The following is a 136,203-nucleotide window of genomic DNA, read 5'->3' as shown; positions in this document are numbered from 1 at the left end:
TTCAATAATTGTGTTTCAATAATTATTGTGTTTCAATAATTTACCTCAGAACCATTCCAAACCGGTAGCATAAGCACCATAGAACAAAAAATGAAGAAAAACCACTCTCAGAAAAACAAACAACATCCCAGCCTTAAGACTGACATGAATAATTCATAAATAATGATGAAAGTCTTTTCTGGTTTCCCCACAATGTAGGACAAGCGAACTGCTGTGGTAATTGTGAAGTTTGGCCAATAATGCATTTTGTCTGGTACACAATGCTCTATAGGGATGGGGGGGGGGGAAGGGTGGAGACAGCAAAAACTATCCGCAAGCGGCCACAACGAGAAAACATTGCCGGTATTGAGCGAGGGGAACTGGGCAGCCGCAGGAACGTACGTGATTGGAATCCATGAGGATCAAGACAACTGCCAAGACAATGTAGTAAATTTGTCTTATTTATAGCATTTCTATTCCACCCTTTCTCCAAGGAGCTTAGGAGAGCATTCAGAAAGTCTAGCACCACCCCACTTCTAGCCTCATAAATGTTAAGTTAGGTTAGGTTGAGAGAAAGTGGGCATTAGTATCCAACTAATGTGTTCTGTCAGCGCAAGAGTTTCCGCTTGTGCAATGGAACTTCCATCTTCCTCCCTGCAGGCATGCTGTGCCCTCACATAAGAGATTTGAACCCGCTCCTTTTGGCCCAAGTCCAGCTATCAGTCCACATTGCCTTACAGGCTTCAGATCTCAGTCTACTCCATTTTGTGAGAATAAATCAGTTCCTCTTAAGCCTGTTGAAGAGTTTTTGGATTTCTTTTAAATGTCAGTCTAATATACAATCCCTGCAAGGTATTGATATACCAGGCATGCTGAGTTTTTATTTAAAAAAGCTTGCAGTAAGCATATTACTGTATTGGATGTTTAGTAATATATTTACAGTACCTCTAATTTTGGCAATATGGCTTAGCTCTAATTTTGATTAATCCTTTTTGGTCATGTTCTGCATCAGGCTCTCAGTTGTGTGGCTTTCTGTAACACATTTGTCATGAGGGTACGATTAAAACCTGCCATTTTTACACACATAAAGAAAAAATAAAGTTGGCAAACAACATACAAGAATGTGTTTCATTTAGCCATCGCTTAAAAAATGCTGGTTTACATCAGACTTACGCTGACCCTCTAAGGTGCCGACTGATGAGCAAAAAGCACGCTTGACTTTGTTTGCAAGGATTGTGGGCAAGAGATTTCAAAATGTGTTGCGGAACGCAGCAGCAGCAGCAGGCACAGCAAAAATGGCAGCTCAGAGCAAATCAGCTCAGCGGGGATCTCTCATGGGAATCTCTTTAGGAGATTTCAATGGGAGAACCAAGAACTCGATTTTCTGATGAAATAAATGGGTCTAAGCTTCATGTGCTTTGAAAAGAATTGACATACTGGTGCAATTGAAGTCCCTTACATTTCATTAAATGTTCACGTTTCCTTTTTCTGGAAGGCGTTTTATAAACTATAAAATATTTTACAGTAGGCTCATCTCTGAAGGAGGTCTGGGGATGTGCCATCTTCAAATGCAGTTCCATGTGGTGAGCATTTCAGTAATCTAACCTGGAGCTAGCTGTGGCAGACCTAACTTCAAACTGTTGTGATTATTATTATTATTATTAAAAACAAAACACCTGCCCTATACTGAACTAAGGATAACAGAAGCTGACGAATATTACAATTCCATCCCTATGCCAGTTTATCCTCAGGCACAACAAAGCAAGCCAAACATCAAAGTCATTCACTGCTTCTGACACTGGCAATTGGTGAAGGGAATTGCACAACATTAGCCATGTGGAGAACATGTATTGTATACATTCTTCGTAGTTGCTCAGAAAATCAGCTCACTATGCACATTCACTCTGGTGCTGGCCTTACTTAATTCAGGCCCTGTCGACAGGAGTGCCAACTTGGCCCCACGACTGTGGGTGCCTGGGGTCGTGGGTGTCATACAGCGTGCATAGCCCTGGCACTGAAATTTGTGGGTGCCTGGTCCCTTCATGAGGAATTTTGTGGGTGCTCGGGCACCCAGGAAGTTGGCATATATGCCTGATGATTATTACAATCTTCAGAGCTGGGGGTGCTTTACAGTGGTACCTCAGTTTAAGAACTTAATTCGTTCTGGAGGTCCGTTCTTAACCTGAAACTATTCTTAACCTGAAGTATCCCTTTAGCTAATGGGGCCTCCCGCTGCTGCCGTGCCACCGCAGCACGATTTCTATTCTCATCCTGAGGCATAATTCTTAACCCGAGGTACTATTTCTGGGTTAGCAGAGTCTGTAACCTGAAGCGTCTGTAACCTGAGGTACCACTGTATTACAATTTGGGGAAGGGGAGGCTGAGGGGGGGGTTTTGCTTTTTTTCTCCCTCCCTCTCTCTCTCCCTCCCTCACTCTCCTTAAAATTAAAACAAACACCATTTTCGTGCTGGTCCAGGGGGGAGGTTACCGTGGGGCGAGGTCCAGGACCTGAGTTGAGGGTTGGCAGACAGTCCTCCTTGGGCGAAGCGGGGTCCACAGCGAGAAGCCGGGCAAGGACAGGAACTCTGGGGAAACAGGACTGGATGCTGGCTGAAACAGCTCTTCAACGACGTTGCTCCCGCAACCTGGGACCGGGCTGACTGGCCTTTATCTTCTCTGAGGCCAGGGGCGGTCCCGGCCCCCAGGAGACCCGCCTCTCCTGGCCTTAAGGTGAGCACTCCTCCTGGGAGAAACCAGTTCCCTTCGCCTCTCTGCCCTGAGCCTCTGTAGTTCAGGAGAGGCTGAAGGGTTACTGGACCCAGGGGGAGACTCACCTGTAGGCACTGAGTCCTCAACCACCTCCGGAGCCAGAGTGGATTCACCTGGTGCCTGCTCCTGAGGATCTGGCACAGGTGCAGGCGCTTCAGCATCAAGGCCCTGCCCCAGTTCAGCCGGCCCTGGAGGCGGGGACTCCTGTGCAGGCTGGGATTCCTCCGGTTCAGCCTCTGAATCGGATTCCCAGGCCATCACAATTTTACTGTTATTTCTTCACAGCCTATTAGCATTCCTTTCAAAACAGTACATGATGGCATAGCATTGTTCCCCGGGCATTGCTGAGGAAAATAAGAAGGCTGCCCAGATGGCTAATAAGGGCATCCCTCTACCTTCCCTGCAATGCACCTGTGTCATGGGTCCAACAGCGACCCTGACACTAAGTCAGAGACTTTAGAATCACCAACTAAGGAGCCAGATCAGTCCCTGTATTCTGAGGCTGGTGGCCAGGAGGCTACTAAGCCAAAGGCTAGTGAACAGAGCCTGTTGGACCAGACCTCATAGCACCAGGGCTCATGGAACCAGAACCTTCATGAGCAATTGTTCCTAGTGCACAGAAGAAACACCCACGTACAGGCCAGAGAGTTGGCTCCTCAAAGATTGCTGTTCTCCCAAAGGGGGTAGGACCTAGGAGAGGCAGTGGCTCAAAAGACAAGTTGGAGCAAGTGGTTCACTCAGTGGTGCTGCAACACCTGATCTGCAGACACTTTTGTAAGACCAGAACTGGAACTGCAATGGAGTGCTGTTCCCATTTGCGGCATTTCCAATGTAAAAAAGGAATGCTGCTCATGCAGCTGTGAAGCTGCTTTGAGCAGCAGCAAAGCTGGCTTTTTAAGGGTGGAAGAAGAGAACTTCTTACCCGTAGGAATGGTAAGAATTAATTCCCTGAAAGTTGCCAAATTACCCCTTTTGTGGTAGACAAATAGTACTGCAAAACTACTATTCCAGCTTTGATTTAGCCTCGAGCTACCAAGATGCATTTTGAAAATATAGGGTTGAAATTTGGGGTTTGCCTCTTCCAACATGTTGCCTAAGCTATGGTGCCCAGAATAGTGAAAAATAGAATCCAGGACTACACATGCTTCATGCATCCACCTACAGCCATCTGGAGAGGATGAGTAACATCCATTTTTTCAGAGATGGATAATCAGCAAATGAAGAAAACAAAGCCGCCCTGATCTTGCAGTGATGATCCAAGAGAATTCTGTGCAGGTATCGTTCTTTGGGTTGGGAATCACACTCACAAACTTAAGATCATAAGGTCATGAATCACTGGCAGAGCATCTTCCTTTGCATGCCAAAGGTCCCAGATTCAGTCCCTGGCATTTGCAGCTAAGGTTGGGAAAGCTAAATACTGTCAGCTAAATAGACCAATGGCCTGACTCTGTTCTTCCTGGCTCAGACCAAAGGCTGTTTTCACAGTGGCTGACCAGATGCCTATTCAAAGTCCACTTGTGATTCCCAGCAGCTTGTGTTGGATTGGTGGGCTGAACCCTTTTATCCAGTACATAGAGCTTTCTGGATTGGGATCAGGTGGTCAGTTCTGCGAACCACGATACCTCTATTCATCAGCAACTGTTGGTCTAAGTCTAAGAGCACAATTTTTAGCCAAGTGGCACAAGCAACAGAACCGAGTTGTGCGCCTCTTGCCTAATTTGTACCATTTCAAATTGCATCTCTGAATGCTTCTCCAAACAAGAAACTCACTGCACATAGAAAACTAGCTAGCAAGGCTAGGCTGCTCTCCCTGTTTCATACGTGCAGGAAGCTTTATATATAGGGGAATCCAGAGCCGTCTTTCCCATAGGGCTTAGGGGTGTGTAGCGCCAGGGTGCTGGCCTCTAAGGACACCCCAGCAAATGGGGGAGTCACGCAGCTTTGCTGGCGGCCTCCCCTTTCCCTGCATGCCTGCCAGCTGTGCATTGCCAACCATAAGGCTGTTGGGCATGCAGCTTCCCTCCCAAACTTCCTTGGGAGTAGAGCGATCCCCGCAGAGGCTTAGGATGGAAGCTGCGCCCTGCCAACTATATGGCTGGCGGGCACACAGCTTCCCTCCCAAGTCTCCCAAGCCTTTGCAGGGATCACTCTCCTCCTGAGGAGGCTTGGGAGAGGTGCAACTTCACTCCCAAGCCTCTGCGGGGATCGCTCTCCCGCAGCAGCATGGGGGAGAGTTGCGCCCCCCCCCCCCAGATGGCTGGCAGTGCGCAGTTATGGCCACCCCAACACTATCCAAGGTAATTTGGGGGCACTGGGCGGGTATTTGCACCCCGGCACTGCATCTGCTAAAGACGGCCCTGGGGGAATCATTCAAGGAGGTTAAGCCAAAACCACACTGACCAGGTGGCTTTGTGAGCCATGAGATTGAGGGAAACAAAGAAACCAATCATGAAACTGCTACAGGGAGACTGATTCTCATTTCTGGATAGCCGCTACCAGGAAGAGAAAGGATCTGAGATTTGCGCAATGGCTGGAGAATGTCGCTTTTTTAAGGTGCCTAAATTACCATGCATACAAGGCCTCTGGGTTTAGAAGGCGGCATAATGATAAAATGAGGCACACAGAGGTTTTTGATCTCTTAAGTTTCCATTCTAATGTAAACAATTCTAATGACTCTTTATTTTTGCACAATTTGCTGGAGTATGCACTTAGGGTGTCATGTACATCTTTCCTCTCAAGGAGTTGCTTTGCGGTTCCCGTTTTGTCTAATACTGTAATCCTTACATGTGTTTTGCTTTCATGTAGTGCACACAGTTTTGATAAGTGTCTTTAAAAGGGAGGGGGGAGGACTGAACTTCACACACAGCTGAATTTTTATAAGTCGTGCCAGAAATAATAAAGTGTAGCTTACATATAGTACATTATCTTGTGTTCAAACAGTTCAATCAGCTCTACACTGGAGTATGCTAAAATCTCCTTTGCTGTAAGTTACCCAGCCCCCTTTAGACAACTATGTTGATGAAGGATGGGGGGAAATATCTGAACAATGAAACCAAATACTAAGGAAGAATCCTAGAACTGCTCCCCCCACCTCATCTGCACACCTAGAAGGAGTTAGAACTATTGACGTTATTAAAATTGAGCATATGGAAGCAAACTGGATGAATAAAAAATTACTCTTATTTGAAACAAAAATCCAGTCCAAAAATTTGGTTCAAAAGCTTCACTACATAACTTCACTCCAAAACAATTTGAAACAAAGTTACATTCAAATAGTTGCTTAATATCTTATACTGACCCCAGCATTGGTAAAATATCTTGGATGATGTTGAGTTAAAAATCAAAGCTCTGTCTCTTCTCCATTCCAGCCTCCATTAGCCTGAGGCTGTTTTCCTGGAGATGGATTACCATGTCCATTCTTTCCAGTAGCTTGAGAACAAAGATTACTCCATCCAAGATGAAAACTTACAGATTAGCATATGCATAGACCTATATCACTATATCTTGCATGTGATTTAAACACCCCGTTACTGAGCCACAAAGACACAGTCCCATGATAGAGCTCCACTAATGATTAACTTGTGCCAGGGTTTCCCAGCTTGGCTCTCCAGTTGTTTTTGGACTACAATTCCCATCATCCCCGACCACTGGTCCAGCTAGCTAGGGATGATGGGAGTTGTAGTCCAAAAACAGCTGGATACCCAGGCTCTCTTCTCAGCTCTTCTTTAGCTTCAGTGGAAAGTTGCATGACATGCTTCACAGTACTCTATGCGGGCATATTACAGAGTTATCTTTCATTTTAATGTACATTAAACAATTAAACTTAACAAGGACCGGGAAGAGGTGTCCCTCAATCTGGCTGTGCTGGGTTCCACTGCTGGAGTGTGTGCACTCTGTCATGACAGAAACCACTGTGCCTTCTTGATGGTTGGGCTACTATTGGTCTCGTCTGCTCAATCCTCCGGCTGCCTGTCTTTGCATGCAGGGGAAGTCCCTAACTCACTGAGGATTTGAGACCCATTGGCAGCCTTCAACAGGGTTAGATTGCTGGTTGAGGTTGTTCCATTCTATCCAGTATTAGGGGAAGGCTGGGAGACATAAAGTCCCAAAAGCTGAAGAGTAGATTAGTGGAGGTAGAGAAAAATAAAGACACCTAGTTGGAGATAGCTGGTTCACAGCTCGCAGGATACAACAAGTAACTGAGAATTTCAACTCCAGGATCCAAATTATAAAATTTACACACTGCATGATTGTGGGGAGGGGGACGACGACCTCAAAGCAGTTTATAAAAATAATAAAACAATAAAATTATCAGTAAAGACAGTTAAAAGCCAATGTTTAAAACATTTTAAAAGCCATGATAAACGAAAAACATTCATCAACATTTTCCATATTTGGGTAGGCTTGTCAAAAACAATAGTGTTTTTTGTCAAGCACCTACTACCATTTGAATCTGCCTCCTGTTTTGTTTTTAAATTAGTTTTATCAAGGATTTTCCGTAAACAATTAACAAGAAAATAAACAATTAAAAATGTGAAACTACAACATCTCCGCAGGCATTCATTAGCACAATACAACCTAACATTAGAGTTTATCCTAGCAATAAAGTAGACAAAAAAGTGTCCCTCCCTCCTTTTAAAATATCAGACAGGCCCTTTCTCTGTAATTTTTTCTCTGTGCTTATTACAGACCTTACTTTCCCAACAAGCCTTTTAAGTGCAGATTTTTATCCTCGTCTGCATCTGTATTAGACTTGAAATTACTTTTTGGATTGTAAGAAGGAATCAGTGGGTTGTTATTCTTTCCCCTAAAGCTCCATCAGGAACATGGGTGGCGCTGTTGTTTAAACCACTGAGCCTCTTGGGCTTGCTGATCAGAAGGTCAGTGGTTCGAATCCCCGCGACAGGGTGAGCTCCCGTTGTTCGGTCCCAGCTCCTGCCAACCTAGCAGTTTGAAAGCAAGCCAAAAAGTGCGAATAGATAAATAGGTACCGCTCCGGCAGGAAGGTAAACGGCTTTTCTGTGCGCTGCTCTGGTTTCGCCAGAAGCGGCTTAGTCATGCTGGCCACATGACCTGGAAAAACTGTCTGTGGACAAACGCCGGCTCCCTCGGCCTGTAAAGCGAGATGAGCACCGCAACCCCAGAGTCGTCTGCGAGTGGACTTAACTGTCAGGGGTCCCTTTACCTTTACCTTTTAAAGCTCCATCAAGGCACTCAGGAATCTTGTGCAACCTACTTCCCAACCTCATGTCACATATCTCTAAATCTTCTTTCCCCTTCTGAGTTTTTAATCACTTTCGAGAACAGGCCTGGAATGATGCCAGCTGACAATTTTTTAAAAACACAAGAGCACAAAATTACCAAACAGGTGCATACTACAATCTGAAGAATGCAGAAGACCATTTCTACGAGTGAAGCCAGACAGTATTCTTGCTCTGAACCCAGGACAAGCCCACGCAGCCAAGAACTAGGCTTTATTACTCTTTGGCGGCAAGTCATACCTGTGATGCATCACCCTTTGAAACAGTGAACTCTGACAATTATGTAATTATATGAGACCCTTGCATGCTGGCCTTGAGTCAAGAGAGGCAAAAGAAAGTGCTTCTTTCCACAATGCATAATTGACTTGGAGGAATTTGCTGCCTGAAAATATGTTGGTGGTCACTGGCTCAAACTGGGAATGAGCAACCTGTGCCCCCCCCCCACAGATGTTGCTGGGCTCCATCTTGCAGGACCTGGCATTGGATTTCCCATACCCCAACCCAAATAATAAGAGACCAAAGAGACTGGTTTTGGGTCAAAACAGGCCAAAACTTTATTGAATACAGATGAAAGAGGTCTGGCTTGGGCATGGGGCAATCTAAAAACTTCCAGCCCGTCTGCCAGAAGTGACACATGGTCAATCCAGGTGGGGGTTCCTAAGACTTACATCCAATAGGGTGAACCCCACAAAGACCGCCATCTGGGGGAGTGCCTTCGGCCCTGGCCCCGCCTGGGCACACGGAAATGGCTACTCCCCCCGGATCCCTTTAATGGGACACCCCAGCGTTTGGAGGGGCAGGCAGGGACTACAACCTCCTCTCCGTCCAAAACAAAGGATTGCCCCAATGCCCAACCAGTTGCGTGTCGAGGTCCCCAATCCACCCCCAAAATAACTCACAACGGACATGTAATTTTTTGTTTAAGATTTTTGGCATTATTTTGGCCACAACTTTATTAAAATACAAACCGTGAGTGGTTGTTTAGGCATTGGTTAAGACTATCTGTCCCCCCGCCTGGGGACAGAACTGACTTCCGGGCACCACCGAAAGACAGTGCGGGGGAAAGCAAGTCGGGGAGAAATGGAGCTGAGTCACAGACCCTCAATTCTCACCCGCCTGCTCCCCGAAGGCTTGCCGGCCCTAGTCCCATTCCAGGGATTGGACGAAAAGATGGCAAGCCCCAGGATTCCTTTAACGGAATTCCCTTTCCGCAGCAACCATGGAGGGGCAGGCCCAGCCTATCCTAACCCCTCCTCCACCAGATTTATAACTAATGCCTAACCACAACCTTACAAGTTGTGACGATTTGCTACGCAGTAGGCAAAAACCACCCAGCCAGCCAATTTGTCAGGTGGAAAAATTCCTACCAGGCCCCTGCTCAAAGGCAGACGACCCCATGACAGGCATAGCAAGGTCAACGCAACAACCCCTTACTCTAGGGCGGGAGGGCGGGAGATCCGTTGCACGCAGCAAAAGAGAAAGTACAAGGCTGTGTGCAGAGTATTTAAACCTTTTACCCCTCCCACCAAAATTGCAACATAACTTTCCCCCCAGCAACTCAGCAATCCAATCACTGCCCCCTGGCCATCTTGGAGAACTTACCCAGCAACAAAGGGGGTGGCTCAGTAGACCCCACCGCAACACGTGCTCTCCCTGAAGGAGAACACGCTTTGTGACAAATTGCTATGAGGTAGGCAAAACCACTAGGCCAGTGTCAGTGCCAATGGGCAAATTCCTACCTGGTCCCTTAAAGGAGCATCATCCCCAGCTAACATGGTCAATGATGAGGGGAACAGTAGTTCAGCAACATCTTAATTGGCATAGGTTCCCCATATCGGCTTTAAAATGTGACTTCCTAGGGGAATTCGACTCATTAGATTCATGGAAGATAGGTCCATCAGAAGCACTAGACACAATAGTGAAATGGATCCTAACACACTATTTTAATTGTTGTAGGTAGCGATGTCAGAGAGTTTCGGCAAGAAATGGAAAGGGGAAAGGAAATTGCTAAAGTTCATCCCATGGAAATCAGTGAATATGACTGGTGTTCACTGTTGCTGCTTTCAGTTCACCAAAAAATATGTAACTGAGTATGGTCCGTCCCCACTCATATTTCTTTTGCATTGAACTTGTATAATGTACAGAATTAAATTGGCAAGTTATGTCATTTTGCCACAGCAGACAATGAGACAAATAATGTAGCTTTGAGGGGTGGAACAGAAAATGGCATCTTCTTATAACTCTGGTTTTAAGCTACTCTGGCAATGTGAATGCATTGGGATGCAGGGTACAAATCTTTCAGATTAAACAAGCAAACAAATATCTGGACAAACGAAGTGCTTAATTGGCAGGCCACACCCCTGTAGTCAGAGGCACTGTACCTGACTATAATGGATGGTGTCTGGTTGACTTGCCGTTGCTGTTATATTGTGTCTTCTCTGTGCTTCTCTCATTTTAATTATTTTATATTTTATGTCATGTATCTGATTCTTTGCAATGTTAAATGAGTGCCCTCTGGTCCAGGTAGCAGTACAAACATGCATGAAAATAAAGCACAATTATCATACTGCGAAGTGAAACGCATTCCTACATATGTGCCATTAAGCTTTGACCCTTTGGGTTCGCTACAATGTCCACCTAAGATTGGATGTATAGTTTTTGGCATGGAGGATGTATTCACACCATACATTTAAAGCATATTTCCCCCCAGAGAATCCTGGGAACTGTAGTTTATACCCCAGAGTTGCAGTTCCAGCACCCTTAAACTACAGTTCCCAGGATTCTTTTTTTTGGGGGGGGGTTAAATGTATGGTGTCTTAATGCATGCAGTCATAATATTTGTGTGTACGTGCAGTATAATAGCAAGTGCTTCTTTGTGTCCCCTCCCACATTTCTTTTTCGTCTGACTCTTCTTAGACTCTGAACCTCTTAGCTGAACCTCTTAGCTGTTTAGGAAACATAACACTGAGGTTGCTTGGGTAACCAGAATGTGACCACCAACAGTTAGCTGTCAATGAGATGCAAAATTGTAGGACATGGAACAGGAATCTGGGCTGATACAACTATGGAATTGCTGCTGCAAAACTCACTATTATACAAAACAGACAAAAAGCAATACTCAAAGATTGCCTGTGAGACCATGCAGGGACAAAGTGAGGTGCTTTTATTGCTTTATCATTTGCTGTTTGCCGCTCTGGACTTCTTTGGGAGGGAGAGTGGAATATAAATTTAATAAATGTCAGGACTGGTCGTTGTCCTTTTCAGATCACCACACAAACGCTTCTTGCTCTTTTATAAAACTTTTTATTGTGTATTAACAAAACAATCTTATAAACGGTTCTTAACTATTATTCCTCAGAGTCACTTATTTCAGATACCTTCTGAGCTCTGCTTCTCCATGACCAGCCACTCTCAAAATGGCGAAGGCGCCCTTCCCTTCGCTTTCCGCTCTTTTTCCTACCCTCCTGGCTAGAGCTGGCCTGTATCTCCCCTCCTCCGAATCTGAGCTAGAACTTAACCCTTGCCTTTCCTGTGAACAGCCAGTCCCTCCCTGTTGTTCCTCTTGCTCTCTTCTGTTAGATTCACTGCTCTCCTTCCCCCCTTGGCGAATGCTTTCTCCCTCTGAGAAACTGGAAACTTCTAACTCTTCCCTGACAATAAATAAACGAATAATATCAAAATTACTGATGCCAACTGAGATGGAACTAAGAGACAACTTTGGCACTGTTTTAAAATAGTAATGAACAAGAGTCACTTGCCATGCTGCTCAGTTTATCTCCAAGTTCTGACCAAGGTTTTTGTACTAAAATTACTCCAGATGTCTGTTATCTAAGGGTGCTTCTGCACAGGAAAGAGCAAGCTGGAGAGACAAGACTAATCTGGTACAAAATAATATTGGTTAATGAAATTTCATGTTCATTTTAGTATGGCATTGCATTAACTACATGTATGTATACAGCCACAACATAACATAACATGGGCTGACTGGCTGACTGATAAAACAAATGCAACACTTATAAAACAATAAAAACCAAAAACACAATTAGAACACAGATTTCAAAACTAAACTAAAAAGCCCAGACTGTCATCATCTAAAATGAACAAGGAGATCTTCATCTGGCAGTGAAAAGATCACAAAGATGCCACCAGGCAGAACTTTTAGGAAAACTGTACCGTAACAGTACCCCTAGTGGATAGGTCCTCTCCCTGTGAGTTTGGTGCTTCAGTTTATTTGGCAACAACACCTAGGCTAAGGTAAGCATGTATGGGTTAAGGTGATCTTCCAGGTAACTTCGCCCCAAGCCACCTGTGGCTTTAAAGTTCAAAAACAGTACTTTAAATTGAGTTGAGAAGCAGACTGGGGGAGCCACTGCAACTGAGAAAGCACAATGCAAGATTGGGGATTGTGCAATTATTTACCACCAACCGTGTGTTCAGAACAAGTCAATTTGCAGTGTTTGATAGAGCACTATGCATGAGATATGTTTGTTGGAAGAAATGGGGGATATAAGCAGTGACCTAGGTCAGTGTGACTCCTGTCTACAGGCCATGTAAAGCAGGAACAGAAATCCAGACCACAAAGTGGAAATGGGGGGAGCACAATTCAATTTTGCTTAAGCACGAGGCAAAGCAAATTGCCACCAGGCTACAATCATAATTCAAAACAGTTCTCACCAAGCTCAACCACAACAGGGGATAGAATTACCAATCAAAGGTGACTCACTGCAATCTAAAGCACACCTTCAGCAAACAGCGGGGGGCTGGCCCTCTGCTCTTCAGGTACATCTGAGATTTGCACCTTTTTCAGTTAATCCAAGGCAAGGCTTCATCAGGGCAGCAGGTAGGTTGTCATGCAGCCTGTTAACTGGACAGATCTTCTAAGCCTCCTTCACAAGCAACACAACTTGAGCTCATGGTGCCCTCACACGTTTACCTTCACCATTTATTTCCTTGTGTTAGGATGCTACCAGCCTCCATACCTTGTGCTTGCAAAAATTCGCCAATGGCCTCGTGGTATTCTTGTGTTCTTTCTTTACTTCATGTACTTATGTGGTGTGATACCTGCATAAAATCACAGAGTCATACAATTACAGAATCACAGAGTTGGACAATGGACCACGAGGGTCACCTAGTCAAACGTACTTTTTTATGAAACAAAATTTATATACTGCTTGATTGTAAGAAAACCTCTAAGCGGTTTGCAAAAATATAAAATAAAAGATTGAAAATTATCCATTGAAAACAGGTAAAACATTCAAAAGATAATGAAAATCTAGAATAGTGAAAAAGGAAGGAAACACGTTAACATGTCTCAATAGGTGAATGCACCTGTCAGCCATCAATAGGCAGGGAGTTCCAAGTGTAGGTGCTGCCGCACTAAAATGTCAGTTTCTTACAAATGTGGAGCAAGTATTTTGTGACACTGTAACAGTGCCAGTTTCTGATATCAAAGCAATGAAGTGGGCTTCTATGGGGTAAGGTGACCTTGCAAGTAAACCTGGTGAAAGAGGAAGTCTCCCCAACGAGTCAATGATCTTTACCCTACTTTCCTAATATCTACTGAAGCTCAACATCAAAAAAACGAAGATCATGGCCTCTGGTCCCATCACCTCCTGGCAAATAGAAGGGGAAGAAATGGAGGCAGTGGGAGATTTTACTTTCTTGGGCTCCATGATCACTGCAGATGGTGACAGCAGCCACGAAATTAAAAGATGCCTGCAATGACAAACCTAGACAGCATCTTAAAAAGCACAGACATCATCTTGCCAACAAAGGTCTGTATAGTTAATGCTATGGTTTTCCCAGTACAGCTGGACCATAAAGAAGGCTGATCGCCAAAGAATTGATGCTTTTGAATTATGGTGCTGGAGGAGACTCTTGAGAGTCCCATGGACTGCAAGAAGATCAAACCTATCCATTCTTAAGGAAATCAGCCCTGGGAAGAAGAAGAAGAAGAAGAAGAAGAAGAAGAAGAAGAAGAAGAAGAAGAAGAAGAGTTTGGATTTGATATCCCGCCTTTCACTCCCCTTCAGGAGTCTCAAAGCGGCTAACATTCTCCTTTCCCTTCCTCCCCCACAACAAATACTCTGTGAGGTGAGTGGGGCTGAGAGACTTCAGAGAAGCGTGACTGGCCCAAGGTCACCCAGCAGCTGCATGTGGAGGAGCGGAGACGCGAACCCGGTTCCCCAGATTACGAGACTACCGCTGAGTGCTCACTGGAAGGACAGATCGTGAAGTTGAGGCTCCAATACTTTGGCCACCTCATGAGAAGAGAAGATTCCCTGGAAAAGACCCTGATGTTGGGAAAGATGGAGGGCACAAGAAGAAGGGGACGACAGAGGACGAGATGGTTGGATACTGTTCTTGAAGCTACCAGCCTGAGTTTGACCAAACTGTGGGAGGCAATGGAAGACAGGAGTGCCTGGTGTGCTCTGGTCCATGGGGTCACAAAGAGTCAGACAAGACTAAACGACTAAACAACAACAACAAATACAGCTTGAACAACAACTCCCCCCCTCACCCCCTGTTCTCTTTATGTCTCCGCTACTCACTTCTCCTTTTACTCTTTTCAGATTCACTGCTGAACCTTGTTGTGCACTTTCAATAAAACCTGACCAGGAAAATGCTCTCGATGAATGGTGCCCATCCAGTATCAATAATATGTGTGTGCATAAACAGAAGATGTCTCTCTTTTATACTGCATACCAGTACTTACCCCATATCCTGCAAAGTGATTTGCCTAGATGTCAATGCATTTAAAAAAAAACCTGAACAAAAAACAAGGCCTGGGGCAATCTCTCTAGAAGCCCTGGAGGGGTTCAGGAGAACGACAGCCTGTTCTATAACTGTGTTACTGGCAATCTAGCCATGGTCTGGCAGTCTAGTAATGGAGTTGGCACTCTAGCTGTGTTGTGTCACGATGCAGTTTGCCTGTCACATTTTGGCACCTCATGCTGCATGAATCTTTGGCGAGCGACTGCGGAACATATTTCACAAGAGAGCACCCAACAGAATTATAAATAAAGCGAATGCATAAGGCTTTGCCTAGATAAAGCCATTATTTTCAACAATCTAATTTATGTACTCTAGGTATCCATCTGGACCACAAACCACTTGGAGTAGATCTACATATATCCTTTAGCTGGTGAAGTGCATACCATAAAGTTCAGAGCTACACAGAAAACATGCACAGAGGTACTGACCACCAAGTTCTGCACAATGAATGAGAAGGGCTGGTTTGAATGAAATAGTTCTACTGTACTGTCTTCTCCTGACCATTTGTTACTATCTCCCTAATCTCACTCTGTGCAGTTAAAAAAATTGGCACAGTGAAATATATATATATATATACCCTTTTTGCATATGGCATAGCACGTTGCAAGCTTTAGCTCCTTGCAAAAGATAGAAGAACCTTTCAGAAAGAACTGGTGACAGATGCTTTATCTATAATTGCAGATTGAAGGTGCGGGAGATTTTACCTCTATAATGTATTTACCTAGTTGTTGTTGTTGTTTTTCCAACCAATTCATGCTTGAGGCCAATGGATAATTAAATGAAAGTTGTTTGTAATACGATGAAGGCAGGAATAGAAATCTGATGGGCAAATATGCAAATCGTTTCAGGGACTGCAATTCAGTTTCCATGCTCACATGTTTCAAAATAGAAATGCTTTCGAATGATTCATTGACCATATGCTTATCTGAAGATTGCAATCCTGATTCTGATATAATATGGCCTTTTAAAAAAAAATGAATACATTCAGATAAATACATTCAGATAAGGTATATTATAATTGATCCAATGTGTTTTACAATGCCTTAGAATATACAGTTTTATTGTAAAAGGATTAAATTGCACTGATCATAATGCTAAGGAAGGACCTAATTAGGAAATTGTGTAAGAATGAGCTAAGATGGGCAGAATATAGCTCGGGATCAGGAAGAAGTTCAGTTTACATTAAAAGGTGAACTTACTAAATTTGCGCTTTTTGGAACAATATGTAAAATGAAAATTTATTTTCTTTAATGTGTGGGAGTCAAGTTCCTCTAGCTTATTACCAGTGGTCAATTTCATTTCCCAGATGTTAGATGATCCCCTTGTGGCTTCTTCTATCTTAGACCTGGACCTCACCAAAAGGGAGGAACTGATCAATGAATGGGAAGTACTGGGAAACCTGGGAGGAAGTGTCATGTCCTCTTGGGTTTCATTGTAGAGAGGCAAGGGAAAGCTGAGTGTAGTCAGACATGCACTCTGGCCTTTAAGAATGCCAATTTCAAAAAGCCTAAGGAACTACTGGGTGAGATCTCATGGTCAGAAATACTCAAAGAGAAGGGAGTCGAAGATGGGTTGGAGTTTCTTAAAGGTGAAATATTGAAGGCACAAATGCAGACAATTCCAACAAGAAAGGAAAGCGGGAGGCATCTAAAGAAACCAGTCAGGCTGCATAAGAAGCTTACAGATGAGCTGAGATTAAAGAAGGGCGTGCATAAGAAATGGAAGAAGGGGCAAATCACAAAGGCAGAGTCGTCAACAGTTGGAGGGATTTCACTCCCCTCACTTCCAGCCTCAAGATGCAGTTCTAGAGAACAAAGGACTGCAGAAGGAGCCCTGGCTGGAAAGGAAACAGGTATGTCTTACATGCAGAAGATCTCACATTTGAATCAGATATAGCCCCCACTAGGAAATGTGCAGACAGGAGATCACTCAGGCCTGCCCAGGCCAATCAGGGGAAGCGCAGCATGGACCACCCAGCCCCCTTTACAACAGCACTAATTGGTGGCAATATTATTATTATTATTATTATTATTATTATTATTATTATTACAAGTTATTGCCCATCCTTTCCCCCCACCCCCAGGTCCAAAGGCAACAATTAAAACACAATATTAAAAACCATTTTAAACAATTTAACATTACAGAAATAAGTTGGGTTCCCAAATTGTACATCTCAAGTGTCAAAAGCCAGAGTAAAGAGGTGCACTTGCCAAAAGCTGTAAAATGAAGATGTCAAGTGCACCTCTGTAGGGAATTCCACAACCTAAGGACTGCCATAGAGAATCCCAGACCAACACCACCAACTCAAGCTTCTGAGAGCGGTGGAAGAACCAAGGGGGACCTCTCTGCCAATCTTAGCACCCAAGAGGTCTGTAGGGAAGAAGGGGTCTGAGTCATCAAAGCATTGTATGCAATCATTGTATCACCTATGTAGTAGGAGAGAAACCATTATCTCTATTTAGACTCAAACAAATTGAATCAAACTTTGCCATTGATTTCAGTTTAGCTATTTCATGTTGGGATCTCGCTTTGAAACTCCTCTCTTGGAGAACGGCAACCTTCAGGTCAGCAGCGGAGTGTCCAGGGAGAGTGAAATGTTCACCTATATGTTTCTGAATGTCAGATTTGTGTCCATTTATTCTTTTGCGCCACCAGGACCAAGCCCAACTCTGGCATAAGTGATCCTTGCTGGCTTAAGCATAGGTGAGGGAAATATTTGGTCCAATACTTTTAATACTCCCAGTCATGTTGACATGCTGTTTTAAGGCTCCCAGAAGATGCCATTAGTGCAGCCTGGATGTTAATTGCACATAAAATCGCAAAACAGACTCTTGTGGCCATTATTCACTCTTCACTGATTGTCTGACTGACCCAATTCACCAGTTTTTAAAAATAGGCTCAGTGTGAACCTAGTCAATCCTTTCCTTTTCTCACCCGATTAATTTGTTTCTCCCACATGATATTGACAGTGAGTTTCTAGGGACTATACCACAAAACTAAAAATTGCTCCCCCAAATAAATTCTCCTCAGTTTTCTTTTCTGCAAATGGTGATGCCTGATATTCTCTGGATAAGCAAACATTTGATCACTGTCTGACAATATTTCATTACAATATTTGACAATTAATATTTGGCATATATTGAAACTCAGGTCCAATATATATTTGGCATATAGGGAACTCTATACCTTTAAAGCAACAATATACAACTTTAAACAGCCATGGCTTCCCCCAAAGGATTCTGGGAACTGTAGTTTGTTAAGGGTGTTAAGAGTTATTAGGAGACCCATCACAGACCTTCAGTTTATGGTGCTTGCTTTCACAATGAATGTCTGTTAGGAATTGCAGGAATTGCAAAAGTGTACCAAACTAAAGTTTAAATTAAACAGACACATTTTTATCGCAGATAACATTTGTCCTTTTGATGAATGTTGTGTGTTAAACACAAACAGTAAAACACAGTTGTTTGGTGCAGCAGAAAAAAATATTCACAAGTATGCAAAATGTCACACTCATATTTGCAATTCAAATGTAAGCTCTTCAGACTTGCTGGTGTTTCTTGATTTGATTGGCGGACATTTCATAATCTTCCTCTCCTGGGTTCAGCTATTATTCCCATCTTGGACAACAAACTGAACAAATTTACTTTTCCTTGAGTGTTATCCTACAAAATATTAACCAGTAGAAATAGCTATGATGACAGTTCCATTGAACAGTAACAGTTAAACTGTGATGATATAGCTATCTATTTTGCTATCATTTAAGGAAAAGGTGTGAGAGAAAGGTAGCGGCATTGTAGCTTCTATCGCCAGGGAAAGGTAAGTCTCTCACCTTCTGAATGAATGCCAAATGCGTATGAATGTGATAATGAACTCATTCATATCTATTCATTACTCAAGGTATTCATTTAGGTTCAGTTTTTCATTCTTGACAAATGTCTACCTCTAAAATGTTGTAGGTGGTTACCATCTTGGATGAGCAATTGCGGATAAGTCAAATTCATGGCAGATATAGGTATTAATGATTGCTAGTTATGGTATCTATGGCTTTAGGTCCATCTGAAAATATGTGTCTTCTGTCTCCCCTGTCTTAGTGTTGCCCTTGTAGAACTCAGCAGGGAGGAAAAGGATGGGGAGAAAGGTAGAATTAGTTGCCTCTGTCTGTCATTGGCTATGTCTGTGCGTCTGTTTGTTGGCCTCCCTCCCTACCGTCCCCAGCCACTAACTGTACATCTACATTAATTCCCCGCTGCAACAGCACTGGTTCACTCAACTGCTGCGCCATTATACCCTGCCCAACTTATGGCTCTTCCCAACAACTTGTTTCATCCTGATTTGCTTGCACAAATTTGCAAGGAGGTTAAACAAGGTTGCTGCTTATTGAGCATTCATTTTGATCTGCTTGCATGGAGATGATGATGGAAGTCACCATTATCCCACACTTGCCAGAGCATCCCCCCCCATCCCTGTTCTTACAACAAAATTAAGCTGTTGGGTTTTAGGGTTTTGTTTTGTTTGGAAGCAGGCATGTTGTACAAGAACACCCAATCCACTCTGATTTCACAACCTAAATCTGCTGGTATACAATGGAATTGTACCCACAAAAAAGTGTTGACAGTCTGGAAGTTGCCTTAGTTAATTTAGAGAAGGGGGCCATTGCCTAGTGACAAAGAATGTGCTTTGTAAATAATAAGAATAAGAATAAGAATAAGAATAAGAATAAGGACTCAGGTTTGTTTGCTTGTTTAAATTATTTTAAACCCACTCTTCATTCTGTCCCCCTCTGCACTACACATTTAAAGCAGTATCATAACACTTTAAAGAGCCATGGCTTTTCTCAGAGAAACTTTGTTTATTAAAGGTGCTGAGAGTTGTTAAAGGCCCCGATTCCCCTCACAGAACTGCAGTTCTCAGTATGCTTTAACAATAAATCCCTCTTCCTAGGGGACTTTATTGTTTGCGGGAGATTTAAGCGTGGGGCTCATCCCTAGCTACTGCTACTTACAACCGTCACCGTGAAAAGGCAGCAACATATTTGCTTTGATGGTCAAGCCAGGCATCATGCCAGGATTGTATCCAGTGAGCACAAGAGTACCCTTTGAGAAAGAAGCTCTTACACGCGCCTTTCAAAGTCAAATGTAATGGACCGGCAAACACGAAAGGTCAAAACAATCAATAAAGTACTCTGTAGAGCTAGGGGAGGGAGATAACGTTCCCATGACCCACACCGATTGATTTCCATTTAAAATGGAAACATTGCCGAATGCATATTCCACGCATCCCCATCCATATGCATATCTAGCTCTAAAATGTCACAAACTGACAAGGGCTCTGCTTTCTGCATTGCTTCCACTGCTCTGACCTTTATTTCCTTGTAGGCCTGCAGGGTGGTAGAGAGTTTACTATGGCAAAGCGCAGCAGCTTAATGGTTCCCTATCCTTTTGCTACTCAAAAAGATGGAAGGTGAATTTGCTCCCAACTGACACCCTTAAACGCTCCAGCTGACTTGGGTCTAGGTGCCTTCCTAGTGCATGGATATCACTGTGACATTTTCCACCGAGTTCATGGGAGGAGCAGTGGCGTAGCGTGGGTTGTCAGCATCCGGGGCAAGGCAAGTAATTTGCGCCCCCTAACCCGTGGATTTGCGCCCCCTAACCCTAACCCCCAGATGTTGCGCCTGGTGCGGCCGGCCCCCCCTGCACCCCCCACGCTACGCCACTGGGGAGGAGGGTTCTGTGTCTCCCAGAGAGAATCAAGGTGATCAAAGTAGCAGTTTCCTTTTTTAGAAAGTGCACAGTACACAACAGGCAAGTGACAATGTTAGAGCAAAGTTAATCAGTTACAGCAGTGACATTTAAATGCAAATCACTGGATGCCTTGTTCTGATATTTGTATAAAAACAGTCAAGTGTGTACCTTCCAAAATTTTGACTGGTTCCAATATAAATAAAGAGCCTGCAGCCAATGAGTTGCTCCCCTCATCTCCACTGTCCTTTTTTGCAAACTTTACCCACTTTCCCCCTCATATTACTCTTTCTCTGCCTATTTCCTACTCTGCATCCTTCCTTCAACCATCTTCCCAACTTATCTCCTACTTCAAGGACTACTTCCCAGTCCTCAGCCTTTCTCACAAAGGTACTTGTGCCATTTATCCAGCCTGTGTAACGTTTTAATGCCAGACAAATTCACAGCTTCCTCTTTCTTCACAGAAACTGAACGGCAGATATTCTGGCATGTTTGTACCCGGAGCACTTGAAATGTTTGTGAGCAATCTCAGGAATCTTCAGGAGCCCTATTAAATAATAATAATAATAATAATAATAATAATAATAATAATAATTTATACCCCGCCCATCTGGCTGGGTTTCCCCAGCCACTCTGGGCGGCTTCCAACAAAACACTAAAATACAATAACCTATTAAACATTAAAAGCTTCCCTAAACATTGCTTCCGCTGCTCTGACCTTTATTTCCTTGTATTAAAAGTATTTGCCCAATGTTTTCAAGGATTCCTTGCATCTGTGATGATGTTGTGTTAAAGTTCTTAACCCCTCATTAACTCCCCCAACATACATTGCTGTTGCTACTGCCAGGTATGTTTGGGGGAAAGAGGAGAAGCTCGGGACTCAGCGACTCAAGAGGGAGCCAGCCCTACCATGAGGTAGAGTGAAGCAGCTGAATTACTGTCAGTCTCAAGGTGAATAAGAAAGCACTGAGGTTCTCTTTGTTAAATGTGATGGGAACTAATCTTTCTCCCCCTCTCTCCGCTCCACACACAAAGGTCTTGTTTGACTGCCATGTGCATTTCTAAAGATGGATGTTTCTGGTGTGATTTCATAGCCTCTGAAGGCAGGGACTAACAACTAGTTCAGAAATCTGAAGAGCCAACTGCAAATTAGCCTTTCTGTACGTCAGGGGTGGTGAGATGCTACAATTCATAGCATCCCAGTGGCCATGCTGACTGGGGCTGCTGGGAGCTGAGAAAGGCTGAACATACAACAACCTGACTTGCCCAAATGAGGTGAGAGAAGCCTTTCCTATTTCTTTATTTCTGCCCATCATGCTGCCGCTACTGACACAGGAAGTGAACTGAGGGTGAGAATGTGGCACCCGTTACAGCGGTACCTCGGGTTAAGAACTTAATTCATTCTGGAGGTCCGTTCTTAACCTGAAACTGTTCTTAACCTGAGGTACCACTTTAACTAATGGGGCCTCCTACTGATGCCACGCTGCTGCCACGCGATTTCTGTTCTCATTCTGAGGTAAAGTTCTTAACCCGAGGTACTATTTCTGGGTTAGCGGAGTCTGTAACCTGAAGCGTCTGTAACCTGAGGTACCACTGTAATATATTACACACAGAGCAGAGAATGGGTTATACTTGAAAAAGTAGCCAGCCTTAGCTGCCTGGTACTTTAAGGGTGCTTAAATGTGCACAGTTAATACTCTGTTGAATAGGTTTTCCTCCCCTTCCCCATATAATAATGTGTTGTATATAAATTAGTGCAGAGTGATTCAAAGGCAAAAGAACACACTGTTTTTCTTCTTTATAAGCAGCAGCATGGAATTGTGCAGTTAGGCACAGCAGGTGGAAATGGCCTGCAAATATTCAAAGAACAGCTCACGCTGGCAACCGTGCCACAGACATTTTTTAAAGCCCTGGGAGAATCAGAGCATCTCATTCATCCACACAAACCTATCAAGAGCTAAGAGCGGGAAATGTCAGTGTTGAATAGCAAGTGCCTCATGTGCCTTGCTGTCAGATCGTGTGCATAGAGAAACGAGCAGAAGACACTGCAAAAGCTAAATGCATAGTTGCAGTCCTATCCATTGAGTTCAGTGGGACTCACTTCCAAGTACAGTGGTACCTCGGGTTAAGAACTTAATTCGTTCTGGAGGTCTGTTCTTAACCTGAGGTACCACTTTAGCTAATGGGGCCTCCTGCTGCCACTGTGCTGCTGCTGCACGATTTCTGTTCTCATCCTGAAGCAAAGTTCTTAACCCGAGGTACTATTTCTGAGTTAGTGGAAACTGTAACCTGAAGCGTATGTAACCTGAAGCGTATGTAACCCGAGGTACCACTGTAAATAGGGCTGAGCTAAATAATGTACAAGCAGAGGTAAGTAAGCCCCACAGAGCGAATGACACTCACTTGTTAACTATGTCTGCACAGCACTGAACCATTCCTCACAATCCTCCACAGTCATATGATGCCTGATGATAAAGTTGTGGGCCTCTTGCTTCTTGGTCTCTGCTCATTAGATACAGTCCTTGTGGGTAAAAACCCTGATTGATTGGGTCACAAAACTATGGACTCAGGGCACAGGTATAGAAACATAGAATCATAGAATTGTAGAGTTGGATGGGATCATGAAGATTCCTTGCAATGCAGGAATCTTTAGCCCCACGTGGGGCTTGAACCTGTGACCTTGAGATTAAGAGTCTCATGCTCTACCAACTGAGCACAATACCCACCAGAGAGTTGAGATGGCAACTCCCATCAGCACCATGCAGCATGGCCAATTGTCAGGGATGACGGAGGTTATAGTCCAAAACATCTGAGGGCATCACATTAGTCACCTTTGCTTTGCAGAATGGAAGCCAACACTGGAAGCTAATGTTGGTAGCTTCCATCATTCCACCCTGGGGCTGCACGTATAGGCAAGAGCAGGCCTAGGGAATCTGCCACTCTCCGGGTGCAGATGGGCTATCATTTTCAGCATTCCTGACCATTGGTTATGGTTGCTGGGGCTGCTGGGAGTCCCCCATCATCTGAAGCTTATCCCTACTTTTAAGTGGTGCAGAGTCTCACACTTCCTGCTCTCGTTCAGTTGCTCTACTATCCAATAATGCCCATGAAAAATGCACTTGGAAGATTAGCTTCACCTGGGGAATAGCACTCAACTGAAGAAGCACTCTGATTCACTTTTAATAAGGGGTGTGCATGTGTGTGCTTTCTTCAATTTTATTTATTGAATTAATTTCTTTAGGAGAGTTTACAATCAAAGAATCCCTAAACAGTGATTCCATAAGGCGTACATTTATCCCTCCGTAACTCAGCAGTATCCCTGCTTGGAAGAGTTATTTTGTTCATTTCTCCCACGCTGGGTTTGTCTCATTTTCAGGGGGAAGCTGAAGAGCTCTTCGAATCAGGAAACAAACTACTTTCCATGCACTATCCCCCCCCCCCCCATATATCAAATTGGCCAGACAAAGTGTGTCACCTACTTTGTTTATAACAGGGACAGGGAACTTGTGGCTGCCTTTATGCCACGGAGCGCAATTCAGTGTTTTAGTATAGACATCTGAGGCCCTAAACACTTGGGATAAGAAGCAGGACCAGTGAGGGCTGTGGCCTAGGGGCAGGTCCAATGGCCAAACAGAGAGATTTGGAGAGCTACATTCAGGACTTTGCCACTCCAGCACTGAACAACTTTGCACCTAGTTATATGAAGGTATTGCTTTTGAATTATGGTGCTGGAGGAGACTCTTGAGAGTCCCATGGAGAGTTCCTCTCCATTCTTAAGGAAATCAGCCCTGAGTGCTCACTGGAAGGGCAGATCCTGAAGCTGAGGCTCCAATACTTTGGCCACCTCATGAGAAGAGAAGACTCCCTGGAAAAGACCCTGATGTTGGGAAAGATTGAGGGCACAAGGAGAAGGGGATGACAGAGGACGAGATGGTTGGACAGTGTTCTCGAAGCTACCAGCATGAGTTTGACCAAACTGCGGGAGGCAGTGGAAGACAGGAGTGCCTAGCGTGCTCTGGTCCATGGGGTCACGAAGAGTCGGACACGACTAAATGACTAAACAATAACAATATGAAGGTATGTGTCTCCCAGAGCCATTTTTGCTCATGCCACCCACCCTGAGAACAATCCTGTGTATGTCTGTTCAGAAGTATATCCCTTTGCATGTTCAGTAGAGTTTACTCCTAGGTAAGTGTGCCTAGGATTGCAGACTGAGAACTAGCTAAGATGTTGATTCAAAAAGCCACATCCTTGGTCCCTCCGCTGGATCCAGCTCCTTACATCACCAGCCCTCTCCTCAGGTACTGACATTTCTTAGGGGCCCAATTTGCCTCCCTTAACAGGCTGGGAGCCTCCTCAAGGTCATCCAGTTCCCATTCTTCTCCAGGATTGGACCATCCCTTCCATCACATCTTAGCAGGACTCGTGACATATCCTTCTCGAGGTGAAGTGACCAGAATTGTACACAGTATTCTGAGTGCAGTCACACCATAGATTAGTATAACGGCAGGGCTTTTTCCCCAGCCAGAACTCACTGGAACTCAGTTCCGGCACCTCTCAGGTGGGTACTATTGCCATTGAAAGAGAACAAGGGAGGCGTTCATGGTGAGTTCTGGCACCTCATTTTCTAGAAAAATAGCACTGTGATATCAGCAGCTTTGTTTTCAATGTCTCTCCTAATGATTGCCGTTTTCAATGCTGCCACACACCGGGTAACATCTTCACTGAGTTGTCCACTGTGATCCCCAAGGTATCTATCCTAGTCAGCCGCTACCAGTGCAGACCCCATGAGCTATAGGTAAAATTTAATTACCTTGCCCCCATTTTCAGCAGGAAGCGAGTGCCACTGAAGTGGGTAGAGGTGATATAGAAGCAGTTCTCCTTGGTAGATTTCAGCGGGTTTGCTTTTAGTGCTGAAAATAGGAGATCAGTAGCAGGCAGCCCCAATCTAAAAATAAAATAAAAATGTGTTCATCACAAAAAGTAACTGAAATGACCATGAATAATTTAGGTGCTTGTTCAAAGGCTGTTTATTAAAGCAACTCTGGACTTGCCGCACAGTCATTTTTGCTATGCCTATCATACAATACGTTGCACTGTTCTGTGCCTTAATGGCTGATACCCAGCTTCAAAACAGAGGTCAGTTTCATTACTTCTAGTGATCCTCCCTGTCCAGTAACAGTGTAATAACAACGCAATGTCACAATACATCAAAGGCGCCACGGAGGAAATTGTTTTCCCCTCCCCTCCTCTTGATTATTATGCTGATAATCAGGAGGATACAAGGGAGGTATTTTTATTCAGCTGCAGGATATAAAATTAAGGTTGGGTCAAACAGGTTCTGGTGAATTTGAGAATATGTGCACGATGCAGCTGAGTTTTGACAGGGAAACATAAGCAGCTCCCATAACAAGAGAAAAATCCTTTCCCGGATGGCGGTTTTGGAAGTGGTCCACTGTGTGGTCTGCCTACTTCTGTCATCTCTCCATTTGGATGTAGCACATCTATGGGTGACTGTGGTGCAGACAGAATCAATGTTTTGGGTTTGCTCTAGCACTATATGAATGATGATAAATATATAAAAAACATTCCCAATGCTTAAGTACCTGCCCCCCAAAACAACACTTTAAAATTCCCATGAAGAGCCCACTGTGTTTGAAGTATGCTTCTAGACTTCCTTTTCCTTTCTTGAAAAGCCCATCTGTAGAACCATCGTGTGCACACATTTGCACCTGTCTAGACGGCTTTGCTAACACTCGCCTGCATCATCTGTTGTCCTCTCGCCTCTCTGGAACTCATTGACTGCTTTTGCTGCTTGGAGGAGCATCGCGGCATCATCGCCGCCTCTGGCGCCTGACCCAGAATTTACATGACAGTGCACACATTTCACTCTGCTCTACTGTAGCGTGGAAAGTTACATCGCAGGCCAAAGACAACGTCTTTCTGTGTCTCTGGGAGCAGATTGCACATGCTCCCTTCTCCTGCTCCTGCTGCAAAGTTTCTGTCCTTGACATTTCTGGCTACACTTTCCATGGGAAGCTGCGTTGTACTTGTAAGAAATATTTTGAACCAATGCACTCTTTGTCTATGTTGCTTATATATGTATTTATAAGAGAACACTGAAGAGGATCTATGGTTGGAATTCACCTTTTTCAGAGGTGCCAGAAGGTTGATGTCTTTGCTTATCTATTCACCATGATGCAACATCCCTGACCCTTACCATGCCAGTCCTTGCCAGCTCTGACCCTATCAGTGGATATCTGAACTGAAGTCCTTTTTTAAAAAAAAAATTGCCCCAGTGTGCATCATTTTATACTTACTTGCACTGAACCATATTTGACATTTAATTGCCCAGCAATCCATTTTGGAGGTATCTTCACATTCCCTTTACCCTAGCATATGCATTTTTGTACACAATCCCTGTCTGGAGACGAGCATTGCAAAACCGGAAAGAGTGTGGATTTTGAAGAATGGATGTTTTTTGTTTCTCATGTTCTTTTCGAAAGTGTGTATTGGGTAGGTTCGCCTTTAAATGCGGACTGAATTGGTTTTCACCCCGCCTCCGTGGCAGTAGCCCATGGGAGGGCATAAGACTTGACCCCTCCTCACTCCCTTGTCCAAGGGCTTTCCAGCCAATTTTGCGTGGTTAAATTCTAAACAAAACAAGGAAATGTTCTATCCCAGCCCTTTCTGTATAATCCACGGTGCTGATTATTTTGACTCTTGAAATAGAGACTTCAGTTTTGGCATGAGTTTGGAGGCAACAGCTGTCTCCATGCCCATGTAGGTAAACAGAACTGTGTAGTGTACGACTAATGCTGCAATGCATTCCAACACTGACCTTTGCTGTGCGCTGTGCATCATTTTACTCAGCATTGTCTGTGTTCTGTGGCTTCGTCTAGTAATCCCCTGCGGCTCCAGCAGTTCATGCCATACAACTCCATCTGGACCCAACAATCTGGTGTGTTTGCTTGTGTTGAAATCTAGCTGTGCATCCCGGTCTTGATTTTGAAAGCACAGGTTGTTGTTGTTGTTGTTGTTGTTGTTGTTGTTGTTGCCGCCATTGCCTTGAGATTGTATTTATCCCCACAGTGCGTGGCCAGGAAGAACACTGTGTATGCATTTGCAGAGTTACCGGTACCTCTTAGGGAACTGGGGAAGAGGATATATAGAAAACAACAGGCACAGACCTAGTCATGGTTGGTTGCGATTCATCTGGCATTTGGGATCACAAGCAGGTTCAGCTGGAAACTTTCTCAAAGGACATTATGTTATGACTGTTCAAGGTGGCAAAAGGATGCCCCCTATGTCTTCTTGTAAAAGGCAACAGCCGGTGTAGTAGTAATATGTGGGTTTCCAGAGATGTCCACATGTTACCTTCAAAGAGTGTACAGTCTGTGTACCTGTGTACACAATAGTTGAGCTGCGCAGATCAACATGTGTACATTCTTTCAGTGCATGCCCAAACATCATCATCATCACCACCACCATCATTATCATCATCATTTATTGAATATCTATATCCACTTCATCTAGGGATCACAGGGCAGTTTACAAGATAAACACTGGTACACATGTAGAGACATTCTGTCATTTAAAACAAACAAACATATAATTAAAATACAGTAGTAAAATTGTAAAGTAAGGTTTGAAACTAAGCATGACCAAGGATAAGGAATGATGGGAGCTGGAGTCTAACAACCTCTCTAGAAGGCCACAGGTTCCCCACATTTGCCCTAACGAATGTAGGTAGAATGTAGGTGTTTTAAAATTTGTATGTTCTATTTTTTTAATTTTTTTTGCACGTGAGGTTTATATTCCTCAAGTAAATAAAGAAAACCTGCCAACACCTGGGGTGACTTTTCTGAAGAGGGTCAGTGGGTCCATTTTTCTGCCACCTTGGCCTGATTCTGAGCCACAACAGAGGATGCCTTATATAGACCTCTCCAGAGATCTTACCCTTCAAATCCCATGAGACTCTGAAAGTCCATGAGATTTCACACTCTCCTCTTCCTGTGATGACAGGGAGATCTCAGTCATCACAAGGGCTTCCTCCTCAGCTTGTGGCACCCAGGAAGCTTCCTGAACACCAGCAGTGGAGCCCAGCAATGGAGGACAGGAGATGGATCAGTGCTGCTTCCTCCCACCATCACGGAGTAAAGGGTGTCTAACTGTTATGGGCTCTCAGACTTCAGAATCAGGGTGGGCTACAAATCCAATAAAGGAGCAGTAAAATAAATACTGTAATGCAATTTAATTTTGGACTAAATTGGGCCATAATGTTAAACCATGTTTAAATTATGACCCTGCAAAGGTTTAATCAAATTGCTGGAAATGTAACCTAAGAAAATCAGATTTTTACAAGTAAGGTGGTCATGTTCAAAACTACAAGGATTCTCAGATATGGTATTGTCAGAGTTAGCCAACTTATCAAAAACTGGCAAAGGATCCTGTTGTTATAGACCTTCTTGGACTATTAAATGTAATTGATATAGATGACTGGGCACGAATTTTAAATTTTTTTATTTTTTATTTTTTGCAGCAGAAAATGTGTTGGCTGAGTCTTGGAAACACTATACAAAACCCGATCAGGATGGAAAATGTTTGCCTGAGGTTCAGGGTATATTGGGAATGGAAAAATTAAGACACAATATTAAAAATTACCAAAATTAACAAGAATCTTACATACAGGATTGTCAGTTTTTTAGTGGGCAAGTTAAAGAGACCAAGTCTATGTAATGTTCTGCTTTGCTTGCTGTTGAAAAACTTTTAATAACAAAAAATTAAGATGCCGGTGATGTTTTACAAGCATCTGGGATTGAGCATGAAACTTACTTTGCAAGCAAAATTACTTGCAAAACTAATAAATACTAGGGAGGTAACCCCTTTCACCAGGCTTTTATAGAAAAATAAGTAAAAGGGGCTGCTAGCAAGGCCACTTTAAAGGCAGCTCGAACCACATGGAAGCAATACATTTTCCCATGGAAGTGTGTTTTGATGAAGTTAACGTATGGCATACATTCCATACAATTAGAGATGGTATAAAATAACTGCAAAGAAAAATGAAAAAGCCCTCCACGAAATGTCAAGGGGCAACACAATTCTGTGCAATAAACAGCATGTGTTTATAAATAGAAGATCTTGCCAGGGAATCTTGATTACATATTGTGACAGAGTTTTAATATTCCTGGACAAAGGGAATGCGGGCACCGAAAGATTCTTTGAGTTTAGTAAAACAATGGATACAATCTCGCTTTCAAAATATTGATATTGGCGCAGATACAGACAACATCACATGGACTGAATGCGCTGCCGGAGTAACTATAAACACAAGGTTAGAGCAAAGAGCATATTGTCCCGCAAAGCCAGGATCTTAGGAAAGGGCCTCGTGGGGCACCCTACCGATGCAACTCAGGTTCAACATCCCTTTAATAGTGTCAGAGAGTGACTGGCCTCTCAAGGGAATCTCTGAAGATGAGAGGAAGAACAGCAAACATGGATAAAGATAACAGATTTAAGCAGGCTGACCTAGCTAAATAATAAAAATTGAGCAGAAAATAAAATAGACGTATAGATTTAAAAAGAAGAAGAAGGAAGGCTAAACTGATCCATCCTTTCATTGATTATTGGGAGCGAGGGTGATGGTGGTTTATGACCGAAGGGAGAACATCCTTGTGTTGCCTAGACAATTGGGGGTAACACTTCCTATTTTTATCACAATATAGGAAGATATTGAGAGCCATCCCTTACCGATAATATGCAATGGCATCTTTATCTTCCCACGCTGTGTTACAAGCCAGTGCTGGGGAAATATGGACTATCACCCAGTTGCAGTGCCGACCCAATACATTTTGCTGCCTGAAGCAAAGGACGAGATGGCTAGCGCCCATTCTATCTGCAGAATTTGAATCTTACTTCCACAAAGGGGATAATACTGATATAAGAAAGTAAGCTAAAACCACACAGGCCTTTACCTGTCCTGGGGCAGGCTCACCACCACCTATTTATTTTCTTTATTATTTAAATAAAGTTTATTCAACAACAAAAAGCAACAAAGGGGATTGGGCAGCATCCTTCACTGCACCTGAGGCAGTTAATGCACTGAAAGGCTAGGGCAGGGGTCCCAAACCTGCAGTCCATGGGCCGGAAGCGACACATGGAGGTCATTTTACCGGCCCACAAGCTGCCCCCGAACCGAGCCGCCCACTCGTCGAGTCCCCACACGCTGTGCTAAACCGGCACAGCACGGGGACTCTCTTCCACGGCTCCAGAAATTGCTTCTGCCAGAAATCGCGATTTCCGGCGTCTGGGCATGCACAGACACGATTTCCGGTGCTGCGCACATGTGCAGATGCAAGTTCTGGTGCTGCGGACATGCGCAGACGCGATTTCCGGTGTCGCGCTGTGCTGGTCCAGCCCACAGAGCATCTCTGTGGGAGTGATCCGGCCCATGCCCGGTAAGCCTTGCCAACCCCTGGGCTAGGGAAATGCCTGGGGACCTCAGGTAAAATGGCCAAGGGAATGTTGGTTTCTGTGTGTTGCCAATGTGCAGTGCTCTTGGAGTCACAAGACTCTGTTTACATTCCAGAGACATTCCAGGCTGTTGAAAGTCTCACGGAAGACAGGAGACGGATGTGATGTTACTGGTTTCCTGTTCCTTTGTTTTTCGGTTTTTCGGAGAGGATGTTTCTTTTCTGTCTGTGTAGTGAGAAATAAAATGCTCTTTAGCCATGTAGCTCATACTATCTCGGCTCCTTTCCTGAGCTGGATACTCTGCGTAATGGGAAACGTGCCTGGAGCCTTATCAGAGGCTCAGGTCATTAATCCCGTCGGAGGCGATTCCGGAGGACTCGACCAGAGGAGTCGCTCGGTCGAACGCAAGTCCGACAGGGAAGTGCCAAGTCACACAGGCAACTGCTTCACTCTGCCTAACGGTAGGGCCAGCTCTGCCCAGTTGCCTAGGCAATTTGGGACACCTCACGTCTTCTGAAGCTGTGCTGCAGAGGCTGATAGCTGGAAGGCAACTGGAAGGAAAACCCTCAAGAAGCATTAATATGCCTCCTCTGCCTGCTAATGACATCACTCAAGTCCATGGAATTATGTCAGTATAATCTCTTAGGGATGGGCCTGATCTCATGTGCCAACTTTACTGAAACATGCATTTCAGCAGACTAAGGAAGTACGAGACATCCAGTTTGTGAGTAAAGTATTTATTAGAGGAGATACAGGGAATCATTTCCTCAAAGGGGTTATGGGGTTTTCTTTGGACATGTTAGCTCTCAGAGACAGTAAATTTGAGAAGGCCTGCAATACCTGACAAATGATTTGGCATGTGAAACAATCACTCATTGTCAGCTTTCTGATTCCCCCACAGCAAAGCGATGCAATGAGGTAACACAGGAATTATGGCATCCTTCAGAAAGTAGTATTGCAAACATTAAATCCATCACAGCATCCCAGGCAAAGCACTTTACCCTGAGAAATAGTGTTATTATGCCTGGTTGCAATAGTTCAGCGCTGAAGCATTTCAGGGCCTGAAAAAACAGAGATGATGTCATGTTGTAAAGCAACAAAATTCCTTTAAGATCTAACATACATCTTCACATGTTTAAATTATAGTTCACGGACGACAATTTTTGCTTTCTTGGTTGCTCAAAATTAGCCCCTTGGGCACATAACTTGTCCAGAGTCCAAAATGCATTCATTTTCCTGTCAGGCCTCCAGAGATCATCATTTCCTATTCATTCCTCTGGCCAGAAGGAAACCTCTGTGGAATAGAATGAAGCAATAAACCTCAAAACAGCAAGTAGAACCAAGATACTAGTCCTTCGACTATTGATACATGTGGGTGTGAGACTCTTACTGAAGCAATAAACAACATGTTGTATACCTATCCACACTACAAACTTATAGTACTTTTATGATTTTGCAACTGGAATGGTTTCTTCCCAAAAGATGCTGCGAATTGTAGTCTGAGTGAAGTCCTGAGAATAGTCTTCAGATCCCCTTACAGGACAACAGTTCCACTTACCAGATTTTCCCGTGAAGGTGAAGGATTGTCCTAAACACTCTTACTACGGAATCAAGTCCCGTTGAACTTAATGAGGAGGGATCTGAAGGAAGCAAGAGAAGAGAGTTTTGAAGGTAAAGTCAAGGAGCTTGATCTGGATCTGGAAGTAGGCAGGAAATCAGTACAGTAGAGGGATTTAAGGATGGATGTCATGTGATCAACATGATGAGAGGCGTGAACGATTTTGCCTGCAGAGTGTTGTATAGATGTGAGGGGACTGAGGTGAGGCCTCGTAAGACCAGAAAGGAGAAAGAGGTCCAGCATCAGCATGGCAACAGAGGGAGAAACACTGTAAAATGCTTTGCAAATGGGATATGCAATGAAAACTGAAAGATCATTGATAATGGGCGTGTGTAGTGCTTTGAGTCCCTGACTGAAATCTGACCGCAGTCATGACCATCTCGCTATTCTCTTAGAGCAGATCAACACCATACATTTAAAACACATTTCATGCACATTTAAAGCATATGATTTCTCCCAAAGAACCCTGGGAACTGTAGTTTGCGCCAGACAAAGCTACAGTACCCAGCACTCTACTCTTAACAAACGACAGTTCCCAGGATTCTTTGGAAGAAATCATGTGCTTTAAATGTGCCTTGAATGTGATTTAGATGTTGTGGATATGTCCTTAGTCTCATCTACTCTCTGCCTCCCACATCTGCAATATGAGGATGATAATATTGACCTAACCTAAAGGGCTGTTTAAAGGATTAACTGAGATAATGGATAAAGGATGAGGACCCTGTGACCTTTAAAATGTAACTGAACTTTAACTCCCAGAAGCCCTAGGTAGCATGGCCAGTGGTCATGGATGATGGGTATTGTAGTCCAACAACATCTGGAAGATCACAGTTTCCTTATCCCTTATGTATATAATGTGGTATGAATACTTAATAAGCTCAGTAAGATCTCCAACACTACCTACAGCTCAATCCCATGCATGTTTACTCAGAAGTGAGTCTCACTAGGATTGCAGAGGTTCCGTGTTCATGTGTTTGGGAATAAGCATAATTAAACTCAGTGTGATTTACTTTTGAGGAAACCTGTCTAGGAGTGGATTGAGAGTGACAGACTGAGCTCATACTAAAATTCAACGGCATATTCTCTACTGCAGGGGTAGGCAACCTAAGGTCCGGGGGCTGGATGCGGCCCAATCGCCTTCCCAATCCGGCCTGTGAACGGTTCGGGAATCAGCGTGTTTTTACATGAGTAGAATGTGTACTTTTATTTAAAATGCATCTCTGGGTTATTTGTGGGGTATTTGTTCATTTTTTTCCTTCAAAATATAGTCCGGCCCCCCACAAGGTCTGAGGGACGGTGGACCGGCCCACAGCTGAAAAAGGTTGCTGCCCCCTGCTCTACTGTATATTTTGAAAAGTTGTTTTGTCTGTTCACTATGCATTTGGACACCTCTTTAAGATACTGCACCGAAATTTTGCATGATGGTTCCTGAGATCAAATAGGTGGTTTCTATGTGTGGATACAATTGGAAGTCATTTTGAATCAAGATGGCAGACTGAACTTTTCAAAACTGCTCTGGTTTTTTTTTTTTATGTTTCTTAGACTTTACCAGAAATGCCAGGTGCTGCTGTTTGTTATGTTAACATTGTTATAGGTTTTGTTTTCTGGTTTTAGTTCCTGATTTTATTAGAATCTGTGTTTGTTTTGTGATACTTGTATAACCTGCCCTAGAATTATTTAGTGAAGGGGAAGTTGTAAGTACAGTACGTATAATAAATGAATAAGGAGTTATGAGCAAAAATCCTGGGTTATTCTCACCCCTTACTTTAAAAACTTAATAGTATTTGGGTTACTTTAGGAAACAGCTCAGACTGCTTGCCCAGAACATACTGACATATGGGAAAGCTGCTCAAAAATTAGATTTTACCTCAGAAGAAAAGAGCTGAGTTCCCTCCCAATTATTTCCCCATGTCCTCCTGCAGATTAAAGAGCCAAAGAACAGTTCCTTCTTTCTCTGTTAGGAAACTGAAACTGGGATCACAATGAAAATGATTAATTTTGATCACAGTTTAGCGTTTTGACAGACTCTGAGCTTCGCTTCAGTCAGCTGCAGACGCTGTTAATAAATTTAGATGTGAAATTATAGCCACAGGTGATAAAGTTGTCAAGAAACATTCTGGATGCCTAGAATTCAGATTGCGTTTCCAAGAACACATAAGCTACTGGGCAGTTTTCTGTACTCAGAGACAAACGTCTCATTAGTACCTCATTAACACCAGCTGCCAATGATAGGCAGTTCGGGGGCAAGCTGCTGTTCAGAAAGAGACTCCCGTGAGGCCTGAAAAGAAAAAGCTTTGCCAAACGCACAGCCATCTCAGCAGGGTTGGCCCAAGACAACGTGCCGCCTGAGGCGAAAGACAATATGACCATATACAGAAGCCAACTATATGGGCACTTGAATCTGACTACAGTACCAGTGTTGGAATGTATATTATTTTGTTTATTAAATTTGTATACCACCCTACATTCGAAGATGACAGGGCAGTTCACAACATCCTCCACCAAACATCAGACAACAGGACAGGTTAAGGGACTCAGGACAGGCCATGTGGCCACAGAGGGGAATGGCTGAGGGTATCTGATGTTGATCCCTGTATCATTCGCCTGAGGCAGCCACCTCACCTTGCCTATTATTTATTGAATTTGTATACTGCCCTTCATCTGCAGATCTCAGGGCGCTTATAGTCTTGTGGCACCTTGAAGACTAACACATTTATTATGGCGTAAGTTTTCATGGACTGCAGTCCACTTCATCAAACACATGAAGTATTATCCTAAATGGCAGGTATTACCGTATTGGCCCGAATATAAGCCACACTCCCCACCCCCCAAATTCTGACCGTGAAAAGTTAAAGTGTGGCTTAAATTCACGACCTTACAAAAATTGGCTTTTACGATATCGCTGCTGAAACAGACATACGGTAAAATGGAACCAAAAAAAGTTTTATTGCCGGTTTGCGATAATGGGTTGCACAATATGAGTGATGTGTTTTTTAAAAAAATATTCTTAGGACATTTGGTCAGATGTTAGTGCTTCTCCAAAAATACTAATTAGACATGAACATTCAGTTCTATCTGGCATCTGCAAGAAAATTCAAGGTTGCGATGGCACAACTGATGCACATGCCCAAGACACCCTGTTTGCACCATTGCATCCTCTAAACCAGAGCATCTCACTAGGAGCCCAGCAGATGGCAGCAGCTCCAGGTTGGGTTTCCTTCTGACATAGGATCCAAATCCACAAGTTCTGCCTCCTCAAAGTACATTGGGCAAATTCTAAGATTAACTGTCAATGTCACTTTGGTCTTCTAAAAATCCACATTTGGAAGTAATGTAATAAATCATCATCATCACCATCAAACCTGTGTCAAGTGATGTCAACTTAAATCAGAATAACCTGTGTTACAGCTGGAACATGTGACACCACTTCTGCGCCCTTTCTACTGGTTACCAGTGCAATTATGGATCTTTAAGGCCCTAAATAGTTGGGACTGGATTAATTTGAGGACCATCTGCACTGGAGGAGACTCTTGAGAGTCCCATGGGCTGCAAGAAAATCAAACCTCTCCATTCTGAAGGAAATCAGCCCTGAGTGCTCACTGGAAGGACAGATCCTAAAGCTGAGGCTCCAATACTTTGGCCACCTCATGAGAAAAGAAGACTCCCTGGAAAAGACCCTGATGTTGGGAAAGATGGAGGGCACAAGGAGAAGGGGACGACAGAGGACAAGATGGTTGGACAGTGTTCTCAAAGCTACCAGCATGAGCTTGACCAAACTGCGGGAGGCAGTGGAAGACAGGAGTGCCTGGTGTGCTCTGGTCCATGGGGTCACGAAGAGTCGGACACGACTAAACAACTAAACAACAATATGCATCTGCACAACTGCCTGTAATCTAGGATCTGCTGCTGAGGCCCTGGTTATAAGTCCACCAGCAACACCTGTTAGGTTAGTGAGCACATGAGACAGGGCCTTCTGGGTGGTATCCTCACAGCTGTGGAACTTTTGCTCCAGTTAACATTTCCTGGTCTCTTTAGTTCTGGCATCGAATAAGGCCCCCAATTTATATTTTTACTATTGCCTTTCCTCAAGAACATTTAAGTGACCTAAAGCTGCAATCCTAATTCCACTTAATTGGGAGTAAGCCCAGCTGAATTCAATAAAACTGACTTATCCATTGACATGATTAGGATTGCACTCTCATTGAGGATCTCTCTATTTGTCTGTGTCCACTCAATGCTCCATACTCTGCCTGAGGTTCTATTGCTTTGTTTTTCCTTGTACATCATTTTGTGAGGGCTCAGCCCTGAAAAGTGACTAATAAATAACTGGAATGGGATGAGTGAGTGAGTGAATGAATGAATGAATGAATGAATACAGTTCAGCTCCTTTTGATGTTCTTATCCAGCTACTCCCCTATCATACCTTTAACAACAACAACCCAACAGATCTCTATTTATTCACATGAGGTTTGGCTCTTTTAGCTTTGAACAAAAACCACTACTTAGAATCTGTAAAGCTGTACAAAAAACAATTGCTTTCAGAACTCTTTGAATATTGTACAAAAAGTGACCTAGCCTTAACCATAAACCAAACAAGATGAGCAAAGAGGTTTAGGGGAAAAGGTGCATATGTTTTAATAAGAATGGCATGTTTTATATAGATTATTTGGCATATTTTTCAGGTACTACAATCTTTACTGGAATTTATACTCTTTGATTTTGGATTTTATGATTTACGGATTTTATGGTGCAGCAGGTAGGACTGGAAATGTCCCCTGCCTGAAACTCTGGAAGGCCACTGGGAGTCAAAGTGGAGAACATTGAACTAGATGGACCAATGGTTGGAATCATGATAAGGCGAGTTCCTGTGGTCTGTGGAATGTATGGTGAACCAGTGGTTGACCCGATATTGTTGGGTACCAATTTCCATCAACCCCAGTCAGTGTGGACGGTGGTCAGAGATGGGAACTGCAGCCACAACACCACAAGGTAGCTTCCTGTGTTCCTATCTGGAGGACCAAAAGTTTCCCATCCTTGTTCTATGAGATGACTTTGGGCCATTACTTGCCATGAAGGTCAGTACTGAAGCCTTTGCTTGTTTGCTTTATGCTCCATGAGCTTAATAGAGCTAAGGTGGGGTGGCTGGCAGCTGGAGGGTCTTTATTTAGGTGCTTGCCCGGGATGCCTGCAGATTGCTCTCCTGTTCTTGCAGTGAACATCCTGTCCACTCCATGAAAGTACTGCATGTTCCAAAGCTCCTAGGAAGCGCAGTTCATAAATTGCTCCTTCCTCTGAGTCACTTCTTATACTTTCAGAACCTCAGCACACAACATTCTCCGACTTTGTGACGGAGAAGGGAAGATGATCAGCCAACAAATGCTATCCAAGGTTACAAACATTTGAGTCTCACTAAAGGGCAGAACTACATGTTACATTGAGTCTGAGGTCATGGCACTGCAGGGAGAGCCAATATGCCTCCCTTATGTTGGACCCTGTCTCTCATCAGACCCTGCCAAGATGGCCAATGGTCAGGGGTGATAGAAGGTGTAGCCCATCAATATTGGGACTGGGGGAACAGGTTCCCCATCACTAACCTAGTCTATAGGTGGCTGCCTTCTCCAATAACATTTGTGGGTTATGCTTGCTTCACATCATTGACTGCTCCAGGCTAAGAATGCTATGAGATCAGAATTCACAGGTGGATCGCCATAGATGTTTCATGCAGATGCAATATGTAGTTCCATCTTAGTGTTACATCAAGCCCAGTAACTAAAACAAAAAGAGAGAGAAATAACCCATAACTTAATTGAACTAAAAGACATTGTATGCAGGAACCATAAATATACATAAACTCTTTGAAAAACACAGAATATTTCTTGTTGGCATTCATACGTCTTGAAAAACAATGGAGTGCGCCTGCGGGGGTGAAGTTAAATGGCTGTGTTAGCAGCACCAAAGTAACCTCTCTGGAGCACAAGCTTGGGCAGTGTGTATGGAGGTCCTGGGCTGCCCAGATAACAAGACCCCCTTCTTGGCCTCGCTGATGTGGTCCAAAGGAAAGCAGAGCAATATGTGTGGCACCAGCTTGGCTGCAGGAATTGCTGGAAGGGGATGCATAAGGCACCATCCACCCATTTTAGGGACTCCAGTCCTGATTTGTGTAGGGTTTACGCCTTTGCCTTGTCTTCTCCCAAATATATCCTGCAAGGCAACACAGGTTTAGGGTCAGAGTTTTCCTTCTCCTAGATGGACTTCCTTCCCAGGTGACAAGCCCCATCTGCCCTTGACTTCCTCTACAGCTCATGCAAAAACTGCCTTCTTGACTGTTGTATCCGTGATCGGTCTCATCCGCTCAATTTATACTTGCAGGGCAAGGCCCTAACTCTCCATGGGTTTGAGACCCATCGGCTACCCTCACTTGGTTTAATTGGCCAGTTGAAACCATTTGTGGCCCCTGTCACATATTGGCAGCTTCTAGGAGCTGAGTGCAGGGTGGGGACCCAGAAGAAGAAGGATGTGTCCCCCACCAGAGGTACTACTTATCCCCTAACACTCCATACACCCCAGAATACTTGTATTCTGTAATAAAATGCAAAAACTCACCAACGCAGTAACACAATACTTTTCTCTCTCTCTCTCTTGCTTTGAGAAGGCTATAACTGTCTAGGCTCGATGGAGTCCAATAACATCTGGAGGGTCACCTGTTTTCCGTTCCTGACCTAGGTGAATAGCAGTACAAATTGCTAAATGTATTTTGACCTCTGATGACTTGGTATATCTCAGCATAGTATATTATTCAAAGCTAGGTAGTAATGAGTCTTGTTTATAAAGAAGGAATGCAATAAATATTTAAATATGAAACAATGGTATGATAATTTACACAATTCACTCCTCAAATGTAGCATATCTTTGCTGCTGTAGACATTTTGAAGGAGGGCAGAGGAGCTATGACTCCCATCTTCCCTGACCATTGGCCCAGCACCCTTTTAAAGCTTTGAAATATTGTCTCCTCTTTTTCCATTGTTCAAACCTGAGTGCCATTGCTTATGTATCCAAAACAGCAGCATTCATACATAAGAGATCGGTTATGAGCAAGCTTGGGGGAACCCCAAGGATTGGAGAACTCCAATTTTGCAGGGGAAGGGGATAACCTCCAACCAGACCAGCAGGCATGGAATGCTGACCGACTGTTGGGGACCAGGGGACAAAAAGCCAAGGGGGTAGAAAGGGAATACGGAATGGAGTATCCTGCAGGAGGGCATGGCTGGCTGGCTGAAATGCTGAACAGATGCGCTGTGCAGTGCAGCACAGCATTTTGTTGCAGATCCTGCCTGTTTATTGTGCTTGCCTGAGTGTTATGATGCACGGCCTTACTTTGGCTTCTTACAGTGGATATGGAGAAGGCGCCATTTCAAATGAAAAATTAAAGGCAGCAAGGATTCAATGAGCAGGAAACAACTTTGCTCTTGAAATGTTAATGCTCATGCAGCTGAAGCAAATGTGCAGACATTTCTCTCTAAAGGCAATATGGTCTAGGACTAGAAAATAATTGCTTCACCCCAAAGCCAAGTAAACTAAGTCATACAGGTCAATTCCTCCATAGCAGAAGGGGTGTCCCAGGAACAGTGTCTGCTTGCCAAGGGATTACTATGCAGTCACAGAATCACAGAATTGTAGAGTTGGAAGGGACCCAGGGGGTCATCTATTGCCCATTTCCCATTCTCTGGACAGAGGGAAAGGGAAACACTTTCCAATTACTAGGCAAACACAGAGAAGGCTATGGGAATCTGGAATGAGGAAACAAAAATCAAGTTATATAGTAGGGGCAAAATGCAAGCTACACATATTTCAAATGGACTGTGCTCCTTTGGGAACAGCCCTGCCTTAAGTTGTCCCTTTGTGGCTGGGCTGAGGTTTCAAGACAGTTTGGCAGACACAATTTCTTCCTTTGCTGCAATAAAAGTGGAAGAAGACACTGGAATTGTGTCACAGAATTTCTAAAGGGGTGGAAATTTTATGCCACCTAGAACAGAACGAGTAATCTCAAGAGTGCCTACACGGAAAGGGCTGGTGTTTAAGGTTCTCTTTGTTTGCCCAGCCATTTCCTCTGAAAATACAGAGTGGTAAATAGTCAAGTTAAAGCAAATGGGCTGTAAGGAGACAAGTTGCTGCTAAGCCCAGCCTTAAAGGGGAAACTTAGGTTCATGTTCCTACGCATGAACAATATGGGTACAGGATCTGACTTGCAGGGAAGGCTTGCAGCTCCCTGAGACAGAGAAGTTAAAAGATGACGCTGGGAGGGGCGGTGGAGATCCTTTATTCAGAAGGTCAAGACATGTGGTCTTAGCTTTTTGCTCATATTTACATAAGGGGCTGGGGTTTTACCAATCCTTTCCTAGGAGTCACCCAGCCCAATCCCCTGCCCGATGCAGGATGGAGCTGTAGTATTCCTGACCGATGGCAGTCTGGCGAAGAAAAGCTCAGAAAGGCTGTTCCAAAGTCAAAGAGCTCATTCCATTAGGAAGCTTCTCCTTAAGCAAGAACAGGTGTGGGAAAGCTTTGGCCTTCCAGAAGTTGCTGAACTACAATGTCCATCTTCCATAGCCATGAGCATGCTTGCTGGAGCTGATGGGTGTTGAACTACAACGTCTGGAGGGCCAAAGGTTCCCTCACCTGTCCTGGAATGCTCTCCTGCTCCTCTCTTTAAGGTGTAGACCAGAGTTTGCATTTGCAGGAGCATCAACATCCTGGCTTGAAAGCCTCTCCCTTGAAATGGAGTCCTTCCTACCTAGCAAATTTTACAAGGGCAGCCGCTGCAGATATACCAGCTAAGGAAGGGCGAAATTTCAAGTTGGTGGAGCCCTCCTAAGATTAAGGATTTTGTTTCTAGGCACACTGCAGGAACACTGTTCTTTACCTCTGAAAATGGGTTGTAAGCTGCATTCTACACCAAGTTTATATTCATTCTGTTTACTCCTGATTTTTTATTATTTGCCTCACTGGGAGTGGGAGAGAATACGGGAGGTCAGTTGCTGTCAGGAAGCAGGAAAGGTCGTTCTGTTTACGATAATTGCGAAATTCCAAAGTTCACATCAGGGCAACACCTTCAGTTGGCCAACCTTAATATTATTTATTAGGCACACAGAAAAGTCCACATTAGACTGACGCCTTTATTGAGCCAACCCAAATGCTTGTTCGCTATTTCATGGCATTTTGGCTGCCCTAAATAAAGGTACACCCCACCCCCCTTACCGACACGATTGTTTTCCTTATAACAGCTCCCTCGGCTTGCAGTTGCAAGACGTTTCTCCAATAATTACAACCCATAATAATAAAAACGACAAAAGAAATAAAATAACCACCAGCGTTTCAGCGAGCCTCTTAATGAAGAAATTCAGCAAGCAAAAATTAGCAACCATAATGGAAGACTAACAAACGAGCAAAATTAATCAAGCCGCTTTACTTCCACCGCAGACCCAACCACGCGGTGTGTGTGTGTGTGGTCCCGCTCGGCGGGCGTGGCGAGGGGCGGAGCTTGTAATTGCAGCAGGCGGGGTTGGAGAGGCGACCACGGGGGCGTGGCTAACGTTGCTGTGGGGCGGAGCCTCGCGGCGGAGCTTCCCTGCGCTTCGCCCTGGGGGGCGTGGCCAGCTGCGCCGCTGCCTGCCGCACTCGGGTTGCTTCTATGCATTGGCGCGCGAGCTGTTCGGCGCTGCGAAGCTGCTGCTGCTGCTGGGCTCGTGGAGATGCTGCAGTAGCGGCGACGTTGGCGTTGGCTGGGAAGCCTTTTGCTGCTGCTTCATTCATGGTGGCAGGAGGGGTTGCCGTGGCTTCCGCAGCCGCCTTCTCTTGCCCAGGACCAGCCTGTGATGACCCCGGGCGTATTTCGGGCTGTTTGAACGGCGGCGGCGGGGGGGAAAGGGGAGCTTGATGAAAGCGATGTCTCCCCAACAGGATCACATCGGGCAGGGGCGCTCTTCCTCCCTGACCGGAGGGTCCCGGCTCTCCGTAGCTTCCGACGCCAGCAAGGTGAGTGAACCCGCCGCCGCCCCTTTGCAACCTTGCCTGGATCGGGGGACGGGGACGAAAACCACCTCCTCCTGTGCAGACAAGAGACGGACCGGTCGCCTCCTTCGCCCTTGGGTTTTGCAGCGAAGGCTCCCCGTTGCTTATAATAAGAATAATAGCTTAACCTGCCCCTTGCTGAAACTTGCAGGCTGGTCCTGTACGCGCAACTCGGGGAGCAAGCCCTGTAGGTTTCCAATGGAGCTTTGCTCCCCAAGAAAGCCGGGCTGGCGCTGCAGCCACTCCGCGCGCCCAAGCACGCTCGTGGGGAAGCAGGTCCTGCAGAGTTCAAGTAAAAAGGGTAAAAAAGACCTCAGTGGCAACTGCAGCCTCTTAACTGGTAGGGAGAGCTCGAGTCTGTGCAAGCCCCTCGTTCACTTTTTGCATGAAACCCCCTCCGTCTTTTTCCCTATGTCATTTTCTCTCCCTGCCCATCATTTTCGGGAAATAATGGGAGGCGGTGTACCCCCCACCCTCGATGTCCCCTCTCCACCATTTCCAGTGGGTTATCCTTGTCGATGCATTTGTCCTGAAGCGTGCTGGTGGTGGGCGGGGGAAGGTCAGGGTGGTGGCGGCGGTGCAAAAAGCATCGCTGCAACCTGCGAAGGTTCCCGGTCCTTAAATGCTGCAGAAAGACGGTCCTGTGCGCGCAACGTTTCGGGAGAGCGCAGTAGATGGAGGTCGCTTGCGCTGGGGGGGCGGGGAGAACGGGGCTGCGCGCCTTGCGGGAAATGTGCTGCATAGCTGGCGCGGGGGATCGATCGATCTTCCCCCCCCCCCCCCGCCCTTGGTAAGATCTCCGACGGAGCGTCGTGATCGAGAGAAACCACCGAGCTGCTTTTCTTGGCACATCGCGTTCCTTAAAAGCGCCACCAGGGATCCCTCGGGAGGCGCGCGATCGCCTCGGTCCTCTTCCCCTCCCTCCCTCCGCGCCGCATGCGTGCTTCACCTTCCCTGCCCCAGGTTTGCATGCCTGGATTGGTGTGTTTTGCACTTGATGGATGGACAGACGCGGTTCTGTTTTTGAGTAGCCGCTGCTGCAAGGCGCTCTCGGGGCTTCTCTTTCTTTCTGCGCCGGCTGCTCATGGACGTGAGGCTCGGCGACCGGGGGACTTCGTGATCGGTCTGCTTTGAAGGTGGCATCGTCGCGACAGGCGGGCCGGGCGATCTCGTCGGGGTGGCATTTTCCACATAGATGCTGGCTGGATCAGTGGTGGCTCCCTTGGCATGTATTGTTCCAGGTAGTCTTAGATCCTGGACTTAATGGTCTTAGTCGTCTACCTTCTCTCCCACCAGTAATGTGTATTGATTCACTAGCGCTCCCACTCCCCCATAGGAATGTGTATTAATTCACCTGCTTCAAATTGTGGGGTGATCTAGGGCCCACCTACTCATTTTGCTGAATGGGCACCTGGATTGTGTCCTAAAGTCCTGTTCTTGTGGTGCCATTTGATGCCTCTAAATGAGAATGGGACAAAAAGTGGAGAAGTGTTGGCATTCCTGGTTTGGCTTGCGCCTGCCGCTGTATTTCTATCTAAAATTACATATTTTAAATAGAGTGGTGCTCTTGCCCAGTGCAAGCTTATCTGAGATGAATGGGGAAATAAACCCCCAATGAAAAAAAATAAGCATAAAATATTATGCATTCTTATAATTTGTGCAACAACCTTGTAAGGCAGGCCAGTATTGTTATCCCCATAGTAACGACTGCAAGGTATGAGGCTGAGAGATTGTGTCTGGCCTAGTGTCGTTTTGTGGTTGATGAGATTTTTGAACTTTTTGGAGAAGTGAACGGGAGGTGCACTTGTTCTTGCTTTTGCATGCTGTTGTGGTTAATGTGTTGTTTGAATCAAGACCTGGGAGACCTGTGTTCGAATCTCTATGAGGCTATGAAGCTCATTGAGTGACCTTGGGCCAGCCACTGTTCCTTCTCAGCTTAACCAACCACACAGGATTGTTGTGAGGGTAATAGGGAACCGTGAATGTCACCTGGAACTCATTGGAGGAAAGATGGGAATTAAATGGAATCTCTGTAATATACACTGCAGCAAGGCTGCAGATAGATGGCTGCATCTTTTTAACATGTGTGTTCTGTGTACCTGCAGCCACTTCCAGCTTCTCGGCATGCCTGTGAGACAGAAGCATGCAACTATAACTGTACGTGCAGCTGTCACGCAGTTTCCTCTGCAGAAGTGACAGTAGTACAGGAAATCTTGCCTTTCAAATAATGGCCTCTTTCTCTGTATGAAATCTTAGGGTATTTCCTGGAGCAGGCCAGCAGATGATGGAGAGGAGGAGGAGAGTTCGGTAGTTCCTCTTCCCATCATCAAATAAGGGGAGTTTTAGACATTCCCTGCTGTTTCTGAATTGACTTTGGATAGTACAACGTTTTACATTGGCGTACGAATTGATTTTTATACCTGGTTTTTGTTATACTGCATAAGATTCCATATCTGCTTGTTTTTCCTTAAACAAACTCTTAAAAACTGCCCTAGGATAGTAATAAAGGACATGAACTTCTGCTGACCTAAGAACTTAAGAAGAACTGCGCCAAGGGTGCATCTTGTTCAGTATCCTGTTCTGGGAAGTCTGCATGCAGGCATGAAAGCAGCAACCCTCTCCAATATTTGTTCTCCAGCAGCAATTCTGAGGCATCCTGAACATAGAGGCTCCATTTAGGTTTTGCAAACTGGACCTGCTGCAACAAAATTTTGCAGTGTGGAGTGCTGCTTTTCAGGGTGCTGGCCAGCCCGCCCTGTCACCTTCAAGGATATTCTTGTCTATTACCCCTCCCGCTTGGTTCTCTATGCACTGCCCTTCCTCCGTGGCAGCTTGGCCACTGAGCATGCTCAGTCCTCATTGGGCTCTTTTGGATTCTTCTCCCTCCCCAAATATTTTTGTTCTTCTGCAGATCTTGGGTTTCCTCCAAAGCCTGCTGCTACCTCGCTTTTGTGCATAGGTGGCACTGTTTTTGCAATGCCAGAATCCACATGCAGCTGTTAGAGTATAAATAATGCAATGTGGTGCCCTGAGGCTGATGGGATCTGTGGCAGGGGAGCATGTATGTGAAGTCTGGTATGTAGGTTGACTAGTAATATACAAAAAAGGCTGAAATCTTAGAAATCACACCCCTTGACCAAATAGAGACACCTGTGTTGGGAGCTGGTTGAATTGGAGTATTGCTTTTTCATATTCTTCCACCTGTTCTAACTCTTAACATTCAAAACATGTTTTGGGATGAGCCCTGGTTGAAAGTAAATGCTGCACTTGCTGTGCTGACTCCACTCAATACTACAGTTAGTTACACTATTTCTAGAGAACTCGTACATAAATTGATGGCTAAAAAGACCATTTGTAAAATCTGTACTGTGTCCTGAAACACTTTTGCAAATATGTTTATGGCAGATTGTGGTAAGCATTTCCTTTATTGCGTAGCCTACTGGTCTTCCAGTGGAATCCTGATCATGATACAGGTAACCTTTAACAATGTATAGGAATTCGCTCCCTTTTTATTGTTTCGGATCACAGGATCTGTGATCTGCCACTGCTCATCCTACAGGAGCTCAGCTTAAATTCTGGAGGTTAGCATTGGGTTATCAGTGTGGTGTAGCAGATAGCATTTCAGTACTGGGCGTGAGAGACCCAGGTTCAATTATGTGTTCCACCATAAGGCCCAGCAAGTCTCACCTTTTTGGAGGGATCACTTAGCTCTGGCCCAGCCATACAGTAAGGTGAAGTGACCAGGTTTGGGCAACAACATGAAAGAAACAGAATACAGTAAATGAAGACAGGAATTAGTACCACAGCATCAGGTTTGCCAGCAGAGTATCTTAGGTTCAATCCCTAGTATCTCCAGGTATGGCCAGGCAGATGCGTGTCTGATAATGATAATAATAATAATAATAATAATAATAATAATTTATTATTTATACCCCGCCCATCTGGCTGAGTTTTCCCAGCCACCCTGGAAAGCTGCTGTCAATCAGTGCGAGTGAGATGGACCAATGGTTTGACTGAGTGTAAGGCAGCATCCTATTTTGTTAATGGAGTAGCAAGATTTTAAAGAGGTTAGGTATATTGTTTGGGTATGTTCAATGAAATACAGGTAAATTAGAATAAGCAGAGTGTTATCAACCAAATGCACCACTCTTAAGTCGTTTGTATCATCTGTTGTGCTATAAACACATAGGAGAATTCCAGTGTAGAAACTGCACTATGCTACAGAATTTTCCTGCACTTCAGAATGTGCTTTGGTGTGTGGGCTTGCCTTTGTGTGTGAAACCTGGCAGAAGAAAGAGTGTGATTTATGAGTCAGATATGTTGGGGGCTCAGAATATGTTTCAGCATACATTCCCCCCCCCCCCCCCATTTTTGTTTTTTAACAAAACTGGCCCTGCCAGATACTATTCCAGAATAAATAGTGCGAAGACTAAAAGGAACCAAGCTGGGAAGGAAATCTCCTATTTGCAGGGTTTGCATTAAAATGTCATTAAATCCCCGCAAGCGCATTCTCCTTGGAGAATTGCTGCAGCAGGCTGCCAGATTGCTTATTGGGATTTTAATGCCTGCCTGGGTTATTACAGTACACTTCATAAATATTTCCCGTCCTGATCATGTTGGGGAAAGAGGGAGAGAAATGGGGACTCCATATATGTAGTTTTCTCCTGGACAGCAGCCCTCAAGCACAATGCGAGACTCCTGTCCTGGTAAATATTTCACTTTTGCCCAGTGCATTGGCCCTTCAAAGTCAAGGACTTTGAGCATCTGAAATCCTGTTCGACCGTAGTTCTGGTGGCAATAAGAAATCATGCCTTAGCTTAAGATCAGAGGAGTAACTGTGTTAGTCCTTTCTTATAAAAGCAACACAGAAATCCCAATGAAAATCCTCATCATCATATATTTTACATGGCTGTTTATTTGCACATATTTTAAAATTTTATATATGGATGTTTTATGATGGCCTATACTTACAATGCCTAGTAAAGGTTTGGCAAAGTAAAAGCAACACACATTCTTGAGGCACCTTAGTGACTATCAAATTTATTCTGGCATAAGCTTTTGTAGGTTGGAGTCCAGTTAATCCAGTGCATTTGATAAAGTGAACCGTAAGCCACAAAAGCTCATACAGTAATATATTTACTAGTTTTAAGGTGCCGCAAGATTATTTGTTAACATCAGTCAATATTGTAAGGAGAATAGCTGAAAATATTTTATTGTAGTACTGCCAATGCCTCCTATATAGATTTTTATTTCTGTGTGGGGCCAGGCTAGATTCCAGTGAGTATTTGAATTACCCTCATCAGACTATTAGTGAGAGCATAAGTATATGAATACAAGTAACTATAAAATGAGACCACACTATTTTGCAGTATCAAAATACTGCAGCAAGGAAACATTTGCTCAGGTATGTATTCTCACTATGGTTGCCTGTAGACATCCAGTTGGGAAGCTTTTATAGAGGGAAGGAGTGGGTTCTTATTTTCATGTGTCTGATGTGCCACAAACATTTAAGTTTCCTCCTTTGGTCTCATCCTCCTGTAAAAAGTTTCAGTTCAACATTGGCATTCATTCTTCTTGCCACATCTTTGAGACAAATGGGATACTTGTGGGAATGAAATCTTCTGACCTTGGGGTTGTATCCAATGTTCGCCTTTCTCAGAGCAGACCCAATGAAAAGGACTGACTTAAATTTAGCAGGTCTGCTCCTGAGTAGAACGTATTTAGATCCAACCCTCGATTAGCAAATGTGTAAGTGGAAGCCTCAATCCCGTATGAACAGAATTGAGCACACTATAACATTTTGTAGTGAGTCTAAGGAGTTGCTGGTTTTTAGAAAATGGTGGCAGGTGAATCAGTGTAAATATCAGCTTGTGAACATGTTCTTGCGTAATTTCAGATAACGTAGAGCTGAGTTCTGATAGCTACTTACAAACGCACCACACAGAAAATGTGTAGTGATTGTCCACACAATGAACTCATTTCCCTCTGTGGGTAGTAAGTATAACTAGCTTTACCATGTGGCCAAATTGTTACAGATACCTGTTGGCCCACATCTGTCCCATGGTGAGATTATAAGTCATCACCATGTGGTGTTCTCTATCACCTTAAATTGCATAGACACCTCATATTTAAAGAGGATGACTTGCAGTCATAACACAGGTATGCCCCTAATGCCTTTGAAAATCAGCCTTTTTAGGCACTGTGACTCTGTGTAAGATAGAGCTGTTGGTTTGGTGTTAGCAAGGCTGGGGAAAACTGGCTGCCTGAGCCTCTAAAAATGCTCTTCTGGAGCACAGGAACAGTATACAGTACAGTAAGCTCCTAATCACCTGATGATGGATGATAAAAGAATAATGCTGGCTTTTTGGAACTGAAAATATTTTTTTCCAGCTGTGGAGTTAGCTCTGGGTCAGATTGGGGATTTTGCTGTATACTATGCTGGTAAGGGACGCGGGTGGCGCTGTGGGTAAAACCTCAGCGCCTAGGACTTGCCGATCGCATGGTCGGCGGTTCCTGCCCACCTAGCAGTTCGAAAGCACCCTTAAGTGCAAGTAGATAAATAGGTACTGCTTTATAGCGGGAAGGTAAACGGCGTTTCCGTGTGCTGCTCTGGTGCCGGTTCGCCAGAGCAGCTTCGTCACGCTGGCCACGTGACCCGGAAGTGTCTGCGGACAGCGCTGGCTCCCGGCCTCTAGAGTGAGATGAGCGCACAACCCTAGAGTCTGTCAAGACTGGCCCGTACGGGCAAGGGTACCTTTACCTTTACTTTTTATGCTGGTGATACGCTGTACTGTTTATTATATATTAAATTTCTATACTACCCTACATCCAAGGATCACAGGGCGGCTTACAATATAAAAAAACAATAATACATAACATAGTAACAGTAACAACAACAACATAACCCCCTCCCCAGTTTAAAAGGCCATAGATTGTTTAATTAGCCAAAAGCCTGGAAGAAGAGGAACATTTTTGCCTAGCGCCTAAAGATATGTAACAAAGGTGCCAGGTGAGTCTACCTGGGGAGAGCATACCACAAATGGAGCCACCGCAGAAGAGGCCTGTTCTCATGTTGCCACCCTCCAGACCTCTCGTGGAGGAGGCACGTGAAGAAGGGCCTCAGAGTATGATTGCAGGGTTCGTATCTGTTTATCCGGGGAAATGTTCAATTGTAATATCTGACTAACCAACCTCCTGGGTGTATTCTGTCTCTCACAAAATAAATGCAGAATGCATACAGATTGGGGGGGGGTGTGTGTGAAAATATGCAGTGAAATGCAACAGTGTTTAATAGGTTATCCCTAAACTGGAATAGACAAGATAAAGTGGGTGGGGTAGATTTTGCAGGAATGGGGTGAGAAACTATGGTTTGTGTCAAGCTTCTATCAAAATTTGGCCTATTAAGAATTATCATTGTGAAGTCTGCTACAGGTCTTCTATAATCACATCTTTTGAAACCAAGAGACAAATGACATTGTATGCTGCAAGATCTGTGTCTTCCCCCAAGTGGGCTAACTTCCCTTGGTATAAACAGTGCTGAAAAAATACAGGTACTTGATGCTGATGGTAGAAATGTGAACTTTTTAGGTAGCCAACATTTTTCTTCAGTGCTGGGACTTGGGTAGTTGCCTCAGAGAATTTGAAAGAGAAATTCTGTGATCTGGAAAGGAGCTTGTGAGTCATCAAGCTGAATAGAGAGGAAGATATTTATATTAATTATCGCATCATGTCTCGTGCATCAGAGAGAGGGTTTAAGGTTGGTTATTTAATGCAAATAATTTAAATTGGTTTAGGGAAGCAAATGCTTTGAGAATAAGACTCGAGCACTTCAAACAGATGCACAACATATTGACTAGCAGGGGTTAGAAATTTGCAGTGACTTAAGGCCCCTGTAGTATGTAATAGGCACATTTTTGAGAACTATTATACACATTTCCTTTTAGGATAACAAATTTCCTAAAAGGTAACTTGTATAATAGTTATGCAAGTCAGAATTATCACATGTAGGCTTTTCAGCTTTCTAGAAGTGTTTATACATATTTAGTAGCAGCATGGCAGGCAGAAATTCAATACAGGAAGCTTTCTAAAGCGTAATCTCAAGAAAAGCTGCATATTTCGAAATTCTTCCTCATGCAGGAAAACAAAGGTTTATGTACCTGTTAGTGACCGCTGCTCCCCATGTGACAAGCTGTTCTTGTTCATAGATCATTTTTCTATGAGAATTCATTCAAGAACCTAAGGACAGTTTGTTATAAAGCCGGTTGCTGCCAGGACAGCTCAGGCGTTGTAATCAAGTGAGTACATTACATACTGTGACAGCCATGTGTCGGTCCTTTGTATTCTCCATTGTTTGTTATCAGAGGTGTTCATAATACTGTACTGTAGTTGTGTTTCTCCGTATCTCACATTTGCTTTCTGCTGGAGCATAGCTCAGGGTGACGTGTGGCTGGCTGGCTGGGACTGATGGGAAGTGTACTTCAAAATAGTTGGAGGGCACCAGGTTGGCAAAGGGCAGGGTATTCCTCCCCGATTCCTCTGTAACCGTGTGTATGTGAGTCGGGAGGAGGTAGGATGCTTTTTGAAATAGTATTGCTTCAATTGGCTTATCTCTTTCTGCCCTGACTTCTTCTGGGCAATAAGATTGGATCCTGTTTTGTGTGCCTGAGTCCTCTGCATTTCTGTTTTATTTGCTTTCCTATGCTTTTTATAGAATCATAGAGTTGGAAGGGACCCCAAGGGTCATCTAGTCCAACCCTGTGCGATGCAGGAATCTTTTGCCCAATCTTGAACCCACAACCCTGAGATTAAGATTAAGAGCTTCATGCTCTGTTGACAGAACTTTGTGTTTTTATTCTTATTCTTTTATTCTTACTGGTTTTAAGCTGTGTTTTTGTGTTGTATATACCATTTTTTGAAACTTTAAGCTATTTATAGATGCTTTTAAATAAATAAAAATACAGGATTCCTTTAAGGCTGCACATTTCGGAGCTCATCACATTGAACACTGAAACATTGAACGTCCATGTAAACATGCCTCAAACAGAGTTGCAGGGATCTTGAAATGCTTCCAGAAACTTAAAAAAATGAGTTTGTAAGGGTCAGCAGGGTACGATCAGGTTCACTTCAGGTGCTGGGTTATCTTGTCTCATTCTGCATGATTTATATCGACACCTTTGTCACCCTTAGACTTTCAGACTGCGTCTATCAAAAAGCGTTCATGTGGTAATTATTGCTGAGAGGACAGTGGAATTCCGGCACCCAGCTAAAATGGGAAAGCTGACAGCGGCCAGGGTTCACTTTTGGCCTTGTAGGAAGGAGGGTTGCTCTAGCCTTTGACATCTCTGTGATGGAAACTGGAGTAGAAAACCAGTTCAGTTTTTAGACCAAAATGCCGGAGTCAGAGGGATGTTGGACTCTGTATCTGTTTCTGTGATCCTTCCTTTGTTTTGGGCCTCCCCATTTGGGGGCCTGTTCTCTTCCTGGAGGCCATTTTGAAGAAGGAAATGGCAGCCAAACAAAGTCACTCGCTGTGGGATCCCTGGTTCAGTGGACAAAATGTCAAGACAGGAAGAACATATATTGAAACCATGTTTAAATATGGTCATATTCAAACAAAATTAGCATTTCATGACAGGAACCATGTAAAGTGAGGTAAGTTCATAATGGAGGGAATGTGCTTCGTTATATCCCATAAACGCACGGGCAAAGGCTGCATGTACAAATGTAACATTGGTTGTACATCAGTGCCAAAGTTTCCACACAGAACCCTAGAAAATTAAAAAGGTGGTTCTGCCTTAGGCCTCTTTGCAGAACTAACCCACAAGACCTGAGTCGCTTCGAATGAGTCAGTCGGTGTTAACTTGTCTTTTGGTTTGCAGCTCAGGAATTTCTCAAGACAGCAAGGCCAAAATATTAAGAACTGGAGCTAGTGCAAGAGGTATTGATGTTCGTTTTCGGGAACTGTGTACGTATTGTGGCAGATTTATTTGTCTCCTATCTCGCATAAAGACATGTATCGATGTGACTGGCTTCAGGTTTGCCTGAACTAAGATGTCCAAATTTGATTTTTAGTATTCCTATTTAGTTGTTTCCCAAATATGGAAAGATAAGAACGAAATGAAAAGAATGTTGACAAATGAACAGGAGAAAAAGTGAATTTTATTTAAAACAGCGTTGACTGTGTCTGAGAACCTCTTTCAGATCCACATTTTCCCCCAATGAACTTCATGTGGTATTTCTAAATAGAGCTAGAAAAGCTCTAAATTTTGCTTATGGCAATGAATTCTTACATAAACTCTATACAGGATGCTTAGAAATTGAAAACATTTCCCCTGCTTTGTTTTGAAGCACACACTAGTGAAGATTTTTATTATTATACTGATTCCTAGGGTGGGCTATAATTGAGTGATACCTTAATATATTCTGTTTTTGGCTTGGTCCTGCACAGTTGCCTATGAGTTCAGTGTTGCTATGTGTAGGATTGTACATTTTGTAATTAGATTAAAGATAGGATACTTATTTAAAAATTAATAGTGTGCCATTGTACTTCCATGCTACAAACATTATAACTTTCATGATTACCTAGGTGAAAATCTTAGGCTGCGACACTAAACACAATTTCTTTGGAAGCTGCATTGAAATCTTGGGCAATTTTATTATCCCAGCCATAGGCCAATGTAAGTTCATCCAACAGCAGCTATGTGTCGGTTAGCACAACATACCGTGTTTAAATCAACACTAATATGCCAATAAAAACTGCAATATCAAAAGCAGAGAATACATTCTCAAATTGTCCAGGATAGCTGATTACATTAGAAACAACCCAATTGGACCTTAACCTCTGTTTAGCTATTGCAAAAGATGCTTCTCCCCTGGCCACAAACCCATTTCTGTGCGCATATTTTATTCTCTCTGTCCAGTGATGATATTTTTTTAGGAGTGGCATGAATAAGGAACATTCTAGTAAAGACCAAAGTTTGTTTTTCCTCTTTCTTTAAAATATTTATATACCATTTTTCTATTAAGATACAACTTCAGCCTAGAACAGTAATAAAACACATAAAAATATGAAACATAGAGAACTATCACTGCAGAGTGGGTAAATGGCTTAGCCTTAGGACCATCTCTCTCCATATGCAGTTACCCAGACTTTGAGATCATCCACCAAGACCCTCCTTTGTGTGCCTCCTCCACGAGACAACCCAAGGGTGGCAACACAAGAACATTCCTTTTCTTCATTGGCTCCCCATTTCTGAAATGCTCTCCCCAGGGATGTTTGGCTGGCAACTTTATTATACACATTTAGGTGCTAGACAAAAACTTTCCTCTTCTTCTAAGCATTTGGCTGATTGATATTTTGCAGGAGAAGGGGTTATTCATTTGTTTTTGTTCTTATTTTTGTGTTTTTTATATTATAATTTAATGTTGTGAACTGCCCTGAGATCAACAGGTCTAATAGGACTGTATATAATTTTAATAAATAATGAAATAAAATAAAAGTGCAGGCAACCAGCAGGTAAAAGAATTAACAGGCCCAGCAGCTTCAGCCACAAATTTATCAAGGAGGAATCAAAATAGGGGATGGGGAAGCTATGGCTCTTCAGATGTTGCTTGATTACAATTCATGTAGGTCCTGCTGGCTGGAGTTTATGGGAGTTGGGCTCTCAACAACATCACAACAACATCACTTTTGCTACCCTTTCTATATGAATTGCTTTAAAACAAGCAAACAGATGGTCTTTACATTGCTCAAAAGACCACTGAGACAGGGATTTCCAAAGTTCAGCCACAGAGAAGTCTCTGCCTAGTTCACGCCAAACGTCCTCATATGTTAGTGGAACATGTAAGAGAACCTGCTGTCCCAGGCTCTTTCAGGAGGAAGAGTGGGATATAAATTGAATAAATAATAACCTCTGAAATTCATGATGAATGGGTAGGCTCATATTGAGAAGACCATTCTTCAGGTATTCTGGTCTCAAATCATATTATTATTGTTACTGTATACCGCCCTATACCCGCAGGTCTCATATTGGACAGGAATGGTGAATATATGGCTCATGGGCTGCATTCAGCCTGTAAAGTTGTCTTCGGGGGCCTGCCAGTCCTCTGCCAAACTTTGATGTCTCTTCTATTCCCGTTTCCTTAGCACTAAGTCATATTAGCAGTGGTGCCATGCCAGAGAGAGAACAGGTTATTTTGCAAGCTAAGTGGAGGGCTTTCCTACTTGTTGCAGTGCTGGACTGGGAGAAGTGCTGAAATCGTGAGGAAAAATACCGTATTTTTTGCTCTATAAGACTCACTTTTTCCCTCCTAAAAAGTAAGGGGAAATGTGTGTGCGTCTTATGGAGCAAATGCAGGCTGCGCAGCTATCCCAGAAGCCAGAACAGCAAGAGGGATCGCTGCTTTCGCTGCGATCCCTCTTGCTGTTCTGGCTTCTGAGATTCAGAATATTTTTTTTCTTGTTTTCCTCCTCCAAAAACTAGGTGCGTCTTGTGGTCTGGTGCGTCTTATAGAGCGAAAAATATGGTAATTGGTTCTGATCTTCAGAAACTAGTCTCTGAAGAGTGATCCTTTCTTACTCAATGATTCCCCTTCCACTGCTGCTTCTTACTGATTGACAAGCATCAATCGTCTCTGTATGTCTGGTGTGTATGTGGTTGTGAATGACTGAGAGCCTACGCTTTAATGGTATAGCTTCTTCTTGGTTTTATTCATAATAAACCCAACTACTGGTGATTGAGCCAGGTTGTGTAGAAAAATATATTCCTGGTGAATCCAGTAAAAGGAATACAGAAGTTGGTCATCCCTTATCTGGGTAATACGGATTGAACATTGTGGATATGTGATGTGAATGGATACTAGTGTAGCCTGCTGTAGGGTAAAGATGTTTAGAACTTTCAACTTCTTCCTTGGCTGTATTTATATGTTTTGGTATTTCTTCACACTTTGAATGAGTTTCACTTGGGTGAACTTTTAAATTCACTTTTGTCGTCATCTTGTTGCCCTTGAGAGGGAGTTCACGCTGAGAAACAGTATCTGAGAGCCAGTAACTTGCTTCAAGCTTTCCTACATGTTTTGAGGTCTCTGAGTGGGGTTTCTTCGGCATTGGAACTTGGCACATTTTGTGCTGGTTCACTTGCAAAGAGACGTATCCCTGGTAGCAGTTTGGAACAAGTTTAGGACTGTCTGAGCCATGTCATTTAAAAAAATCCTGCTGGGAAAGCCCTGAAGTCTAGGAGGATGGGCACACTCTGCCAAGTGTTAATCTACTTGCTTTGTTTGTGTACATTTGTGTGTACATGCACACTCTTCTGGTTAAACAGAAGCTGGAATAAAGAAGCATGTCAAAGTTGTGCTGCAACACTACAACGTCGTAGTCCTGGGCTGAAAGCCTATTGGCAAAGTGTCTTGTTTAAAACATCCAAGTTTTTTAAGCAAATGGTTCTTTCCACCCAAGTTTGATTAAATGGCAAGTGATCTCCTGCTGGCAAATGTAAATTATAGCCATAGTCTTGTATAATCTTTTCACCCTTCCACTATTGATGATATATAATGTACAGGCTTTTCTTTTCTCAACCTTGCAACAACCCTGGGAGCTGACTTGGGATGTAAGAAGCAGCTCTGTTTTTGTTCCACTGCAGTTCATCTTTCAGTAAAAACGATATTATTCATCTGCTGTTTGTAGCGCTGAAATTACGTAAGTGACATTGTCATTATGTTATTCCATCCCATTCATTTTATTACAAAGGAAACAGTACAAATGTGGTGGTGGTGGGGAAGTTATCAATTTCATAGTGTTTGTGGACAGAAAGCAACTGTAACAGTGAATACCAATTGTATTTGCTGGATTGATTTCCATTCTGGGCATGGGATGAATAAGTGAATATTGGCAATTTGTGCTTCAATTTCCTCCAGACTTCTCCAAAACCCCTAGAGTAGAATGAGTCACAATATTCCCATTTTGCAGGTGGAATGAGGCTGACAGCTGATCTTCTGACCAAGGTGCTAGACTTGGGCTTGAACCCTATTTTCTAGGGCCCACACTATGGACTCTCTTTTCTGGGCTGTACTTAGTTTCTTAGGACAGAGGGAGCAGTTTCATACTTTGACTAAAGGACTTCTAGCCCAGTACTGTCTCCTCCGATTGGCAATTGTTCTCTAGAGTCCTCAGCAGATGCCTTCTAATATATGCAGAAACATTTGTATGACCACTAACCACCCTCTCTCTTAATTTTTAACTTTTCACCTATTCTTGGGTGGAGGGAGTAACTGGTTTTGCTTTTGCTTTATTGTGTATTTTGCATTTTCATTTTGTCTTTTTATGTTGAGAACCACCCTGTAATCTTTGAATGAAAGGTGGTACACAAATGTAATAAAATAAATGAATAATCTAGCTTTCGGACAGAAAACAAAATACAGCTTTCTTCCACAACTGTTCTTCATTAGCGTTTTTTCTTTCAGTTTGCAGTGCTTGACTTGGGAGGAAGCCTTTCCTTTTTATTATGACTGTTTTCCATAAATTTTTGGGTGCAAAAAAAAAAAAAAAAAAAAGCACTTTTTACTCCGAGGAGCTTACAGAATAAAGTTAATTGGCATCCAGCTCAGTTCTATAGTTCAGGGCCTTAGTAAAGGTGTTGAGTATGTCTTGATTCAAGCAAAACAACTTGATTCAGACCATTACTCCAATATCACAGACCCTTGCATGGCACAGCATCTGTGTAAGATTGCATCAGGCAGCTTTGCCACTGTGCTTTGTGAAGCTGTTCCCTTGACAGTGAAAAACTAGAGGCTAGAGCCCATGGAGCTTTGTATCAGACAGAATTAAGTGTTAAGAAATATGCTTTTCCAAACACCAGATAGTTTGTGTTGACAGCCCCGGTATGCTAATATTAACTTTCAATGGGTTATCTGTTTCTAAAGTCTTTAATTGGTTGTACCCCAGTTTTTAATCCAAAGACAATGGGAGCCAGGAAGAAGGTGGTATCCCATAGTCCAAACTCTGCTTCATGTGTGTGTCTGTGTTTTGTCTGCATCAGTTTGTCCTGTGAGATACCTGCCTGCCTGCAGGTGAGAGTGTGCCTGCTAAATTTATATCAAACTAACTATCAGCTAATCTTTCTACTAACAGCTAGTAGAAATGGAAGAATGATAGCATCTTTCTGGAGGACAGCCAGGCTTGAGGTGCTTAAGGCTGTGGTTGCAATCCTTTCCCCAGCTCAGCTCCTATCCTATTACTTCATTAGTTCTAACCCTTCTCCCCACTATTTTTGTACTCGTGTCACAATGTGTGTGTATAGGAAAACCCTCAAACCCTGTAACCAAATCTTCAGTTTGGGTAGGGTTGATTTATGAAACAGGATAAAGAAGTAAAGATGATGATGATGATGATGATGATGATTTATTTATTTATTTAAAAGCATTTATAAATTGCTGAATGTTTAAAAATCTTAATCAGAATACAAAAGTACATGTAAACAAAACAGTATGATAAAAAGAGAGACAAAAATCAGTAAAGTAGTAGTATAAAAACAGATGAAACACAGTAAAGATAGGGTCCAATCTTATGGGTCCAGGGCAGTAGCAAAAAAATGCCCGTTTTTTGTTTCACTACCTATTTTGTATGATATGGTGCCATGAGTAAATTTCCCCCCAGATCTCTTAAGTGGTCTTACAGGTCTGTACAGGGGCAGGTGATCTTGATCTGTTCACAGGTAACCTAGTCTATTCAGTGGATCAAGTGCTTCTTTCATGGCCACTGGCTGACACGATCAAATACTGTACAGTATTTCCTTTAGTTCAGGAAATAGCAATGGAGACAATGGCTGCTTCTGGGTGACCAGTTTAATGAGCGTTCACTCTGATCTGTTTGTGGAGAGATTTATATGTTGTTGGCTATTCGTCCAGATTTGATTCTGGGGGAGATTAGACAGCATTGTGTCAACCAAGCAAGTGGTGTTATCCAATACTCTCCAGTGTATTTTCCTATGACTTTCCCTATAAAAAAAAAGTCTGAACTTCTGGGGAAGCAGGCATTTTTCACAAGAGCTCCAAATCAGCTTTAGTTGTGCAACTTGAATTTGTTGGGATGGGATAAAATTCTACCTGGAAATAATGATAGTCTGAAGGTGCCCAGTATCATTCCTAAAGTGTATATATTGATTGAAATGCAAGTAGGAACTAATGGGCCTCAACCCCGGCTCAGATACAGTAATGGGAAAATTTAGTTGGATTATCTGGGTTCTCCCCACCCCTCAAGTCAAGAAATGTATGTGCAAACTGGCTAGTAATTCCTGTACGGCAGGGAGTTGAACTAGAAGTCCCTTGGGGGTTACATCCGATTCTATGATTCTAATAAATTTTGAGGACTGGTAACTTGTTTGCAAGTCTGCATATACTAGGGTTGTCTTCTGGCTAAAGAAAACGTAGCTGATTAATCATATAAGTGTTAATCTATTTCAGCAGTTTAATATTGTTGTTTATTAATTGCCTTCTGCGCAAGCGTTTCAAGGTGATGAACAATAAAACTGTGAAATACAGTTAACACAAATGAAATACAAGGGATAGATTTAAAAAGCAAAAACAAAACGAAATCGACATCCATGTTATAGACCCATTCATCTAGTTGGGAAAGCCTGTTGGAACAAAACTGTCTTCAGTTGTTCCAAAAAGGGCAGATGGTGAGCACTTGTCATCTCTCAACAGGAATGCTGTACCGCAGAATAGGGACAGCCACACTGAAAGCCCTACTCTGAGTTAGTATGAAGCAGACTTTGATATCTTTGGAACTTTTAGGAGAGCCAGTTTCTCAAGTAACCTGATCCTGAGTTAGTATATATGAGAAAAAGATGTAGTTCTAAATTTTAAAAAAAGTTACTTGTTATTAGATTATGCATGCATATGTTGCAGTTAGGCATGAGTTTAGAGCAGGGGTCCTCACTGTGGGGCTTGCGGACACCAGGGTGCCCCCAATGCCCCCCCCCATGGTGCCTACAAAAAGGTCCTGTGCCCTTTCCTGCTCCTTCAGATGTGGCAGCCATTTTGTGTTTGTCACACACCTCACAGCCACCATTTGTGACTAGCGCCTGCACCGCTTCCTCAAAAATCCAAATGTGCACACTGGTGCAAGAAACCTCACTATCCTTTCGTAGAGGCCTTCTCCCTTCTCACGCACTGGACTGAATGCCTCTTAACATATGCTTGCGATCTGCAGTACTTATATTAAACACTTTGCCAAAATATTTTAAATTCCTTTATTTAACCGATTAAATGATGCCCTGACACCTACCAGTCTGTATAAGGCTACAATCTTGCAGTTACTTATTTGGGATTAAGCTCTAAGGAAGGGAGTGGTATTTTATTTTTTTATATTTGGTGGTGTCTCAGGAGACAGTTCTCTTTTCTCTGGATTTCATCAATCCTGCATGTTGGACATAGTTTAGTAGTGTATTTTTAACTAATCCCAGAATGTGTGCTCATGCTGATATTTTTGTTGCTCAAACTGCGAGTGGAGCATGTTACCATGAAGCATTAATTGTGTTATAGTGGAACCTTATGGAAAGCAGGTTTCCTATAGTGTGTGTATGTAATATATATATATATATATATATATATATATATATATATATATTATATATATATATATATATATATATAGCTAGCAGCAGGTGCCAGACTGGGACCTCCAAGTAGCAAAGTCTTGTAAAGTCCAGACAGGCACATTACTCTGTCGTCTTTATCTTGTTGTTGAACCTTAATCCATTTTTAAGGCAGAAATCTTTGAGTCTGCAGACATACAGATTACTTTCTGTGTGTGAGAGAGGACACTTCCATAAGAACAAGTAGGATCTGGAACACAATAAATGCCAATTAAGATCAGAGATGTATTTAGTCTGTGGGCAAACAACTTTAGTAACTCTTCTGGAATAAAACGTGCTAGAGTCCAATAGTCTTCTATATTCCCTTACCTGGCGACCTCCACATTGCCAGCATGGAATATTCTGCAGACATTTCTCTCTTAGCTTCTGAGAACTGGTGAAGCCATTTCTGCCAACCTGATGTTTTAGGACCTTCAAATGGAACTGATTTGGTTGTGGTGGTTATTTTTCCCCCTTTCGTGTTTTTCTTCCATACAGCTGCTGTTGTGAAACATTTCTTATATTTTAATTTTGTTTCTGTTTTTCATCAGAAAATGAAGAGCTTGGCTCAAAGGCGTCAATCGGCACCATCCTTGGTTCTCAGCAAAGCGCTGACCAAGTCCAGAACAAGTGTCAGGTAAAGTGGAATGTGTTGTTTCTGGCTGTACTTTTTTGCAGGTTTCCTGGCCCAGATCATAATGTGTTATTGACAAGTAGTTAACCACACAAGGCTGAAACGCTGTCTGGAGAGAGAGATTGTAAGCCACCCCCACAGCAGCCTTTCCCAGGTGGTATTGATTCTGAAAAGCACGTACATGTATTGAGCAGAATGTGATCAAGACTTCATAAACCAGGCTTCCCACATTTTAAGATATCTTGGATTAGAATGTTGATAATTAAAAAGTTATTTATTTACTTAAATGTATATCCTATCTTCCTAGAACACAAAGGTGGCATTCAACTAAGTTTTATTCAGAGTAGACCCATTGACATTATGGAACATGACTAAGATCCGTTAATTTCAGTTGTTCTACTCTGAGTAAAACTTAGTTTCATACTACCTCAAGGCAGTATATACAGACCCGCTTACATTTAGCATCTTATGAATTGCCCAGGGAATGTTTGTTCTAGGTTGGCCTATAAATGGCATACATACTTAAAAGATTTTCCAGTGGGGATCTTTGCAAGAAAATTAGTTATTTGAATTCAATTGCAAGTAGTATATGGCCTGCAGGCTGTATGCAGCTTACATACCCTTTCTGCAATTTTTGACCTCTGGGTTATAATCTGTGGGAAAGCTGCTCCCATGTAGTGTGTGATTTCACAGGATTATGCAGATGAATAAAGTGCTCTGCAAGTGAAATTAGTATGATGTAAAGGTCAGTTTGCTTTCTGAGGACCCCTGCCTGATGTTGAGTGGGAGCCCATTGGTATTTACTGAATGAACATTATCCTTTCACCCTTTCTCCCAATTGATCCCGGTCAGCAGTGTAGCTAGCTGCTCGGGTGCCGGGTGCGGCGCTTGTGTCCTGCAGCCAGGGGCAGGGCAAGCTGCCCATGGGGGCGGGGCGCACTGCATGGAGCCTCTCCACCGCCGCCTCCTCAGCTGTAGGGCAGCTGAGGGAGAGGTGGTGGGCAGACGCAAGTCCCACGTTGCCGTTTTAGGCCGTCTGGAGCCTTCAGGTGCCCAACCCACCACATCACTCCCAGGAGACGTGTGTGGCTTGGGCACGCTGCAGGCCCCGCGGTAAGTACCAGCCATGTCTTGTTACGTTTGTTGACTGAACTAAAAAGTTTCGTGAGCCAAATTTTCATTCGTATTATTTTTAAAAACTCTTATTTTTGCCATTTTGTCACCCCCCTCAGTGATGACACCCAGGACGGCCCACACACCCTTTCCTCCGCCACTGACCCCAGTTTATCCTTTCCACCATCCTATAGGCAGGTTATGCTGTAAAACTGTGTGTTTGGTCTTACACCTTTCTAGTCCAACCTCTACCATACTGGCTTTCCACTGAAGACATGGCCCTGTGTTGAAAATGATTGGTGGGAGTGTGGTTTCCTGCCTTACAACCAACCTACCCATTGTTTTGCTGTGAAAATTGTTTTCATTAGTCATGAATATGTTAGTTGGCTTATGAAGCTTTGAATTGTGGAGATAATTCTGGCCGCAGTTGCAGTGGTGGAGGAAGGGGGTGAGGGGGCGGGCCACCCTGGGCGCTGCTGCTGCAGCCGCGAGTGGAGGAGCGTGCAGCTGCGAGCGAAGGATCTTGCCACCATCCATACGCCGCCATCCGTAACGGTGCATGTGGTGCTGGGATGTTTGCCCCGCCCCTGTGTGCGGTTTTCCCCACCCCTCGACACCTCCCACTGGGTGCCGGAGAGCCTTTCTTCAGCCCTGCGCATTTATCCATGCGCTAGGAACAATTGAAGATAACTCTAATGAGCTGTATAGGAGACTATCTTATCTGCTAGAGATTGTGAGTTTCAAACTTCCTATCTTCAGGGAACCACTTTCACATTGACTTGCCTGTCCCAGAAAGCCTGCCTGCTGAATCCCTTTGCTTGTGCAGCAATCTGGAGCATATAGGGTGCAGTCAGTTCATGTTGAGCACCTCACTGTAAACTTGCTCTTCATGGACTTGAGTGAACCATAGAGCACCTCTAGTACTTTTCAAGGTACTTTTCAAGGAAGTTTGTACTTGATAGACTCGGAGCTCAAACTAATTTCTATGACACTGCATGTGACTTGAGATATATCTGGATGATAAGATTTAGCTAATGCTTGTGCAGCATTTTCTACCTGCGTTGTCTGTCTTAAAGGGCTTATGTATCAACTATCCTCAGATTAACTGGCACTGGAGAGATATGTTTCTCTCTCCACATTTTAATGTTCTATCCCAATAACCTTTTGAAGCAATTCCTACTAATTTATATGATAGTTCATATAATTTACAGGGATTGCATCTGTGAAAGTAATTGGCAAAATTACATAGGAGCACAGTTTCAATGAACTCTGAGCTCAGTTCAGTTGATTATTTTTTCTCTTACTCGCCCGTCCCCCGCTCCCCATATTTCCTTCTCTGATTAACAAGAATTCATTTTCTTCATCAATAATCCAACAAATGGTGTTTTGATTTTCTGGTTTGTGCTCGGTAAATGCTTGACTCTTGTGGATAGCTCCTTTTTATAAGCAGAAAAGAGCAATAAGTGACATGACCTCTGGTATGTTCAGATCTTCAAATATTTTGTTTTTAAAGCTGTCTTAATACTTAGCACCCTCTTGTAGGCAAAACATTGATTTCAAGCTTAAATGGATTATAACTTTATTCTGGCACTAAATCCTGTTGTTGATACTTAGTGCACTGTCTTTTTAGTGGTTGATTAATGATCTGTAGATTACAAAACTCCTTTCCAAATCCAACTTACATCTGTGGGGGATTAATATGAATAGCCTTTCCTTAGCAGTTGAGTCATTTCTGTATTTATTAAACATAATGAGGGAGTTTGGTCAGGAAATATTTAGAAAACCTAGTAAGTTTATAGCTTCATACCATTTTATGGTCCATTCTCAAATGTCTTCTTCGTACATGTATATAAACAGTACCTCAACATAGCATTGGCCTATGGGATTATCCCACTTCCTCCTCCTCCTCCTCCTCCTCCTCCTCCTCCTCCTCCTCCTCCTCCTCCTTTAAAAACTCTGAATGACTGTTACTAGGATCCAACTGTTTTAACGACTGCAAGTAGGTGGTATTAGCATTTTATAGAAATTACAGCATGATTGTAATCATGCCCTGGTTAGATAAAGGTAGATCCTGTTGACTTAGAATCATAGAATTGTAGAGTTGGAAGGGAATCTCAACTAAAGCATCCATGACAAACGGCTATTCAACCTCGGCTTAAAAACCTCCAATGAAGGAGAGTTCACCACGTCCCTAGGAACTCTTTCGTTGCATTACTGTGAGCAAGATAGATGGATATTTTTGTGCACATCTGCAATTTCCATTTTGTAGAAAGAAACAATGGCAGGAGGCACCCTATCCTGCTCTGTCCCAAGGTTCCAGGTTGATACCTTTAGAAACATTGGGTGGTGTTCCCCTGCAAAGAACGGCCCAGCCATGTTTGTTAATTTCATTGGGTGTTGTTGTTGTTGTTAGTCATTTAGTTGTGTCCGACTCTTTGTGACCCCATGGACCAGAGCATGCCAGGCACTCCTGTCTTCCACTGCCTCCCACAGTTTGGTCAAACTCATGTTGGTAGCTTCGAAAACACTGTCCAACCATCTCATCCTCTGTCGTCCCCTTCTCCTTGTGCCCTCAATCTTTCCCAACATCAGGGTCTTTTCCAGGGAGTCTTTTCTTCTCATGAGGTGGCCACAGTACTGGAGCCTCAGCTTCAGGATCTGTCCTTCCAGTGAGCACTCAGGGCTGATTTCCTTCAGAATGGATAGGTTTGATCTTCTTGCAGCCCATGGGACTCTCAAGAGTCTCCTCCAGCACCATAATTCAAAAGCATCAATTCTTCGGTGATCAGCCTTCTTTATGGTCCAGCTCTCACTTCCATACATCACTACTGGGAAAACCATAGCTTTAACTATACGGACCTTTGTTGGCAAGGTTTTTGGTGTACTCTTAAGTAAAACTTAATTCACTGCCACCCATTATTTCCTTTAGTATTTCTTTTAGTAGCAAAGCTGGGTAATAAGTGCTGACATAGACATAATTAGAACCAAAAATGCGGCTACTGAGAAACAAGGGAAAGATATTGGAATCTTTAGGGGAATCCTAAGATTTGCAGAATTATTTTTTTTTTTAATCCCTAAGCGGACAACATTTTTTAAAAGCCCAGTGAGAATTGATCGTGCTTAGCACCAACATATAAAGTTCAATTTCTCTTGGAAAAGGAAAGTGGGAAACAGAAGGAGGAGCAAAATGGCTTGATTGAGCTCCTTATAACTTATAGTATTCCATGGGACGACTGGCACCAACATTTCTGGTTGGGACTAAGGATCACAGCATCATTTTATTGCAGAGCCTCCTTGCATAAATATAATATAAATCTAGTTAAAACTAGGATGCAGTCTACTTGCTAATGGCAGTGTACCATTAAGCACACAATTGATAAGAGCCACCCTACCCTTGACCCATCATTATTATTTCAGGCTTGTCTGGATTCAGTGGATTTAGTTTTGCCAGTTAATATACTGATAAGACAGCATTGGTAATATTCAGATATCCTTTCTATTTCTATGTTTGTTTTTCTCTTTCTTCCATCAGTGCTGGAAGATTTTACAAAATGCTTGCAGAATTTTTCCCTTTAAACTTGACTTTTGTAGGAAATGCTAAGCAGGTTTGCACTAGACATGTTGAAAATGACAGTCCAGGTTTCAGCAAAAACTGGATCTTGCATTTAAATCTGTGAATATCTGATAAAAGGATAGCTGGCTGTGAGTATGGTACACAGCTGTAATCCACTTGTTTACCGTTGGGACCTCATTGTGTGGGAGGCATCTCAATGCTAACTCGTAATGCGGTGCTTGAGATATGCCTGAAACCAAATAATTCTGTTCTTTTCCAATTCTAGTAAAAAAAAAATACTAAATGAAGACCAGCTAACAAAACCCTGGTGGTTTGAGCTATGCAAATACAGAACTTTTGGGCCAAAACTGTTTTGTTTTCTTCATACTTGCTTCCACTTCTACCCTGAGCAAAAGCATTTCAAAATTGATTTATTATTATTATTCATAGCCATGGAGGCAATATGCTTCTGAATACCAGTTGCTGGAAACTGCAGGAGGGGAGAATGCTGTTGTCCTGCTTGAGTCTTGCTTGCAGGTTTCCCATGAGCATTTGGTTAGACACTGTGAGAGCAGGATGCTAGACTCGATCGGCCACTGGCTTGATCAAGCAGGACTGTAGCCTACCCGCCATCCGCATTGTGTGGCAAACAGGTTGCACTCTGGATGTTGTGGACTACAGCTACTGTTACCGGTATCTCTATTGGCCATGATAGGAATTGAAGTTTACAACATCTGGAGGATTCCATGTTGGCTAGTCCTGAGCTATATAAACAGCATGGTAGGGTACTGTACAAAGCACAGACAAAAACACAATAAAATTATAAAAGCACCAGCCAGCACATCAGAATAGAGATATGGAAAAACAAAGCAAGAGCAGCAGAGCAGGTCAAAGAGCAAAATTCCCTAAAAATTTCCAAGAAAACGAAGTACTGATCTGGCACCAAAACGACAACAATGTTGGCATCAGCTATTCTGCATGGAGAGGACATTCCACAAATGGGACAGTACCACAAAAAACGTCTTCTGTGCCACTGAATGATGAGAACATGGTTAAGAGCCCTCTCTGAAGATCTGGTTCTGGTATGAGTTCAGCATATAGAGAGCCACAGTTTCCTCATTTTTGCTCATTTTTTACTTGGGTCTCCAGCTGTTTTTGGAGTACAAGTTCCATCATCCTTGACCACTGGTCCTGCTAGCTAGGAATGGGACATGGATGGTGCTGTGGTCTAAACCACTAAGCCTCAAGCTTGCTGATCGGAAGGTCGGCAGTTCGAATCCCCGCGACCGAGTGAGCTCCCGTTGGCTCTGTCCCAGCTCCTGCCAACCTAGCAGTTTGAAAGTCACCAGTGCAAGTAGATAAATAGGCACTGCTGTGGCGGGAAGGTAAACGGCGTTTCCGTGCACTCTGGCTTCTGTCACAGTGTTCAGTTGTGCTAGATGCAGTTTACTCATGCTGATCACATGACTCGGAAAGCTGCCTGTGGACAAACGCCGGCTCTCTCAGCCTGAAAGTGAGATGAGCGCCGCAACCCCATAGTTGCCTTTGACTGGACTTAACTGTCCAGGGGTCCTTTACCTTTACCTTTTACTTGCTAGCTAGGAATGGTGGAAGTTGTAGTCCAAAAACAGTTGAAAGGCCCAAAGCCACCCCAGTCTAGAATTATCAGAAATATATATCTGCAGAATGAGACTTTATCATTGCACTATGATTATTGTTCAGAGACCATCATTTTAAGTTAAGCAACCTGTCTGTACATTTTCTAAGAGAAGATGCTGTACTTTGTACAGGCTGTAACCTTTTAAAAGGTTTCAAGTAACTTGTGGTTTTGAAATATCCTTTTGTAAAGATGTCAGAAATGGAAATCCCTATGATAGGCAATATAATACAGTAGTCTAGAGATGAAAACTACTTGTTCTAAAGGAAGAATTTTTAATAGACTTTATAAATAAATGTATTAGAATCCTGTTTATAATTTGAAGTTTAGATTTGCAGACACTGAGAAAAGATGTGGGTTTTTAGGCATTTCCCTTACTTTCTTCCATCCATGTTGAAGAATACCAAAGATCCATGTTTCATGGAAATCCTGCAGTTGTTTAAATCACAGTAAATGATTTTGACATGTTATTTTATACCCCTGTGCCAAATGCTAAGTATTTCTAGATAACAAAGATCATGTGTATTATCTGGTAATGCAATAGGCTTAGCTCTACTATGGAGATACAGTGTGTACCCTAAAGAATTGCACAGAGCGTTCTCAAGGGTTTAATCAGAAGACATGTGGATCATCTGAGCTATGTGACTCGAAGTTGATGACGGAGATCTATTAAATATAAATTGCAAATTGCCAGAAGGCCTTAATTATCCAGTCCAAGTAGACAGTACTTTGTCCAAACTATTGTGAATAACAGCTTTGCCATTCACATTATTTTACATTTGTGTAAAAATGAGTTGTGTAAAATGAATTTGACCAAACTTCAGGAGGCAGCGGAAGACAGGAGTGCCTGGTGTGCTCTGGCCCATGGGGTCATGAAGAGCTGGTCATGACTAAACGACTAAACAACAACAATCATACAGTTTTCTGAATTTTGGTTGGTATTCATGATAAACAAAAAATTAACTTTCTCATGAGTAATCATGGTACACTAAACTGGTATACCTAATCCTCAGTGTTTGTCTTGTAGATTACCCTAAGCCATTTTAATGCATAGAGGAGAGGTTAAACCTGTGACCATGTTGGCTGGGACTGAAAGGAACTGAAGTCCAACAACATTTGCATGGGTCACAGTTTTCCCATCCCTGGTGTACAGGAAGACCTCCCCTCTGGAATGACTACAGCTCTGGGAGAGCTGATAGCAGCTATAAATGAACTTGTCAAGATACTGGCTGGGTTCACATACAAGGGTAAAACATGGTTAATTTTGTCACTCTGGTTCACTCAACGAATCGTAAGTCATCTCAAGACGAGCAGACAAGCAGGGGTGTAGCCAGCTGCTCCGGCACCTGGAGGGGTGGGGCAAGCCACCCACGGGTGATCCGCGCATGGGGGCGCCGCAGTGATCCGTGCCTGGCAGTGGCAAGCCCCATGCTGCTGTTTCAGGTAGTGCGGGGCCCGAGCCACCATGTCACTCCCAGGAGAGACGCGTGGCTCAGGCGCACTACAGGCCAGGCCCCGCAGTAAGTGCCGCCCCCCGTGGTGTGCCATTTTGTCACCCCCCTCAGAGCTGACACCCGGGTTGGCCCGCATCCCCCACACTCCCTTCCTACGCCCCTGCAGACAAGCCATGATATGGTTTTTTCCAAGGCTTGATTTCTTTTCCAGCCGCTATTACCTCATAAGAGCACCTGGGTTGAGGTGGCCAAATAAACCATAGTTAGGCAAAGCTATGAAGTTTGTTCATTATGCCAGATCATAGTTAAAGTAACGTCCTGCCCTGCAGAATGTTAAATCAGATGGCCCTTGGGGTTCCTTATCACTGTACAGTTCAATGATTCTATGAAGCCATGGCCTCATATCTGCTGGGCAGGGTTCAGACCTTCAGACAAACCACACTTTAGTTGAACAAATCATGGCTCAAAGTTATTTGTGAACCAGGCCACTATCTCAGGTCTTGACTCTCTGAATTCAAAATGTGTGGGATATACATGTTTGTCTGAAATAATAATAATAATAATAATAATAATAATAATAATAAATTTATTATTTATACCCTGTTATCTTGGGTAGTTATAAAGTCACCGTAGTTGCAGTTCCTTCCCTATTTGTATACTAAAGAAGATAATGAGGCTTTTTGTATACAAATAACAGGAGAACAAATAGCAGGGGAGGTAGATAATAATGTCTTAATGCCCCTTGTATAAAAACTTACGCTGATTATCTAAAAGAAAAATAAGTTCTACCCAGCTGCCCATCTTGTTTTAGGGCAAATAAAAAGGTCAGATTCAAAAGAGGGAAATAAACAACAGTGATGGCTATGGAAGCAAATGATAACTACTGAAGGTACCACAAGCCAAATGTTTACTGCTCTCAAAGCAGTCCATTCCTAAGTGGAGGTGGAATATGCATACACCAGAGAAGGAGGAAGAAGACGAAGTTATTTTCAATGCCTGGGAACTGCCGTGGAAGAAGGGAGACTGTGAAGCATTTTAATTTTGTTTTGAAAGGCTGTGTGTGTGATAATGAGAGCAAGTACTCTCCTTTTACCTGGTTATATCTTTTAGAAAATAAACTTTAAGATGGCACCAAACCCTCATTGGCATTGCGTTTTGCCACCAGTTATATGGGCAATATTCAGGAACTTGTGTTAAACAGTTTCCCCCAGACACACATGTATGCACACTCTATTGTTGTGCTTTTGGATGGGAGGTTTTTAATATTAGCAAATATTCCTCCAATAATGCTATTCTCTGTGCACTCATTTGGAGCTAAGCCCCATTGGAAACACACAAAGATGCATAGGTTAGTTTGGGATTACTTAAAAGGACCTCACAACCAAGTGTGCCACTGGTGTATGTAATAGTGGGGGGAGGTGTGTGTTATATGCACCGAGAAGAGGTTGAGTGCTTCTTCATCTCTAAAAGCACATAAGACAACCTCTACTATTGAGTTTCAGAAGTTAAAGCTTTGAAAATACTGCACACTCCCCCCCTACAGCCACCTTTGCAAGCAGCTGAAGAATTGCTATGTGTAATATTATCACATTGAGTAATTGTGCTATTGTATCTTCAGCTGCAAGTCATAGACAGACCCTGCAGGGAGCTCTACTGAGAGAGAATTACAATAATCTAACCTCATAGTTATGAGGGCAAATGTTGCTCTTATGGAGTTGTCCCAGGATAAATAAGGATATGACCTGCACACCTAAGAAAACACCTTTGCTCATCCCTGCACTGGCCTGCATAGTTAGAGAAGAGATATAGTAAAATCAAGTGACCAAGTTCTCTTAAAAGCCAGAGACTAGGAGAAAACCCTGCCCTTTCCTCGTTTGATGTTTATCTTCCAGCAGAAAGCTAATGCCTGACGATACGTATAATTTCAGTATTTTTCCATTTACTTAGATTGGTAAATCTGATAAACATGGCATGGGGTATGATATGGGAAAACGTGGGGGGACGGACACCCAGAAAAATAAAACCACAGCCATTCTCATGTACTGAGAATATATTACACTTGAGCAGTTTAGCTCTGTGATAGGAACAGCTTGAACTTCTATCCTTGCTACTTTGTTTTTCTAGTTTTGTTTTCCTCCCTAATTTTTCTCTTGTTCATACCCCTTGTAGCAAACTTCAAATAGCAGTCTCCTGTTTGGGATGTGCTACCTGCATCCTGGAGTGCAGGGCTGACCTAGGAAGCCTACTATGTGCCAAGCCAGTGCTTTGCTCCCTGTTACGTAGACCATACTGGTGTGGTTGGTGCTGTCCTGCGGCAGGATATTTTTACGCATGCGCACAGCATTCTGCGAATATGAAATTGGCATGCTAAGCAAGAGCTCTTCTACATTAAACTCTCATGCTTCCCACATAACAATCAGAACTCATGGGTTAACTTTCTTTGGAATGTTTCTTTAGAAAGTTAACCCATGAGTTCTGGTGGTTAATGTTGGAAATGGCCTTGAGCCCACTCAAGAAACAAATGGCAAAAATATAAGCAGTCCAGTTCCAAGCTTGGTTAATTGGAAGTCATAACACTGCCCTTTCTCAAAGTCAATGTGACTGATATTTCCCTGTGACTTTAGTATATCACGGCTGGATCCTAAAGGAGAAAAGATAATAGAAACAGATCTAGCTATGTATAAAAATGTGGGAGTGGGCAGAATGCCAGCAAAGCAGGGCGCTTAGTCCTCCTCATATGAATTCAATTACACCCAGTTCAAATGACTGACAATGCTATTGCACAAAATGAAATTTTGGATCCTCTAATTCCTGTTTCATTTGGGTCAATTATGATGCTAGTATGGGTTCCCCCCCCCTCCAAAATTCTGTGCACTTGAACTCAGGGTATTTTTTGTGCAATAACAACGAGATAAAATTTCATTAAAACTGTTAATAAGGGACAACATGAACTCTCTGAGGCCTCCAGTAGGCTCTCTCCTCCCTCCCTCCACCCCAACCTCCAAGTTAACTTACAGACTTGAAATCCCTGTCCTCCGCCGCCTCCTCCTGTGGTTTTCTTCCTTCTGTTTTTGTAGGACGTTTCAATTCTACGGTTATTACATAAAAGTGGCTTATGGCTGTGTTTGTACACCTGGAAAGTGAAATGGGCTGTTTCTACACACACACACACACACACACACACACACACACTTTTTTATTAGAGCAAAAGGTAGAGTGAGGAAGGAAGAAGGAAGGTTCCAAAAGTGCGTTTTCTGAGAATAACTTCGTTTTATCCAGTGTGGATCTATAATCAAGTTTTCTTTCTGCAATAACTTTGCCCCTTCTAAATCAGAGGGAAGATTGAAAATTTTTGCCCCAGCTCTGAAAATGCATTCACAGAATAAAATTTGTAGAATGTTTATTAGACCAGCATTTGACCAGTGTTCATCATACCAAATAGGGCATTAAGAAAAAGAAGAAAAAGAGTAGAGCTGTGACTAGCAGAATACATTCTCCAACCAAAGAAGTGTCTGAAACTTTTTATTGGAAAGCTAGAAGGGTTCCCAGCTAAGTGACCCATTATATACTGCTTCTAAATGGGCTTAAAATGAATTATTTGCTCTGTGTCTGCCTTTTTGCACAGCAGGTGAGTTTCAAGAATTGGGAAGACTTTCTCTGTCATCTTCTCAACGAACCAGTGCAATACTTCCAAATAACAACCTGCTAAGGTTAGGTTCTCAACAGTCCATATATTTGAATGTCAGCCTCACCCACCAGTCTCTTGTACCAGGTCATATGGAATCTGGGTCATTCTGCATTTACCACAGCTACCAAGTACAGAGGAACTGATTGAAAGTGAATAATCACTTTAGTACAACAGAATAATTCCTATCCAGTGGGACATGTATTTAAAATATTGTCTAAAGCTCTACAGATGAATCAAGGTTATAGTTATTCATGTTAAGAGCGCATCCATTGTGGAAAATTTGTGCTTGGAAATTTTCCCACAGTATCCACACAATACCACCCTGGGCTCCTCTGAGAGAAAGAGTGGGATATAAATTCAAGAATAAATGAGTGTGTGTTGTCATCAGAATGCTAGACCATACTTTTTTGTTTTGTTTAATCTGGATTTCCCTTTAGTGCAGAAAATCTGGCAAGGTAGAAATAACCTGATATACTTCTGTAGTCTCTGCTGCTGTGGAATCTTCCCTAGCACACTTTTTGGATGGGCTGTTTGTCAGGTGTGTGGTGATGGTTCAGGGGATAGCATCTTTCACCACACCCGTATACCTCTTTACTCCTCACATGAACAGATTTGTCATGCTCTATAATTATTTTTTAAAAAGTCTTCAGGGGCTGCTTAGTGCTCTGAGTGGGGTTTCTACTCTTTCTGCAAATTAAGATAGCCTTAGCCTTCTCCAGCTGGTATTCAGCTTCAGCTTAAAGCACCCAAGGATCCAGTTCTGCTGCTGGGAACGGTGAGAGGATTCAAATAACTCTTGAGCCACCTCTACCGTATTTTTCGCTCTATAACACGCACCTGACCATAACACACACATCGTTTTAAGAGGAAAACAAGGTGGGGGGGAATTCTGAATGAAACAGTGGATGTATCATTTTTGTGCTTCATCCTTTGGCCACAGACATGTGATCTGATGGTGAATTTGGGGTGACCCAATGCAAAAATCCTGAGAATCCCTGTGGATCTGTGCTTTGTAACCATGTTTTTGCACCATTGTGGCCCCAGGCAACAGTGGGTGCGTGATTTTTTTGGTGCAGGCTGTAGCCATGGACATGCTATGTGATCTGATGGTGAATTTGGGGTGACCCAATGCAAAGATCCTGAGGATCCATGTGGATCTATGCTTTGTAACCACGTTTTAAGTGGGGAGGGAAGGAAAAACACAGAAGGGACAAGGAGCACGAGAGGGGTGTGCAGAGAAGCAGCTGGCTAAGAATGCAGGAGAGGAGTTTAACGGGAGGGAGGAAAGGAAGGCAAAAGTTTCCCACCCACCCACCCAAGCCACCCCCCCCTCCCACCTGCATGTTTTCCGGCTGCCTGCGAGTCCCTAGACACAGCAGCAGCAGCACCGGAGCACGGAAAGGAATTAGAAGGAAGGACGCTCTGCTTTCCCCTCTGCTTGCCTGGAGGGGAGGGGCTTTCCCTGCTCTTTGTTCTGTTTGAGCAAACACAGCAAAGAAACAGAAGAGGGTGGGCAGTAAGACCCTGAGGCAGAATGCAGGAAAGCAGCAGCTTCCTCTCTTCACGCTTCCCTTCTCCGTGACGCGCGATTTGATTTTTGCCTGATTTTTGCCCCTGCACTCGCACCACCCAGCTCCAGGGACCACACATTCGCTCAATAACACACACAGACATTTCCCCTTACTTTTTAGGAGAAAAAAATCTGCGTGTTATAGAGAGAAAAATACGGTAACTGCTTTTTCAAACTTCCTGAAGATTGTTCTGCAGTAGGAGAGCAGTTTTTTTGGTGGTGTGGACAACAAGAAGAGGCAAGCATCTCTGTGCCTCAGGAAGCCCTCTTGCCCCCTCTAGCTGGTTTCAACCCCCACCCAACCTTTCTGATGTTGCAGGTGACTCTTGGCATTACAGTGGTACCTCGGGTTACATATGTTTCAGGTTACATACGCTTCAGGTTACACACTCCGCTAACTCAGAAATAGTGCTTCAGGTTAAGAACTTTGCTTCAGGATAAGAACAGAAATCGGGCTCCGGCGGCAGCAGGAGGTCCCATTAGCTAAAGTGGTGCTTCAGGTTAAGAACAGTTTCAGGTTAAGAACGGACCTCCAGAATGAATTAAGTACTTAACCTGAGGTACCACTGTACTTAATTTACAGAAAGATTGACATTGGCATATGAACACACGACACTTAGAGAAAGAGGCAGCCCCAGAAAACTTTAAACATTTAACAACACTGACAAGGCTAATTTAAAGCACCGATTTACAATTAACATAATTTTGTGATTATCAGAATTGTATAGAGAGTAAAGAGGGGAAATATGAAATGCAATTAAAAATATATGTAATTTAAGGTAATCATGGACTGGGAGGGAGAGGAGTCAAGTGCTCGCGAGAGTGGAATATAATTGAAAAATTTGAATATGTTATAGTTATATAAAATGGAAACTTAATAAAAATGATTTTAAAAAAATAGAGAAAGAGGCAGCCCCATTTGTTTTTATTATAGTTAAATAAAAGAACAAGCAAACTAAATAGATCGTAGAATAGAGCCATAGAATCATTGAGTTGGAAGGGACCATGAGGGTCATCTAGTCCAACCCCCTACAATGCAGCAATCTTCCGCCCAACATGGAGACTTGAACCCACATCCCTGAGATGAAGAGTCTCCTGCTCTACCAAATGAGCTATAATCCTACAGGATAGGGGAAGGGGAAGTGATTATGGGGAGGACCAAAAGCCACACCTGGAATATATTCTGTCACACTCCATGCACTGGTGTGGACAGCCCAAGCCTCAAAGTAGCAATGGATATGTTGATTGAAAAAACAGAAATGGGTAGACTCCCATGTACCAAATACACTCCCAGCAACTGTAGATTGGAATGACCCATTTGCAAAATACAGCCTCTGCCTGTACAAAGTCTAATTCTATGGTCTTGATTTGACCTTTCAGAGGCTGTTCAGTCTTTTAACATTCAGTTTGAGTTCCAGATTCCAACCTGGACTTCAGTTGTACTGAAAGATTTCCCTGGCACCAGTGGTGGAGCTAATGCTTTTTCTGAAACAACGGCGTAGGAAATGTACATCATACTGTGGAATATGGCATCTGGCCTGTCAAATGGAATTGATTAACTGGAAAAGAGAATCTCCAGTTCAGACAAGCTGCATATTGCATATTTATCTGTAGGGGCGTCAGTGGTAAAAACAGAACTTCACAATACTGCAAACACCAAGGCATCCTCTTCCTTTCATGGGAGGGAGAACTGTGGTTGAGGTGCCAAAGGTTTCCCATTTGTAGATCTGTTTCCTGGTTTGGAAATTTTGAAATGTACTTTTAATCCAGTGTACACTTCATGGATCACTGCCTTGTCGTGGCGAAGGGGCTTGAATAACTCAGAGAAGCTATGAGCTATGCTGTGCAGGGCCACCCAAGATGGACAGGTCATAGTGGAGAGTTTTGACCAAACGTGATCCACCTGGAGCAGGAACCGGCAAGCCACTCCAGTATCCCTGCCAAGAAAACTCCATGGACAAAGGCAACATCACTGGAAGGACAGATCGTGAAGCTGAGGCTCCAATACTTTGACCACCTCATGAGAAGAGAAGACTCCCTGGAAAAGACCCTGGTGTTGGGAAAGATTGAGGGCACAAGGAGAAGGGGACGACAGAGGACGAGATGGTTGGACAGTGTTCTCGAAGCTACAAACATGAGTCTGACCAAACTGTGGGAGGCAGTGGAAGACAGGAGTGCCTGGCGTGCTCTGGTCCATGGGGTCACGAAGAGTCAGACACGACTAAACGACTAAACAACCAACAACAACACTTTTGCAGTTTGTTTTACTTGCATGTATACATCCATAGGGTTGAGATGTTAAACAGTGATGAAGAATAGGGTTTTGGTTTTTTTAAGAAAGAAGAATCTAACCTTTTTCTTTCCTCTTCTGAACTCTGTTATTTGAGTTCAGGATCTAGTTGTTGTGATTGACATGGAAGAACAACAGAGATCTTTGTGCTATTTAAAAGACATAGCAGTGCTATTTAATTGATGTAATTGTTACGGGAATGCTGCACAAGGTGACTTCTGCTATGAATAAAACTTTAATGAGAGTGGTGGTTTGGGAACAGAGGGTCGATTCTTCTGCAGTCTCTATTTCAGCATACATCTCTCTTTCTATATTTATAAATATTCTTCTGGGTTGATAGGTATGCTCTGTAGACAAGTTGCTTCTACTCTTTGGCCTGGTTGAGTTCAGTGTTTTGGGTGGGATAGACGCCCTCTGAGTGATCGCTCCTCCTCCTTGCTACTGTTGGTGCTGCCCGTCCATTTGTCCTCTTCAGGCCCAATTGCAAAGCCATGCCAGAGGGAGAAGGTAAGGCAAGTGGGGTCTCCTGCTCCTCCCCCCCTGCCACTGTTCACTCACGCAAAGAGGATAGCAGGTGGACAGGCAGCAACAGCAAGGAGATGCAGGGCTTGAGCTGCGCTGGATTGGGCTGATGGGAGTTGTAGTTTAAAACATCTGGAAGGAACCAGGCTGGGGACAGCTGCTCCAAACTATGGAGGATTATCTGTGCTCATGGATTTTGCTGCTTAACTTTTTACTACAGAACCTTGAAAGCCATTTTCCTCTAAGTCTTGGATTCTTTCATCTTGCTAGTGCTTAAAATCTTTTTCCAGATTCCTCTAGCCACCTCTTTTACTTTTCACTTCAAACATTAAGCACTGTGCTCTGGTTCAGGACTTCTCTCTCTCTCTGTCTTTTAAAGTTTTTTTAATGATTTTCAATTTTATACATTTTAATAATTTTATAACCATTTTAACATTTCAAAACTTGACTTCCTTCCTCCTCTTTCTATGGTTCCTAAAATTAATTTTTATTATTTTCTGCATATCCAAAGTAACTTAATTTGCTCATTTATTCATCTGCTTTAAATATATACACTTTTAAAACTGCAGGTTATTATAATAATCCTGCCAATGTTCTTATCTGTTTACAGTTTATTTGTAAATATTCAATAAACCATTTCTATTCTTTTATAAAAAAATTGTTATCTTGATTTCTTATTTTTCTGGTAAGTTTTGCCATTTCTGGCTCAGGACTTCTCAAAGCACACCTGTTCTGAGGTGTGCCAGAAAGGCAGGTAGACATACAGCTCAGGACTGCAATACATCAAGGACCGCAATACATCAAGCCTCTCCCGGAGCTTGAGATCGTTATCTGAGGCCCTCCTTCATGTGCCGTCTCCACGAGGGGTTTGGAGGATGGCAACATGAGAACAGGTCTTTTCTGCAGTGGCTCCCCGTTTGTAGACTGCTCTCCCCAGGGAAGGTCGCCTGGTGCCTTCATTATACATCTTTAGATGCCAGGCAAAAATGTTCCTTTTCAGCGAGGCCTTTGGATGATTAACATCTTAGGTACCCCTGCCCGTACGGGCCAGTCGTGTCCAACTCTAGGGTTGTGCACCCATCTCACTTAAGAGGCTGGGGGCCAGCGCTGTCCAGAGACACTTCCGGGCCACGTGGCCAGCGTGACGAAGCTGCTCTGGCGAACCGGCACCAGCGCAGCACACGGAAACGCCGTTTACCTTCCCGCTATAAAGCGGTACCTATTTATCTACTTGCACTTAGGGGTGCTTTCGAACTGCTAGGTGGGCAGGAGCTGGGACCGAAAGACGGGAGCTCACCCCGCCGCGGGGGTTCGAACCGCCGACCATGCGATCGGCAAGCCCTAGGCACTGAGGTTTTACCCACAGCACCACCCGCGTTCCACAACATCTTATAACATTAACATCTTATCCCCCTTTTAAATGTTGGAGGGGATGCGAGGAAGGGAGGAGAAGAATTGGTTTGTTCTTTTTGTTCTTGTTTTTATTGATTGTTTAGTGCTTTTATGTTGTATTTTTATGTTTGTGAACCACCCTGAGATCAGCCAACAAAAGGCGGTATACAAATTTAAATTACAACAACAACAGTATTCACTATATTTTCACCATGCTTTTCAGGCAGTGATTGGAATATGGAGGGGAAGGTTAGAGGAGAAAGATCAGTTCTTCAAGGCCAGAACAAAATGGTGATCCATAAGATGGCTTTATATCTGGCTCTGGCCAGTTCGATCTGTCTGTTGCTGGTGTTGTTGCTTGAATAACAACAGTTGGTGGTTCTTGTTCCACCAACCGATGGTGGCATCTGGGTGTTCTGCTAGTATCCTTTTGAATAGGCAACTGTCATTTGGAGAGGAGTTGTGGTAGAGCGAGTATTGTTTGAGTTTTGATTGTTGCAGCTTTGATTGTTGCAGCCACAGTGATCTTTCTGGTAGGAGCGAAAGTGCCTTCCCAGCGATCCTTGGTCCCTGAAATATACTCTGAGTAGAGAGTGGATTTCATGCTCTTTATTCAGCTCATAGTGCTGAGGAGGAATGGAAGTTCCCCCAGAATGTCTGCTTTATATACATTATTTACACAATGGGCCCCCCCATGATTGGCTAATTCCGGGATTCTCCTGTAGGCCAATCAGGTTGCGGAATCACTTCCACCTGGAGCGGGATTGGGTGGCTCCTGTGGACCAATCAGACTGCTGCATTCTGGGTTCTATTGTTCTAGGACCAATCAGACTGCTTCATTTTGGATCCTATTCAACTCAGTACATAACAGTCCCCTAAGAGGGAGAGTGAGTAAGGCGGCACAGGTAGAATGAGTTTGAAGCAAGCTCCCTGTTGCTGTTCCTTCTTTGATTGTTGGAGCCACAGTGATCTTTGGAGAACAGTCAGTCACCATTTGACATACTGGCTTTATTAAGCTATTTTGCAAGGCATGTGCAAATAAACGCTGATTTCCAGTGGTCTGGCAGATCCAAGCTTTTCCAGATGTTGTTGGGAATTGTTTTGTTTGGCTATCAGATTCTGCTTTTTGTTTTTTGCTCATGTGGATAATTGGTGTTTTTTATATCATGGAAGTTTGTACTTGATGTGCTGTTTTAACACCAATAAACTTATGCTGATAATAAAATCCCGATTCCTAGCTGCATCTTTTCCAAAAAGTGCTTGTATAATGGCATTATGATAGTGGCAATTTATTGTCAATTCCTTTCCTAATGATTGCTAGAATTGAATTTGCCTTTTTCACAGCTACCACACACTGAGTGAATGTCTTCACTGAGCTATCCATTATGACTCCAAGGTTTTGTTACTAGTAAGTCACCATCACGGGTGTAGCCAAATGGGGGCAGGGAGGGCAGTTGCCCCCCCCATCAATAAAACTCAATAAAAATACATAGCAAACGGAAGTTCTGCCCCCCCCCGCAAGCAAAAGGCCTGCCTCCCCCAACAAAATCCTGACTACGCCCATAGTCACCACCAGTTCAAAGCACATGAGTGTATAGGTGAAATTTAGGGCGGGTGTCCCAGTTTTCAACAGGAGACTGACCCTGAGTCCAAATCCTGCTTGGTAGGGGCCCATAGCTGCTTTTTCTTCAAAATAAGTACCCAGTTTTTAGCACACTTCCCCTCAGAATGAATACAGTTGTTTGACCAGTCTCTTGGCTGCTGCCCTACATTGGCTCTCTAAGGAAGATAAAAATTCAGCTTTCATCTCTACAGGTGAAATGCTTATTTAAAACTAAATTTTAAACTGGCAACAAAACGTATTTCAGGCACAGAGGGCTGCATCCTGTCCTAGTAGTGATGAAGGGCCTTGCTGAAGGGCCCTTTCTTTTTTCTTTTCCAAAATCATAAGCTTTTTTAATCACAGAAGTACTTCGACTGTTACAGATTGGCCATTGTTAAACAAAAGGCCGTCTTTTTTCTTGGAATGAGGCTGGCCTAGAGCTGAAGGGATCCGGTTGATGGTAAAATTTCAAAACAAGGTTGGCCGTCCTTAGGAGAAAGGAAGTTCGATGCTTTCCTGCATCCGTGTACTGTCTATTAATAGTATAATACAGCGACTTCATTGGAAATCTGGAAAGTTACTCTTATTTATCCCAGCTTCTCAAAAGAAAATAATCAAAACAAAAAATAGCTGGCATTTTTAAAATAAAATGTCTCACAGAGCAATGTTATTTAGGGCTACTCAGACGTAAGCTCCACTGAGTACATTGGGAATTACTCTCAAGCAGTGGCCTTTGGGGGAGAACTTACCTGACCTGGCAGATGAGTCAGCACAGCTGCTTACTGGGAGGGTGAGGTAGCAGGAAGGGTGTTAAGGTGCAAACACACCAGTAGATCCCAATCTGGCACCCCTGCCAGTGTGTTTGCCCATGCTGCCCACCTCACCCTCCTCCTCCTCTTCCTTCCAGTAAGCCACAGCATCTCACCTGCTTGGAGATCAGGTAAGCACCTCTTTCCTCCAAAACCATTTACTGCTGTTCCCAGGTAAGTAGGTCACAATCCTGTGCATTAAACTATAATGCTGTGCCTATTAACCCAAGTGGAAGATCCAGTGAACTTAGTGGAGATTACCTCTGAGTGATGTGATCATAGAATTAGAATTATAGAGTTGGAAGGGACCCCGAGGGTCATCTAGTCCAACCCCCTGCAATGCAGAAATCTCTACACACAGCTCCCCATCCAATCTCAAACCATACTAGACCCTGCTTAGCTTTGCAAATGCGCTGGCAGTTTTATTGCTGGTCTCAGACCTTTTAAATAACTTAAGTATACTTGGCCTCTCTGTTTTTAAATCTGTGTTTTAGCTGCAGGCGATGCAGTGAGTTTTGCTTATGTTTACATTTACATAGTTTTCAACTTTATGACTTTGTCTTAAAAAGAACAAAGTAAAAAAACAGTAGCACTACTTCACTATGAAGAAGAAGAAGACCTAAAAGATGGGAAATCAAGTAATTAAACCATTCTACTTCACAGGATTGGAAATGGACATTGGGGCTGTTAAGAGATGCTGTTCGTCACTAATCTCCCACTCATGTACATCAGGAGACACTCAAACAGGCTGAGCCTTAAAACAGGGTTTAATTACAGACACAGGAGCCATTAGAAGCTTTGACAGCATTTTACCTGCCCACATTAGACAGGCTGATACTGCCACTGTCTTTTATTAGAAAAAAATAGCCACAAATCAGATCAGGGAAGGGAAGCAGGAAATGGAAAACAAAGAAACAGGGAGAAGCTACGATCTGACAGCAATGCTGTCTAGTTGGCTCCGTAAAAATAAAGAAAAATAGATTGGACAAAAGATGGCACAAAAAGGCCTAGTGTGGAAGCAGTAAGTCTTCTCTTGCGGCCAGGAAGAGTTTGTGATTATTATTTTTTTGTAAGCTTCCCAGAAGTTTCTGGCTGGTTGCTGTTGAAAGCTGGATTCTGGACTCGATGGCTTTTTGGTCTGGCCCTTTTTCACCAGGCCAAAATGGTTGACCAGTCTGAGGGAATGATAGTTGCCATTTATGGCCTTTTATCAGAACACAAATTAGCTTGAATTAAGCAGGACTTGTTTGTAAGTAAATCTTAGACTAAGATCTTGGTCACAGGGAAGGGATATTTCTATGTAATGGGGATAAGGACCTTTTTCAGCCAAGAGCCACATTTCGTTGTGGGCAGCCTTCTGGGGGCCACTTGGGCAAAGCAATGGATGTGCATCTTACATTTGCAGAATAGGCTACATTACAAACAAGCAAGAGTTCCCAGTTCCTAGTTGAAGGATACCTTCCAGCCAGGCAAAAGGATCCAAGGAGGTTGTGGCCTATGGAGAGTCCCGAGGTCCAAATAGAGATGCCTGGAGGGCCAAATTAGGTCCCCAGCCCTGAGGTTTTTAAGCAGAGGTCAGATGGCCATCTGTCATGGATGCTATAGCTGAGATTCCTGCATTGGAGTGAGTTGGACTAGAGTAGGGGTCCCTTCCAACTCTACTATTCTATGATTCTATGAACTCTAATGTGGAAGTGAGTATATATAAGGATGTAATACTTGTAAGATGCCAGCTGAATATAATTTATATATGTGGTCAAATGGATTAAATTTGTGTGTTCTTGCAACTGTGGCACCGCCTTCAAGTGCTCTATAAATAGCTGTGGTACATGTTTACTTTTTGCCATATTCTCCCGTCCTCTGATACCCGGTTTGGAGGTTCATTATAAGATAATAGCTCTGAATGCAAATGATGTAGCAGGCAGAATTAGTTAATTATCAGCACTTTGAAGTCTGCTAATAATGAGAGATCAGTTTGGTTGCTAAGATCCAGTTAGTTACATGTTTAAGTCACATTTCTTCAAACAAGCTTTGAATTAATAGTGCACCAAAGGTTTCTTCTCAAGAGGAATTGTTGTGAGAATCTGGAAAACTGGCCATGAAATAGAGCAGAGGCTGCCATCTGCTCATCAGAATAATCTTTTTCAGAGTGAACTTGACCTAGCTTTGTCATCTTTGGATAATACCAAAAGAGAGTGTCACAGCATCGGTCCTCTCAATATGTGGCATGAAAATGTTATTTGACACAGACTGGGTAGTAAAGGAATTAGAGCAGGAATAAAATAAACCCAGGCGGAATAAATTGTACATTAGAGCACTGTGGTCTAAGTGGGTGCAACGGGCCCAGTGGGTTCTGTTTGGCAGTGTTAGGGTTATATAGGTTAGCTGATGCCGGGTTCCCCATCTAAGTTTTCCCATTTCTGTGGATAGCCATCTGTCATGGATGGTTTAGCTGAGGTTCCTGCATTGCAGGGGGTTGGACTAGATGACCCTTGGGTCCCTTCCAGCTCTAAGATTCTATGATGTATAAAGGAAGGAAGACATGAATAAGTCAAGTGGAAATGGCAACCCTGATATAGATAGATAGCTGTTGATAAATCAGTATTTAGTTTTAAATATTTATTCTAAGTTGAGAATTCTCCTTGGCCCATACCATTATGAAAACTAACTAGGTTGGGGGTACCAGGGTTTTCCTGTTCTAGTCCAAGTGCATGATAAAAAGTTTCCCCTTCTGCAAGCACAGACTTCTGGGCATGTGGCATGACTCCATTGCCTGCATTGCTCATAAAATCGTAGAATTGTAGAGTTGGAAGGGACCCAAGGGTCATCTAGTCCAGGCTTCCTCAACCTCAGCCATCCAGATGTTTTTTGCCTACAACTCCCATGATCCCTAGCTTGCAGGACCAGTGGTCAGGGATGCTGGGAATTGTAGTCTCAAAACATCAGGAGGGCCGAGGTTGAGGAAGCCTGAGTCCAACGCCCTGCAATGCAGAAATCTCAACACATGGTCTCTCATCCAATTTTAAACCATACCAGGCCCTGCTTAGCTTTGCAAATGTGCCAGCAGTTTTATTGCTGCACCTCTTACAAAGGTTAGGACTCTTATAAGGCTACCCAGTGGTCTTCATGGGGGAAAGTGCATGAAGCATATGCCAAAATCAACCCTAAGTGGCCTGCATTTGCACAGTTTGTCCAATTGCCAGTGCAGATGACTAATTGAAAGGTACAAGTTTGAGGTGTCTGGTGGATACGTTGACAGGTTCAACTTAAGTGGGGAGGAGGAGAAACCAGGTTTGAATTCTTCAGACATGAATGCAACAGTTCTGGTGCTAGGAATGGTAACCAGACATCTTTAATTTACCTTGCTGCCATGGTAGGTGTCCCTTGTGGGATATGGATTGGAATTTGCTTTTGTGTCCATCAGTAGTGCTGGAAGCAAGGTATTTTTCTCCCAGTCTCCTAAGATTTTTTCCCATTCCCCATCACTTGATGGGTGAAAGCCAACCCATTATAGGATTATCACCAGCAACTTGACTCTCGTTGTTGGGTACTTGCCTAAGATGATAAGAAGAGTGAACCATTATAACTCAGCACAGGGATGATTGTTTATATCAGTTTCACACATTCAGGTAGTAGATGACTACAGTTGTCACTCAAAACTAGTGGCTCACGCCGCTTTTGCAATAGTGAGAGGCTTATTCCATTCAGATGGAATAAAAATATATGAAAGCTCTCCCCCCCCCTTGTGTAAAATTACCGTATTTTTCGCTCTATAAGACGCACCAGACCACAAAACGCACCTAGGTTTTGGAGGAGAAAAACAAGAAAAAAATATTCTGAATCTCAGAAGCCAGAACAGCAAGAGGGATCACTGCGCAGTGAAAGCAGCAATCCCTCTTGCTGTTCTGGTTTCTGTGATAGCTGCGCAGCCTGCATTTGCTCCATAAGACGCAAACACATTTCCCCTTACTTTTTAGGAGGGAAAAAGTGAGTCTTATAGAGCAAAAAATACGGTAATTGGAAGGTAGTTTCCACGGCACATCTAGATACAGGTAGATATCCTTAACTGTATTACCTGCTTCTGTCTTCCTGTTATCTTCCTTTCTCTCCCAGCCCCCTTTTTCACTGCTAAAAAAAATGGGGAGGAGATACTCTTAGATGGAAATGGTTTTATCTTTGAACAGTATGTTTTTAATTCTAAGGGCATAGGTTGGGGTGGAGAATCTGCTAGTAACAACCATGATACTTGGCTAGAAAATATATTTTCTAGATTCTTTAGACTGCTAAAGCGTCTAACTGTGCAACATACCCGCTGCTTTCTTTGATTTCAGAGGCATGCTAATAATAACAATAACAATAACAATAATAATAATAATAATAATAATAATAATAATAATAATATGGTGATAGTTTATGGAATTTCTATTTCCAAGGGGTTATATACCCGGTTTCTGCCCAATTAAATTATTAGCATGGGGCTCTTGCAAAGTAGAACGAGCAATTTGTGCAAAGTTGAGCTGAAAAACAGAAAGTGAATGGAATGCCACAGTTCTCCATGGTCCTTTAAGGTGGGAGTTGCTTTGGCAAATGGGACACATTTTTTTAAACAAAACCTTGCTGGATTGGACCAAAGCTCTGTTTCTGGCAGTGGCTGCCTGGAGGACGCTTCTGAGAGCCTTGCAACTTCTGAACGCAACAATTCTCTCACTGTTCTCTATCCCCAGCATCTGATATTCAGAGGAATATTATAGGCTTGTAAGTAGTTATTTGTGTGCTTGCAAATGGCTAAAAATTATTGTCTCTGTTTTGTAGATGGCTTGATTTCAAATGTTCATGGTGCTTCTCATAGATCACAATGTTATAATTACCATATGGGGTGGGGGACAGCGAGGCTTGTGGAATTCTGACTTGCCTAAAATCAACTAGTTGCCTTGTGGCTAAGGGGGGGCGGGTTGAACTAGGGACTTTGGCACACAACTCAATTTTTTGTCTGCTGTGCAGAAATAGTACCACCAAATCCTCCAGGGCAGCCCTTAATCATTCTTCATTCTTTTAAAAGTGCAATGTTACCCAATCTAGATTGGCTCAGTGTTGTTCCATTTCCCAGTATTTAACAAGTCCATTGCTATCCCTTTGCTACACTTTATTTCTATGCCTTGTAGATTGCAAAAGCCCAGTTCCAGTTTTGCTTCAATGGATGTTGATGCTAGTGCTTCTGTTTAAAATTATAGTAGGTTAGTAGGTTTCTAAGAGGCGTCATGATTTCTTGGTTCTGTTTCATCTAGCAATAGATATTAAAATGTAGTATTAAAATAAACATTTTGGCATTCACATAATAATGATATTGGTTTTATTTAGAAACACTGATGAAAGCTTTGGAGGAAGAAACTGTTTGCTTGTGGGCTCTTGGTTTAATTTTACTACTGCAGATGATGTCATAATGATGTGAGACCAACAATGTTTGTTTTCACTCTGGTCGCAGCAGGATGTTCTCTTCGATATTTAGCTGCTTCTTGGTGCTAGGCGCAGAGTTATCAGTTACCCATATTACACAAAACCTGATGAAGCTCTTTCAGGATGACTTCAGGAACCTGCTAGCTAAGTCAGAGGTCAGGATGTCACATAATGAGGCAAAGCACGGAATGGGTTTAGGCAGAATGACTGATTTTGCCATGAAGCTGCGTTGCTCTGAAAACCTTTCTTTGACCAATGGTGCTGTCCAAGCAGGACTTTGGGGTCCAAGGCCCTATTTAGCGACATGACCTGAAGGGCTGCCAAATGCAGTAGGGTGGGCTTAACCACATTGTTAAGTAAGTGAAGTAATAATAATTACCGGGGAGGGGGGTTAAACTGTTACATACAGAGTCTAAGGTTACTTATTGCACCACTGTCTTTCCCCTTTTGGAAGTTTCCGTTTTACCAGATATATTTTAAAAAGGAAACAAAGCTCTGGTTGAGAATTACACTGTCATTTGGGGAAGGGGCATGGGCATGAATTGTCCACATCCAAGATGACACATTCCTTGCCTCTTGTCATTTCCTGTGTCCTTGGAGCAAGTTGGCTAAATCCAGAAACAGGGGAGGTGAAGTTTTTGTCAGACTAAAGCTGTCTGTCAAAATAACTTGGGGCCAACTAGATCACACTTGTTTTTCCTTAAGTAATTAAAGGACCAGGGGAATCCAGTTCTCACTCTGAAGGCAGCACTTGAGAAGGAGAGAGTTATCCCATACCATTGCTATATAGCTCCGTTGGTTAGAGCATGGTGCTGATATCACCAAGGTTGCAGGTTTGATCCCTGCATGGGACAGCTGCATATTCCTGCATTACAGGGGGTTGGACTAGATGATCCTCAGGGTCCTTTCCAACTCTATAATTCTGTTATACAGGGCTAGGAAAATTAGGAAAAACTGGTACCAATGGGGATCCCCCCCCCAAACCCCCTCCCGACTGTGTGGCTAATCTCCATGTTGTCTGCTTACTGGGTCCTGGGGTGGGCAGTGGTTTTGACCCATCACAACAGGCCCTGATCCTGGGGAAGCAGTGCTGGGCTAGGTGGCCAGCCTTTGGGAAATTCCCAGGCTGGTTGCTTGGGGATAGAGAGAGAATTGTTCTCTACAGTGAGCATGGCCTTTGCAAAGATATCTGGGTCCCTTGTCCCTGTAGTCAAGGAAAAACAATATACAAAGCTCCCTGCTACTTATTAAGCGCAGGTGTAGTTTGGACCTCAGTCACCACCCTCTGGGTTTCTGTCAGTGACTTTCTGTTGGCCATCTGCCATGCTGCCCTGGAGCTAGATTGTATGTCTGAATTGTGGATAGTATCCAGGTGCTTCAAGTGCTAGGGTGGTCCTTGGTTCAGTTCCAAGGCTGGCAGCTGCTATTTTAAAAATATAACCAAGCAGTTATAGGGTTCTTTAAATTTCAGGAAAAGGTCATTCAGAGTTGACTGACTTGGTGATGCACCAGCAGCAAGAGAGGAGCAGCAGCAGGGACAACTGCAGAGCAGGTAGAACCTTTGCCATCTTCCTGCTCTGCTTTCACTGCTGCCGCCCCAGAAACGAGAAGAGAGGTGCTAAAGAAACCTCCCCACCTACCTCTACTTTAAAGCAGCTGGCCTTGATGCCAGACTTCTTGATGGGTGGGGAGAAAACAAAAAAGTCACTGGGTTAATGTGGATGGTTTTTGGGTGAGGGAGGGGGGGTGTCAGTGTTGAGCTTTTATTTTTGTCTGTTAGTGGATGGGAGTATTGTTTTGTTTATTGTCTGTGTACTGCTAATGTTTTTTGTCATTGTTATGGGGTGCTGGTGGGTTTTTTATTTCCTCAATATATCGTATGGCATATTCATAGAACGGTAGAATTGGAAGTGACCACGGGGGTCATCTAGTCCAACCCCCTGCAATGTAGGAACCTTTTGCTCAATGTGGGGCTCGAATCCACAACCCTGACCTGAGATGAAGAGTCTCATGCTCTTCCGACTGAGCTATTCCTCACCAGATGTATTAATGTGTCATATATCCCTCCCACTGCTTTTCAAGGTATAGAGTAAGTCATTTGAAGAGCCATTGGGACACAAGCAACTAATAAATAAAAAATGTTGAGATGAATTAAGCAAAAGCTTACCTCAACTAGAAAAATTAAGGTCTCTATCACACACACGCGCGCGCACACACACACACACAGCACTAAAATTCAGGGGTTCTGGGTGAACAAATAATCAATGTGATTTAATGACAAAACCTTTGTTTCTCTTTGTTGTTTTTTAAAAATAAGAATACTTAAAGTATTAATAGTTTATAAGAAAGAATACTTAAAATACTAACGATAAAGAATCTAACACCCTATCCCTACACCTTTTGGGACCCTAGGCAAGTCCCAAAAGCTCAGGATAAAAGCACAGGATGTGCCCCTTTCCCTTATGTCAACCCAATAGAATTACTTGGAAGTGACCTTTGATAACAGTCTACCCTGAGGTCTGCTGATGCTCTCTAAGTTGCTTGCTGTTGGGTCCCCAGGGGGTGGTGGAAATGGAAAGTGGCTCTTCAGTGACTCACTCAGCCACTTACCTCAGCCTGTGAGCTTACACCTCCTCCAGGATCAGAGGTACTGTGTAGACCAGGCACCCCAAAACTCGGCCCTCCAGCTGTTTAGGGACTACAACTCCCATCATCCCTAGCTAATAGGACCAGTGGTCAGGGATGATGGGAATTGTAGTCCCAAAACAGCTGGAGGACCGAGTTTGGGGATGCCTGGTGTAGACAAAGTGCTGGAAGTGGAAGAGGGCTGCTGCCCTCACGCCCTGCTTGTGGGCTTCTCATAGATAGGCATCCAATTAGCTACCATAAGGAACAGGATACGGGACTTTGGCCTGATATACCCGGGCTTTTCTTACGTCCTTAGGATATTGTATGATTTATTTTGTTGATGGAGAAGATTACCGATCAAGTCAAAGTTGGTAGGAGCCAAGCCAGTCTGGCATATTGGCTTGGTTGCTTTCCCCGTCCCCCTTAAGTATACAGAAACTTCAGCATGATTTTATCTTAGGGTCTAGTAAATATGCTTCTGTTTATGTACATTCTAAATGGTTTGGCTTTAGTTCAAGCAAATATGTTCTGAATGTTTTACTTCGTATGAGTTGATATCGAAATGAGGGATGAGAGCAGCCTTCTCAATTCCTCCCTGTTTACATTACTATTTATTTTGGAGGATTTTATTTTATTTTTGTAAATGGTATTATCTGCACATGCCTGGAACGTGGTGGTGGGGGTCCTCAGTTGGTGGCATTTCTGTCCATTTTCTTATTTTATGAATAAAGTAAAAACAAATAGTTTGAAAAGAGAGAGAAGAGCTTTGCTGCTTTGCACCCTTTGGTGCATAATATTTCTCGGTCAAAAGTTCCACAGTACACTTGATTGAAGCTTTAACCCTTTGACTTTGCTTTTTTATTGCATGTTACTTTGGCTTTAATAAAGTAGCTCTCAAAAACTACGCACACCCTTTGGCCCCATTTAAAGCAGTGGTTTAGCAGTTAATCTCACTTCCCAGGGAATTCTGGGAATTGTAGCTCTTTGAGGGGACTAGTCTTTTAACAACTCTCAGCACCCTTAACAGATTACAGTTCTACGGATCCTTTGCGGATAGTCATGACTGTTTAAAGTGATGTTATACTGCTTTAAATGTATACTGCAGATGGGGCCTTTCTACACTTGCTGCATTCTTCACATTGCACCTGAAAAACCTTCTTTATGCATATTTGCCCTCCTGGATAATAATGCAAGAATTAAAAAAGGAGAAATTGCTTATTATCCCACTGGGGTTACAGTTACTATTTGTGAACGTCCTGAACCTTGGCTGTTATAGGATTTCTTAGTAACAAAGGCTTTCAAAATTGTTCACCTCACCTCAACTACTCTTTCCTCTGCTTGTCTCTCACCTCCCAGTTTGAGCACACTGTTCAGACATTATCGCACCATCCAGTTTAGCATGTGAAATTTGAAGCTTTAATGATTTCTGCTTGCTTTTGTACATAACATGGGAGACTTGCCAGGCAAATATCGAAATGAGACCGAAAATCCCGAACACATTGTGCAAGCAAAGTGTACCATAAAAAATTATTCTTGAATAAGTTTCCATAAATGCTGAAATCCCAATTATTTTAATAACCTGAGTTCAGTACCCTGGTATGACCCAAATGCACGAAGCAAAGAAGAGTAGAAAAACTTCTTTGTGCATTTACTATCTTTTAAAAAAAATGAAGAAAAGAAAAAAGATGATAAATTGAGGGTTCTCCCTGTTTCTGAAGTAATGCCCCTATGTCTTCAGAAATGGGTACTTTTTTCTACTTGAGCTTGCATGAAGGACTGCTATTTATTTCTAGTTTTCCCGCTGTACCTATTTAACAGCAGAATGCCAAGCAAGAATTCAACAGATGCCATTTCCTTTACACTTTAGCTTCAGGGTTCCATTTCCATACGACTTTGTCAAAAAACCTTTGAACATCTGCTGCGGAATGCTAGTGTGTTGCAGAGGATTGGGGGGTGTTATAAGGTTGCATACATAGTTAATGCGGGACCCGCTCTTCTGGGCCTCCATGTTGATTTACATGAACTGAATATGCAACCTAGAACACATCTCATATTCACTTGTAAACAGGAAGGTCACTAGTGATGGGCAATCTTATTCATTGTTATTGATCTTCCCACTGAAGGAACCCAGCTAAGTATGGAAGGAACCCCAGTGTTTCCTAGAACACGGTTTGAACACTGCATTATAGTATTGTGGTGCTTCAGCTATTGACTCGTTGTCATAGAGGTCTTCAAGGTGCAGAGGCCTTCCAGGAAAATAATGTGGTAATGGAAGGGGGTTGCACCATCCAAATCCAAAATTGTCTCCAGCTGTAATTTGTAGTGTTTTAGTCACACTTGATGAATTGCACATAATTTATAACCTTTCTTTAGTCCAAGGGCTGCAAATCCTATCCATTAATGGGCACTGGTGGTGACAACAGACCTACTTTTCATTGTTTAGGTCAGGGATAGGGAACCTGTGGCATTTCAGATGTGCCTGGATTACAATCTTCATTCCCCAGGGTAAGAGTGCCTCTCTCACCAGCTAGCCTTACCGGGTCTATGATCCACCCTGGGTGAGGGGCCACCCCACTCTCCCCAGACCAGCCCTGCTTCATGAGTGGAATGGTCAAGTTTAATGAGAGCTCTGAGCAAACTCCTTTTTTTTGTGTAACTGTTCCCCGCCCCCTTTTCTTTCCCTCTCCTACTTTCTTCTCCTTTCTGCTCTTTCTCTTGCCATCCCCACTCTTCCTTTTATCCCACCCGCTCTCTCTAACCAGGTGGGGACAGGGAGAAATTTCCTGAGCAGCTTTGTGGCACGGTTATTCCTGATGATTGACTATGCTGGCTGGCTGGGAGTCTCACAAAATCCGGAGGGCACCCGGGTTGCCTATCCCTGATTTAGATTAATATCATGGGGTGGAATAAGATAATGACAAGTACCCAGATTGGGACAGGGTTTCTTGATTCACTGTTCTCCTTCCTTGAAGATTTAAATCTTCTTGAAGATTTAAACCAAGGAGAAGGGGGCCTGTGGTATATGGAGAGAAGGGTTTTGTCAATTTTGCAGAGTGGTTAAAAATGGCAGATCTGATCCAAACTGGAAAATATTCATCAGACTTAAGAAATAATAAAATACAGCATTTTTGACCCAACAAACAAATGATAAGGCTGGATTCGCACAGTCAGGCAGCAACTATCTGCATCCTCCCTGTGGTTGTAGTTTGTGTCCTCTCAGCACCAGCTGTTAGGGTTTCCCAAGTCAGCATTGTCATTAGACACCTCTGAATAATCCAGCTGCACTCAGCAAGGGCCATAACAAACACCAGGATGGTGAAGCCAAGAAGCATCCAAACACAGCATGAGTCTCTCCACTCAGGGAACGTTCCTGCAAAGTTCTTTGGGTGGTCAGCTGTTTCGATTGTTGTTGTTCCCAGTAAATAGGATTGGGTGGGGAAGGATGGAGGATTCTGGGAAACCGTGTGCACAGCCAGATGCAGAAGGGGTGTGTGTGTAAAAATCTGGGTAAAGGAAAGCTGGGAACAAAACTGGGTTTTCCCAAAGATAAAATAAATATTGCCCCACACATCTATGATACCAGTAACTAAATCAAAACTTGGATAAAACTCAAGAATTGGAATTTAGTAAATTTCGATGGTAAAATTAACACCGGAGGGTGTTGCGTGGGGTGTCAATGGTATTCAAATAAGAGTTTGTGGGGGGTTTTTTCTAAATAGGTTCTAAGTGTGTCCACTTTCAAAGATTTGATTTTTTTTTGTCAGAGTTTGGAGGAAATCCTGTTCTGATCCCTCAAATGATACCTGAATTTCACCTCTGTTCTGAGTACATGAAATTTGTTTGGTTCTCAGCTTGATTTCAAATTTGAAATGGTTTCTTCATTCATATTGCTGTGTGGACAAGGATGGCATGTGGATTCTTTGGTTCAGCTCACACTGTCTTCCTTTCACATTTGCTACAGGGAAAGTTGCTTCTCTCCCATCAGTCCAGAGACATGTCCGCTGGTGCAGTCCTTCATTTGTCCCAGCAGAACATTCCTTATGGATGGACATGTGCAGCTGAAGACTGGCCTGCAGACCCAGGAACGACACCTTTTCCTCTTTACAGATATTCTTGTGGTCGCCAAACCCAAGTAGGTCCAGTACTGAAGAAAGGACTCTTTGAGATTCCTGATAATTTTCTTTACAAACTACTGTTCTGGGGTTTGAAGCTCAGAATATTCCTGTAGTTACCTTGTTATTATTATTTATTTAGCCAGATTTATTACACCTAATACATGGGGATAGCTACAGCCACTGTTGACTTGGAAGTAAGAAGTATGTCCAGTTCTATTAATAAGAATGTACTTTTTGCACATGGCACTTAAAAGGAGCCCTTTTATTTAACTTGCTTAACATGTCACTTTTGAGCATTGTTATTTAAAGCTTTCACAAACAAATCCACGTGTAACAGAGGAACAACCTGATCATTTTTTGTTGCAGTAGGGCCCTGTACAGTTTTTGGTTACTGCAAATGCAAATGTCATCTAATAATTATTTTAAAAATGTGAGAACAACCCTGCTTTGATGAGAACTCTGATCCCTAATTTAAGCATGCATTTTTAGCACCTTGGAAACCCAATCACTCTGCGACTAATGAAGGCATAACTGTAGTTCAGGAGTCAGTTGCAGCATTGCATTCCATATCACCTCCCATCTTCTTGTAAGACCTTAGCCACAACTATAGCTGTTTCCAGGGAAGAAGTTTATTGCTTGGGCAGTTGCACTGGTGGCAAGTGCATGAATGCAGCCCATGCAAGCCCATTCATGGTGGGCCTGGGGGTTTGCTATTTTATGATTTCATTGTATTTATTAATTGTGCATTTGTATCTGTACTTAACGGTAGTTTTGTTGTATTAATCTGTTCACTGCTTTGGAGGCAAAAAAGTGGTATATAAATAAGCCAATGATGTTCCTACCAACTATACCAAACTTTCCCAACCTGGTGCCCTCCATATGTTTTTCACTTCCACCATGGACGATGGGAGTACACCAAATTGGAGAAGGCAGTACAACACTTACTATACGACATCAGGCTTTTTCCTTCTTAGCTTCTTCCTCACATATAATCACATGTGAAAGAAGCCCCAAGGATTGCCTGAAACCACAAGCACTACAGGAGGCTGGAATGCTAGAGCTCCAGCTTCTAAATTTGATTTAATTTGTGTATGGCTGAGTGAATAATCCAAGCTCAGTGTCAAGCCTGACTGCACACAGACGGCTTACCCAGACTCCTCGGTGCTCTCACCTTCTGTTTCGGAGCATCTTCCAAACAGGTCTTGCTAATGCAAGATCATTAAAGCAAAAGGGTGTACTCGTGATAACAAAGCAGAGAGTGGTATTGAATGAAGTTTTATTCAGAGCAGGCCCATTCAAATGAATGAACATGACCTAAGTTACATCCATTACTTTTAGTGGGTCTGCTCTAGTAAAGTTTATATGAATACTACTCACTTAAATAAATCTATTTATGAGATAGTTATCAATAGGATCTCCCTTTGTTTTTAAACCACTCATTATTAAGAACCAGATAGATTTCCTTACCTGAACTCACAGCCGCTTGAACTTGTCGCAAATGAACTCTGAACCCCAAAGCCAAATTAAAGCAGGATTTTATTAGAAATATGAAGGAGGAGACAAGAAGGGAAAATAGGTTGGTACTTTAAGAAAAGAAACATCAAATACCAAACACCAAACTTTTCTGTCTATTAGACGCCCCCATGTATTAGACGCCCCCTATTTTGGGGGGCTCACATTTAAGAAAATAAGCAATGGGGGGGATATGCCGAACCAAATGTCACTCACCCAACTGGCATACACTAACAAACGCAAGCAATGTAAGCCAAATTGCCGAAGCGGCAGCCAATCCAAAGCAGCCCTTGACGCATCCGCTAATAACCCACCCATTTGACAAAGCAGCAGCCAATCCAAAGCAGCCCTTGATGCATCCACAAATAATCCACCTGATTGACAAAGCAGCAGCCAATAGAAAAGCAGCCCTTGCAGCAGACACCATTCACCCACCCAGTCGCTAGATCCTGCTTACGGAGGCAACTACCCATGTATAAGACGACCCCCCCCCCATTTTTTTACTTTATTTTGGAGTAAAAAACCTTCGTCTAATACACGAAAAAGTAAGGTAACTAGTTAATCTATGGAAGACATTGCATGTAGCCCTGTTACAGTTACAGATAGGTTCATCCAATGCATCCTTGATGGTCAAACGTGGGGATAAAGGAATATGGACATCATATCCTGTATTTTTCATGTTCACATCCAAGTGGCTTTGATTGACAGACTGCCTGGCACAACTAATGTGCTGAAGCACTCTTAACGTTTTTGAAAGCCAAGAAGTGAAGAGAGCAAGGTGTTAATTAAAAAGGCGATTGCCAGGTCTGTTGCTGATACACAGGATATATAATCAAAGGCTGGCTCAGATTGTGTACTCAGTAGTGACAGGAGTTAAATGACTCGGTTCTTGGGAGGAATGGTGACTTACATGCCTCAAAGAAAGAAATTCTGACGGGGAAAATCTGCATCTCCATGACAAAGTAACTGTTGATGTTTATCAGAATACCAGACTTCCATATTGCTTCTGTGCAAATTTTAATTAATTTCAGGCGGAACAGTTCTATATATGTTTACTCATAAATGCAGGATTGCTTCCTCTTGTTTCTTTTGCTATCTTGTTTTCACATTCTAATCCACTACATTAGATCTTAGTATTTTTATGTTATAATCCATACCTCTGAGTCTGTGTGTCAGCCTTCTCCTTGCAAACTGCTGTGTTAAAGCACACAAGAGGGATACATTAAGATAAATAATGTGTTTGGGGAATTTTTCATCTAGAAGTTCAGAGGTTCCTCACCTGTATGTAGTGCATAAGGAAATGGCAATTGCTTTTCCCTGCTTACAGGAAACTTGAGGGCCTTTGTGATGTTGGCAGCTATAACTTCACCTTCGGTCCTGGCCATTTGCATATCTGGCAAAGATATGGGAGGAAAAGATCAAGAATGAGTGTAGACTTAATCCCACTTCAGAAATAACACCTCATGGATTCCATCAATACACAGATTAGCCCCTCTTTCTGGCATCTGAACATGCAGCCTGAACATCTGTAGCAGAGAAGCTGTATGTGTGAAAAATTCACATGATCTGGGAGAGGCTTTGGAGGGACGATATAAAATTTGCAGCATGCTATGATTTAAAAGAGAACTGCATGAAAATGCTCTATAGGTGGTATTTAACACCTGTCAAACTGGCCAAAATGTTCAGATCTAGGCGAAACACCTGTTGGAAATGCAGGGAGGTGGAAGGCACATTGATCCACATGGGGTGGAACTGTAAAAAGATCAGAGAATTTTGGGAGATGATCTATAATGAACTTTTAAAAATGTTTAAATGCTCTTTTCCAAAGAAGCCTGAAGCCTTCCAGCTAGGAATAATGAGTAATGAAATCTCAAAGAAATTCAGGAGAATTTTCATGTATGCTACAGTAGCAGCCAAAATTTTAATCGCAAAAGGTTGGAAAGGAGAAGCTATCCCATCCAAATTAGACTGGCAAAACAAATTGTGAGAATATGCAGAACTAGCTAGATTATCAGCAAGGTTCCAAGATGTTACCGATGAGAAATTCAGTAGAAAGTGGGATGTATACAGAGTTTATTTAAAAGAACATTGCAAAAATATAAATCCGTTGGCAGGTCTGGATTGACTTTCTGCGTGTAATAGGAGAATCTTATAAAATTAATGTAATTGAAACAACCTAGAAGAGACAAAAGTTTAGCGTGCAGATAAAGAATGTAATCTGGGAACCACAATGGGGGGACCGGAGGTGATGTTGAATCCAACTACAAACTGTTACAACAAGCACCAACTATGGAATGAATGAATGTTTGTTTATTTTTATTTTTATTTTCATTTTCTGTTGATTACTTAGGTTACACGGTTTTTAAAACCAATAAAACATATTATTTTTTAAAAATCACATGATCAGGAGCCATTTCACCGTTCATTATCACATGGCACCCTTGTGTGTTCATCTGTAAAGTATTTTTTTTGCTACAGGTTTGCTATATGTACAGGTGCCAGAGGGTAGGGTCAGTCAGTAATACCCCCTCTCAGACTGGTCAAACATATGGGTGTAATTTCTGAAGAGGGCTATAGAAATGGGAGCATCCACCAGAACAGTTACTGTCTAGAACACAGCTGATTTGACTGTGCTGAGGAAGCAAGAACATACGTTTTGGTGAATTGGGGCATTTCACAGACATGGTCACCACAAAGATGGGGCTATAACTGAATAGAACTGAAAGGATATGGCGGGGGGAACTGAGGTAATGATACACGTGAGGCGGTGGACAGAGGCAATTAAAGAAACTCTTGGAAGCACTAGTCTAAATATGCTATTTCCATAGGAATTAGAGTAATGTTCATTTGAATCATGCTCATTAAAAGTAAATTACCAATTGAGCATGGGACAGATCTGGGTTACAAGCAAGATTTTATAGTATCAGAAATTGGGAGCAGCTCTTGTTGCTTTAGCCCATAGTTCTAGGTGTGTAATGTGGTATCTGGCACCTGGGAGGAATTTACTCAACTTGCAATTTGTATCATGGAACTTTGTCTACAAGCTGATCTCATGACTACAACATCCTACTTGATTTTTATACTTATTCTTTATTTTTCCTTCCTGTGTAGCATCTTGCCTGATTAAGAGTTCTCAAATCTTCCCCCAATTTTGTGACAATCTGCTTGTTCTTAATAAGGGCATTTCCCAACAGCAGATTTGGAAGGAGATTTTAAACAGAGCAACATAGCTACTTTTTGCTTTCCCCGTCGCATTGTGATTGGTTACAAAAAAAAAGAGGGGTAGGAAGTTTACTTAGTGTATTTGAAATGTCGGTTCTTATTCAGATTTTATTTGAGGCTGGCTCCTAGGAGATGGCCATTATTGTAAACCACCTCTGTACCGTTGTTGATTCAGGCAATTTGTGTTGAAGTGGTTTCAACAAAGAACTGAGCTGCTTTTAATTGTTTAATTAGACAATTAATTGTCAGCTTGGCGTTCTGTGTTCAAGAGAGCTTTATAGCTGCCAACTTTTGGGCTATTGCTTCTGTGGCTTTAATGGCTGCTCAGTATGTGGAAATTTAACAGATAAAATGAAGCGTTTCCTGGCATGGGGATAAAGTGATGAGGAAAAGCTGTGTATCTCAGATTTTCCTGGGAAGATCCCTGCCAGGAAAAAAAGGTTAGCCATAAGAATATAACATTTCCCAGAAATGAAATATCTGAAACTGAGATAGCAGAAGGGAGGTTTGGTGTGGATGTGACCAAAGTCTTGTGGCACCTTATTTTAGTCCCAACATTCAGTTTCATTGGATGCCCTGGGTTCCCATACCATGAGAGAAGAAGATAAACTTTTGTTTATCTAGTTTTTCCAAACCATATATGTATCTCCCACTTACTTACCTTTTAAAAAAACCAAAATATCTCCCAGTGTTGTAATCATATCTCATTGGGAGAAATACTCTATACTCCTGATTTACACTACCATTTTCTGCATCACATTAACCCCTGAGAATTTCAACATTAAATGCTGAACTAGGAGCAGGAGCTATGATAGGGAATACAGATGTTTGATTCTCAGAAGGCGCTGTCTACCTAGAATGCCTGGGAAAACATCAGTGGAGCTTGAGAGAATTGTCTAACGGAACGGCTGTGATCTTGCCCAACTCCTGTTCATTTCGGTGAGGTTTTCATTGGAGGCTTTTCCCAGTGAGTTGTGTCCAGAGCTATGTTTACATCTGTGGATATTTGAACTGGTGCCAGTTCCTCTGCGGCACAGCATCCAGCCACAGCTGTTAACAGACGAGATATTAAAAGCTTTGGAAAAGTAAGAGCATCATAAATGTAGGTCAGTCCTTTGAAATCCACAAGGGTCAAGTGCTTTCACATTGGAGATCTAGATTGCTGAATGTGTCCTATGTTGTTTGTACTGCAAATTAGACTAATACTGAAGAAGGAATTCCACTTTGCCTATCCCTCCCAGGCCTTGTTCTGCCCTTGCTTAGCCTTTGGGAATCCTCTTGAAATGAGACTGGGAATGTGGAATTAAGGCTCATGTGTACCTTCCCCATAACGAGAACATGGAGAGATACCACATTTATTTGAATGTGAGATCTTCCTTACCCTGTGATAGAGATCAGCTGCAGCACCTTATAATGAGAATGGCTGGTATGTGTGTGTATGGTATGGGGGGGGGGGTTAAGGCATGCTCTCAGTTTCTAATGCATCAGATAACAATAAGCCAAACACTTCCGGACAGAAGTGACTGTTAAAGAAGGCTATTTGAACACCCACTGGAAGTTAGGTCTTCTCTGAATTCCTAATGCAAGGCTGATAGGAACTCTCCCATCAGCATTTTGGTTGATGGGGCCTGCATATATAAAAGCGAAGATGTCTAAAGTGGCTTGCAGTATAAAAACACAATATAACCAACCAAAAGCAAGGCAAATTAGAAATATCAATACTAATATCAGTAGCAAAACCACACAAAGCAGTAATAGTCAGCAAAATTGTGAATATGCTCAAGTCAGGCGTCTCTTCCGTGTCTGGTAAGCCTGCTTGTCCCATTGATACGCATCTGACAAGAGTTGAGGGAAAGGCCAAGTACATGTGACCTTCCCCATACTTACTATGTCAGCCTTTTTATGCTTCCACACCAGGCTTCGCACACAACAGAGAGCCTGAGGTCAGCAAGTGTGTTCATTTTCGTTTTTATTTATATTAATGAGCTGCTTTTGTACCGAATGACTCGAAGTGGCTTGAATACCAAAGTGACATCAGAACATTCTCTGACCTTTCTTGACATGGCTTTGAGATTACTCTTGTTTCCACTTGTAAGGGCAGATATATACTCCTGGATTCACTGTTTTTCTTGAAATACAGCATTTGGAAGCAGTCTTTGTTTCACTGCAGAACTCGGTCAGGTCCAACGAAGCCCATTTTTGAATTGGTGATCATCTGTTAGTTCACCCTTTTTGCCTCCAGGGCTGTGTCAGTTGCAACTCCTGTGTGTAGTTCCAACAGAGTCCATTGTTTTTATAGTTTTGCGCTGGCTGAAATGTGCCTGTTTCATAGTTATTTCTAACCTTCAGTTGCCAGGGATGTACTATAACAGACTTCTTTTAATTACAGGTCACACTTGCATTTCAAACTGAAGAGCCAGGCGCGTCTCTGTGACATGTGGACAGCTTCTTGCCTGGAAGAGGTCTGTGAAGGTAGCACTGACCTGGAGAAGTCTTTTGTTTTAGGATGGCCCACCACCAACTGTGTTGCCAGCTTCAGGTATGAGAGACTATTTGCATTGGTTGCCTCCTTTCTGCCTGCATTCATCCAACAGCGTTAAAGTTTATGAATGACCAAGAGTTGAAAATACCCAGTACCCTTTTTTATGAATTACCTCAATGAGAGACCCTTCATAGTGCAAATGAAGCTGGTGTTGAATCAAGATTCCTTCTGCAGCTTGGAATGAGTGGAGCCCTCTGGGTCTTGCTTTTCAAAGTAACAGTTTTGTGGCAGTTCTTCAAATGCACATGAAATAATAATTTACATGCATGCAAGTCATACTTACTTTTCTCATGGTTTTTGTGGTGCATTTGTGGTATAGACCTTCTGCCTTTACACAGTTTGACTGTCATGGCTTCTTTCAAAAGATTCTGGAAATTGTCATTTTGATAAGACTGCTGAGATTTTTGTTAGAGATCTGTAGTCACCCACACAGAGCTTCAGTTTCCAGAGTTTCTGGGGAGAGGGATGCTATTGAGGTCCTCCTGGTGGTCCCTGCAATGGATATAGAGCAGAAAAGCGAAATAGTTGAGCCAGTTGGTCAGTCCGCTCTGATTCACTTTTAACAGCCAAGAAGGGCAAGAGAGATGAGAACACGTAAGATAGGTTGGACCCCTTCTGGTACTAGTATCAATTACTGTCCATGCCTGAAGGAAATTAATTTATCCTTATGGAATGGACTTCACCTCCAAAATCTGCTCTGAAGGGTTGGAGAGCAGATTTTTAGGGTGTGCAGAGGTCTTCAGGGCAAACATAGGAAGGTGAAGTCCCATTTCGTGAGTGGGAGATACAGCTGTGCAGTGTTGGATTCTATCCAGTGAACTTCTGTCATTCTATTCTAGAAATCCATTGGCACTTCATCAGTCATAATAAAACCTTTATTTTTAACAACCCAAAATGAAGTCTTATTAAATTGAGATAAATCCAAGCTTTTATCATACCCTTTGGTATCTCTAATTCTAGGTTAAGATTATATTTTTGCTTTCAATACAGTGGTACCTCGGGTTAAGTTCTTAATTCATTCCGGAGGTCCGTTCTTAACCTGAAACTGTTCTTAACCTGAAGCACCCCTTTAGCTAATGGGGCCTCCTGCTGCTGCCACGCCGCCAGAGCACGTTTTCTGTTCTCATCCTGAAGCAAAGTTCTTAACCTGAAGCACTATTTCTGGGTTAGCAGAGTCTGTAACCTGAAGCGTATGTAACCTGAAGCGTATGTAACCTGAGGTACCACTGTATTGGAGAAGACTGGGGCAGGAGGATCCCCTAAGAAGATACTTGGAATATGAGTGACAGTATAGGGCAGGCTTGTATGGGGAAGGCTTCTTCTCTGAGATATTCTGTCCCGGGCCAAAACTACGTACCTTGAATCAAGCCTGGAAACAGATTGGCAGCCTGGCTTATAAATGGCAATGTCTATATCAAGAGAGAATATATAAGGTGGCACTCTTTTATTTCTTGCCAAATAAATTTGACAGAAAAGTTTTGATTGTCTATGCTGCAGTCCACAACCCACTTAATTGGAATCTCACTGATCTCCACTTTTACAATTTTAGAGTAAGTAGGTTCTGGTTTATGGTGATAGCGTAGCTTTGATTTTATATGTCAGTGGAAAAAACATGTTTTAATAGGTACTTTTTCTTGACTGTCTTTTGTTGATTCTGAAATAGTCTGACTTTATAAATATGATGGCCTCTGTTAAAAAGGGAATTTTAGATTTTATGTAAGCCAAGCCATTCACAATGGGAGGTAAAGAGAGCATTTGAAGAATTTTACAAGAGTTCTTGTAAAGGAAAGTCCAAATATTTATGAAGTGCATGATGTGAAAGCAATTTATACTTCCCTTAACATCCTCTGAATCCATGGGAGGCTTTGAAACACTTTCTGAGAGATGAAAAGATACAAAGACACGAGGTACATGAATTGATGGGTCGCTTGCTAAGGCCACAGCTATTGGTGCCATTTACCAGCTGGCCTCATCCAACCAGTTTAGTTTCTCAGCTAGCTCTCAGCTTGGGCATGGAGGGAATAATCTACTTCGAAATTTTGATTCTAAAGCTTTTATTAAGTTGGGAAATGTGGTACATAGCTATCACTTAAAACTTGTTTTTCTTTGTTTCAGTTCCATCGAGCAGAAAGAGAAGTGGCTTACTTTCCTGCAAAGGTATTTCTGTTTTGCCATAATAGCCCATACAAAGTCTTGTCTGTCATTCGGAACCTAGGACAGTTCCTTGTTGCCATCTTGTTGATATGTAGTTTCATTTTGTGCCTCCAGAAATTGAAAAAGTTTTGTGAAAGTAGATTAGAGAAACTGGCATGTTGCTTAGATAGCAAAATTGGATGGAGCTTTTCTTACTGAATAGGATTTAATTTTGCAGACTCCAAATCTACCATTTGAAGGGAATAATCAAACTATTTGTGTAGAAGAGGTCCTTCTCATTTTAAAGGTGCTTTTTAGAGGCAAGCTGTTTCAGAAGAGCTCTTCGCATTTAGAGCATCAGCATAACATATTTTCCCTTCTATTATTCTGTTGTTTCAATCTCTGTTTTGTTAAACAACTCCATTTCTGCTTGCTTTGACAGCCGTATCAAGGAAGAGAAGGAAAAAGACTATCCCAAGAGCATTCCGTTGAAAATCATTGCAAAGGATATTGGAAGCTGTGCATATGTAAGTGTTCATAAGCCACGCTGAATGAAGAGCGCGTCAGTGCTATCGTTGTACCTGTTCCTTGGCAAACAGCTGTGAAAATTCAAATGCTGCTTGATGTGTAACGCTTATTTCTGAGAACAAAATTTAGGTGTTTGTTTACAAGACCATTAACCAATATAGCACAGAGTCTTTGCAGACTATGGTTTCACATTACATGAACAAGCCATGGGTTTGAACACCATACCCCCATCTCATCTACTATGATGGCAAGGAGGCAGTCAGGAGCATCTGCTTTTAAACTAATCAGAACTCCCTACTGCATCCAAACGTGGGGGAGCTCTGCTTAGTTCAAACCATGGTTTATGACCTTGGCTTCTTCACAAACCATGGTTTATGACCACTGTCGAACAGCTCTTACTGCCAGAAAGTTCTTCCTGGTGTATAGTTGGAATCTCTTTTCCTGTAACTTGAATCCAGTGGTTTGGGTCCTACCCTCTGAAGCAGGAGTAAACAAATTTCCTCCATCCCCCATGTGACAGCCAGTTAGATATTTGAAGGTGGCTATCATGTCTCCTATCCGTCTCCTCCTATTTCCTATGTTGGAGACTGTTCACCAAAGAGAAACCCAGCATCCTGCCTGTTCTTGTTTCTACAAATATATGTAGGAAACCTCTAGTAGGCATCTCAGAAGCCCTTTGAGATTTTCCCTATGCTGTACTCGGTACTCAGAAAATTCTAGTCTCCTGCATGAATTCTGCTGGGGAGCATTGTCCTAATGCTTCCTCGTTCCCCCAAAATTTCCTTGTATATCTCAGAACTGAATTCTAGCACTGGGATTTTATCCAGTCACATTTTACCAGTGGTCCATGACCTTCTTTTTCATTTTTTATCACTCCGGCTCATTATAAAATTGGCTATAAGGAACTGAGGATCAAAGCAAGTATTTCCGATTATATCATCCAAACAAAGGGCAATCATGCTGGTTTAAGACAGTTTGAACAAAACTCAGCTGAGATGTTTGGGGAACGGCATCTGTCAGTTTTGTGTACGCACGAAAATTGTGCAGTAGTTCAGAACCTTTACAACTGAGTCACTGGAGGCTCCCTTGGATTGGTCATCCTTGAAGTACAACACAGTAGTGCCAGAAATACCACTGATAAGGCAGTAGAGTGGCAGATGGAAGCTTCCTAAAAATCTGAACACTTTCTATGAAGCTCGCCTTCCCTTTTTTTGCAAGAGCAGCTGGAGATCTTGGGGAATTGTTTCATTTTATGCTAGAGTAAGGGCTAGTTAGGGAGGAGGCATATGCAGCACAAATTATTTTATTATATTCTCTAGCCAAAGGCAAGCCTTATGCAAATGTGCTGACCTACTCCTGGGTGCCAGATGTCATTGCTTTGGGAAAATGTTATCTCCCCCCCCCCTTTGTTTATGTTCTGATCATTCAGCTATATCCCCAGGCAAAAATAGACTGCGTTTGTACTCCTTCGTTTAAGTCTTTTTGTCAGTTTATTATTTTTCAGTGGCTCATGCAGAAGGCTGTTTTTGATATTTTGCAGAGAAAAAACTGGCGCAAGATCCTGAAACCGAGAAGTCCTGTGGACATTTTTTTTACTTTATTTGTCTCACTCTCTGCTAGGGCAGAAGCTTTTGCAGTTAATTATGAATTAATTTTAGTGCATTTCAATGGAAGAGAAGCATCAAAAGCAATGTAGAAGATAACATTATTCACATAATGTTTGCTGACTGAAAAAACAACAATTGCATCAAGCACTCCTATTCACTTACATGATTTCTGTTAGTGACCTCAGACAAACATGCAAGTTGTGAGAATTTCTGCTCTGGTTTCAGTTTCTGATGGAATTCTTCTATCTCCCTAATCACAAGTGGGGTTTCCATGCAGCCATAAGAATACTTTTGATCTGCCCTTCCTCAAAAAGGTATATGGTAAAGTTAAACGTTGCTTCATCAGGTGTGCTTCCTGGGTGTAGATATTACATCAAAGTTCCAGCTAACATTTCCTCCTGCAAAAGTATAAGCTTCATGCTGTACTTAACTACTTTTAAAGTGCTGTGATTTGGGTAATAATGTTCTCTTCAACCTCTTTTCTCCCCCAACAGTCAAAAACCTTAACCATAAACAGCACAGACACAGCAAGTGACATAGTCCTCATGGCCTTGCAGCAACTTGGAATCAATGTGAGTATTCATGATGTCATTTTTAAAAATGTACTCTTTAACAACTTGCATTATTGGCTGATGTGTGCTTACGTTACCCCATAGGTAGTAGAAAGCTAAAGCACTCTCTAACTTGGGCCACCAGGAAAAATCATTGGTGGGGGAATGAACATTAACAGGACTCAGAGGAAATATATTTATTTTTCTGAGTTTTAATCCCCCCATCTCTTTTCAGCAAAAAAGACAATCCACCTCTTTGCCTTAATGAATTTGTGTGTAGAAGAAGGCTTGGCTCTTGTTTCTACTTAGCCACCCACTTCTAAAGCCTCAGTTGGCCCAAGAACTCATGCAATATGTACAAAACCTACAGTGTGGGGCTCTGGACCAAGATTGTAGCTGGAGTCTGGATAAAGCAATTTGTTCTGCCTGAAATGATTTGGGATTCTTCCTCTTGCTTTAATTTTGCTTCTTTGGTCAGGGTTACGAATTGCCAAAGCTGTGCACCCTGCACTGTAGGAATCCCTTCCATTAGCTGTGGTCCTCTGTTTCAGAGCCAGGTGTATAAATAGCAGGACAATTGCATTGGACTTTGAGCACTGATTCTGTGGGGAAAAGAAACTGCATTGTCTGCAGGCCACTGAAGTGAACCCTGCAGTGGTATTGAAGTAGCATCCATGGTGCTAGACGTGTATTTTAAAGAAGACCAAGAGCCATGGGGATACTATCAAAGACATAACGTTTCTTTCCTTCACCTATGTAATACCTAGCATAAAATACCCCATCTCCTAATACCACTCTGCTGCATATTTCCATACTCATGGGAGCAGGAAACCACAAAGCATAGTACCAGTTTCTGTGACTGCCCTGTATAATAGGAGCTGCCTTAACTGTGGAATTGCATTTCTTTATTTTAGTTTTATTTGGTTTTCTTCAATATAGAATTACAAACAACAAATTGCAATACCTGTGTGATTGTGTTTTTAAAGGGCTCTGAAAAAGAATATCAGCTTTGGGTGAATTCTGGTAGAGAAGATGCTCCATATCCCCTTATTGGTAAGTTTCTGGGAAGTCTGTTTTTTAGTTCCTTTTCTATCCTGTCCCCTCCTCAGGGCTTATGAGCATGTAGCAACAGCCAAAAGCAAGCAACACACACACAAAAGACCAAAAGGAAACCCAATGTGAGAGCCAGTGTGGTGTAGTGGCTAAGAGCGGTAGATTCGTAATCTGGGGAACCGGGTTCGCTTCCCTGCTCCTCCACATGCAGCTGCTGGGTGACCTTGGGCCAGTCAAACTTCTCTGAAGTCTCTCAGCCCCACTCACCTCACAGAGTGTTTGTTGTGGGGGAGGAAGGGAAAGGAGAATGTTAGCCGCTTTGAGACTCCTGAAGGGGAGTGAAAGGCGGGATATCAAATCCAAACGCTGCTTCTTCTTCTTCATTTTTTTTTTTTTAAAGCAATTTATTGGGTTTTACAATAAAAGTAAACATAATAATCAATATAACATTTGTCTTAACATAGTTTCACATTTTCTTTGGACTTCCTCACATCTCCCGCTCCCACTTTCATCGTTATAACATTTTGTCAGCAATTTATCATCTTATTTAAATTTCTTATATCCCTTCTATATTTCATAATCTTATAATTCTCAGAAGGAGCTAAATTTCACAGTCTTACTTATTTTCTTAAAAACTTCTAAATTTGGTGGTGCTCAGTTGTTTTAGTCTAGCATCTTATTTAGCATTCACTCAGATTACAATGCTTTTGTAAATAGTTCTTAAATTTCTTCCAATCCTCCTCAGTCCTCTCTTCTCCCAGGTCACGAATTCTGCCGGTCATTTCAGCCAGTTCCATGTAGTCTATCAGTTGCATCTGCCATTCTTCCAGTGTGGGTAGATCTTGAGTTTTCCAGTGTTTTGCGAGAAGTATCCTTGCTGCTGTTGTTGCATACATAAAAAATGTCTGGTCCTTCTTTGCCACCCCTTGGCCGACAATACCCAAAAGGAAAGCCTCTGGTTTCTTAGTGAAGGTATATTTAAATACCTTTTTCAATTCATTATAAATCATTTCCCAGAACGCCTTCACTTTAGGGCAAGTCCACCAGAGGTGGAAGAACGTTCCCTCACACTCTCTGCATTTCCAACACTTATTATCAGACAAGTGGTAAATTTTGGCAAGTTTGACTGGGGTCATATACCATCTATAAATCATTTTCATTACATTTTCTTTCAGAGCGTTACATGCAGTAAATTTCAATCCATTACTCCACAACCTCTCCCAGTCCTCAAACATGATATTATGCCCAATGTCCTGTGCCCACCTTATCATAGCCGATTTAACCGTTTCATCTTGTGTATTCCATTTCAACAGCAAGTTATACATCCTTGAAAGTACCTTAATCTTTGGTTCTAACAATTCTGTTTCTAGTTTCGATTTCTCCACCTGGAACCCTAGTTTCTTATCATTTTTAAAAACTTCTTTAATCTGAGCGTAATGTAGCCAATCTCGCACTTTGTCTTTCATTTTCTCCAAACTCTGCAATTTCCAATTGTCTCCATCCTTTTCTAGTATTTCCCAATATTTTGGCCATTTAGCCTCCATATTGGGTCTTTTTCGGGCCTTAGCTTCCAGAGGTGAAAGCCACCTTGGTGTTTTATTTTCCAGCAAGTCTTTATATTTTGTCCAGACATTAAACAGTGATTTTCTGACAATATGGTTCTTAAAGGCCTTATTTGCTTTAACCTTGTCATACCATAGATATGCATGCCATCCAAAAGCGTTGTTAAACCCTTCCAAATCCAACACATCAGTGTCTTCAAGAAGTAGCCAGTCTTTTAGCCAGCAGAACGCTGCGGCTTCATAATACAACTTTAAGTCTGGCAGGGCAAAGCCCCCTCTTTGTTTTGCATCGGTTAATATCTTAAACTTAATTCTGGGCTTTTTGCCCTGCCAGACAAACTTAGAAATGTCTCTCTGCCACTTCTGAAAGCACTCCGTTTTGTCCAAAACCTGAAGTGTTTGAAATAAAAACAACATCCTTGGCAATACATTCATCTTGATAGCAGCAATTCGGCCTAACAAAGAAAGTTTCAATTTTGACCAACTATCTAAGTCTCTCTTAATTTCTGTCCAGCATTTTTCATAATTATCCTTAAATAGACTTAGATTTTTTACTGTTATGTTTACCCCTAGGTATTTTACTTTTTTAACCACATTGAGTTCCGTCTCATTCTGAAACCGTTCTGACTCTGTATCAGTCAAATTTTTCCCCAAAACCTTAGTTTTCTGTTTATTTAGTTTAAATCCAGCCACCCGACCAAAGTCATTGATCAGTTGTAATACTCTTTTCGTACTGGGCTCTGGCTTCTGCAAGGTCAAGACCAGGTCATCTGCGAAAGCTTTTAATTTATATTGTTTCTGACCGACCTGAATTCCTTCCACCAACCGATCCCCTCTAATCATGTTCAATAGCACTTCCAGAACCGAAATGAATAACAAAGGGGAAATAGGGCAACCTTGTCGTGTCCCTTTTTCAATTTTGAACTCTTCTGTAACCACATTATTAACTATCAATTTAGCTTTCTGTTCTGAATATATCGCCTCAATCCCATTCTCAAAACCCCGTCCCACTCCCATCTCTTTTAAATTTCCCATCATAAATTTCCAGGAGATATTGTCAAAGGCCTTCTCCGCGTCTATAAAAATTAAGACTGCTTTTGTATTTATATCTGTTTGCAAAAGTTCCAAGATGTCAATAATGTTCCTTGTATTAGCAAACAGATGTCTACCTGGGAGAAAGCCAGCCTGGTCCTTGTGAATTACTTCATTTAAAACTTTTTTAAATCTATTTGCCAAAATGTCTGCAAATATTTTGTAATCCACATTTAAAAGAGAGATGGGACGGTAGTTCTTAAGTTGTGTCTTTTCAGCTTCCGACTTTGGTATTAATGTGATAAACGCTTCCTTCCACGACTCCGGTGCCCTCTTCCCCTCCATAATTTCATTGCTGACCTCCATCAAGGGTTGTATCAAATAGTCTTTTAATGTCTTATAGTACTTGGAGGTCAGCCCATCTGGTCCTGGAGATTTGCCGAGTTGCATGTTCTGGATGGCTTGTTCAATCTCCTGTCGTGTTATTTTAGAATTCAGGATTGTCCTATTTTCTTGTGACAATTTAGATAGTCTGTTTTTTGCCAAAAATTGTTTAATCTCAACATCGTCTTGCGGCCCTTGGGTGTATAATTTTTTGAAATATCTCTGGAAACACTTTCTGATGTCCACTGGATTCTGAATGTTTTTTCCATCAACCTCTAAGTTTGTAACAGTATTTAATCTTTGTCTTCTCTTCAACTGCCAAGCTAGCAGTTTTCCACATTTATTCGCCGACTCAAACGTTTTTTGTTTCATTAATTTAACTTTCCATTCAATTTCCTGATTTATCAATTTAGAGTATTGTGTTTGATAAAGTTTAATTTCTCTCAGAGTTGGCTGTGACTTCGGATTCACTCTTAATTTCTTCTCTAATTCTTTTATTTTATCCAAGATCTTATCTTTTTTCTCATTTTGTGTTCTTTTCTTTACTGCATTCTGTTGTATCAAGAATCCCCTCATTACAGCTTTACTTGCGTCCCAGATTATTCTTTTTTCCACCATATTATTCATATTTATCTCAAAATAGTCCTTCAAAACTTTTTGGGCCTTCTTGGTAATTTCCTGATCTCTGAACAAATTGTCATTCATTTTCCATCTAAAGGATCCAGTTGGAAATAGTGTCATATCCATCTTTACTGCATTATGGTCGGAACAGGTCTTTGGGCAGATTTCCACTTTTCTGACCTTAGGTGCCAGGCCTCTAGAAATCCATATTTGGTCGATTCTTGTCCAGGTCAGTTGGGCTTCAGAAAAGAATGTTCCCTCTCTTCCTAGTGGGTTCTTTGTCCTCCAAATGTCAATCAAATCCATATTGTCAGTCATTTCAAAAAAGGTTTTAGGTAGTCTGCCGTCTTTTGTAACATTTTGACTTTGTGACTTGTCCATGTTAGTTGATACGACCCCGTTCATATCTCCCATCATTATGATGTTGTTGTAATCCAGATAGTCCAGCATTGTCTCCTGCAGCTTCTTGTAAAATTCCGATTTCCCTTCATTAGGTGCATAGATTCCTAATATCAACAGTTTCTCTCCCTGATATTGTATCTCAATAGCCAAAATTCTTCCATGTTCATCTTTAAATAAGAATTTAGGTGACAGGCTCTCTTTTGCATATATCACCACGCCTCTCTTCTTAACTTTGTCCGACGATACGAATTCCTGGCCCAATCTTTTATTTATTAACACTTTTCTGTGGAGCCTCGTCACGTGTGTTTCTTGTAAACAGATAATGTCCAATTGTTCTTTTTTTAATATGTGAAATATTTTCTTCCTTTTTTCCGGAATGTTACAACCATTAATATTCCAACTCAGTAGTTGCAGAGACATCCTGGATCAATCTGGTTATTTCTCCAGGGGTGGTATCTTCTCTAAATCTTCAGGTTCCCCAGGTGCTGGTGTTGATGCTGGCGTTGCCCCAGGCCCAGAAGGTAGTTCAATTCCTTTTTGAAGATCCTCTCCGTATGTAGCCAAAAATTTGTCTCTCTCTTCCAATGTTCTAACTTTGGCCTTTCTCCCTCTAAAGGTAAAAGATATTCCTTGGGGAAATTCCCACCTGAATGGAATTGCGTTGCTCCTTAATAGTTTAGCAAGTTCAGAATAGGCGGCTCTAAGATCCAGCAGTTGTCTTGGGATATCTTTATAAATTTCAATTCTTCTATCCAAAACCTCCAGTGACTTTCGGAAGTGTAGGCCCAAAATCTTATCCCTTTCCTCCTTTGATCTCAATGTTATCAAACAGTCTCTGGGCCTCTCCTTCTTTATGAATCTTCCAAGTCTGAAAGCTGACACAATTTTAAAGTCCTTTTCTTCCAAATTCCAAAACTTGGAGAATTCTTTGGTCAAAAACTCAGTTAGATTTCCTTCTTCTGCCTCTTGTACTGATCTAATCCTCAAATTATTCTCACGATTTCGCAGTTCTATCATAGAAAGATAAATCTGATGTTCCCCAACTTGTTTAGTGAGTGGTCTTACCTCTTGCTCTAAATTTTCCAATTTTTGTCTGGTGTCCTCAGCCAATTTCCGATTTTCTGCTGAGGCCTCCGTTAATTGTCCAATTGCTTGTGTATTCTGTACCACTTGTATGGTTAGTTTATTTAGACATTCTGTATTTTTGTCAATCTTTGCTGATTGCACATCTACTTTCTTGTCCAAAGCTTCCAATTTTTCAAAAATTTTGTCTAGAACAGAAACAGATACTCCTGAGGCCATGTCTTCCAATTGTAACTGCTCTGCTTCACCCTCTCCCTCTTTTGCCTGTGACAAGGCAACTTCTTCAACTTCTACTTCTGAGGGCAAAGTAGGTACAGATGATCTACGTGTCTGCGAGGCTGAGGTTAGAGTTGTTAAAGTTGTTTGTCTAACTCTCCCTCTTTTTCTTGTGCCACTCATTCCAACGTTATCTGTCAGTCAAGGTCACACTGAGTTATTCCCATGGGAATGGAAAGGCCCAGAGCAAGCAAACAACAAGGGAATCGAAAGTAAAATGTACATGTAAAGTCACTGTTTTAATCCAATCCTCTAGAGGGAGCTTAAAATGTCTTTCAGAGTCTAATTTAATGTCCAAGAACCTTCAGATACAAATTTTTAGCAGAGTTTATAAATGGTCACTTTGTTACAGACAGTGCTTATTTATCTCCAAAAAGAATGTTTCAAATTTAAAAGGTCTCAATACCCTCAGATTGTTGCAAGTTCCAATATACAGTATCCAAATCTGCAGTACTGACAGCTCAATCTCTTAACGCTCAGGCAGCTCCTGACTCTGGGTTTCACCTTCTAATTTATAATCCAATAAAAGGAGGAAAATCAAGTGCAAGTAATAGTCCCAAATCTTTAGCTTAAAGTCTTTACTTTAAATTGCAAGTTCAATAGATGCTTAGATCTGTAAAGTTTAGAATCTCTTTCTTTCAGCCTCCACTCCTCCAGCTGATTGCTTTTTTCAAGTTCAATGGCTGCGGAAGACGGACTTCCTGTTTCCACGTCTCTCCGCTTTCAGCCAAGTTCAAGCCAATTTAGATTTTTCCTTTGAAGTCACTAATTTCAAGTGATTCAGTCTTTTACTCACGAATAAGTTGCTTTTCGTCCGGATCCGTAATTTGACAGGAAAAGGGATCAGCGCTCACCGGCAGCAGCAGCGCGGCTTCGCTCCACAGACTGTGAAACAGCTCTCAGCGCCGCAACCCCCCTCCACGCTCCGGAGCCCCTTACGGGGTTCCTTTAGCGCTTGGAGGGTCGCTCAAGGCGCCCACCGAGCCTCAAGACCCCAGGCTCTTGCTGCCTGGGGTTTTCCGAAAAGGGTCTCCGCTTCGCCGTAGCGGACGACCCGTTGTCTGCGGAGCCTCCTCTCCCGTTCAGAAGAGGACCGCCATTGCCGTTCGCGCCGCCCCCGGAAGGATTCTTCTTCAATCCTTACTTGCACACGTTTGGTTGTGGAGAGCCAGCGATTTTTATGGTGTTCTCCATTTGGGATTTAAAATATGAAATATATGCATCAGTCCATTAAAGTTCCCTTGGGCGGGTGGCTAGTCCTTTTCAGTTGAAGATGACAACCAACTTACATGAGGCACAGGCCTACGGATAGTAATGCAGGTCTAGATCCACTTCTTTGTTTCTGCAGACTAGGTAGGTAAAAATGTCTAGGATGGTGGTGTGTTTGCCAGTACATCACTAAAGATAAATAATTGACCAATGAAATCCAAGCATCCTCCCCCCACCCTTGCAGTTAAGAGCTATTGTAGTTACAGGCTCTTAATAATAGTAGTACTGCTTGATTACTAATAACCTGGACATTTTAATCGAGAAAGATACCCATTTGTCTTCTTAGATTCTGCACGTGTTCTTTAATTCTATATCTGTTGGTGCAAAATATCAGGAACAGTCATGAAAAGCAGATGGAAGGACGTTGAGCTCACAGAATCTCTTCCCCTGAAAGTTAGAACATAATTGTCTCTTATTAAAACTGTGCCAGATACTAAAGTGATACTCCTTTTTTACATCCCCCCAGAAGCTTACCCAGAGCCCTGTTTCCATCTCGACTTGATTTGCAGTGGGAGTTGCACAGATGCAGATCAGAAGCCAAATTGGTGGCCCTTGTTACTTCAGCTTTGTTCTCCGATTCCCATTACACCCACAAACAGATTTCCGGTTTCATAGCTTCCAAGTACATTTTAAACGATTAATCCTCTGCAAAATTTCACAGAAGTGATCAAGCGTGCTATTCCAGCATTAGACAGGATGTGTTTGAATTAATTTTGGAATATCTCCTTTTCCTTTTGGAGCCATAAAGTGCCTCGGCTGTTCATATTTGTCGTGATCTGAAATGTACTTCTCTGTGCAACTCAGCAGTGGCCAGACAGATGCACCTGGAAGCTCCCAAGCAGCCTCACAACCACCCCCACTTGTTTGTCTACATGGTGGTTCCATTTAGCTACCATGGCTAGTAGCAGTTGACAGATCTATACTCAGATCCAGACCAGGGCAGTGTAGTGTAGTGGCTAAAGCATTGGGCTAGGACTCAGAAGATCCTGGTTCATATCCCCACTCAGCCATGAAGTGCACTGGGTGATGTTGGGTCAGTCATGTTTTCTCAACCTAGCCTACCATAGTTGTTGTGAAGGTGAAGGTCAATGTATGGCACCTTAAGCTCCTTGGATAAAAGGCGAGGTAGAAATGTAATTTAGAGGAAGGGCTTTTTTTCAGCCTGAACCTGCCAGAAATCAGATTGGGCACCTCTCAGGTGGGCGTCATTGCTATTATAAAAAAGGGAGATGTTCAAATTGAGTTCCAGCACCTCTTTTTCTAGTAAAATAGCACTATTTAAATGCATTTGGGTGCCTGGGGAAACAGACAAGATAGCATTCCTCACCTCTCCCAATTCCAGATGCCGAAGTTTATAGGACTGCCAGTTAGGTATTATTTCAGCACTGGTGGTGGAACAGTGACCTCTATTGCACCTGAGGACAGCACCTTGTCTTAAAGGGTACAAGAAGGTCTTGTGGTGGGAAAGATGGAAGTAAGTGGAAAAAGAAGCTAAACTAAGAACTTGTGGAAGAGCTTCAGATTTGAATAGTTGAAAGACTATTTAAATAGTTGAAAGACTGTCAAGTTGGATGCAGAACCTGGTGCCTTCCAGATGTGGCTCAGCTCCCAATTCCCTCCAGCCCCAGCCAGTATGACCCCAGTCTCCCCATCTCTGCAGCAACGGGTAAGGAGCCCTATGTTGAAGCTTCATCCGGTCAACTGGGCCACCAGAAACACATTCTTTGGCTGGCCGGTGCCAAAATGCACGTGTATGGGAAATTTCATTTCCCTCTATTTCTGATGTTTTGGCTTATGCAGCCAAAACAGCAGGCTTGGGAGAACCCTGAAGTTTGCCAAAGTAGGGGAAAGAAATATTTAGATAAACCCTAAAGGCTTGGGACCCAAAGCAGCCCAAGGACAGTTGAATGTGTTCAGTGCCCATGTAATGGTGACTGACTATTGAGGCCAGGAGAGTGAAAACGAGGAATACAGTGGAGGAGAGGGAACCCCAACCTGGGGACATGCCATGCTGCAGCAGTCTAAAATCAGGCGAGTAAAATGAGCACCAAACTGCTAGCTAAGGTTTCGGGAAATTAGGGAGAAGAGATATTGAGGCTTATCAAAATAAACATTGCACGGAGATCATAGTGTAGTGTAAGTCTGGTAGAGAGCATTTATTCCGAGGCTGCTGTGTGTTTTCTTTCTTTGTTTGTTTTTAAAGAGATAATAAATATCATTGCAGCATCTTTGGGAGGTGCTCATTCGTTGCCTGACCGCCACTCGGTGAAAATTAAACCCTCTTCCTCTTTCTTTGCTAAGGACACGAGTATCCATTTGGAATTAAAATGAGCCACATTCGTGACACTTTGCCTCAGACCCAGGAATCAAAGGACTGCGTCTGCCCTCTGGAAGTTCAGGAGGCCATCCTAATTGAGCAGCTGCCCCGTGAGCGCCAGTGCCAGTTTGTAATCAAGCCAAGGCGCCTGGCCACTGGCCATGAGCTGAATGGTGAGTCTCTCTGCTTACAGAAGCTTCGTTCAGAGAACATTTGTCAGATTAACTCTGTGTGGTAACAAGCCAGCATCCATCCTGGAGAATGGGCAAAAGGAAGCACAGGGGCATGCTAGACAGGGGGTCGTGCCAAACAAACTTCTTACTCCAGGGTTAGGTGGAAGTGGAGGTATTTTAAGAATTCGTTTCTTATTAGACCAAAGCTCACGTGAAGCCAACCAAAGCTCGCAAGGAAATGGCCAGATTTCTTCATTATAGAGTCTGTGCTTGTGAATGACTAGAGCTTTTGTTCAAAGCAATCATACTTCAGCTTCAGAAGGCCTCCTTGGCTTAAAGAGAGAACACATTGGGTCTAGTTGTCCCTTTTTCCGCTGTTTTTTCCATAAGTGAACATTTCTCAAGGCTTACCTGAATGATTTATCCATACTTTTGCAATTTATTTATATATCATCAATTCACATATCTGGTCTCCTCTTGAGGGCCTTGGGCAAGTAAACTTCTTAAAATGAGGGGGGGTGAATGGAGGGTGGACTGCACATTTGAACTCTCTCCTTGCAGTGTTGCATCAGAGGTTGTGGCTTCTGGGACCTCTTTTTTGTGAGTTGAGGAACTCCTGAACATTTGCAGAGGAGGATTCTGGAAGGTGGTCTGGAATGCCCATGCAGTTCCCATGGGATTCCTGTTGAGCTTCTCACTGTTACTTCCTATGACTTTGGCCTACAGGAGGGAATGGGCTTCTTTTGAGAACTGCGCTCCCTCAGATGTAAGCTGTCAAGGGCTGCCTACAGACTCTGGCCAGAGCCGGAGCCAGTGGTGAACGCAGCCACTCACTTCTCTTGCTTAGCCCCCCACCAACACCTCTCTCCTTTCCCCACTTTCAGTCATGGTGGGGAAGCTTGTTTGCTAGATGAAATGCTAGATAAGCTTCCAGTTATGAATTTCGTGAGTGGGGCAGTCTGGATGAGACGCTGGGTCCCATCCAGGACCTGTTTATAATCTTGTGGGAGAGGCTGCTGAACCAGCCAAAACAGTTCCTTTGTTAAGATAATGGCTTTGATTGGCCAGTTATGTACTGCTATTTACTATATCCAAAGAGGTGGCTCTGTTGCCGTAGAGATGAATGGATGGACCATTTCCCATCTCACCTGACTGGATGCTACCATCATTTTAGGATGGAGAACTATAGGACAAGGGGGCGGGGCTGTGCAAGAGAGAGTTGTGTGTATAAGAATTTGGCTGAAACTGAAAGCTGGGGACACAGAAGCATGTCTTGCTTTGTGCTGATCCCAAACTGTGGCTGCAGGGGCTTTCCTGGAAACCTGGTGGGGAAGCAGGATCTGTTGGGGTGTTGACACTACGAGCTCCTTCAGCCTGTGCTCAGGTTGTGTATGTGGGTAAATGAAACCATATATCCTAAAGACACCACCGTCTCCACTGACCATAATTCCATGGAAACTGAACCCTGGGTAAGCACAGGCGCCTCAGCACTTTCTTGCTGCTTAGAGATTGGAGTTGCACTCAACAATACATAGAAGACTTTGCTTACTGTTTTCAGCACTACAGCTTTGCATTGTTTTTGCGTAACAGAATGTAATGCCACTATCTAATGTAAGCGAGTGTATTATAGCATAGCTGTTCCAGGCACAGAAGACACCTGCCTCCTCTGCCCTCCTGCCCAGGCTCCTTCCACATGGTTTGTTATTTCTGAAGCAACTTTGCAAGTATAAAGGACATGTTTATTCTCTTACCCATCACAGTCAGCAAAATGCCCCAAGTGCATTGACCAGGGCACCCTACTTGTGAAAGCGGAAGTAGTTTCCAAATTTAGCCTCTCTTATGACCTCTACAAAGACCTCTTTCAGATTCTCTTCTTTATTTTGTTTGGAGTGGCGATAATTTCCACATTCAAGCTTCATATAATGCTTCTCTGAACCTCCAGTATCTCTGTTGCATCCACACACTGCCCCTTCTTATCCACATTCATATTATGACCCTTTATAGCTTATCTTTTCCATCTGGTCTGGGCAGACACTTCCTGCCAGGCCGAAAAATGTAGATCCTGTTCTTCTGTGTTCATCAGGAGTTTGTTCTCTGTTCTCTGCGGAGTTATTTGGCAACAGAAGCACCCCCTTGTGGTTATTCAGTGCTACAATAAGAAGCATTGCTCAGTAAACCTTACCGGATGTGCATATATTCATTAATTTTTCTAGAAACAATGATGGCTAGAAACTTAAGAATCTGAGCAAAGCGTCTGAAACTCCCAGCTTTGTTGCTTTGTGAAGTGGTTGTATATCTTTGCTATCTTTAGCCTCTACAATTCTTAAAAGTTAGCAGTTCAGAATCCAGAGAATTGTCTGTTGCTGCATCATTGCTGCAGATGTTGATCTGTTTTTTTTTATATATAAAAAACAAACAAACATCAGTAGGAGGCTGTTGGGAGCTGCATATAGAAGTGGGTTGTTATTTTTAAAAATGTTAGTGCAGATGTCTTTGGCTTTTGTTACAGAACCTGACCTTCCTTTGTCTCATTGTACTTCCTTCTGGACATCTTTTCTGCCTGCTGAGATGCCATATGGCAGCTGCCCAGGCTTTCCAGAATTCACCAGCAGTGTGAAATACGTTTGCATAGGAATTAGATTGACAGTTGCTTCCAAAATGGATGTGCATTGCCTTGCAAGGCAGACACTCTACAGCTCTGTTTTTTGACACAGTCAACTGGCCAAGTCACAACTTGAGTACAAAAATATATCCAAACCATTCTGTGTAAAAGAAGCCTTTCCTTTCTGAGCAGGTTTCCACCACCCCCTCAATATTCATGGGCAGATGTCCCAACATTCGCTTCTCCACACAATCTTTTAAATTGATATTGCTAACAATCAGTGTGATGTATTTTATCATTGCAGAGGGTCTGCCCTCCAAGTACTTATATAGCCATCTCTTACAAGGCAACTGAGCACTGTCATTTGGTCTCAAATCTTAGTAACTGAAGAAACACAGAAGTCTGCTGCACAAGTAGAGCTGTAATGTTGGATACAACCCAGTATTTTTGGATCGATTTCATGCCAGTTACATTGATGCAAACTACATTTGTCTTCTCTTGCCTACGCAGCTTCCCCCATTCTCTTCAAATGCTGGTTTTAACTTATAAAGTGTTAAGCAGCTGCACATAGGAAAGGGGTTGAAAGTGAAGCTGCCCACATCATAACGCTGCTATACATATCTACAGTATCTGCCTGATGCAAACTTACTGAAAATCAGCAGGGCCTTCGTGAACTTGGGGTTACGTCAACTGCTTCTGGTTCCAAGAAGATAACTGCTACTGCTGTTCTCTCCTCTGGCCAGCAGCCATGGTAACACAGAGGGCGCAGCTGGTTGCTGAGTCTGGAGGCCTTAGGCTCCAGAAAGGTGATTGCTGACATTGCCATCCAGTGCAGCATCAGATTCCTGAATGGTTAAGTTTCTAGATCTCATGGTTTGGAAAGACAATTAAGCAAAGAACTCCTACCCCGAAGTTTGCATTCAAAAGCAAGCCAAGCAGTGATAGTTTTCACCAGGCTGCTATGCAGTTGGTATTGTTTTCATTTTTACATCACTGAATGTTTTGTGGAAAGAATTCGCCAGCCAAACAGGCTTTAAAACAAAGTACATTTTTCAGTCAAGTACTGCTGACTTTTAAGCTTTTAGCTAAAAGTATTCTTCCCAGTCCCATAGTTAAAGCGAACTTCTGTAATTACATGAACAAAAACAATTTTCACCTGCCTGAACTCATATAGGGTAATATTGCATGATCAATATTTTGCTGTATAACATGGCCAGGGATGGGGAACCATTTTGGTTCTAATGATCTCACTGCCATTTTTTATTATTATTATATTTCTTTATTTGATGGGTCTCTAGTCTGCCTTTTAGATTATATACACTCCCAAGATGGTGGCTTTGAGAAATGGAAGGGTTTGTGGCTAGAGCTGGAGGAGGTACATGCGTTTGAAATTCTGCGCACTATCAGAACTTTAAAGCTTCAATCAGAAGCGGTTGTCTTTTTGTACAGTTACATTGGACATAAGTAGACTTTCTGTGCTCCTTCCCCCATGAAGGGAAAGCAACATGGACCTTCACCTGCAAAAGTTTTGGGGAGGTCATATGCTTTGTTTGCAATAAGTGCATGCCCTGTAATTTCCTACTGAAATACCATAACTATTCATGCCACAAATATTTGAGGTAGCGGGGTTGATCCCACTTGTATTGCACTAAACACCCCCCCCCAACAGTACTACTGTTGTAGCATTGGGGAGGTATAGCAGAATAAATGTGAATAAATCTAATCCTAATGCAATATTTTTGTGTCAAGAGCATGTTGCAGAATGTAGCTGCAAAATAGCCATCTGGAGAAGGCCTTAGTGAGCTGGATTTTTAAAATATGCCCTTCATCGTATGAATGCAGCCATCGCTAAACACATTTCTAGGAATTCCTCTTAAACCCATGCACGTTACTATATAGTGTGGGTGCCAAACAGAAGACGGTTGGTTCATCACAACTACTAAAGAGAAGGAAATAAAGGATATGACATGAATGTGTGTGGTGTAGTGTAACAAGAAACCTCTTTCTTTCCTTGCAGAGTGTAGCCAAAAGCCACTTAAAAGGAAAAGATCCACTATAAATTGGGCCTTCTGGCGGGGTGCAGAAGCTCCTCCTTCCCCAACGTCTGCCCAAGGGAAGCTATTTGGACACCCTCTGCCAGACAAGCTGCCCAAGCCAATCTTTGTAAGTATCCCATACATTCAGTGACTAGTGACTGAACTTCAGTAGAATCCCTTTGGGGTTTTTTTGAGATTATCTATGACGACTCATTTTACATACCTGGGAAAAAGAGGACGTGTCCTGGAAAAATAGGACATATGGCAACCCTAAATATGCATATATATATTTCTCTTTCTTTAACAGGACATGCTTTCTTTCCTGAACCAAGAGGGGCCTTTCACTGAGGGCATTTTCCGACGTTCTGCAAGTGCAAAATCTTGCAGAGAGCTAAAGGAGAAGCTTGATTCGGGAGCTGAAGTGAACTTACTCAGCGAGTCCATTTTGGTGATAGCCTCTGTGCTTAAGGTAGACAGGCATTTGTCCTCCTTCATCCCCTCTGCCACCCTCTTAAGATTTATGTTATGGATTCTGTAGCCTAGGATGTTTCTTTTTTTGAACCAAGTTAGACTTCCAAAATAGTCATCTGTGTTGATCTTATCAACAATTGGATTATGGTCATTCTTGAACTATTTTTGGACTCAAGAATAGGATTTCCTCTGGGCAGCCAATTCAGATCTGCTCTTCCATAACTGAGCCATCCTTTAGCCTTCTGTTGTGGCCATGGTAGATCTCTTACTCTCCTCTATTGGCAGGTCCACAGTGCAGCGATGGGAGGCCAGGATGGTAAAGAAATTCCTGCCCGGTCCTGTGCTTTTACAGGGCTTTCAAAAAAAGAAAACAAACCTTGTTAGGAATTTCAAAGAAAATGTAACATCTTAGTAAGGAGAGAGAGAGAAATCAGAGCAAGTGTCTTATCATAGAGCCTCCTGGTGGCTTTCAGCATGTTCGTTAATGGAATGTGGTGGTGTCTAGATTAAAAGAAATTTTAGTAAATGGAATGAGCTACTCGTGGGAGAGTAAGCTGGGATAACTGGGGCCACAGAATAACTTCAGATGGGATAGGTTTCAAAATGCAGGTGTTTGATGCCAAACACATGCTGATGCATGAAAGAAGGAGTAGCCACCATGACACCCTCCAGATGTTGTGGGTTCCAACTCCCATCATCCCTGGCCATGCTGGAGGGCACTGCATTGGTCACCCTTTCTTTAATACATAAGGAGATGTTTTATTTGCTCCTTTGGAATTTTGCCCTTCTTCCAAGGAGCTCAAAGGGGCTATCCAAATAGATTTGTGTAGTAAGCCTCAGAGGTTGGTTGGGCTAAGAGGTGCTGCACTGCATAAGGCTACCCTGGCTGCGTTGGACTTTGAGACAACATTTTGTTTGTTATTCTGCACTGGCTGATAACAGATGAATTTTTTCAGTCTCAAACCAGTGGAGGTGCTGTTGCACTCATGCCCCGCTCATGAGCTTCCCATAGGAATCTGGTTGACCGCTGTGCAAGCAGAATGCTGGGCTAGACAGACCTTTGGTCCAGCAGGGCTGTTCTTAGCATTATGAAGTAATTAGCTACTGTTTCATTTACTCTGTGAGAAATGATTCAAATCCATCCATAGCAATCGAAATGGTTCAGACAGGACCAAAATTGTTCAATGATGCACTAGCAGACAATCATATGATCTACAGGGATTTTGTTCCAGGAATTCCATGGTTTACTTCTTATAAAACAGTCCCCCACAAATGGTTGCTCATCCATACTTTTCTTCCTTCTTCCTCAGGATTTTTTGCGTAATATCCCCGGCAGTGTTTTCTCATCCCAGCTCTGTGATCAGTGGGTTTCCTTAATGGATGAAGGGAACGATGAAGAGAAGATAAAAAGCACCCACAGGTAGAATTGTTTGCGTAACCTCCTGTGCTGCTTCCAAAAATGAATACCCAGAAAAAAGCAGAATGTTTGAGGTGCAGTTCTTGTTGCAGACAAGCTTATAAATTTAGATTTGATTGTTCAGCATTCCATTTTGGTCCCCTGGTCAATATTCTCACCTGTTCATGGCATGCAGGAAAGAAGATATACGGTGCAGATCTCCGTGCTTTAAAATAGAATGTGGGGAAATTTATTTACTTTGTGGATTTCCACTTACCATGAAGTGGGCTCCAGATTGGCATAGCTAGGCTGGGGAATGGCAGAAGGAAGAGTCTTGAGTGTAATTTTTGCAAACAGTCTTGTGTTCTGAAGAGCTGTGTGTTTTGTGTGTTGCTAGGCTAATGGAACAACTACCTGGAGCCAATGTGATGCTGCTCCGTTACCTGTTTGGAGTCCTACACAGCATAGAAAGGCAGTCTGAAGACAATAAGATGACTGCGTTCAATTTAGCAGTGTGCATTGGACCCAGCTTACTCTGGCTACCAGCTGCCACAAACTCTTGGACTGAAGAAGAATTCACCATGAAAGTAGGCTAAGAAACAGTTCTGCTTAGAGGTTCCCATAAAGTGGCAGAAGGGCAGTTAGTCTGCCTTTAAATTAAGCTATTTGCTGTGTAGGCAGGGCAACCTTAGTGAGTTCAGACCCAAATCCCTTGCTCCTGATTTTTCCCAGCTTTTTAAGCTCCAGCGTTTACATCTTTCCACCATTATATTACCTGTTTTACTTTCCCTACTTCATTGGTCTTGCTCTGTGCACTTGGTCAAAAAGCTGGTGAGATGCGTTACTTGGGAGGAGGTGGTGAGGAACGTCATAAGTTTCCAACCTGGTACCATAGCATACCCTGTTCCTTCTTCAGAGATCACCTCTAGAGCTAGGTGTCATACACAGCTGCTTTTGAAGAAACAGATGAGCCTGTGAGCAGTATTCAGCTAAGTTTTACATAAGGTAGACCCATGGAAATTAATGGACCTCACTTAAATATGTCCATTAATTTTAGTGGATCTACTCTGAGTAAACCTTGGTTGACTACGAACCTGTATTACTGAGACGGTGAAGATTTGTGATGAGCCAAAATGATCCTTCCAACTTTTGTACTGGGAAGGCACAGTTGCAAGATGGGAGGTGGGATGCAAATAGTGGCAAAGAATTTGCCTCACTCCTGGTGCCATTTGCGCTACCTGCTTGCTTGGAGCAATTTCTTCAGTGCTTCCTAGTTTCTTCTACCCACAAGACACTAGTGTGAGGACAAGAAATATGACTGCATGGCTCAGATTGAGGTCAGGAATAGGAAGTAATGCTTTCTGCCGTCTGTCTGGAATCACCTTTGGAGGTGCAACTAGGAAGCACTGAACAAAAAGCCTTCTCCACCCAGCCACCCCTGGCAGCAGCAAGGAACGCAACCTCTGCTGGCAGTAGGACCATGTGAACCGGCACCAGAAGCAGCAGAAATATGTGGGCAGGGGCACAGCTTCAGGAAATCCTACCACCACCACGACACTGACCACCCCCAAGCACCCAGCTTCAAGGTGCTGTTGTAGCAAAAAGGACAAAAGCTATGCACATTTCTTTTTAATGTCTCTGTTAGAGACAGGAAGCTTAGATGAATCTGTCATTAGCTTTAAGACCACTTTTGTAAAGTTAACAGAATCAAGTAGTAAAGTTCTGTCTCGACTGTAGCCAGTGAGAGTTTTCTTGTGTGCATATTCTCCCACACACAAAATAGGAATCAACATTTTTATAGAAATCTTTATTTGAGGAAGAGAGAAAGACATTTCCCCCTCTGTGCAGGGAGTTTTTGTTTGTGGACAAGTAGCCAAATGTGCAGCTTCCAGTGTGCAGCCTGAAGTGTTTTAATCTTAAAAAAGAAGAAGAGGAGGGGATCAAATTATTTTGTTGAATGCATGCATTTGCCTGAAGCCAGTGGTGGCTCCTGTGCTCTGTTTTGCCCCAAAAATGAATAAATGTTATTTTTGTTAACTGGAAAGACATGCCTGCACAGACGTTTAGCTAGGTGCTATTAAAGTCAAGCGCACCAGTCACCCCACCCTGCTTTCCATATGCATCCAATAACTCTTATAGGGCACTTTCAGATTCCAGTCCCGTCTTTGGGAGGCAGCCTAGAACAAACAGGTTGAACTAGGAGGATTTGTGTGGGAGGAAAAGAACTGGCACAGAAATGAGAGCACACAACAGATGACAGGAGGCAGGCAGGCAAGGGAAATGTTCTAGCGCTAAGCAGAAGAGGAAGGCGTTGTGGAAAGAGCCTGTCCTGTGCCAAGGAAACAGCAGGGACTGGAAGGAAGGCTCATTTGCTTTAAAACGTTCGTGCTAATGCAGCTATATGCTTTCTGTAAAAGAAGCATTTGCATAAGTGCACATTTGTCTATAGCATACAACCCCAGAATTAAAAACGATGTGCTATATAATGTGAAATACAGAATGTGATAATGGGAGGAACAAGAGGAACTTCTTGAGGGTGGACCTGCCAAGGGAGGGCCAAGTTGGAGCTTTGTAATAAACTATGTGGTTTTCACAACTATTTTTCTTTGCTTGCAGGCTTCTGTCCTCATAGAGTTTATGATTCAAAATGGAAGCAGGATTTTTGGGGATGAAATTAATTACATCTTTGCAGCCATGATGCCCCAAAATGACAACCAAGAAGATAGTTCAGGTAAAAGAAACTTTTTTAAAACAAGTAAAGTGGAGAGAGAATGAGAGTGATTATCTAGCATTTTGACTTGGACTCCATAGGAAGCCTATTTGGCATCTTCTCCATAGTGGTTGTAATATGTACTCCAGGTCACAGTATGGCACAGGGAAGTGGGCAATGTGTGGTCTGGATGCAAGGCTCCTGGGATCAAATCTCATAAAGCTGACTGAGCAGCCTGCAGCAAGTCCACTCTGCTCTGTCTCTGTTCTGAACCATCACAGGATGGCTGTGAGAATGACCAAATTTAGATTAAGAATGGTAAAATACGTCGCCTGCTGCAAAATAGTGGATAAAATTCTGCTTATGTTTTAATTAAGCTATGTTGCTTTTGATGGCGCGAGTGACACCTGAGGGTGTGCTGACACCTATTTCATCCTCTTGCAGATCTCTCTTCTGTTCGTCTGCATGACTCCTCATCCGACAGTTTGGAAAATGAATTGAATGACTGCGCAAACCTCAGTAAAAAAGAGGAGGGGAGCAAAGAGGTGGTGTCCCTGAGTGACATAGATTTGGACCTACTGGAAGCAGAGGATCCCCAAATCCGCTGCACCTCATCAGGAGAGCACTCTGAAAGTGAGTCTGGGTATTCATCAACACCCATTTCTGATGCTCTCGAACCGCCTTCTCCCACCACCTCCACTTAAGTTGAATATTTGCTCAAGGGTGAGCTTATCATCCCTGGGTACTTTCCCTTCAGGGTCTTCAATGAGCTCTCAAGATAGTGTTGAGAACTCATTGAAGACCCTGAAGGGGAAGAGCCCAGGGATAATAAGCTCACCCTTGAGCAAATAAGTGGCGGTGGTGGGAGAAGGCGGTTCGATGCATCTCTCTTTTCACTGCTATGGCTTTCTGGATCGTCTTTGCCCACATCAATCCCCATAACCCCATGACCTTCCACAAATCTCCACAAATCTTCTGCCAAGTTGCCAACCAAATCTCAGCCAGTGTCCATTTCTGCGGGCTGCCACCACAAATCTCCATCAGGAGAGCACTCTGATGCAATCTACAGATGCATCAGAGTGCTCTCCTGATGGAGATTTGTGGCGGATTTGGGGGGGGGGTGTCCTCTGCTTCCGGCGGGTCCAAATCAGTGTCACTCAGGGTCAACATGGAGTCCCTACTCCTGCTCTCTTGATCTCGTTTTTAAGATGCATCAGAGTGCTCTCCTGATGGAGATTTGTGGCGGATATTGGGGGGGGGGGGTCATTGATGGAAACTTAAATGAAACTCTGCCTGAATCAAGGAAACTCACTGTTCACAGAGCTGGGATGAGAAATACAAGGAACTCTTCTCTTTTCACTGCTATGGCAAATATTCAATGTAAGTGGAGGTGGTAAAATGCACAATCAAGAGGAAAAGAGAAGTCATTTTCTTCAGCAAAAAAGGACATACCCAGACTCGCTTTCAGTGTGTTCTCCTGATGAGGTGCAGCAGATTTGGGCGTCCTCTGCTTCCGCAATATGACACCATGGCAGTCCAAGAGTCATAAAAGCAAAATGCCACAGACATTTCCACACTTTCTTGGACCTTGGATGAGGGGTTGGCTCTTTCTCTGGCCTGCATGAAGAGAGTCTGGAGTGGCGTCTTCACAAAAGCCCTGCTCGTCTCCACCCCAGCATGTGGCTAAAAAGCAGAGCCTCCACCATGAAAAGAGAAAAAGAACTGTCCCATTAAAATAACCTTGGAGTCACAAGTGGATCCTTTGGATGCCAGGAAAGTAGTTCTTCTGAGGGAGCTGGGCAGCTCAGCAGCCTTTCCTTTAGACACTTATCCTTGACTCTTGATTTTAAGGCAGAGTTTTGGTCATTCTGGGCTCCATAGCTATGGTATCGTATTGCTCTTTTGAAGCTCAAAGGCATTTGGTTCAATGGAAGTGTCTCTTCAAAAAAGGGAAAGAGCCTCCAAGCAGGAAGAGTCCAGTTTTTCATGGTGGAGGCTCTGTTTTTTAGCCACATGCTGGGGTGGAGATGAGCAGGGCTTTTGTGAGGAGGCCACTCCAGACTCTCTTCACGCAGGCCAGGGAAAGAGCCAACCCCTAATCCAAGGTGGGCCCCCAAGAAAGTGTGGAAATGTCTCTGGTATTTTGTCTTTATGACTCTTGGATTGCCATGGTGTCATATTTCAGAAGCAGAGGACCCTCCCCAAATCCACCACAAATCTCCATCAGGAGAGCACTCTGATCCATCTACACTCACTTCAGATGGATCAAACCGCCTTCTCTCACCATCTCCATTTATTTTCTGTCAGAAACTGTACGATGACAGAAGCCTGCAAGTAAAGAAAAATAGTTGTGAAAACCACCTAGTTTATTACAAAGCTCCAACTGGCTCCTCCCTTGGCAGGTCCACCCTCAAGAAGTTCCTCTTGTTCCTCCCATTGTCAGATTCTGTATATCACATCTGCCTTAAGAGAAACTTTTCATTCTACAGCACTTGCAAATAATTATACATGTGCTTGCTATTCAGTTTTTCTCTGATCCATTCCTGTACATTCTAAACATTTATTTTAAGGCAGTTTCACTCTTAAGGCAGAGTTTCATTTAAGTTTCCATCAATGACCCATTGACAATCAGTGCTGAAGACAGCACCTGGCTTGGGTCTATGTTCAGCACTTTGATTAAGGGAGGAAGCCTGCCTTTTAGGGGAAGGGGGAAATGAAGAGCTTTCTTCCTCTTCCCCTTCCTTGCTTTGCTCAGCCAAAAGCTCCAAGGCGTATGGCCCACTCTGAAAATGAGTCTCTGTGCTCCATGTCAGGCTACACCCATCTCTGATGGATTGAACTGCCTTCTCTCACCACCTCTACTTATTTGCTCAAGGGTGAGTTTATTATCCCTGGGCACCTCCCCTTCAGGGTCTTCAATGAGCTCTCAACACCATCTCTCTGTTCACTGCTATGGCTTTCTGGATCATCTTTGCCCACATCAGTCCCCATAACCCCATGACCTTCCACAAATCTTCCACAACAAATCAAGTTGCCAACCAAATCTCAGCCAGTGTCCATTTCTGCGGGCTTCCGCCACAAATCTCCATCACGACAGCACTCTGATGCATCTACACCCATCTCAGATGGATTGAAGACCCCAGCTCTCTTTTCACTGCTGTGGCAAATATTCAGTGTAAGTGGAGGTGGTAAAATGCACAATCAAGAGGAAAGGAGAAGTCATTTTCTTCAGCAAAAAAAGGGACATTTTTAATTGAAGCATAAATCCTGCCCTCCTATAACTTACAACTCCCACGTTTCGTGTGCATCTCCTTATTGTGTTTAATTTGGATATTACATTTTTCTTTCCCTTGTGAATTGTATTTAGGATTGTATAATATATATTGATAAAACTTTGCTATTGTATATGTTCTGAAATAAATGTGTATTTTTGTACTTGCAAAAAATGCTGCTAACTTTTTGGGTGGTTCGGGCTCTGGTGGTGATGTGTATCCATTGAGTAGTGTATTTTGAAATAAATATAACATTTTTGCTGTAAAGTTGCTGGGATGAAAACTGCTGGGCAAATGGCATTCTTCTTGGTGACTTTTCATGTTTATCTCTTCAAAGAATGAGACGTTCCTTTGAAAATAGAGAGCACAATTCATAAATAATTTTCTTTGCAGTCCTCATAGAAATAAATTGCAGTCACACAAGAGTCCCCACACCATTGCTGGATATTCCTGAGGATGACTTGGAAGTTATCCATGTAATATTGAGGATGATCCATGTCCGGTCATCCTCTGGTTCAGTGATTATGATGAGGAGGTTGGGACATCCATCTTCAATTGCTGTTATAAAGACTTCTGGGTTTAAACAATCTGCTCCTCTCCTCTTCCCTTGGGGTGGCTTGGAGAAATTTGCAATATAATGACACCTGTAGATGAATTAACATATATAAAAACTTAAAAATAATTGCAAATAAAAACAGCGTGTGTTTTTTTAAAAAGACAAAACAAAACTGTAAACATAAACAGTTTAAAAGAGCAACACATGCATAAAATAAACTCAGATCCAGAACTGATAGCAACTGGGATAAAGATTTTTGGAGGCTTGTTGGAAAATGAACACCTTTAGCAGGTACCAAAGAGCCAATGGAGGAGACGCCTGTTTAATGTGCAATGGGAGCGAGTCCCCAAGAGTAGGTGCCACCACCCTAAAGGCCCAGTTTTCACAAAGGACACCTTGAAGCTGGGATAGCTCAGGCAGTAGAGCATGAGACACTTAATCTCCGGGTTGTGGGTTTGAGCCCCATGTTGGGCAAAAGATTCCTGTATTGCAGGGGGTTGGACTAGATGATCCTTGTGGTCCCTTCCAACTCTATGATTCTATTATAGGGTGGTATCTACAGGATGCTCTCTCCTGCAGAACACAGCAATCAGTATGTAGGGGATGGTGCAGTTACAAGGTATTTACAGCACTTGGCTCACAAGTTACGTTACCAGTCATTTATCCATAACTGAAAGTCTAAAATTGTTTTGTGTACATGTGAACTGAGTCCCCATCTATCTTTTCAGATTGCAAAACAGTGGCTCCTTCTCTTTCCCTCGCAGCTCCCTCTGGTACAATTGCGTCTCATTTCTGTTACCCTTCTTCACCTCTGCTTTCCCTTTTTGTATTACTTAAACCTGCCTAGAATGGTTTAAGTTGCTTTGCTAGAGTGACAGAACAACAGCCAGTGAAACACCCGCCTATCAAAAGCAACAGGGGTCTTCTGGGCTGAGGGTGAAAGGCTGTAATCCTAGCACCAGTTGCTTCATGCCCTTTCCTTGAAAATGTGAGGCTTCAGAAACATGGCATGCTAAGATTCTCATCATTTTAGCAAAGACTTCCTGAGCCAGGGGAGGGGAATGTTGTTTGGTGGGCTCAATGCAGCCTACATACCATATGTTTATCTGAGCATATGGAAGAACCCAGAAGGGATGTCTAGTTATCCTTTCTCATTGTAATAGTTTGGGATGGTGTCAAAATTTGTGGTAGGGGGAGCTGAAAAACTCATTCCTGATTTTCCAAGGAGATCTACTAAAATGGCTTAAAATTGTTTTGCCCTTTGTCTTGTTTCATGGGTTAAGGCTCTGTGTAGGTGGGAAATAGAGCTGACCCATATGTGAGTAATTTAAAAAAGAATTAGCTCCGTGTCTAGATTCAAAATGTGGGGCTTTGCACACTTTCCAGCAGGACAGAGCCCATAGCAGAGTTTAAAACACTCTTGCAGTTAAGCAGCAGCAAAATGTGGAATATAGATTGTTCAGCCCTTTTGCATATCCTGTTTAGTCTGCTTTAAAGCTTTTGCCCCTCTCTCTACCCCTCTAGCAATGAACAGGCCACACACTGTTGAAAAGCTTAGAAGCTTTACTTATTAAATCTAAAGGTCAGGTTCATGTGTTACTCCATGCAGCAGCAAGGATAACATAAGTAGATTACTTGTGTGCAACAAGCAGAATGTATTTCAATCATGCAGTCTGAACTTGGACCAACTTCAGACATGTCCGTCTTGGTCGGTTACATGGTGTGGAGAGAGAGTAAGAGAATGGGAATAGAAGCAGCTTCACTTCCTCACAGAGAAGGGGGGGGGGCATGACCCAGCCAAGTCTAGGAACAGAACTCTACAATCTTAACCCCTTCATGCATTAACTGAGCTACCTCAGTGGTATGAAATTGCATTCCAGTTCAATTGCTCTTACATACAACTAGTCCAGGGGGTGGCTCTGGCTATGGTTGGCTTCCTCCTTCTTAAACCCTTGTGTAGAACTGCAGGGAGGGCCAAAGTAGGGCTGGTTGTCTGTCTGTCAGTGACTCTGGCGCCACCTATGGTTAGCCTCCCTGCATTCCGCCCCCCTAGCTCTGTGGGCAACCAGCCATCACTGTAGGAAAGCAAACTGTGTTTCTTCTGCTGGAAAAAAAGTATTGGTATAAAAAAACCAATAAGAGGGAAGGCTACATCCCTAGTGCATACTGCCTGAGAAATCTCCACTAAAGTAAGTTCACTTTCATAGTTTCCGCAGGCAGAAATATGGTCTTTGAAATAGCTGGCAGGAAAGTCTGATCTCGAATAGTTGGCATCCATCTGTCTCGAGAGACAACGGAATGCGTTTCTCGGAGTGAAGACAAACCACTGCATTAGGGGCACTGAAGTGACCTCCCCAGTGTGTATAGAGGTCCTGGGCTGCCCAGGCAACAAGACCCCCCTCTCGACCTCGATGATGTGGTCCAAAGCAAAGCAGAGCAATACATTTGGCACCAACTTGGCTTCAGGACTTTCCCGAAGGAGGCGTACTAGGTGCCAACCAACCATCTTGGGGACTCCATGCCAGATTTGTGTAGGATTTACTCCTTAGTCTTTCCTTCTCCCGAAGATATCCCACAAGGCAGCGGATGTTTAGGGTCAGAGTTTTCTTTCTCCTGGATGGGCTACCTTTCCAGGTTGATGAGCCCCAACTGTCCCTCACTTCCCTCCACACCACGTGCCTTCTTGACCAGTGAACCCAGTATTGGTCTCGTCTGCTCAATTGGTCAAAGCCTGTCTTTGCATGCAGGGGAAGTCCCTAACTCAACCATGGATTTGAGACCCATCGGCTACCCTCACTTCGTTTAAATGGCCAGTCGAAGCCGTTCCCAGGGTGTGGCTGTTGTCATATGCTGACAGCTTCTGGGAGCCACAGGTGAGAGCTGAGAGCAGGGTAGAGATCAAAGGTGGACAAACTACCCCAGAAGGAGCACAATATGTCCCCCCACCAGAGTTACTACCCCTCCCCTAACACAAAATTTACATCCCAAATATGATGTAAATAAATATGATGCTCATTACTTACAAAATACTTTACATCCCTTGTTTCAAAGTACACTTCCTGTGCATTTATCAACATCAACTGCAACAGCAGGCGGGCACCATTGATCATATTTGATTAAACACAATATTAAGCACTATCACTATAAATGAAATGTGTTGTTTTTTATGTAAGGGGAGGGTAGGGGTGGGCAACAATTTACCAGCCAGCTGATAATTACATACTTGCAAATGTACCGTATATAGCCTTGGTGCAGCATGCTGACAACATGTGAAATGTATTCTGGACTTGCGAAACTGTGATAGATTAAGAGGGAAGGTGGGATATCCATCACCCTCTGGCTGTGATGAAACAGACACAACCAGGCCAAACGCTTTGAAAGGAAAAAGGAATTCTCAATACAAAGCCTGAGCAGATTCGGTTACTATTTGAGTGGCAATATTTGCTTGGATTTGTAGCTGCCAGGAGAAACATAACATAAATCCAGGGTCCTGCAGATTAAAACATTTTGCTGGCAAAACACAATAGGCCTATTTAAAGTGACGTTACAGCAAAATTATTTGTTTTTATTTACTGAATTCCCATGCCACCCTTCATCCAAAGATCACAGGGTGGTTTACAATATGAAAACACAAAAATGCACACCATAGTAACAAACAAAAGCAATAAGCCACACACACAGTTTTAAAGGTCATTGATTGTTTACTTACCCCAAGGCCTGAGAAAGAAGGAATGTTTTTGCTTCGCGGTTAAAGCTGTGTAGTGAAGGTGCCAGGTGAGTCTCGCTGAGAAGAGCAATCCACAAGCGGGGAGCCACCTCAGAGAAAGCCCATGCTTGTGTTGCCACCATCCAAACTTCTCACACAGGAGGCACATGAAGGAGGACCTCAGATGAAGAGCTCAGAGTCTGGGCTGACATGTAGAACATCATCTTCGTATATGTGGTGCTCCAGCACAGTTTACTCTGAATTTGTTCGGCAAGATACCTGATGGTGATGATCAAGTGAAAACCACCTGTCACATCATTGGTTGCTATGGGCCACAAGTGAAGAATATCATTATGATGTCATGCTGTGAGGTCAGTTCTTCCAGATGTTAAGACTTAATACTGAACATGCAATTGCGACCAGACTTTTACTATCGCATCTAGTTTTGTCTGTGGTGAATTGTTCCAGCAATGAAATATCTAGCATTAATATTTGTTTTCTTTTATTTTGAATAGGTTAGCTTATATTTTCATAAAGAAATGGTTTTTTCTTTCTTTTGCAAATACAGCCAATGTTAATCTATTTACCCCCAAGCAAGTATGCCAATGAAAACTTTAGAGATACTTCCCTTCTTATCTTAGTTTGGTAAAAAATAAGAGAAAAAAATAGTAATATTTTATATTTGCTCATCCTCCCAGCAGCCTCAACCCATATATGAGGAAATAGTAGACAAGAGGTTAAGAGCATTGCCTGAAGGCACATTGAGGGAATTGATGTGAAACCCAGCATCAAGGATTCAAAATCTTCACCAGGGTCTCCAGTTTTGACTTCTCCTCTGTAACCCAAGGTCACTGTGGTTAAGTATAATATATGATTGCGTCAGAATTTCACTCCTGTGGCAACATTGGAATTACAGGCACATTCGGCAGAATGCATTTCATAACAGGTTATTTGACTTGAATAGTAAGTGACAACAGGATCAAGTGAAGAGAAATGTTTTCTGTGTTGAAAACGCGTCTCTTAAATAAGGTCACTGAATGGCTAAATTCTGGACTATTTAAGCTTGGCTACGGCTAGTTGTCCCCTAGAAACAGGTACCCGCCTACTTGTCCCCTAGAAACAGTTGACATTTTCAGTCAAGCCACAGAAAGATTTTGATGTGATTAAAGCCCAGGGCAGCCCTCGCGTTGAAGGGAAGTCCATGTTCAGCATACAATTCACATTAACAAATTGAGCTCATGTGCCAAGCTTAATAGGCCTCATGTGGTAGACGTGTCCCATTTGGAACCCAAGAATGATGCAGACCCCCCTTCTGTGTAAATGTGGATGAATTAGTTTGTGTATCCACTATGACAACAATATTGCAGCTGTACTAGCAAAGTGAAAACATTTGTGGAGGCCGACACGCCTAGCTCTGGACCTGAGGGACGCTGCCCATAAGTCGGGGAACTCTCCTGTTTAAATGCGCTTCAGATATGAACTCACCAGGCGTATTTAGGGAAGGACTGACACTTTTTTTGTTTTATAATAAATAAATGCTATCTTCAGACCTTAGCAAAGCTGAATAAAGTGTAGTTGAATGAGTGAGTGGCTGAGTGGGGAGAGAAGAATATGTCAAAGCACGAAGAGATCTCTGCAAAATGACTTTCTTTTCTTTTTGCTATTGCACACCAGGCATCTTCCACATCTTTGCCTTGGGGGCTTTTTGTTAATTCTGGCCTGGCCACAGGGCTGAGGTTGTGAGGGTCTATGATTCTATGAGATAGTGACTTGCCTAAGGGTAAAATGCAACTTACAATGGCATGCTTCCCTTGTATAACATTACTGCAGGGTATTGGCAGGGGAGAATTGATAGGCAGGAGTGGGTGGGTCAATGTGTAACCCTCCTCTCACTCCTATTTCCCCAAGTGAGTTATTTTTAATCATCCCACCACCCAGCCAGGCTCCGAAATCATCCTCTAGGGTGAGAATTAGCAGGCACAGGAAGACTTCAAGTACACCTTTCCCTTTGTTCACCAATTCTCCCCTTCAAGTGTACCCTTGCCATACATTATCTCCTGAAAAGGGTCTGGGAATGTGCATTTGCTGAAGTGATGGCTAGTTCCTGCCCTAGGTGAACTGCTGAGTTGATGCCTGGCATCCTTATGGAAAGCGGACAACAGATATTTAAATAAATCAGCAGAAGTTGGGAGGCAATCGTAAAGCTGGGTATGCTGGCAAACAACTACGCAATAGGACTTTTCTGTTTCAACAATGGTAGGCAATGTAGGTCAAGGAGCTTCCTGTGACCCTGCCTGCCCATGTCTCGTTCTGCCGCTATGGTTTCCGAGCCAGCTGAAATAGCATGGGCAACAGAGGCTGTCAATCCCTTGTTGACCCCCATGCAAATCCAACATTACACTCAGCAGATTGGGCCGTCACTCACAGTGATGTGAAGCAAACCAAAAGATGTGGTCTGCACTGTCGAGTCGCATTGCGAGCCGTCGTGTTAACGGCACACGACACGGCGGTGTTGTACATAGCCTGACACCAGATTGCAAAAACTGCTGATGGGCTTGTGCTAAAGAAGGAACAAATGTCTCCCAAATTGTAGCATATATAGAACCTTTTCCTGGGCAACCTATGCATTGTGTAGTAGGGATGCTTCAACGACTCATATTTGGGAATTCCAATACCTCTCCCAGACTAGCATGTAGCTCAAAACTAACATATCCATGTTAGGCAAGCTGGTGCCCTCAGATGTAGTGGGAAGACGCTATAGAATTGCAAGCAGCAAAGGAAAATTAAACTACTACTAGCCTGGTCTTGCTGAGTGAGATTCTGGCCCAGTCAAAGGTTTTGACATCTTTGTGTATCCTAATTGTGTCTAAGACAAAACACACATTATTTTCCCTGTGGTCCTAAAGGTAGCAGATAATTGATGGCTGCCACTTCCCTGCTCCGTGCCGATCAGATATTTGTTTCTAAGACTACCCCCGCCCCAATGTGTCACACATATTTGCTCATTTTATACGCTGTGATAGTTTGCCGCTCTCGGGAATGACAGAATCGCCTCCCTTCTGTTTTACGCATCAGTCATTCAGCAGCGATGCTTCTGGCTGAAGAGTGTGTTTCTGTGTCAAGCAGGAGAAGGTTGACAAGTTGAATACTTATTAGCTCCTGCGGTCAACCCTGCAGGCCCAAGTGCATATACATTTGTTTCCATTAGCAGACTGAATAAATATGACATAGATGAGACAAGACCTCCCCGCCCCCAACAAATAAATATAGAAGACATGAATAAACAATAGAGATGCTTAAATGCGTCTCCTGGCATTGAATAATTGTAAAGAGTTGCCGCTTTGAAATTTGGCAAATCACTTCTACAGCCTTGTCACTTCTGTTTGTTTGAATTATTCAGGGGCCCTCTCCGCAGAAGTCCATTTGCCCCTTCTGGCTTTGTGGGCAGGCTCCCAAGCCTCCTCTCTGAACTGGCCTATTGCAGGCCAGATCATCCTCCTGCCACCAAATTGGCGAATGGTGGCAGGAATTACAGGGCATTTCCTTGGGCATGGGACCAGCTAACCAATGGTGGCGCTTGGCCCTGCATGCCCAGGGTAGGGATAAATTCCCATCCTGCTGGGCCCTTCGGTCCTCTCCCCAGAACAATGGCTCTGGGGTTGGTATCTCTCCACCATCCCTTGTTGTGAAGGCTGATGTGTCTCACTACATTATCAACATTTGCATATTCATAGTAATATGCCATTGCCTGTTTGTTGACATGTTTTCCTCCAACGTCAGCTTGTTGGTCAGGTGATACAGTATTACTCATAGTCTGCCATTCTGGAAGGAACCAGGTTGGCAAAGGCTGCCCTGTTATCTGGAGGACAAGGCAGATGCAACATTTTCACAGCAGATCCAGGAGACCCCTCACCTGTAGGTTGTGTCTCCCTTTGCAATTTACCTTGCAAGCAAATGTCTCAACAAGGCAAATGTTGCTTCCTGTTCAAACATAAGAACCTTGCAGGATCAGGCCAGCAACCCATGTGGTCCAGTATCCTGTTCTCCGAGTGGTCAGCCAGATGCCTATGGTAAGCCCATAAGTAAGATGAGCACAGCAACACTGCTATCAGGTTTGCTCCTCCACACCTCCTGCAGGTGGGCTATGTACCTTAAAAATATTGGTTAAGACACCATATGCACGTTTATCCTTCATATTAAAACAAAGGCAAACAATCAACTCTACAATTCTATAATTTTTTTTTAATCCAGAAAACTGGCCAAGGGCTTGTGGGGGAGTAGAGGCAGACATGCTTTCGTGGTATCTTCTTCTTCTTCGTCTTTGGCAACCACTCGTAACTGAGTAAGATTGTCTTCCAGAAACACGGTCTTAACAGTGAGTCCGCAAGTGA

At 42.9% G+C, this 136,203-nt stretch overlaps 1 protein-coding gene and 1 long non-coding RNA gene across 5 annotated transcripts; one reads left to right on the top strand and one right to left on the bottom strand.

Annotated features, from left to right (window-relative positions):
- Nucleotides 1–42,247: 42,247 nt before the first annotated feature.
- ARHGAP20 (Rho GTPase activating protein 20) lies at nt 42,248–125,094 on the top strand. Of its 4 annotated transcripts, XM_081002110.1 has the most exons (16): nt 42,248–42,645; nt 60,866–60,951; nt 92,643–92,813; nt 99,920–100,069; nt 102,188–102,229; nt 102,648–102,732; nt 104,835–104,912; nt 105,878–105,944; nt 114,875–115,063; nt 119,683–119,828; nt 120,009–120,170; nt 121,483–121,592; nt 121,966–122,155; nt 124,185–124,218; nt 124,279–124,299; nt 124,723–125,094. In XM_081002110.1, the coding sequence occupies exons 1-16, from the start codon at nt 42,547–42,549 to the stop codon at nt 124,980–124,982; spliced, it is 1,890 nt and encodes a 629-aa protein (XP_080858236.1). In that variant the 5' UTR covers nt 42,248–42,546; the 3' UTR covers nt 124,983–125,094. The 4 variants fall into 4 exon arrangements, with proteins under 4 accessions (XP_080858236.1, XP_080858235.1, XP_080858237.1 ...); XM_081002109.1 differs by having other exon boundaries at nt 42,251–42,645; nt 124,185–124,299; XM_081002111.1 differs by lacking the exon at nt 42,248–42,645 and adding an exon at nt 43,651–43,922 and having other exon boundaries at nt 124,185–124,299.
- Nucleotides 125,095–127,574: 2,480 nt separating this feature from the next.
- LOC308475403 lies at nt 127,575–132,140 on the bottom strand. Its single transcript, XR_013985149.1, has 2 exons — nt 131,816–132,140; nt 127,575–128,194 (listed from the first exon to the last, which is right to left on the bottom strand). It is a non-coding gene; the product is annotated as an uncharacterized lncRNA (long non-coding RNA).
- Between the last annotated feature and the right edge of the window lie 4,063 nt (nt 132,141–136,203).

This window comes from Podarcis pityusensis, assembly GCF_964106645.2.
Source record: "Podarcis pityusensis genome assembly, chromosome: 4".
Classification (NCBI taxonomy): domain Eukaryota; kingdom Metazoa; phylum Chordata; class Lepidosauria; order Squamata; family Lacertidae; genus Podarcis; species Podarcis pityusensis.
Note: the sequence above shows the minus strand (reverse complement) of the source record. Positions and strands in the feature narration are given on the sequence as shown.

What these genes read in the sequence shown, in the direction of transcription:
- ARHGAP20 (XM_081002109.1), top strand. Translation starts at nt 42,547, where the DNA reads ATGAAAGCGATGTCTCCCCAACAGGATCACATCGGGCAGGGGCGCTCT. An exon ending in AAGATAAAAAGCACCCACAG is followed by an intron (nt 121,593 to 121,965) that starts GTAGAATTGTTT and finishes GTGTGTTGCTAG; the next exon opens with GCTAATGGAACAACTACCTG. An exon ending in CAACCAAGAAGATAGTTCAG is followed by an intron (nt 124,300 to 124,722) that starts GTAAAAGAAACT and finishes ATCCTCTTGCAG; the next exon opens with ATCTCTCTTCTGTTCGTCTG.